The sequence below is a fragment of the Pteropus alecto genome, unplaced genomic scaffold, assembly GCF_000325575.1.
Source record: "Pteropus alecto unplaced genomic scaffold, ASM32557v1 scaffold87, whole genome shotgun sequence".
In the NCBI taxonomy this organism is placed as follows: domain Eukaryota; kingdom Metazoa; phylum Chordata; class Mammalia; order Chiroptera; family Pteropodidae; genus Pteropus; species Pteropus alecto.
The window spans coordinates 6035173-6166513 of record NW_006443225.1 but is presented as its reverse complement, the minus strand read 5'-3'; the positions used below and the strand labels follow the sequence as shown (position 1 = coordinate 6166513).

The following is a 131341-nucleotide window of genomic DNA, read 5'->3' as shown; positions in this document are numbered from 1 at the left end:
TTTTTTTTGTTGTTGTTGAGTTTTGTGAATTCTTTATATATTTTGGGTATTAACTTCTTATCAGATGTATCATTAGCGAATATCTTTTCCCCAGTCGGTTGTCTTTTTGTTTTATTGATGGTTTCCTTTGTTGCACAAAAACTTTTTAGTTCGATATAGTCCCATTTGTTAATTTTTTGTTTGTTTGTTTCTCTTGCCTGGGGAGATATATCCGAAAAGAAATGACTGTTAGTAATATCAACGAGTTTACTGCCTATGTTTTCTTCTGGAAGTTTTTTGGTTTCGGGTCTTCATTTAAGTCTTTAATTCACTTTGAGTCTATTCTTGTATGCGGTATAAGAAAGTGGTCCAGTTTCTCTTTTTTGCATGTATCTGTCCAATTTTTCCTAAAATTACATGTTTTAATCTCCAAGAGGAGGTTTCTTATTATTCCAGAATTTGGCAAACACATCTATGCCTAATTTACTGACATCATATCATTTCCCAACCGGAATGTGTCTAGAATATGTTTGGGAACTTTAGTTAGGGTCTTATCTGTTGGTACTTATCCATTGGTTATATCCATCTATTTTGATAAGGAGTTCCCTTTTCAATGTATGTTATCAAAACTCCCATTCCTTGCACAAGTTTTTTGGTTTGGCCCTTTAAAAACCATCAACAGTAAAGCAGTTATGAAGAGAAATGAAAAAAGGGAGGAATTGCATCAGTGTATTGGAGAAGGAGACAGGCCTGGATATTCTTGGTAGCCAAGAAGACAAAAGTTTCTTCTCAGTAGATACAAAGAAACACAGATCTTTATTTTCACGTAACCAAGAAACAAAAGTTTATTTCCTTTTTAGGAAGTTCTGGACTACAACTGGAGCCATTTTCTCAGTCATCACAAATGAGCAAGGTTCCCATTAACTCCAGATGTCAATGGGCTTGGATGTGCTTGCTAGTCAGGAACACCAGGTTTCCATCAGGCTTCTTACAGGATTTTAAAAATTATGATTCTTGGCTTTCACTGTCTCCCACAGTTTAGAACCACTGCTGTTAATTCATTTAAAATAATTCTTCTGAAGATCAAACTGGTTTGGGGTCATTATTTTAGTTTTTCATAAGGACAATGGTCATTGCTCTCAGATATTCTGAACAAGGTCCACAGGGATGCTCTTTGAGAATCTGCAGGATGGTGTTGATAACTTAGAATAGCATTTAAATTATCATATGACTATTCCTCAGTACCATTTGTGTAAGTTCATTTCATTGTGAGAGATTCCTTTTCTGGGTCACAAAATGAGCTAGGATTTTTTTTTTTCTGGCAGAAACAATATACTAACATTCTTTAATTTTGTTCAGTTGGGATGATTTTAAGAATTAGTCTAGATTAGAATATTTTTATAGCATGACAAGACTCAGCTCTGTAGATGTTAGTAAAACATGAAGCTGTTAGAAAAACAGGTGGTGAAACTACAGTCATTGATGGAAGTATTTAGATTTTTCTTTGTGTTGTGAATATCCAGGATAACTCCACCATTTATAAAAGAACTCTTATTGAGCCTCTACTAAGAGACTCCAAGAAAGTGTGTTGTCAGAGAGAAAGTTAGAAACCTAGAGAGCATTAATTAGAAGAGAAAGAGGATGTCTAGAGTTCTAAGTTGGAAATTTCCAGCTGAGAGGAAATGGTGAAAGACTCTATGGAGAGAGAAAAGGATGTCAAGCGTCAAAACAAGTTTTGAAACTTGTCTCTAATCTTGGCTTTCCATCAGCTAGAGGTGTAAACTTGGGGGATCACGTGACCTCTGTGAGCTTTGCCTTCAAAATTAAGGGATTGTCAAGATCCCTTCTGTCAAGAAAAGTCACAAAAGACATTTGAAATGGGCAAAAGAGATTCCTGGTTGTCCTTTCAGTGGAAATCTGGATGTTGTCCAAGGGACTCTCCTAGGATAGTCCGATTCTTTGAGGCTGAATCTTTGATTATCTTTGGCTGATCTATTTTGCAACCCTGTAGAGACAGAAATAGTGCCGTAAAGTCATTAGTTATAAATTTTACTGAACTTCTGCTGTGGGCTGGGAATCCACTAGACCCTAGCAATGCAAAGATAGATGAGATACGTTTTCAATCAGTTCCTAGCCCAGAAGAAGAAGCACATGCACTCACTGGTACTCAGTCTTCACCTGTGCTCCTGTCATCGCCCTCATCCTCAAATCCACCCAGAAATAGAGAATGGGTCAAAGTTCTTTTCACAGTGAAAAGAACCATTCACAAATGGTTGTCCTTTGATTTAGGGTCAGAGCTTTGGTAAATCAGGCTTTTCCAGTTGATGACTCTGTGGGGACCCTAAAAGCTCCTCAGCTCTGGGACCTTTTATAATGGTCATACTATAATTTGTAAAGCCTGTTGCTCAGGGTCATTAGTTGAGGTGTTCTGAGTGTGGGTGTACCATCTTCAATGTTATAAGCTCCTTACAGACAAAGACCAGTTCTATTTACCATGGTATCTCGAGCCTTCAGGACAATATCTACCATGGAGTACTTAATGAATAAATGTTGCCTGGATGAATGAATGAATGAGTGAGAGAGCTCGTCCAAGTCATCAAAGCTTAGTTAGAACAGTATGGCTGTAGTATTGACAGACTACCTAAAAGGATCTTAAGACCTTGAAGGTAGCTCACATGTGACTTGAGATTTTTGAAAGAGCATAAGTAGGACAGAAAGTGTGGGAAGAGCTCACATCTCAAATGATTTTCTTGCCTTCTTCCCATGACCTCAGCTCCTTTAGTGGACTTGCTGATGACTTCCCTCATACCCCAAATGTAAATATCACACCCATTTATGTGACCATTGATTAAAGAGTCTCATGGATAACTAGTCCAGAATACATGTTGTTGTCCAAAACCAAAATATACTGAAGTCGAACACCTAGAGTTACTGCTGATTATCATCAGGTCCTATTTCTATCTGTGGTCCCAAGGGGTATGGTCGAGCTACTTGTTCATCCAATATATTTGAAATCCTTAAGTGATGGGCTTTTCCTGTATTGTTTAGTATACTTTGAGCAATCTCACAAATATGCAAATCATAAAGACATTCCCGAATATGAATACTAGTACAACTACTTCTCTGCTGCTACTACTAATGGGGATAGAATTCAAACTGAATGATAATAGTCAAATTAACTCAAACTTGAAATGATCTAAGAAAATATGCAGGTCATATAGACCAAATGTCAGTTTCTTATTATTACAATAATAATTACATCATTTGAGTGCTTATTACTTGCCATGTATAGTCAATTTTGTGACAAATGTGTTCTTAAAAAGTACACTGCCATGCAAAACTGTCACTAACCACCACAGGGCTCCTGGGAAAATGGATTTAGGGGCACAGCATTCAAAACTTCATCAGTGACACATCAAAAAGAAAAAAAAGGAATCTAATAAAATAAAAGTGTTTCGCACATGCTCAAAGGTTAAGAAGTGCATGAGTGCTAAAATAAGACCTGAAGTTGCTTATGGAAGTGGGTGTTAGAAAGGTTACATCCTGTGAGTTACTGTGAAGGGTTGGAAGGAGGGTCACCTGAAGTCTGACGGACACTTGTAACATCAGATGAGGACGGCGTGGCTCCTCACACACAGTGACTGAGGTAGCTGGTAGACGTTTGAGGTGTGCACATGCGCGCATTTCGTATATTGCGTATACGACTTTTCTTCTGGGTGCATTTTTTTCTGTTCATCTTGTGTTTCTCACAGACAAAGGTGGCACAAGCAAACAGGCAGGTCTTGTGCTCAAATTGCTCCTAATATATCAATTGAATCAGAACTAATTTCATTTTCAAAACAAGCATTTCATTTGAACTGACTGTTCTAGTTTAAGTGTGTTATCTATATTAACTTATTTCATCTTCCCGACAATAGGAGTATTTTGGTTTGATACTACTATTGTCCTCATCTTATTGATGAAGAAATTGAGGCAAAGAGAGGTTAAATAACTTGATCAAGATAAGAATTTAGTAAGCAACAAAACCATTATACTATACTGCCTTTCAACATATTATATTATGCTAATGATAATAGTATATTTAACAAGATAAATGTTTCCATCAGACCTTTAAAGAGGACTGCTTTAAATCATTCTTTTTTTAAGATTTTTAAATTTTATTATTAGTTTCAAGAACACAGTACTTTGGTTAGACATTTATATAGTTTATGAAACGATCCCTCTCATTGCTCTTTCTCTCTTCTGGCTCTGCACCTAGCTATTACATTACTACTGATTGCATTTCCTATGTGTGCTCCCATTCCGGGGACCATCTATCAACCACTATCTTGTACTTCTTGAACCCTTCACCGCTTTCTCCCAGCCCCCCACCCCTCTGGCTGTCACCAATTGTCCTTTATATTTGTGAGTCTGTTTTCGATTAGTTTGTTCTTTTTGTTACTTAGATTCCATATATAAGTGAAATCATATGGTATTTATCTTTCTCTGACTTATTTCACTCAGCATAATAACCATGTCTTGCAAATGGTAGGATTTCATTTTTTTCAATGGCTGCGTAATATTCCATTGTATATATGAACCACAACTTCTTTATCCAATAGTCTGTTGATGGCATTTAGGTTATTTCCATATCTTGGCTATTGTAAATAGTGCTGTCATGAACATAGGGGTGCATAGATCTTTGTGAATTATTGTTTTGGTTTTCTTTGGATAAATACCCAGAAGTGTATTTTTAATTTTTTGAGGACTCTCCAGACTGTTTCCATGGCGGCTGTACCAATTTGCAATCCCACCAACAGTGTTTGAGTGTTCCCTTTTCTCCACATCTTTGCCAACACTTGTCGTTCTTTGATTTATTGATGATAGACATTCTGACAGGCGTGGGGCGATACCTCATTGTAGTTTTAATTTGCATTTCTCTGATGATTAGTGACCTTGAACATCTTTTCATATGTCAATTAGCCTATATTTTATATTTAGCCATCTATATTTAGCCATCTATATTTTCTCTCTGGAGAAATATCTATTAATATATGATAATTATTGTGTCTCACCTCAATCTCACCTGTTGGAATTTTAGTCTATTTTTCTGTTATCACCTTGGTCAAGGTGGGGGATATCAAGCTATAATGCAGTATGTTACTGCCCCTTAAGTTTTTAAGACCCAGTTGAAACTAGTGCAGTCAGTCTTTAGTGCTTAGGATGTACTCAGCACCAAGCCAGACTCTCTTCCATCAGTGATAATTATGCTAAAAGTAATATTCAATGAAGCCTAATCAATGGGGTTCCAGTCATAATGTAAACATGCTGTGCTCCATTACTATAAAAATGTGTATTGCTTTATGTATTTCATTATTGTTCTTGGTTCCTCCTCATTACACAAACTCTTTATGGAATAGAAATATTTAATGTAAAACATCTTGAATGCTTTCTGTTTTCGAGGAGTAGCATTTTAGATTGCTAAGTAGGCACTTAATTCATATCCCACTGAGAACTGGTTGCAAATGTGAATGGATGAATAACTATTCAGCTTTATGGTGGGGAAGGGTTATGGAATGAACGTTGGCTGTAGAGCTGCTTAGACCTGGTCGTGGTCTTAACTGTTTCATTTTTAGCAAAAGCACTTAATTATCTGAGTTTCAGTTGCTTTATAAAAATATACCATTGTGATATTATTATGAATTAATGAGCTAAATCACATTATACACATAATACTTAATAGGCGATTAGTACATCATCAGCCAATGAGAGAACACTCTGCAGTCCACCAAGAAATCAAACCCTGGTTTGTTTGTCTGAGCTGGGCAAGCCTGAGGTTGGAGATAAGGGACTGGGAGTGGCATGATGCAAGGCATCAAAGCCTGAGAATGGGCTAAAACAAACAGGGGCCAGAGGGACAGAGAGGGAGGGAGCTCAGACCTGGACGGAACGGGCAGAGCTGGACTAAGGCTTGACTGCTGAGTAGGGTTGGCTTAGGAGCAGATCTCGTTAACATAGGATTCCAGCCACTGAATCCCTCTTCTACACCCTGGAGTCTCAAAATTATATGTAGAATGTTCAACACACAGAGAGTGAACCCTAATGTAAACTATGGACTTAGTTACTAATAATGTATCATTATTATTGGCTCATCGATTGTAACAAATGTACCACACCAGTGCAGGATGTTTAATAACAGGGAAAAGTGGGCTGAGATGAAGGGATATATGCCAACCGTCTGTACTTTCTGCTCAATTTTTCTGCAAACAAAAACTGCTAAAAAATGTCTATTAATTAAGAACAGTTTCAGTTATTGTATGTCTTTTTCCAACTTAGCTTCTTTTACTCTTCCCTTTTGACCCTTCTGACCCTAGCTACCAAGACCGATCCAGCACATCTCCCAGTTTGCCCAGAGGCAGGACGCAATAGGGCTGGAGTGTGCGTTTAACAGTTCCTAACGGTATTCCTACAAATGACATTCTTCTGGTGGTGAAAGTGGAGCCGAGTTCACCAACTCCGAAAGCAGAAAGTTTGGAGTTTCATCGGAGCACAGATGCTGAAGAGAAACACACCTCATGTCACTCACCACCTCTGTGGCTGTGGACAAGTAGGACCCTTTGTTTTCTCATCTGAAGATGGGATGATATTATTGAGGCTCTTATGAGAATTAAAGGAAACTATGGGAAGCGCTTACATAGTATCTGGTACATAGTAAGTGTGTGTTTCAGTTATCTACATTTTGTAATAAACCACTCCAAACTTTAGTGGCTTAAAACAATGATTTATGATTTCTCGTGATTCTGTGGGCCAGGAATTCAGGCAAGACTCAGATGGGCCATTTTTCTTCTCCACATAACATCAGCTGGGGTCACTCATTTGGCTGCATTCAGCTGGTGGTGAAGCTGGGCTGGAAATCCCGGAGGGCTTTACTCATACATCTGTGCCTCTGTGCTCCTCCGTGTGTAATCATGTGGCTAGTTGGGCTTCCTTACAACATGGTGGGCTCGGGGTAGTAGAGTTTCTTACATGATGATTGGTTTCTGAGAGCAAAAGAGGAATTGGCCAGCTCTCTTAAAAGCTAAGCCTGAAACTAACACAGAGTCACTCTACCACAGTCTGTTGGACAAAACAGCTTACAAAACCAGCCCTGATTCAAGGATAGGGAAAATAGCTTCCCCTCTCAGAGGAAAGAGCAACAGATGCCTACAGAAGGGCAGGAATTATGGCAGCCGTCTTTGAAGAAAACCGCAGTGCTCAAATTATTATTTTCCTATGAATTCATTTGTGATTGGGAACTGAAGTATAGGTGTGGCCAAGGGGCCATTCTAATTTGGCCACTGCATCTTCTCTTAATGCCAGACATGAGCCCACTGATGCTCACATTTTTTGAGTAATCTGGATTGGTTTTGGCAGGTCACAGAAGGTACTGAGAGGAGAAAATAGATATACAACTATCACTGGCATTATTCGGCATCATTGCTCATGCCTGGAAAGCTATTTCCTCACTCATTGCCCACCCAAAATCCTAATTTATCTTTATCTTTTTTGGTTTGCCTCAAATGAAATCTTTTCCAAGAAAACTTCCTGTATCATTTTTTTATGTGTACAAACTGCAACTTCTTAGACGTACTGGTACTTGCATCTCTATTTAACATATTGCCGTTATTATCATTAATTATTTACTCCAAGAAAACTGTGACTTCCTTGAGGGCAGAAAAAGGGATTCATTTTGGGGTCTCCCACAGTGCCTAGTGCACAGCAGTGTACATGAAGGAACACAGTTCATTGTTGCTGAAGTTCAGAAATTTGCAACCTGGTTAAAGCCACTTGACGTGCGTACGTTAGCTCTATCTTTGAGGTGTTCCCAGAGCATAAGGTGCACACAACGAGAAGGTAATAATTGTTTATGACTATTTTATGGTCATAAGTCACCTATACACTGAGAAAACTTGGTAAGATAGGCAAAGTGGGAGAAAAGATCAGGAGGGAGTTATGTAGGTAAGGGGTGTGGGAAGCAATCTTAGTTCTTTTGACATCCAGATTAGCTTGTTCCTTTTACGTATTTCTATTGATATTCTCTTAGTACCAAATAGTAATTAGTTATATAGGTCTTATTTTTAAGAAATTGTTCTACTGATGTGGTTTGACCTTGGTTATGCGAATACTGAAAGTGAGTAATGTACAGTTAATTTAAGGAATCAAATATATTAACTTGAAATGTATTAAAATTGTATAGAAGGATATGCTTCAGAGTACTTATGTTCAAATATAAAGCATGAATATTTTTAGATTCTCTGATATTAGATTTAGGTGTGCTTGTTCTATTCTGTAACTCAAAGAATTGTCCTGTATCTTTCATTTGTGTGTTTAGGTTTTATGGTGACAGATACCTTGTAATAACTAGAAATAGAAATTCCATCTTTAGTGATAATATAGTACAGGGACTCAAGAAGAGAAGGTCTTAAGGTGCTATTAATTAGCAGAAATCTGAAGCACACAGTCTCAAAGCAATTAAAGCTGCTAATTGAATATCTGGATGCATGGTGGAACGGCTCATATGTTGCTGGACAGGCTACCCTAGACTTAGAGGAGTTACATTATATGGATGATGTTGAAAAATTCACAAAGGACAAATACAATAAACATGTTTGCTTGGCAGTTAACTGCATTTATGAATGGTGATACACTGTTGACTATATGCAAAATTAAATATTAATCATTCAATCTTTTAGCCTATCTGCTATAGATATGGCACACCACTTATTCAGTGAAAATGAAATTTTTTGTCATGGTGATTTTGATGTCCTCTGGTTTGGTAAACATCTCTACAATTCATGTGATACTTTAAGTGCAGTTGGTGGTCACAGAATGGCTGTGAATTAGCGTCTGTGTACATTTGGGAGCAGAGGCAACTGAACATCGCCGATGAGCTCAGGGTGGCAGAATAATTTTATTATGGAACTGTCCATGGGGTCCATTAGCGGCAGCAGTCGATTAATGTGTGAACATACTTCTCAAAATAAAGTTTAATAAAAATTTCAGGACTGTGAAAAAGTTTTCAAGAAAGGAGAAAGAAGTGAAATATTCCTTTTGGAAGAATTTCAGTGAAAAATAATTTATATTTGGGGTGGTGTCTATTATTTTTATAGCTATAGCTTTAGGATAGACTGCTGCTTCTGGGGGCCTCCGCCCAGGCTCAGTAAGGCGCAGAGGAGAGGGGCTGTTCGCTGAAGAACACCCAGAGGCGGGGAGGGAAGCACGGATTTCGTGTCCCTCAGGGTGTGTCTCCGTCCTCTGAGTGGTGGGCTTTCTGGTGTCCGTGTTAAGGAGAAAAAGAAATCACTCGAATTACATGGAATCCACAGGTTAACCTAAAAGCTAAAGTTGACCAATAGTTTCCACCTATTTGGCTAAACATTCTAGAAAGTGGCAGATTGATATCCTCTGCTTCCCGCCCCACCTTTCAGTCCTAATCCATTTTATGGACTAATTTTTAATAGCCCGTGAAGTAGCTTTTTTTTAAAAAAGGAAGGACTCAGCAGGCAGAGAACCCTCAAATCCCCCAAATAAGCATCTCCATCCTTATATGAGGAATTAAGAATTCATAAGGATGGTATGATTTAGAAACCCACTATTCAAACTAGTAACACATTTTAGTGAGTGCATAGAGCATATAAAAATAAATTTTACTGAAGGTCCAAGTCTGAGCTTATTATGCATAGATCCTCTAAAAATGAGCAGGCGTTAACCTGCTCAGGGGTTAGTGGCAAAAGCTTTTAAAGGGCGTTGGAATAGGGGGCTCAAGTCATTAGCACTGCATTGGGAAGCACGTTTAAGAGGTAACAATGCGCCCTTTTTGGATCAGGAAAGTTCCTGTTTGTTACGCAATGTGTGCATTTCATTATTTACACGATTTCATTAGGCCACTGGGAGCTGTGTACACTGCTAGCTGCGCCTGCAGCAGCACCCCCGAGTCTGAAACTAAAACCAAAACACGCTTTCTTTACTGCCTTTCGCGACTCAATTTTTTTCATGGAAAATTTTCCCTAAGGTATATTTACTTCGCTAGATTAAAACAAATTTTCTTTTCTTAAATGTTTTTAGGAACTACAAGTTTCTTGGAAATGTTTCCATAATCGTTTCCATTGTGTTCCAAGGGCGAATTCAAAGTGAATACTCAGCAAGAAAGATTCGCAGCTGGGAAACCCTCTTCAGTGTGTTAGGGGGACACCCAGCCCTCTCTCTTCTCTTACCCTGGGCAGTCTCTCTCTCTCCTCCCCGACCCCCTTTCTTTCTTTTGCTGTTTCCTGGAGTAAGGATGAAAACAGAGTGGAAGGCCTGCCCGGGCCCTGCACACCGGAGTCCCGAGGACAGAGCCTGGGTGACGCGCGGGGTTCCGGGGGGCGGGCGCGAGGCCGAGCCCCCGCAGGCAGCGCGGGAGGGTGGGCAACTGACCGGCTAGAGGGGCCGGGGTGTCCGCCGTTCCCGTTGTTTCCACGCGGTCGTCCCAGGGCCTTTGGCTGTTGTCCTTCTCCGGGTCCCCGGGCCACCGAACCGAGGGGGCGGGTCCTCACGTGCCAGACACGCCCCGGCCGGGTTTATAATGCGCCCGCTGTCGCCCCCGGTGCCGCAGCTTCTCCCGCGCTGCGCCGGGACTCAGGACGCGCTCCCCGCGCCGGGCGCCCGAGAGCCCCGCGCCCGCTCGGACTCGCACGCGCGCTCCCACTTGCACACACGCTCACTCACCCGCACTCGCACACGCGCTCACGCGCTCGCTCCAGCCCGCTCACCCTGCAGGGGCGCAGGCAGAGAGGACCCCCGGCCTTCCCATGGCTGACCTGAGCTTCATCGAAGATTCCGTCGCCTTCCCGGAGAAGGAGGAGGACGAGGAGGAGGAGGAGGAGGAGGGTGTGGAGTGGGGCTACGAGGAAGGTAACGCGCGCGCACGCAGGTGGCCGCGGTCCGGGGGCTCAGCACCTCGCTGCCCTCGCGCGTTGCGAGCGCCTCTGCGGCCCCGCTTTCCACGTGGGGCTCTGTCGCCTCCCCACTCCCCGGGCCGGTTCCGGACGAGGCGCCGCAGGGAGAGCGGGCGGGACCGCCGCCTGCGTCCGCGTGGGGCAGCCTGGCCTTCCTGGCGGGCAGCAGTTGGCACCTGCCTCAGTCCGCAGGGCGAGCCGAGAGCTGTGACATTTCTGTCTTCTCACGAGCTGAGAGGAGCAGCGTAACGTTTCACACAACACCTTGAGAATACGGTGTTGGTGAAACTATTAGTTTCTTGATCACTATGAGAACCCTGGTGGGAGAAATCACTTCTGTCTCTACTCTTTTCCTGAAGGAGACTAACAAGGCTCAACTCTTCCCAAACATGTCCTAGATTTCAGGCTGAATCAGTGGGCTCGGTGAGGAGGCGGTTGACTTTTTAAAAAGTTTGGTTTCCTCAATTCGTTCCTGAAGATGTAGGTCTCTTTATAGAGCTGACCACTGGTGCTGATGTTTGTTACATCTATGAAAAAAAATGTAGACTTTATAATTTTAATTATAAAAATTATGGAAAGAGTATATATGTATGAATGTGTGTATATATACATACATATATATATATATACATGTGCATACTTCAGAATACTGTACTTGCATTTCTGATAAGTGGTGTTTATTCACTAGCATCAGATTTCTGGTTTCTGGCTCTCACCTAGCATGTTGAGAGTTACAGATATTTCCTATGTACTGCAGGTAATTGAACTCTGATGAGCAGAAGAAATTTTTGTGATGTTATCATTTTTTCTAAGCACTTAAAGATGACCTACATTTTTTAGTCATAAATTATTACGTCTATGTGGACAAATACAAACAGAATATTTTGTTAGTCCGGGGTTTTTGGTAATATTAGATCATTCAAAATATGAATGCAAAAATTCACACACATTTTCCATGTTTCATCTGTAGAAAGACAGTAGTCATAATCTCCTTAATAAAGTCAAGTCATAAGTAGCATATAAACTAGTTTTTACACGTTAAATTTTACTGTACTTTGTTCTTTTCACCTGTTCTAAATTTGCTTCATTTTGTCCTCAGGTGTTGAGTGGGGCTTGGTGTTTCCTGATGCCAATGGGGAGTATCAGTCTCCCATTAACCTGAACTCCAGAGAAGCTAGATATGACCCCTCCCTGCTGGACGTCCGCCTCTCACCAAATTACGTGGTCTGCCGGGACTGTGAAGTCACTAACGACGGACACAGCATTCAGGTTATCCTGAAGTCAAAATCAGGTATTTTAGAAGGTGCTTTTGCATGCTCTCATAAACTAGAAGTCATCTTGGAGCGATCGAACTCTCGTTTGGCTTGTGTGACCTTAAAGGTGGAAATAACATAGCTCTGTTGTCAGCATACCTTTGTACATTCTAAAATGCATTTTTAGGAATTATTTTCTGACACATTTTTGAAAGGATAAAAGGATGAAATTATGAAGATGTCAGTTCGGTTGTTCTACATTATGATATTACTGGAACAATCTTAGTTGGTCAACTTAAACGTTTTTGGAATTTGAGGAAAAGTATACACAGGTGTACCAATCTGTAGTTTTTCTTAAATTGTTAATTAGCTTAAATCATTTAGATAATTATAATTCTGTTTTACTGCATTGTAAAACTGAAGATTAGGATTTATTGACATAAGCTAGCATTCAAGATAGACTTTTCAAAATCACTTTCTCTGTTACTATGACAAGAAGAATTTCAACTAATAGCAATCAAAAACATCTTCTAAACTCAGCAAAAGATTTAAATGATGAACAAAACATTTGCATTCATTCATTCATTCATTCGACTCCCCTTCTTCCCCTCAAACCTGTTTGAGATGGATCCGAAATGTTTTGTGGAAAAGATATTGAGTAATTACCAAGGAAATTGGTTTTTGGCTTAAAAGTAGGGGAGAGGAAAGCAGAATTTAAAAAATTAACACTAATATCATGCTTTGCATAGGGAATAATAACTATATTTCCTTCTTAGAATGTAAAATTAGAGTAAATTGAAATATTAGGGAGTGCTTAATAAACAGAGACCAACTGATCAAATTATTTGAATCAATAAGTTTGATATTTCAAACCATGAAATCTTTAGGTTTATTATTAGGCTCAACAGATATTGATTACCAAGTGTGGATTTTCGATTCACTGTGAATGTTCCTGAGCTTTAACTTAGAATCCTTGAGACAGTCATTGGTTCACGTAGTCTTTTGTGCTGGTCTGCATTTAGTCAACCTGTGGGCATCACCCAAACAGATTCTTGGTTTTGTATGTGCTTAGAGAGACAGCTTCAGATCTAAGTTCGACCTTACATTAGAATTTTTTTGAGGGGGTTACCAGTAATATGACATTATATGTTATTTAAAAAATATATAGCAAAATTATTGGATGCTAACTTCTGGCATAGAAAAAACATTTTAAGGTAATATATGCGTGTTGGTGTGTTGACATGCTTTTTAGCTTCTGGAAAGAAAATATTTGTATATCTATACAACAAAAATGCATTTCATGTCAGGCACCATGAGGAGTCAGTGTTGGTTGTATACAAATAGATAAGACGGTTCTAGATAAGACAGTTCTAGAGGATTCATAGTTTAGTGAAAACAATCCTTTAGGTAAGTGTTAGAAAGTTTTATGGGAGCGTAGAGGAATAACTGAGTACAAACACTGTCAGTTAAGACAGCATGTGTCCATTCTTGCTCTAAGATCAAATTTACTTGATCAAATTAAAGTGAACATTTTCTTCTGGTACCTTCTCAAACATTCACAATTTTCTCTGGCCTCCTACTTCACTCCCAAAAGAGACTGTCAAGCATTGTCTCAGTTCTCTAACCACAGGTATGTTTCTTCCTCATGCAGCTTTTTGTCCATTGATTCTCCTCCATCCACCACCCCTGATCACTGAGGAAGAGCTGCCTGCCTGTTTGTCTGTCTGTCTGTGACTGTCTGTCTGTCTGTCTGACTAGGCCTAATTTAGGTACACATGCTCTAGACCCTTATTTTGACTCCTTGGGGAGAACTTGCTTCTTCAGATGCCCAATCTCCTTTCTGCCACTATAAATAATTTCTTCTTTATTATTTCTCCAAACTTAAAAGAATTAACAAAAAATACCATGCACCAGTTTATTTATTTTTCCTAGGATATTTAAGCTTCTCAAAGGAATAGCTTGCAAGATCCAAACACCCTGTGATTCATTTATTTAATTCAAGTTTTATCTTTATCAAAATAGGATACGAACGTAATTTACATAGTTGACTAGAACTGTTTTTTAATTTGCCTTTGGGTTATACCCCACTCCTCCCACCTAAAACTTTGTGCTCTGGTGACAACCACCTTAACTCTCAGATGTTTCTCCTGCTGTCGCTTCCATACTTCTTAATGTGTTTATACTGTCCTGCTTTGATATTTAAGATCTCAATGGAAGATGAGGCCAGTTCTCTTATTGCCCTTCCCTATCATGGTTTTGCTCCCCTTTTGTCCCTATATACTCAAATTATAATTTTTATTTAAATTAATACTCAGTGTTTTTATTATTATGACTATGTAACTATTATTTCTGGCTGAGGTTAAATTCTCTTTCCTTTCATGAATAATATATATATACTTTTTTTCTGGAGTTTCTAGGCTTATTTCATTCTAGGTTTATTCATCTACCAGTAACTTCCCGAGAAAAAGGGCATGTGAAGGAGAATGTTTGGATACTTTGTGTGTCTCCAAGTGTCTTTAATACATCTCACACTTGACTGGAGTTTGCCTAGGCAAAGCAGTCCAGTCTGGAAGTATTCTCCTGCCGATATCTGATGTCGTTACTATATTACCTTCTAGCCTCCAGTGTTGCAGTCGAAAGATCTAGTGCCATCCTGCTTTTCAACCCTTTTATGTGATCTTTTTCTCTCTCTGGAAGCTTTTATAATTTCCATTTTATTGCTATTGCTTTGAAATTTTACAACCAGATCCCTTGGTGTGGTTCCTTTTTCACTCTGTGCTGGGTACTATGTGGGTCTTTTCAACCAGTATATCTCAGAAATTTCTCAGAAATTTTCTTATATTATTTCATTGATAAGTTTTCTGTTTTGGCTTCTTTTTTTCTTTCTGTAACTTTTGTTTTCTTTTTCCTCTACTTTCTGTAGATTTCCTCAACATATCTTTCAGACTTTCTATTGAACTTTTAACTTCTGCTCTTGTATCTTTAATTTCTAAAAAGCTGTGCTCTATGAATTTTTTAAAAAAATTTTAAAATACAGCATCCACTATTTATTGATGAAAACAGAATCTGTCTCCATTCTTTTCTGTACTGCTTTTTTTTTTCTTTTTCTGCGGCATGTACTCTGTGTTCCTTCCTTTTGTTTTGGCTTCTCTTATTACTGGAGATTTTCCTCAAATATCTAGTGATCTTTGGCTCTTTGTATTTTGGAATGAGTCTAAAAGGTGGATTAGAAGTTCTGTGCACATGGGCAGGAATTGTGGTCTGGTGGACGTCACAGTAATGTGATTGGGTAAGAAACTGGCCATGTTGTTTGAGGAGTCTGTAGGTTTTATCACTTTCTCTGGGGCGGTGACTCACAACTGGCTGTAAGCAGCTGGTTATTGACCACAGGCAGGAGCGTATAACCAGAGGGGGGCACTTGTTACAGTTGATGAACCTGTATTAACACCTCATCTTCAGCTACAGTGCGTAGTTTACCTCAGGGTTCACTTTTGGTATTTGTTGTACATTCCGTGAGTTTGGACATGTATCCGTGGTTATACAGAGCAGTTTCGCTGCCCTAAAAATCCTCTTGCTCTGCCTGTTTATCCCTCTCTCCCCCCAGCCACTGGCAATCACTGATCTTTTACCGTCTCCATAGTTTTACCTTTTCCAGAATGTCATGTAGTGGAATCATATATTATGTAGCTTTTTCAAATTGACTTCTTTCACTTAGTAAGACACATTGAAGTTTTCTTGGATGCTGCCTTTTAAATAAAAAAATTCATAGAATAAGCACAATTTTTTTTTTTTTTTTAATGAAATGAAATTCACTTCATACATACCACTCCACTGAAAGGCCAGGCCTCATGGAGGCTGTCGGTGGCCTGGGCTAATTCGTTTTTTTCTTTCTTCTTCTTCTTTTTTTTTTTTTTTGGCTTTGTCTATAGTAAACAATAATAAAGAATTACCAAAAAGAGTTATAAAAATTGTAGCATAATTTAAATGCTTATACACATTAAAGTTTTTAACATAATCCTAACAATATAGTTCTTATATATAATCCCATCTGGATAAATTACCTTAATTTCAATTTGAGGCATGTCCTGAGCATGAGCCCTCTACCCCCATGCCCCTCCTGGAAATTTCCAAACCAAGGTCATTGATGATCTTCTCATTCCACAATCAAATGGACACTTTAAAATTCTTAAAATATTTAAATGTTGCTGCAGTTGCAGTGGAAGTTGTGGAAAGTCTCTCCCGTTGGTCTCTGTGACACATGAGCTCCTGATGTTCTTAGTTTTGAGTCTCTTTTCTTTGTCAAGTCTTCATTCTCCATCATCCTCAAATAATAGGATTTCTCAAGGTTTCCTTCTTGACCCTATTCTCTTGTACAGCATGCACCCCAGAGGCAGTCCACTCAACAGACTGTCTGCTGCTTTGTTCCATGTTCTGTTTTACGATAAGACAGCAAATGAGTTTAGGAAAGGGGTTGAAGTCATAGATTCGCTGAGTGGAATGGGCCCTGGAGGGCAGCCATTCCAGCCTCCCGTCTCGGAACTTCCGGCAGGTGGCCTGGTGTTCACAGCTTGAACAGCTCAGGAAAAGAAATTCATTCCTCACTGAGGAAATCCATTTTGCTTTTGAGTAATTTCAAAGATGGAAAAGTTTTGTGATTTCCCTCATTGTTTCTATTTTGGGATTCTGGACCTACCAGAACAAACATAATTTATACTGTCATATGACATCCTTTAAAATATTGACTACCATTGTCATATCATGAAATTGTTTTCCCTTTCGGATATATCACTTCCTACACCTGTTCCTCATCTGATAGTCCTTCATTAAAACTTATTTATTGATCATTAACTACAGGAATTACAAACTCACTTGTCTCTGAGAGCCAGGAAAGTTCTACAAATGAGAACCGCAAGGAGAGCAAAACTTATAAATAGCTATTGACCCCCTGCTCTGTCTGTAGTGTTGGGAGGTAATAGAGACTGATGGGGACCGTGGGAAACCAGCAAACTGCAGAGAGCGAGCCTAGTTTGTCAGATGTTCAATATGTCAGGAAAAGCTGAAGGTGTGGACCTGTGAACCACACACACACACTCACTGGGTTCCTCCGGCCTACAAGGTGCAGTTGGCAATGTCTGTTTAACTCTCTGCGAGGTATTCCATGCCTTGGATAAGGTAGATATAAGTCACACATGCCTGCCCTCAAGGCGGTTACACGGGTGGGTTGTGAAAGGTAGGTTTACAGGGAGAGAGTATTTTTGCTTGAAATTATTAGGAAAGGATTTGTGGAGGAAGTAACATTTGCAGTGATCCTTGAAGGGCGAATAGCATTTGGATCCGGGAGATTGGGACGTGTGGGAAAAGAGAGCAGTATGCAAACAAGACATGGTTATGGGAAGGCCAGAGAGCACACAGAGAAGGCACAGCCTTAAGTACATCTGGAAGAAAAATTTCATTCATGGTAAATGAGGTCGATAGAAAATATAATGGAGAGGGTATGTTGGAGCAAATTGATGAGGGACCTAGAACTGGGTATAGAGTATCATCTTTTATTTCTGTAGGATAAAGTCATAATTAGCATGTTACTTTAAGAAAATTAACCTGGCAGCACTGAATAAGATGAGATCTAGGAGAAATTGGGGTCAGTTTGAAGGTTATTGCGTGAGACTCAATTAACCCAAACTGCAGCTATCATGTTGGCAGTGCCAATGGAAAGGAAGGGATGGACACGAGAGAGATTTCTGAGATGCCACCTATGGAATTCCAGTGATTGGTTACATGGACCAGAGGAGAGGAGGGATGGGCTAGGGTGGAGCCCCTATGCCTGGACTGTGTGTTGGATCCTGTCACCGTTTTTCCCCTCTGCTCTGAACATATTTCAAGGTGGCAGAGTGCCTCCTAACGCGGAGTTGAGCCAGATTCGCATTCCAGGTGTGACTTGACTTGACTGTTGGTCCTGCTGTCTCTTTGAGTATAGAGAGTTTTATTAAGGCTACCACATACAGCATTAATTTCTTTGTGGGACATATGAATCACTGTACTAAAAGAATCTTAACAATTTAGTATATACAGACAAATTGAAATGGAACATACTTATAGTGACATAAAAAGTAGCTTAAATGTAAAAATATAATTATAGATTTCTTGCCTGAGTGGTTTGATACTTCAGTTGGGAAAAAGTGTGTGACTGCCCAAGCTTGCGCAATATATTGAATGTCATTCTGTCTGACGACAGGCAGTGTGTTAAGGGTAATGACATTTTTAATGGGCCATCGGTGTAGGAGAAATTGCTAATCAAGATAGGTCATTTGTGCCCTTCACTGTAACGTATTATAGAAACCTTAATTAGAAAATTTTACTTCTGGGTCTTTTATAGTTCTCAATTTTAGACTAGCTTATTATTATTAATCATACTTTAAAGAAATGACAACATTTTATAGTGCTTCCTAGCAATTTTGCTGATTTAAAGATGAAGCCAAACATATCTTATTTTCACTTAAGAAGAAACTATGCATTGATTATATAAAATGTCAAGGTCAAATTTTTTAATGATTATATTTAGTGCTAGTTAACTTTGGGGGATTTGAATTATCTGGACAGGTGCCTTAATCTGTTTCATTTTGCTTGTGTAGACCCAGCTTGATTGGCCTTCTCTCCATATTGTTGACGATATTTATTCTTTACTATGAAAGCTATAGGTTAAAAGCGAAAGACAATAAAAACATTAATTTTTGCTTTTAAGACTTAAGATGTTAAAAAATAACTAATTAATACTATTTTTGGAATGTTTCGTGAATGAATTTGGGATTCCTTAAACGTTAAACTGAGGATATAAAATCTTTAAACCTACTGAGAATGAACTATTTGGGCCTTTGGATCCTTCAGGGGACACGCCAGGGACCATCAGCTTTGATCTCCCTCCCTGATGGAGATGTGGCCCCAGCAGGCTGTCTCCCGCCTCGCCGTCATTGTCTGGGCTTTGATGGCGGCTTCCTAGCCGGCTAGATTGCCGTTTGCTGGCCCACCGTCCATGCAGACATGCGGATAATATCTTAAAATGCAAAAATGTTAGTCTCCTGCTTTAAAGCTGTCGATTCCCTCTGTGCTGAACTCCAGCCCCTAAGCATGGGCTGCAGGTCCCCTCCTGATGCTCACATCTTGAGGCCCACCATTGGCCATTGGAAACCACTGACCTTATTTTCTTGGAACATGCTCAAGCTGTTTCATATTGCTGAGCTCCTCTCAGCCTCTTCTCTCTGCTGGAATATACTTTCTCACTTCTCCTAGCTTACTCTTCAAGGCTCTGCTTAGCTGTGATCTCCTCCGGAAAGTTCCCTGACCTTCCGATGCACCTTGGTTTTGGCTTGACCCTTGTATTCTTCTGATGCAATTTATTTAAACTATTAAATTCACTTCCTTAAGCCCTGAGAATACCTTGCCAGCAGCGAGTCTATACTTTCTTTGTATTATTCAGTGGTCAGCACAGGGCCAGGCATGGAGTTCATCTTAAAATGTGTGTGTTGAACTCAAACCAAATGAAGGGGGATAAGCTTAAGCCTTGATTAACAACCTTCGAACCTGGCAAATTTGTTTTTGGCAAAGGATTATAAAAGCTTAGACAGATTTAGGTAAATGTATATATATCATGTCTCTATGGGGTTCTCACATTTTGCAGAAGGGTCTCTTTTTACATCTCATAAGCATAATTGCCATGACTGTTAAAGAGCATTAAAGAAAATGGATCTAGTAGCAATGACATCAGTTTATTTTATATTCTTTTCACAAGTTCGTTATTCTAAGGAAATGCACCATGTCATCAATACGAGTTTCACTGTTGTTTCACTATAATTTTATCGAGCTTAATGACATCACAACTAATAAACCTGCCATATAGCGACAAACTATCACTCAGCAAAATTTGATAATCGTAAATGTAGGAGAAGTGTATACCTTTTGGTTTCCTTATTTTAACAAAAAGCTATAAAAAGGAAGAATAATGCCTTAAGAGGATGTAGTGAAATGGGTAAAACAGAAGTACTATTCGTTTTTAGTCTATAAACACAATTATTCTTGGGGGATGAACAGGGAATGCTTTTACTTGTCACCTCATAAAATTCTGACTTTTTTTTTATGGCTTTGTACAGCCATGTGATTTTAGTTTGGTTTAATTTTAGATTATTCATCGGCAGCAAAAGTGAAAAGTGCCTGATTCCTGGCTAAAAACTGCTTCTTTGTCACATCGCCCTGGGACTAGGCTTGGGTAAAATGCTTCCCTTCTTTGCTCATCTTCAACCTCATAGAATGTAAGATCCACAAGACCATGGATTTTGTCTGTTTTGTCAAAAATCAGTATGTCCTAAGCACTTAATACAGTGCCTGGTACAATGTAGGTGATCAAAAAATACTTGTTGAAAGGATGATTAAATGGATCCCTGTGGGCCTTGAACTTCTTTCCATCAAGACATAGATCTGTGGAGTTTGAATTTCTAGGGCATTTAAAATATGCCCTAGAAATATGACCAAATTTTAAACTAAAGGCTTCATTACTGTTAAAGAAATATTGGGCAATGAACAGGTGAGGAGTATACTTTTGAAATGTGGGTCTCCTTTTGGTCCCCTGAAATCACTGTTGTCATCAGTTGTATTATTTATTTTTATAAGAAAGGACCAGCAGATGCTCTGTAGCAGTTTCAGAAACACTGTGCATGCGTGTGTGTGTGCACACACGTGCGCGTATGTGCGCTCTCATGCTGGCGTGCATATGTTTATGTGCTGAGTGTATGTGATGAGGAGGTTTCAGGGAAAGGTTTTTTTAATCCTCCTTCCATTTCACATGAACTTTATTTCACAACACTCCTTTTTCTTTTTCCTTAGCAATGTGGGGCTAAGCCTCCTTCAAGACAGTTTTTCGCCTTCTTGTAAAAGCAGAGGCTTACAGAATCCCCCCTGAGGTCTAGCATCAGGTGTGCTTGCCAGTGCGGGGGGAGGGGTATGTTTCCTGGTTCTGGTGATGAGGCTGGGGGTGCAGGAGACTTCCATGAAGCTTTTCCCTCTTTGGTTTGAGAGGTGGGTGACCCCATGGGTAGACTCCCACCCTTCTCCCCAGTTTTCCTTAAGACCAAATTTGGACAGCCAAGGCAAAGGAGCGAATTTTGAGGGTATTCAGAAACTGGCATTCTGGCTGAAAGAACATTTCCTACCTTCTTCCATCCATGAACAGCATGGGTGGTTATTGAAGAAGATATTCCGTGAGCCTGCACTGCAGTTCCAGATTTCTGTAACCCTTTGTGATCCATGGGTTTACATTTTTTTAAAAAATTTTCCTGGGAAATAAGATGAGCTGTAGGACTCAAAGAAGGGACTGTGGTTTAGAAATTTAAGGCTTAAGGAACTCATTTTAAAAAAATTATTCTTTAATTATAGTTGACATTCAATATTTTATATTCGTTTCAGGCGTACAGCATAGTGGTTAGACATTTACATAATTTACACAGCGATCCCCCGATTAGACTAGTACCCACCTGACACTATCCATAGTAATTACAATATTATTGACTGTATTCCCTATGCCGTACTTCACATCCCCATAACTATTTTGTAACTGCCAATTTGTACTTCTTCATCCCTTCCCCTTTTTCACCCTGTCCCCAACCCACCTCCCATCTGGCAGTCACCAGTTTGTTCTCTGTTATCTGAGAACTCATTTTTTTTTCAGTTCATGCTCACAGACACTGAAATTTGTTTTCCCGCATCCCTGTCTCATGCTGGGGCATGGGTCAGAAGATTGGAATTTCAGGCTCTTGGGGCTTGCTAGCTGGGTGACCAGGGCAGGTCCCACTTAACCCCTTTCAGCTGTATTTTTGTCCTTGTCAATGGGGATGATAATGCTAATCCCTCGGATTTGCTGTGAGACTCACATAAGACCAAGTATGAGGAAGAACATTAAAATGGTGAGAGATAGTCTCCTAAAGGCCATGTATCCCACGCCCCTTCCACCCTCGAGATGAGGTTTATGCACTTGAAAAATTAAAATTGCTATTTGCTACTGATGCTCTTTTTCTTCTTTGAGCTGGTAGAAAGCTTAGAAGCAGATTCGTAGAACAAGGACTTCATGACATTTGTTTGTGTGGTAGCCTCATTTCTCCATCTATTTTCTTCATGTCTTTTTTTTCCCCCTTCTCTCTTCTTTCTAATTTATGCTTCTGCCTTTCTTATATGTACCTTGATAGAAGCAGCCTTAAATTCTTTTTTGGAACAAGTTATCAGATGAAGAACCAACCAAACAAACATTGCTGCACCAAAATGCTTTCTCCTCCTTTGAGTTTTGGAGTGAGGATGGACATCAAAACCGTTCCTCAGCAGAGCAGTTTGGGCACTGTTACTTCTCCCACATCCCAAGTGTGAACGCTAATCGGTTTGAGAGAGACTACTCCTGGGGGAAAGGGGCGAATTTTGTCAGCTTCTTGACTGAAAAATAACCCATAATTCTTAGCTGATACCATTTAAAATGAACAGTTTTTACAGGGAAAATACAAACAACTTCTATTTGTGTCGATATTGGCCATTTGGAACATAAACTTTATTTCAAGGTTTTCCATGTGATATTAGGGAATATTTAACTAAAGAAAGTATTTTATTGCTTCAAGATAGGTTCTTGTTCAAATTTAATTTTTGTTTTCCTTTGGAGTGCCTTTGTTTGAGACAAAGTTCTGGATTATATCCAGAAATGAGGAATAGAGACAGAGCCCTGTAGGACTGATGTTAATATTTTAAATATGGTTAATATTTTATCACAATTTTATTTTGTTTGCACTGTATGTGACACAGGTAAGTTGCTTTTTAAGTGTGATTTCATTGTTGAAAAATCAGATTGGCTTAATAATAAGTCTCTGTGTATAGTTTTGTTAGCCTACCCCTATTTTCTAAATTGAAAGCCTACTAGTACAAACGGATGATCCGTAAAGAAGGTTTAACTTATTGATAGGTCAATAGCAAATTAGTGGTCAGTCTGAGACTCAAATCATAGTCTTGTTTCCTGATCAGTGCTAAGTTTATATATCGGGGAGCATAGCTACTGAGTTTGGTTTCTTCATCTAAAGTTAACAAAGTTAAAGTTAAATGATATACTTATCATTACCAAGTATTTCAGAGTGTTTGAACTTCTACAATAGCCACTGAATAGCTGCTGCAAGAATTTCCAACCCACATAATTTGAGTTTATCTCACAGTTGATATATTTCTCATTTTGGCTATATGAATTTAATTTATAGGGCTGAGGAGAGGTGTTTGACAAAACATGTTCCCAATGTTTGTATTGCTGTGCTGAGGAGTACATTTGAGATGTAATTAAATAGAGTTTATTTTCTTTTTCAGTTCTGTCGGGTGGTCCATTGCCTCAAGGGCATGAGTTTGAACTGTATGAAGTCAGATTTCACTGGGGAAGAGAAAATCAGCGTGGTTCTGAGCACACAGTTAATTTCAAAGCTTTTCCCATGGAGGTAAGAGTAACAAATCATCTCGTAAAACTTACTGTTCATGTAAAGTATTCAGCGACTTACTGAAAATGGTTTTGTTTAAAAGTAGATGCATAGCTTTATAATTTTTATCAATTTACATTAAAAGAAAATAGGTACTTAATGAATGTAAGCTTGGGGCAGCAAATGGAGCATCCCAGGGATTTTAGAGGGCTTGGAGTATGCGTGTGGGCTCTTGGCCATAACGGTAATCTATTAAGTAAAGCTATTAAGTTTCATCCTAGTATTATTGCTGTTGTAAAAATTCTGCTGCCTCTGCAAATTCAGTAGGTCACTTTTGTAGATGCTCTGAATCAGTGATAATATGAAAACAAATAACTTCTGAAGAAACCTCAACAATCTAAGCAATTAGAAATTTTTAGAGAGTCATTCTTTTGGTTAAAGGAGTCCCTCCCGCATTCTCTCCTTAGTCAACTCCTGCTCTTTTTTCAGTATCTAGTCGAAATATCATTTCTTCCTTGGGACTGTCTCTGTGCTCTTTTTCTAAGCAGAATAGATCTCTCCCTCCTCTGTGTTCCCAGTGTACTTGGTAGATTGCTCATCTCATGGATTGTAAGCTTTAGTGTCTAGAGTGTCTTCCGTTATGGACTGAATGTTTGTTTCTTCTCCCAATCCATATGTCGAAACTCTACCCCGCCCCAGTGTGATGGTGTTAGGAGGTGGGCCTTTGGGCGGTGATCAGGGTTAGATGAGGTCAGGAGGGTGGAGCCTTCACAAATGGAATTAGTGCCCTTATAAGAGTCCAGAGGAAGCTTGCTTCTTTGCTCTCTGCCATGTGAAGACACAACAAGAAGACAGCCATCTACAAGCCAGAAAAGGGGCTCTCAGTAGACACCAGATCTGCCGGCACCTTGATCTTGGACTTCCCAGCCTTTAGAACGAAGAAATAAATGTTTATTGTTTAAGCCATCTAGTCTCTGCTAATTTGTTACTCAGTCCAAGCTGACTAAGGCAGCTCCTGAAGAAAATGGCTTCTTCTCCCTCTCCTTTTCACTTGCACTATTTAGCCCAGCGCCAGGAACGTCAGAGACGGTCTGTGCTGGTGAAATCGTTGGTCCCGGCCTTGTTGATGTTTCTTTCTAGAAGGACCTGCAGTTGTCTCCAGGAAATAGCCGTTCGGTGGCAGGTGACAGTGTGTTTTCGGGGATGCTGGGTTGCCAGTCTTCCTTCTCTGTCGTTCTCAACTGCACATGTACTTAAGTCTGGACCTGCTCATGGTCGGATGCACGTCAAGTCCCACCTCCGTATCTGGAGATCACTACTGCATAATTTATATAAATGATATATATACCTCAAAGAATGAAGTTAGAGGAAGTGTTTCTCAACATGACTTTAATTATAATCTAAAAAAATTCCTTGGGGAGCTCACGATATCCATTTCATTCAAAAAGACAAATATCGGAAGTGAAATATTAAGTGTTTTGAGGATAGAAGGGAAAAAACTATCGCAGTATGTTGAAGAGTCTGTGAGGTATGTGATAATGAAGACAATAAGAGAAGTTCGTTTCTTGATGGGGAAGGTTAGATCTTCAAATGTTACTTTTATAGGGGCTTTTTTTTCTCAAAGCCTGCAGACACCCTCTCACTTCTAACTGCTTAAAAAAATTCCACCCTGTCTCTGCGTCACCTCTGGCGATTGCCCTACGTGAAGAAGAAAAGGTCACACCAGAATGCAACAAAGCGGGGAGGACACAGAACAAGCCAGAGCAGTTACATGTACCGGGTGGTGGAGAGCGAGGTGAGGGTAGGAAACACCCAGCCGTTGGCCTTCGCCCTGCCCTGGCCTTTGAGTTTGAAAGGCCACTTCATCATTTTGTTTCCACCTGTCCTCAAAGACGTCTTCTAATAATAAAAACTTTGGGGGAAATGGGAATAATTGGGTAAGCAACAACTTCTGGATGAGAATTTAGTGGCTTTGCTTGTGACACAGAATTTACAGACTTGGGAAAGTTTAATAAAATTAGATGAGTCAGTGGTGTGTGCTCTTTGCTCTGCAGTTGGATAGAATTTCTGGACCAAATATTCAGACTGGCCTGCTCCTTGGTGGCATTGTGACTGCACTGGGCCATTAGGCACAGGTAATGGTTAGTTTTGAGTGAAGATTAAATTCTGGTTGGAAGGATTTGTTTCTGCAAAAGTATTTATATTTAGCATCATGGAATTATTGACTGTAATTTTTCCAAAATAGGTGATGAATAATATTTGTATTCTGTGTTATCCCAGATTATCCCTGATCCAATCCTAGAGAAAATTCTCATATCAGTCATCTGAGGTTTGTTTAGGGCTATATCTTATTGAGTGCGTAACTGCTGAAAGTATGCAGAATTAGAGATAGATATCTGCGAGCCACATGTTTTTTTTTTTTAAATTAAGTTTATTGGGGTAACATTGGTTAATACAATTATATAATTTTCAGGTGTACATTATAATTTAACATCTGTATATTCTATTGTGTGTTTACCACCCAAAGTCTAGTTTCCTTCAGCTACCATGTTTGATCCCCTTTACCCACTTCACCCTCCTCCTACCTCCCTATATTTGGCCCCCTTTGCCCCATCTACCTCTCCTGTCCTTCCCCACTCCCTACCCTCTGGTAACCACTAGTTTATAGTCCATGTCCATGAGTCTCTGTTTGTTTGTCCTGTTCCTTTGTTGCTTTTAGGTTTATATCCCACGTATAAGTGATATCATGTGATTTTCAACTTATTCAGTCTGCTTTATTTTGCTTAGCATGATTATCTTGAGTTCTATCCATGTTGTCACAAATGGCTGTATTTCATCTTTTCTTATGGCTGAGTAATATTCCATTGTATATATGTACCACAACTTCTTTAGCTAATCATCTATCATAGGACACTTTGGTTGCTTCCATGTCCTGGCCACTGTGAATAATGCTGCTATGAACATCAGTGTGCAAATATCTTTATGGATATGATTTTTTAAGTCTTTGGGGTAAATACCCAGTAGAGGGATTGTTGGATCATATGGTAGATCAATTCTTAGTTTTTTGAGGAACCTCCATCAGGTGTTTTGTTGTTGTTGTTGTTGTTTGTTTGTTTTAAAGGAGGCTAGGATTTAAGGAGGGGAGGGTTCACATGGTGTGCTAAAATTGAGGAGAGAGGGACTCCACACAGAACAGTCTAGGAGGGAATGAGATGGCTAGTAAAGAGACAGGTAAGTAACTTGCCACTGGTGCCCTGGTCCTGAACTGCCATCAAGGGCCACCTACAAAACAAGGCTGTGGCCATCAGGACAGCAGAGTATGAGGGAATCAGGTACCCCTTTGGGTATATGATTTAAAAAATATTTTTAGGACACTTTTCATATTTCGTTTACATTTTAAGGCTAAGTTTAATCTCTAAATCACATGTCTATACATACTTTTTGTTAATTTCACTTAAACTGAAATGGATAGTTTATTAAACAAACACTGTAAACAAATAATTACCATGTCTGTTACATGTAACACAGGAATGGCTTTTAACAGAAATTCATCAACCTCCCTTCTTGGCTTTTTAAAATTATAAGTATAGAATTCTAAATAATTTTAATAAAATTATAGAAACAATCCTGAATATGTTTTGATACTACTAGTATCAAACTAGTAGTATCAAAATTTAAACTCTAGCTCTTTGTTAAGCAAGATGAATGAAACATGCCATTTCTGTTTTTCCTTCTTGAGATTTTTAGTTTTCATAAACACACATTTCTAGCCACTCTTTAATCTTGTAAACCTGAGTTCTTGTGCTTAAATGACAGTTTCTTGTTAAGAAAAATAAATTGTGCTACATTTTTCTTCCTGTTACTTGTAACATAATTTTCCTTGGTGTGGGTATTTTGCATCGTGATATTTAATCAAGACATAAGTAGAAGGTTGTTGAGACAAATTTGAGATCTGATCAAATTAATTTCTGTACGTTTGTCCTCTGATGGTTGTGGAAGCTTCATATTTTCTCTGGATGTCATCAGATGTTTTAGCACTTGAAGTCCAACTTTCAATGCTATATGAATTTTGCCATTTTGCTAACACTGGGATGCTCTGTGCATCCACCAAACCACTAGAATTATTTATTTCATTCATATTAATTTTTGTTAGAAATCTAACTGATGGAAAAACTTTTAGGTATTTAGGTTCACATTCAACTTTCAGGCTATATGTTCCATTTTCATCTTTTGTCTGTGGTAACTGTCATCTTATTTGCTATTTCAAGGTATCCTAACTCTATGGTCTGTATAACTCTTGGAAAATTTTGATTAATCTTTATATGTGAATAGCTACTTTTATCCATCTATGGGAAAGTACTTTCCAGGCATTTAGATTTTATGCTGGATCAGTTAAAAAAAAAAAAGAAAAAAAGAAAAAGAAAAAGGAGATGGGGAGAACAACAGAATGGCTAAGTTTCATTTTTTCAAATAAAAACGTTACTAACTCTCTGTTGTCCCCATTGCTCTATAAAGAGAAGGTCTTCAAGAGCTAAAGTAGGAAGGATGTAGTCTGAGAATAAACTCAGACCTATAAATTGAATAGTTATAACTTTTAGAAAACTCTACATTATTTCTGTTTCTCTCATTTCACTAAATGAATGATAGACGTATCAGGGTGGGCACTGATTCTGCCCTCAGACCAGCGGGAGATCATGTGTGGTGGGTCTGACTTTCTTGCCCTTTGGACCTAAATAAAAGTTTATGATTTGAGGGTGAATTACCAAGAAAAAGGCGCAGCATATTGTAGGGCAGACTCTTATCTTTATTTATGTTGTATTTAAAGAGCAGCTATCGCTTTGTGTACCCTGAAAGGGCCCTAAGATAACTGAGTCACAAGCCAGCTGTTGATGAAAAGTTGAGTGCATTAGGAAATAGAAAGAAAAAAGTGAGTTTCATTGTGGAGAGCAGGATTTTTTAGTTGGGAAGAGTCCAGATTTTGGTTGCAAAATAGGCCAATCAAACATTATGAAGAATATATCTCATAATATAGTGCCAGTCCTGAGTGTTATATCCGCCCGCCCCAGTATTCCAGGTCTCCAGATAACCTATATTTCTTCCTTTCTTTTCAGGCAAATAGTAGTGTCTACCATTTAAGTGTTCCTTTAGTAAAAATGACCTGGCCTTTTGGGTTACTGCCTCCCAAATCATTTGTATATTTGCATTAGTTTTACTACTCTGAAGAGATACCATGAAGAGTTTGCTTGCTTAATAGTGAAATGATGATCTTTTCAAGTTATTTTACTTTCATGGACATCTCAAGTAGAGCTTTTTGGTGTGATTCTCGTCCAAAATAGAGACTTCCATTGCCTTTCCGAAGACATGTAAGTGGATGACTTTAGTGAGACAAGACATGATGAGGATTAGACATATATGATACATAATCAAAGAATTCATTTTTAAAAGGGACTTTAGAGATCACCTGGTCCAAACTTCTGTTTAACGTTGGAGAAATCTGAGGCTCCAAATGGTTAAGGGTCACAGGGCAACTTGTGGGAAACCATACTGAATGGCTTGGGTGAAGAAGAGTCTATTTTGGTTACTTAAATATTTCCTTTAAGAAAGAATTATCTTTTATTATTCATCTTTTCTCTAATGGTTTAGATCGAAAGAGAAAACGCAACAGTCTTCATGCTCCCTCCTGCCCCTGTGAGCGGCTTTTATGGCTGCGCGCATCCGGGTTCAGGGGCCAGTGTGCTTCAGCCTTGCATAGGATGGCAGTGAAGCTGTGGCACTGCGCGCTGGCCTTACAGCTGTGAAGACAAAGACCAGGGTGGCTTTGTGAGGGTATAGGAGTGTGATTTAGCGAAGGCCGAACCCTCACTGCCCCAAGGACTGGGGTGGCTTTAACAGACCATCTGGTCCCACCCACTTTGCCGAGCGCTCATCTGAGGTCAGAAAGGCGACTAGCTCAGGGTTGCACACCTAAGAAATGACAGGGGCCAGGTGAGACCTGTGAACGGACTTCTGCTCCAGGGACTGCTATTTTTCACCTCCCGGAGCCAATTCTTACTAGGAAAATCCACTCTAGTTTGAGATTTTATTTGCAATGGTCGTTAATACTTTGGATTGAAGTGGCTTTATGGGAAAAAAAAGAAAGCTTGCCCTGAAGAAGAGTTGAGACTGATGCTAAAGGAAACCATTTGAAATCTGAATGTTCAGCTTCTCTGGAAAGTTTTATTATTTTGGCCAGAAAAAGGAACATCTCGTTTCTGAATATAATGACTATTACGATTATTATTACTTTGTATTCTGGAATCTTCCACAGGGCTAGCAGATCGAGCCTCATGGATAAACAGATGCAGGAATTAGAACCTTGTGCTGTGGCCTCTTCAGTGGTCATACTTGTGAAACTCCCTTTCACATCTTAGTTAAAAAAAAAGCAAAAACAAATTTTATGTTTCCTGAAATCTGATGAATACTTGCAGTTTTACTCCATTAAAATCACGATTCCTGCTTTGAATCTGCATGTTAATTTTTTTTCATTTATTAAAATACATTTAGTGCAGAAACCTCACAGTCTACTGAATGGAAAATGAATTATAAAGTCGAGCAAACTGAAATGTTCTTTTAGTTGTGCCACATAACACGGCAATCTGCCATTCCCACTTTAGAAACAACCGTGTAAGGCCAACTCGGCCTTTAAGTGGTTGTTTTGAACCTACTTTTGATTTTATATTTGCAAGTATTTCTTTTAGTAGATTGTTCTTTGTCAGTGTTCGAAGATGTATAAAAGGTTTTTTAGCAAAATAAATTCGAAAGAAGCATTTGTATTCTAGCTGAGTTTACATCATAAGCCAAATTTGTAGAAAATGAAAAGTTAGTTCCTATAAATGAATATGACATATAATTAATTTATAGGTGATTATAGACTTGCTAAAGTACAAAATACCTTAAATTGGGTTCTAACGGATCTAAATTTTACAGTAAAATTGTACACTCTTAATATGCCTTCGAATAAAGAATAGACTCATTTAAATATATAGCCCATAACCAAGCGGCCAACTTTAAAATAACTCATTTCCATTCATTTATTCATTTGTCTGTTCATCCATCCATCCATCCATTCATCCTACCATCTGTCCATTCGTCCGTCCGTCCATCCATCCATTTGTCCATCCATCCAATCAACAAGTATTTCTTGGGAACCTGCTCTTCAGGCCCTAGGGTAGGTGATAGGGATACTGTCATGAGTGCAATAGACAACTCATGGAGTGTTTATTATGTTAAGGGAGTCCAAATGCAGTGTATGTGGTTTGGCTCCTCCCCCTTTCTTAACTTAATAAGTATTTAGAAGATATAATTGTTTCTGTGGCATTTAGAGGGCCTCATCCCCTCTACTCTGTATGCAAATTCTATCCATTAAACCTAATTAGAGGAAGATTTTGAAGACACTTAGAAAGCAAATATGTTATTTGAGATGTAAATGATTGTCAACCAAACAAAATATTTATCATCTAGTATGTGAAAGGCACTGTGCTAGGTGTAACACTGTAACAGGTAGTCGTAGGCTAGATTAACTACGATAACCTAACAAAATCAGAATCAGTGGGGTACATGAGACACAGGATAGGAAAGATTTGGTGGTAGAGGACAGTTAAGAAGGGTCTAGGTTCTTGTGGTCTGGAAAGCCACAAGAAAACAAGGCACCAGTGCTGCTGTCTGGATTAACAGGGAAGCCATGGGGGAGGGAGTCGGAATGGTGTAGTTGGTGAGAGTTGAGGCTTGGAAGTCAGGAAAACCAAGATTTAAATCCAAGCTCTGCAACCTTGGGCAAACTAGTGAACCTCTTTTAGCCCCGATGTTCCCATCTATAAAAAGGGCTTGAAACTAGCTTGGAGGTTGCCAATGAGTAAACCCTTCGGGATGTGTTTTGTGTTATTAGGAAGAGATGGAGGGCAGTTGTGGTTGTGATGATAATAATCTTGTGAAATATCCTGAGGGGAAACTGAATGCTTTTTTGTTACTACAAATAAGAAATGCAGAGAATATGAATGGAGAGAAAAGTTTGAAGTCTTTTTTCCTTTAAAACCCCTACTCACGCCTTTAGTTGAATGTGTTGTCTTCTACAAGTCTAGTCGATATGACATTTCCTCGTCATTTTTCCTAACAGAGTTTTAAATAATTATTATGCATTCATATGCAGTATAATTTACATCATCAGATTATTTTGTAGTGAAAATCAAGAAAATCGAGTAACTTTTTCCTGTGTAAGATAGTTGGATAACAGTATGATAAAACTAGTTGTATGAAAGGATGTTCAGAGGTTTTTTTAACTCCATAAGATCTGAACCAATATAAAAACTGTACACATTTTTATGTTTTTTTTTTTTGTATTTATGAATGCCAGCTTAGAATGGCACAGTGATGTGGGTATGATAACTCACTGTTTTGCTGTACTCAAATACTTTTTTTTTTTTTTTAATCTTCTTAGAGCTATGCACAACAAAAACTCCCTGTGGAATCCTAGAACAAAATACCATGAATCCGAAAGGATACTGGACTTTTTGGTGCCATGGTTTCCTAGGAGGCAGCCTGCTCTGGTGATGTAAATTGTGTCAGGGAGAGCTATGCTTTGAGTCCAGTTCACCCTGGCATTTGCTATCAGACTTCTGTGTAGCTGTTTAACCTCAATTCCTACAGAAAGATACACAGTTGTACCTGCCCCTAGGAAACTTAGGGGGAGGATGTAAAATTTAATGGCACAATATTGGAGGCACAATATGCTGAATATCTCATAGAGTAGTGGAAAATATTTTTATTAAATACAATCTGATATTTACTTAAAGTGCTTTCTAAAAGCATTTTAAGGGCATAATTAGCTCTATTGGATGCAAATGTTGTAATTTAGGACTATAGCTGTTTTGCTTTCTTTTAAGAAGTCTTGAAATGAGTAGGAAAAAATAAATACAGATTTAAGCTGTTGAATATAAACATGAACTATAGAAGGAAGACGTTTATGCTTATAAGACCTAACAAATGAAAGGTGGACCTTTTCTTATCAATTAATGTTTTCACTTGGGGATCCTAAGGCAAGTACTTTCTCTACACCCAGATTAACGAATTACTTAGAGCTTTGGATGAGAGTTTATGTAGTGGAACCAATTTATTTGGCTTCAGAATTCATGTATTTCCCATGAATATTCCTTGGTGAGTTCTGTAAATTGGTGAGTTCTCTGAGGAGATCCCATAACATAGATCCTGTCTTCCCAGCCTGAGTTCTGAACAAATCAGGAAGTAAGGCGTTATTAGAGTCATCGATGGAGAACGAAATGTCACCTCTATTATGCTTAGAACTGTGCCGGAGGCATAGCTCATAGAGGGAAAAAGGGTTGCCCACTAGTTTACAGGCTAGAAAGAGCGGTGAGAGAGAGACAGAGAGAGAGAGAGAGAAAGAGAAAGAATGAGTGTGTGTGTGTGTGTGTGTGTGTGTATGTGTGTGTGTGTGTGGTTCCAGGTAGGATTTATTAGCCTGCTCTCTAAGGGTAGCTCAGATTTCAAAAGAGGAAAAAAATAGGGAGTGAGTCAAAGGATTGAAGAGGAAGGCCAGCCTTGTTTAGGGAAAATCCCTCTTTATAGGAACCAGGAACAGGGAAGAGGCGTTTCCTGTTAATAAGACCAACTCTTCCAAATTCTCCCACTTTAAAATTCTATGGCACCAGACACTAGCAAGAGACCAGCCACATCTGGGAATTGGTGAAGGAAATCTCACTTCCTTTTGTTGTAGATTTGTTTGTTTTAACCATCTGGGACCATGTCCCTTTTTGCTTGCTGTTCCATTGTACATAAGATAGTTACAGTTTTCCACATTCTAGGAGTTGCGTGGAGTGAGCAAAAATTTTGAAGCATGTGTAGGATTTAATTTATTTTTCTTTCTAATTATTTTGGTGGGTTTTCGCCCAATTCACTGTCACAGCTTGGGCCAATCATTGTTTAAACCAAAGACATAACTAATTTCATTTTTCAAAAATTGTGATCTGGGTCTGGGTCTTAAATCATTAATCCTATTCTAAATTTGGGTTGTTCAGCACTTCGCAATAATTTCTAAAAACAAATGTTACTTATCCACCTCGTTATGGAGGATGTGGAACAAATATTACAGATTTTTATCAGCAGGCATTGTTCCTAATTAACTTATCAGCCCTAACATGCTTTAACGGTGTTCCCAATCTTGCCGGTTTCTATCTAATCTAGAGCTTAATCAGATGAAAGAGCTTGACTGTGTTTGTCAATGGCTTGGGTCATAGTGGAATAAAGTCTGTCCCATTTGAAATCGGGTTACCCTTTCCTCGGCTGAGCTCCAGAGGACTGCTCCCTGTGTAGCTCTTTCTCCTCTAGAGCAGGGGTCCCCAACCCCTGGGCCGCAGACCGGTATCAATCCGTGGCCTGTTAGGAACCGGGTGCACAGCAGGAGGTGAGCGGTGGGTGAGCGAGCGAAGCTCCATCTGTATTTGCAGCCGCTCCCCAGTGCCAGCATCACCGCCTCAGCTCCCCCTCAGACCATCAGGCGTTAGATTCTCACAGGAGCACCGGTTCCTGGTGCCACCAAGGTTGGGGATTGCTGCTCTAGAGGCTGTTTTCCCCACGAGCAAGTGAAATAAAAGATGTTACTGAATTTTGAGTCTGTTAGGAAGGCAAGATGGTGGATACAAGTGTTTGTATTTAAAGCCACACCCTAAGAGAAATATAAAATGTCTAAGAGAAATAGAAAAAACAGCATTTGTTTTTAATGATTCTTTAGTCTGATTGGAAGAGGTGGAATTAAGGTAGAAACATGTGAAAAGAGAGCAATCGAAGGATTAAATGACCACGTGAAACAATTCAAAACTCACTTAGGAAGCAATGACTGTGTGTTTTCTGCTGTGGTTGGAGCTGATGTATGAAAATAAATGAGAAATAATCAAGGTCTAGGAGAAGTTTACATTCCAACAGGTTGATGGATGAATTAAAAGGCCATTATGTGTGAAAATAGCTTTAAGGATGAAATATAAAAGGGGACACACACCATGGAATTTCTGCCGAGAAAACTGTGGAAAGGAGTGAATATTGGAGCTGGGCCCTAACGATTGAGTAGGAGTTTGCTGGATAAAAATGACATGGATGGAAAAAGAAGACATGGGTGCTCGAGGTACTAGAGGACACATGGCTCGGGCTCGATGTGATTAGAAAAGGCCTATATAATGCCGAGAACTGGAACCTGAGTAATTGGAAAAGTGATGGGACAATTAATAGGAAAAAAGAGAGGCAGAACCTGAGGTACCATGCTGGGGAGAAGCTGATGAAGCTGAGTAATAAACGATAGTATTTTACCACAAGTCACTTTACCCTTTTACTACCAATATTGCTTTTAATCCCAGAACACTCTCAAATTAGGTAAAGAACAATAGTAGTTGGTGTCACAGTTCCTTAAAAAGTTGTAAAGATGCCCTTAGCTGTGGGTAGGATGATGAGATAAAAATGTATGAAGCTATACTAAGCCTTCTGCAATTTGAGTTGTAATTAGACCTAATCTTTCTCCATACAACGGAAGAGTGAATTAAACTGAAGATTACTGGGTTTTAGTTTTTATTTATTGTTAATTGGAGTTGACTTGTGTTCTTAAGGGGGAAATTTTTCAGCTTTGGAATTTTCGTCTCCTCTTTTTTAGTCTAATGGTCTTAATTTATTGATCTTCTCAGGGTAATGCGGACTTCTGCCCGGGTTCCCAAGGGGACACCCAGTGGCACCGCTCCATGTTCATATTCTTCCAGGGGCTTTTTCCTGATATCTGTGCTCCTTGGAATCTCTAGATCTTTCTGTTGCCAGTTGCTGTTCCGGGAGCCTCTCTTCCTCTGATACTCTTCCCATGGCCCCATGTTACTATTCAACATAGATATCCATGCTCTGTCAAAAGTGGCAGAAATAAAAAAGGCCTTGACTGTGAAAACAACAAATGAAGATGCAGCAAATTAGATGAATATTTACATTTCTATATATCTAAATTTTAATAGAGCTTTATTTTGAATTTTGTGTGAAGATTATATTTATGTAAACAACAGAATTTTATTTTAGATTACTAGAATTTGCCTGTTGGTATTATTGATCTGTGTGAGCTAAAAGCCTCTGGAGAACTAGACTTTCTGCTTTTCGATTCTAGTTAAATTCGATCCCTCTTTATGGGAAGAATTATCCTTGGCTGTTAGAGTCAAGTGTCAGAAACGTATATCATATATCTTATTGAATAAATATTGAATCCTTTAGGGACAGAGATTTGAGATCGTGGCAGATGACTTTGCCTTTCTCTCCTCAACACATTTTTTTTTGTGGGAGGAGAGAGGGGCTTGAAGACAACAATAGGTATAAAGTTAGACTGAGCGACTCCTATAATATTTTTTGGAATAATATCCAGTAGGCATGTACGTAGTGTTATTCTTGTCAAAAAGGAATGAGACTTTGAGGGGGAGGCTTGGGAGCACTGCGTATTGTTAAATGCCAGGATAGAGAGGGAATTGTGAGAAAGATGTCAAGGTCAGCTGTAGTTATGCTGAATTTGAGATTGGTTGACATTTTTATATAATTAAACTGAAAGATAAACTCTAGGAATTTTCACGTTTGGAAGTTTGGTTTGGCTTCTAATAGAATTTAAGTTCCTGGCATATGGTGAGCTTTAAATAAATGTAAACAGGTGGGTGCAAGAATAGATGGGAGAGGTCTAGGCGTAGTGCCGGGTGCCGAGAATGAAAATAGGACAGAGAGGTCCTTTTCCCACCTCGGGGACTTTGCCCTGGCTAGGTTCTTTACTGGCGATATTCTCCTTCCAGATAGCCACATGACTTGCCCCCACAACACCTTGGGGTCTCTATTCAAATGTCACATATCCATTGAGGCTAACCTTAACTTTCCTTAACCTGCTTTCAGTCCTCATCCCCCTTCTCTAATTTGTTTTATTTTCCGTAGCATTTCATGGTAATTTAATAATATATAAGTATATAGTTATTTATACACATATACTATATATCTGAACATAAAAATATAGCTATTTTATAGTAACCTATTCTAGCTGGAATTTAGGTGATCTGGAAATTGTTTGTGTAACATGCCGTTGAGTTGGCTCTGACTCCTGACAACCATATGAGTGAGTGACGTCCACAGTGTCCTGTCTTCAGCAGCCTTGCTCAGCTCCTGTAGACTCATGCCTGTGGCTTCTTTTATGGAGTCAGTCCAGCTCGCATTTGGTCTTCCTCTTTTCCTGCTGCCTTCTGTTTTTCCCAGCGTTACTGTCTTTTTCCAAAGAACCCTGCCTCTTTGTGATGAGCCCGAAGTAGGACAGCTTCGGTTTTTTCACTTTTGCCTCCGTGATGTTAAGTAGCTGGAGATAAGTTTAGAATGACAGGTTGGGGACAAAGAGTGGAAGCTCTTGAATGTCAGGTTTCCATTGAGAAGATCATCTTTGGTCAGATGTATGATGTATGTGTGGTATTTTACTACGAACAGTGGGATCACTGTTCTACATTTCACCGTTATGAATTTTTCATTCACTCACCAGATATTTACTGAGCACCTACTATGTATGTTTAGGAACTGGGGACACACAAATGACAAAATATGCAAAAATCACTACCTTTCTGAAACTTTCTTTCTAGTAAAATGTGATCTATTTAATGGACCAGAAGAGGTGATGCCTTTTAGGAAATCATTTTAGAAACCATGCAAGATGTTCAGATCACATCAACTGGGGTGATGGCACTGACAGGGGAAAGAAGGAGTGTTAGAAGCGATGTGGGGAGAGAGCTGTCAGAGCTCTCCGAGGGCTTTGCCAGTTTGAAGATCAGGGAGAAGAGGAATCCGATTCTTCTAAGATTTGAGCCTTGGCAACTGGAGAATGGTGGAGCTCTTAAGAAATGCCAGAAAGAGGGACTGTTTTGGTGGAAAATTGTGATGTCTACATTGACGTATTTTTTATTTGATGGTTGCCATTTATCCAAGTGAAATTGCCCAGGAAGGGACTGGATACTCAGATCCGAAACTCAGAAGAGAGGCTCCAGACCAGGATTTATTTCAGCAGCTGATGTTTATTCATGTATCCATTTAGATCTGGCTCTAGGTAAATGAGTTAATGTAAGAACACACAGTATCTTTTATTACTCTAATGTCATGGGATAATAGTTGCAATTTTAATTAGATATCCTATCACCACTGCTTATTGGTATCACAGGAATATGTAAGTTCCTGAATAAGCCTGATCATGCCATACTTTACCAAGGGGAAATTATATTCCTGAACCTAGGTTTTATGGCCTTAGTTTACACACTATGATTGTGGCTCTAATAGTAGCATATGTCGTCCTTATCCACATCAATAATTAATCCACTCAATAATAACCCAGTAAAACAATCTATTGTTTATTATTAAGAAATATTAATGTGAGTATAAGAGATTTAAGATTAAATTTATGCTCCTAAAATTGAGTTAGCTGATGATACATTTTATGCTCATTGATAACTAGTTTATATTCTTCGTGTCTTTACTTTTCTGAGTATTATAGAATGATGATATAGTAGATGCCTTATAGACTATTCTGGTGAAAATCTTTATATCAGAACAAAAAGCTCAATCTACTTTTGTCTACTCTTAGCTAGAACTTTATTATCAAGAAATATTACATTTTGTCTATTAGAAGCCCAAATTTAGATTGCAATGAAAATTTTCTTTATTAAATTATTTATGCTATGCATATGTCTAAAAGATTTGATGTAAGTAACTGATGGACTGCTTTTGCTCAGCCTCCCACATCTCTTTTTATTGGAGTGCCTTGGTTTCAGGCAAGTGATGGAAGATGCAACTAAGAAATAATAAGAAAGTTTTCCTCCCACATTACCAGAAGTCCCAAAAGGCAGTGCCAGGGCTGGTTAATTCAGCTTCTCAGCCTATTTCCAAAGACCAGTTTCTTGGTTTTTCTGCTAAGCCATTTCAGCATTTTGGCTTTTTTTTTTTTTTCATTCAGGGTTGCCAGATGATTGTATCACCTCTAAGCATCAGATCCTCAGAAATTAATGGTTAAAGGTTATAAGATGAGAAACTTTATTATCTTGCATTAATAATAGCTTTATTGAGATATAATTTACATACCATAAAACTTACCCATTTAAAGTGTACAAGTCAATGGCTGTAGTATATTTGCAGCGTTTTGCAGCCATCACCATATTCTAATTTTAGAACACTTTTATTACCCCAGAAAGGAAGTCACACTCCCTGCCCCATCACCTCAGCCCTAGGCAACCACTAATCTGCTTTCTGTCTCTATAGATTTTCCTATTCTACACATTTTATATAAATGGAATCATGCAGTATGTGGTCTGTTCTGACTGCCTTCTTTCACTTAGCATAAAGTTTTTAAACCTATCTCAGTACTTAATTACTTTTTATTGCTGGAGAGTAGTCCCTTGCATGGATATACTTCATTTTGTTTATCCATTCATCAGTTTGTAGCTATTTGGTTTGTTTTCACTTTTTGGCAGTTAATAATGTGGCTGTGAACATTTGTGTAGTACAAGTTTTGTGTGTATATATGGTTTCATTTCTCTTGGATATATACCCAGGTGTGGAAATGCTGGGTCATATGATAACCTTTCGTTTAACATTTTAGGAATTGTTAATTTGTTTTCCTAAGTGGCAGCACCGTTTTCAATTCCACCAGCAGTGTATGAGGTTTCCACTTTTTCCACATTCCAGCCAACACTTATTGTCTGTTTTTTTGATTATAGCCATTCTAGTGGGTATGAAATGGTATCTCATTGTGATTTTGATTTGTATTTCCCTAATGAGTAATCATATTGAGCATCTTTTCATGTGCTTATTGGCCATTCATATATCTTTTTATTTGAATCTTTTGCACATTTAAAATATTTGATTATTTGTATTATTATTGAGTTGTATGAGCTCTTTATCTATCCTAGATATTTTATTTCATTCTATGGGTTGTCTTTTCACTTTCTTGATGGTCTCACTTGACATCCAAAAGTTTTTGATTTGGATGAAGTCTCATTTATCATTTTTTTCTTTTATTGGTTGTGCATTTGGTGCCATCTCTATTTTTCAAAGTAAAATTTTTATAGCTAAATAACATACATATAGAAAAGTGCCCGAATCACGAGTGTACAATTCGTTGCATTTTCACAAAGTGAATATATCTATGTGCCAGCATTCAGATTAATAAATAGAACATAAACATCATGGCTCCTCCAAAGTTAACCATGATCTTGACTTCTAACATCATAGGTAAGTTTTGCCTGTTTTGGAATATTATATACATTGAATCATACAATATGTGTTATTTTGTGTCCAGCTCTTTTTATTCAGCATTATGTTTAGAGATTCATCTGTATTGTATTGTGGTGTGTACTTTTCATTTGCTAACTTTCATGGATAGTATTTCATTACGTAAAGTTTCCACAGTATATATTTTTTTACTGTTGATAGGCATTTGCACTGCATTCAGACCAGGTCTGTTAGAACATAGCATCTGTGAATATCATAGCCTTTTGGTGACCATATACTTAGATGTGTAGCCTGGGTTATAGACAGGCATAGTTCAGCTCTAGTGGATACTGCCAAGTAGTTAATCAAAGTTGTTGCACTAATCCACGCTGTTACCAGTTTTCAAGTTGTTGTTGTTGTTGTTGTTGTTTTTAAAGAACTAGGAAATGTCTCCCAGAAGTCTTCCTTACCCCTGCCTTCCCACAGAATTCCTGTCATGTATCATTGGCTGGAATTTCTGTACATGCAGATTATTGAAACAGGCATTTCGAGAGAAATGAGAAGGCTATAACTGTCTTCTTAGCTTAATCAGGATTCACCCTGTGAGCTGAGGATATCTCTTGCCATCCCATAAGCACTTGGCCTCCTGATATATAAATGCAAGTGAAGTTCCATTTGCATGGAGGAAAGGGGAAGGAAGTGGAAGGTGAGTAGAAGTCAGCTATGTCTACTGAATGAAGGAACATCCAGTTAAAACATTTACATGCCTATCTGAAAAAGTGGCTTTTTACTCCCAAGACATCTCCTCTGTAATTATTTTGAAAATTTACCAGGACTTTTAGTTTCAGGGTAGCTAAATATAGTAAGTGCTCAATAAATATTTTCTATTGTGATTGTTTCCTCGTTTTAATTTACATTTTATAATATATTTTCATTGAGTCTGCCATTGTAAATTGACGTCCACCTTTGTGCAGTGTTGCTAGTCCTTGCTTTACACTTCACAGTGCCTTACTGAAAATGTGCTGTGATGTGCTCACTTATAAAGTAGTTACCATTTTCCCACAAAAATATTTTTATTAAACTTCCATTCCTGTTCAAAGCTTAACAGCAAAGTAATTAAAATATCGACTACAGTGTTATATAAATGCAGAGATGATAACTGTATACCTCTATAATGATTTTAGGTAGCAAAATTGTCTTCTGAGTTGTGTTACTTTAGAGCAAGGAAGGTTTTTACTTTTCTAAGGGGGCTCATCTCAGTATACACATAAAAATACAGGTTTGTTCATTGATATACTTCATTTGTATAAACATATGCTATATAATAAACATGCTATATAATAAAAACTTTTAGAAAATAGTAACTTTGCTTCTATTATTTGACTTCACATAGGCTTTTGGAGAATGGTTTTGATAACTACAATGGTAAAGGGGTTGAGTAGTGTGCTGTGTGTACTGGTTAGACAGCTGTGCTCACGCAGGCCAGGGGAAGCAGAGTGTTGCAAAGCAGAGACTAGCCAGTCCTGGAAACACAGGCCCAGAGGTTGCAAGATCGGGTGCGGGCGAAGTCCTCATTTGCTAATCGATGTCCCGTGACCGGTGACCGTCCTCTGAACATTTTAAGCACTTTCGTCATGGATGACAACACATTTGGATTATGTACAAAATGTAATCGTCTCATCTTAGAAATGTTTTCCCCCGTGTCAGTATGAGCTGTACAAAATTGAAGTGCACTGCGATATAAACATAGGTTAGGTTTCCTATCTGAATTGTGCCTTTTCTGGTTCACACCCATGATGCCTTTCCTGTTCCTAGTTGACCTTTTTTGACCCGAGCTGTTTTGGTACAAGTTCCACATCAGTCAACGAAAGTGATATTTTACCTTGTCATGGCATTGAAAAGAAACTTGGACTCGATGTTCTAGGTTAGTAGTAGGTTACAGTCCAGTTTTCTAGGATGTCCTTTAAAATAATATGATCTGTATTTGGTCCCCTGGAACACTGCTCCTGAGTTAGAAGAAAGCCTCACACACACACACACCTTGGGGAAGCATGGCCCCCTTCAGCTAGTGCTGGCGGTGATGTGGTTTACGGCGAGTTTGCTAGAGAATGGTTCATCATGTGAGTCTCTTGAACAACAAGGGAGTTGGATTAGTTATGATTTTAAAGTAAGTTACAACAATTATATAATAAGGAAGCACTTTGTGGGAAAAGCATAGGTGTAGAGTTTTACGGAGCTTTTTGTCTGGTAGATGAGGACGGTCCTCCTCTGTAGTCTATCTGTTGTAGATTGGGGGGGAAATTTCTCCATTTCTTGGAGAATGTTTCTGGTGAAATTCTGTGACATGCGTCTCTGTGTATGTATGTATTTGTTTAGCCTGTCAAAGTTCACAATATTTTGAAGAAACAGAGATACAGGATGTTGTTGGAAAGTTTTATGTACCTCACATTATCTCATGGCCATGGAGTTAATAAAAGATTCATTTTACTGCAGTCTGCAGGGAATCGTGGGACAGAGCTAACGCTTATGAAGACCCTGTGTGTGCCAGGCTCACGCCATATCCTATTTAATCATTAAAATATCCCTTAGAGGTAGATGTTATGTCTATTGTTCACCTGAATAATCAGGTCTGATTAGTAAACACCTCTGAATAAAGAGGTGTTAAATTAGTTGCCCAAGGTGACATCGGCAATGGCTGAGGTGCGGACCAACTACCATTCTCTTCCCTCTACAATACGTGCCTTCTCATATTTCTAATAAAATGATTCTGATTTTTGCTCTAGATAATTGCAGTTCAAAAAGTGAAAGCCTGTGAGTATGCTGTGCTCACAGTGAGAATTAAAATGGCTTTTCTTTAACATTTTCAGATAAATGCATTTTATTGTAAACTGTAACATTTCGAATATTGTAATTGAATTTAAAAACATATTGTTCCTGAAAATTAGGTTATTAGGCAGTGGAGTAGGTATATAAAATCAGGAGTGTGAAAAGTGACAGTGGTTTTTCACAGAGAAATGAAATGGCGCTGAATTTTAAATCCAATTAAAATTGCTATAGACTCATAATTATTACTATAAAGAGCTTATTACTATAATTGTTATCCCTGACTTACCTGAAACAGTTAATATGTAATAAACCCAAATTGCCGCACTTTCAAAGATTATAGAAGGACATATTCTTTTAGTGCATTGCATGTCGAGTGGGACTCTACCCTGTGGACAGTCAGGATGGATGAACCTTCCAAGGCGGGCGGCAGGATTCGGTTCACACTGTACAACCACAGGATGAAGAATTTTGGAGGAGTGGAGACTAGTTAGGGGACCTGGGCTATAATTCTAGCAACAAATCAAATTATGGATGTCTCTAAGGCGTCGTTCATGGGAATAAGCCAAGCGGATGGCTTTGGAGGTTTTAAGGAGGCAGAAAAATGGCAGGACGTAGCTCTTGGTGGTTTGTAAGGGAAGAGGACGGTGGGAGAGATTCTGGCTTGAGTCCAGTCGCAGAGCTAGGAGCAAAGAGGGAGACACGGGGCTGCGGGGTGATGGCGGAGCGACCGAATGATGAAATGCCAACTCTAAAGTATGTCGGGAGGCAGTTTAGGAAACGGATCTAGACTCAGGACAGAGATTTTGGTTAAAGATGTTGATTTTGGAATCATAGGCATCTAGATGACAATTGAAGAAGTGAGAGGTGGAAGAGGTGAGAGGATGGAGCCCCGACAGAACCACCATTTGGGGGGTGTCAGGGGAATGAAACAAGTGAAGGAGGCTGAGATGAAATGGCTGCTGCGGAGCGGGAAGCCGGGGGAGTGTGGTGCGGCGGAAGCGGGCAGCTCCGGAGCAGGCTGGGTCTCAGATGCCGTGCAGCAGCCAAGAAGGCCAAAGCTGGAAGGTTCCGGGTGAACTTGAGAGCAGTCTCTCTAAAGTGGTGGGAATGAGAAACGGATCTTAATGGGTCGTGGAGGGAAAGGGCAGAGAGGAAGTGGGGATGGGGAGTGTCCGTCAGTTTTTGAAAAAGTCTGCTGCCAAGAGAAAGTAGTATGTGACATCAAGGAAGTAGTTGTATTTTTTTTAAAGGTGAGAAAAATCTGCAGATATAAATGATGATAAGAAGGGGCTAATAGAGAGGAAGACATCAGGTCAAAGGCTCAGTAAAGAACCGATGGACCAGAGACCCTTGAGGGGAAGAATGGAGCAGAGCAGAGGCAGACGTTGAATCCTAGAAGAGGATGGACAGCTCAGCCGTCAAGTCGGGAGGAAGGACGACAGGGCGCCAGGGCGAGGGCGTCCTGGCAGGAAGGGAGACAGTTCCTTGCTGATGGTTTTATGTTCTCTTCTAGGCAGGGAATCTTGGTGTTAGAATATTAGCAGTGTACGTGAGAGGCCGCAAACTGGTGGCCTTTAGGTGGGACTTAGGGATGGATCCAGCTGGTACTGTATTTTTTTTAAATTTTGGAGTTTAATCACCTTTGGGCAGGGCGCTGATTTGGGGTTTTCACAGCTCTCCTCCCTACTTCGTTTCATACGTCCTCTCATTTATCAGCTTAGTTCCTGGAAGCATCTGAATTTGTGACTCTGATGGAAGCGATCTGGCTTTTTATAGTGGAAAGCATTGTTAGTTACCTTTAAACCTTAAGAGAACAAATAGGTGAGTTCAGGCAGCATAATGAGAACATAACTAACTGAAGGTAGATGAGCATTTTATTTTCAAAGACCGTGCTCTTTACTTTTATTTCTTTTTCATTTATTTTTTTAAAATTGTACTTGACATACAACATAGTTGTACAACATAGTGATTCAACATTTAATACGCCTTATTTAATATGCCTTACAAAGTGATCACGATAAGTCTAGTCATCGTACATAGTTATTATGATATTATTGACTATATTCCCTATGGTATACATTTCATCCCTGTGACTTATTTTATAACTGGAAGTTTGCATTTCTTAATTCCCTCCCCCTTTTCTGCCCATGCCCCTATCCTCTCCCTTCTGGCAATCAGTTTGTTCTCTGTATCTGAGTTTGTTTATGTTTCATTTTGTTCGTTTGTTTTGTTTTGTTTTTTGATTCCACATATAAGTGAAATCATAGGGGTTTTGTTTTTCTTTGTCCGACTTATTTCACTTAAGACCATGGTCTTCGAATACAGCCCTGCCTAGCTTTCGTTGGCGTCTACCGCTTCTCCCCACTCTGATTGCCTCTAGTCAGCTCTTACTTGATATTTACCAGGAGCTTTCCAGATAATACCTCTTGCCCTTGTCGTGGCCTTACACATTTGGTAGTGCGATCCATCGTTTACAGCTGAGACTCTGCGAGCTCAGGTAATTTTCCCAGATCATAAGAGTGTTCATTCACACCAGGTGTGCACCTCGGCATTGTGTGCTGTTGGTGTTGGGCACAGCCTGACTGGATTACTAGCTATTTCTTGGGTTTCACACTCTCCATTTCTTTCCCCTGATTTTCCTCGTCTCACAGAGAATAATGGTTGCCATTCCTCCACGCTTTGTGTGAACATTCACACTGAATTCTACCCTGATCAGTCTTCTATCTTCCCTATCCTCCCTCTTTGAAGGAGAGAGCTGGCATAGAGGTGGAAGAGTCAGACCGCTCGGTTCACATGCTGGCTCTGTCACTTGTTAGCTGTGCAACATAGGGCAGTCTACTTCACCTGTGCTTCCATTTTTTTCTTGTTAAGATGGGCTGTTGGTGACAGTCGTAGCATCTAGCATTATAAAGATGATAATGAAGACTGAGTGAGGTAATGTTTGCAAAGAATAGTACCTAGTGGAGAATATAGCATCAAAGCTATATTTATCTATTAAACAAAATAGAAATACCCAGGATACCTTATATCATTTATATTTCACATTAACCCTTTACATGCAACTTTTTTTTTATCCTCTGAACAGTCAATTTTATATTTTTATTTATTCACACCCTAGATTCTTTTATAAAAAGATTTGAGGTCTTTGTATTTCCAGTGTTGAAAGCAGTGAATACTACAACTCTAGATATTATTGGGGCTCAATAAATGTTTTGATAGATGCTGACATTATTTCACAACTGTTTTGTCAAAGTTGTTCCTCATTTGGGGGCAGAGTGGGGCGAGAATGCAGGCAGTATTCACCGATCACTGTACAAAGTGAACACGTGCAATCTACACCTGACTTAGATTCTCTAACACCAAGACCTTTTGACCATCTCTACCTTCTTTATTTTATAGAATAAAAACTGAAATATAGAGAATTTAAATTACAGCAACGATTAATTGCAGCCATAACCCACAAATTAGGTTTTTTATTTTAGACAATAAGAGAGGGGTATTTCTTGGAAAACTAAGAATCCGATGCCAGAGAATCAGTTCTAATAGCTTCTGATCTTTCATTAAACATAAACTATTTCAAAATCCATTTTTTTTCTTTTATCAACATGATTGCTCCAACAACCCTTTTCCAACCTTTTGTAGCAAATTTCCTTTATAAAAGAAGCTTCACTTTGGGGGAGAAGAGCCCTAACAATATTAGTATGCCCTTTCCTAAGAGGGCAGCAATGTCAAAGTCAACAGAAGGAAATTAGCATTCAAAGTGGAAATCATACTGCTCTGAAAAAAATCCTTTTGTAAATTACATAGAACTGGTGCCTTTTTAATTGAGGACTCTGAACCCTAAAACACTATAAATACCTTTTGATACTAATATATTAATGGGTGAAGTTGCTCTGAAATGCTCCAACACATCCTCCTACTTCTTTTTTACCTATATAAGAAGATACATAATTAAGTTTAGGCAAACATAACAAGTAGGTGACAGTTAGAGATAGAATTTCAATAATTTATTTTCCATTTCATGCTTTACAGCACTTTGTCACTATTATATCTGTCTACACCTTGAACGTCCTTCACCGAATAATAGCTGCATAATATATTGACAATGACATCTTAAAGTGCAGCAGCACCTGAAAATAATATACACTAAATCTCAATTTATCTGCAGATGAATGGCTGCTTCATACAATTAAGAGTGGGTCTGGAAAGGGTGCTTTCTCTGCTGTTTTTCAATTATTTAATGCTCCCTCCCAGTTTGTTACTCAAACATTTCACTTTGTTTTCTATTCTTTTTTAAAAAAGTTCAATGCTTAATATCATCTTTCTTTCAACTCCCTGTATCATAAGTGTCTTTGAGACATTAACTTTTTTATTCCTTTTTCTAATTTTTTTTTTTTTTTAGTTCTTTCTGAGTGCTCTGGGAATGACTATTTGGAGTTCAATATAGAATGGGTAAGATGAGATACGTGGCTTCTGAAATTCAAAATCTAGCTGGATTTTTTACAACTCCCCATAGTTGAGTTTCTTTGGGACCGAAGAAAGGAATTGAGCAGAGTCAGGACACAGAAACCAGGATCTGCTCTTGATGACTTCTTTTCCTCTGTGAATATGTCCTATATATAGTTGCCTTGCTCAGAGGGAAATTCTCGATGACTATAGTTTGGCAGAAAAACGGTTTCAGGTTCAGTTACACCTGAGTTCATAGGTGCATCGAGTACTTCTGACATCAGAATTGATAGCAGCCTGTGATTCTTTCAGGTTTTACTTTTTCCCATTAAAGTATTAAAAAATACTAAAAGCAAAAGATGAATTTTGCTCAAATCAAGCATACTGATTCTTCTTATTAAAAACAAACAAACAAACAAAAAAAACACTTAGCGCTCACTCCAGCTACCTTTTGATATCTGTTTTCTGATTTCACTGCCCACCTTGCTCCACTCGTTCTATTCTAATACATTTACGTTCTGCCTCTGTTGCTTCCTTGGATTGCAGCTGCCTTCTCAGTAATCTTTAAAAAAATCCCAAATCTCTTTTTGTCCTCATTTGTTTTTGTTTCTTGGTAGCTATTGTAGCCTTGACACTGTTGACTACACTTTCTTTTAGAGTCTTCTCTCTTTCGTCCTAACAGGACTTGGGAATTTTCTTGGTTTCTTCCTGCATATTGGATGTTTCCCTTTTCCTCATGCCACCACGTCTCAAAGCTCAGTCCTTGCCCTTCAGTTTCTTTTGTGACTTGGTCCATGAGTGAACTGGCTCTATAAGGCTCTCTGCAGATATTCAGGGGTATCTGCAACCTGTACCTTTAGCCCCTCCTTCTTAAGGTAGTTCTAGATCTGCATCTCTTTCTTATGGGAGACCAGTTTGATGGTTCTGATGTAACTTTCAACTAATCTAAAACTCAGCTCATCTTACTTTTGGTAAGTGATTTAGGAGGGAAACTCCAGTTATCCCTTTTCCTTCACTTCTATTGGTTCAAGTTGTATCTCTGTCTCCTCTCCATCATCTCCCTTTCCAGTCTATCTCTCTGTCTGTCAAATGCCCATCACAACCTACGAGGATAGGTAGAGCTAGGATAAGTGGCAGGACAGGGTGTGGAATGGCGTTCCACGTGATGACTGGGGGGCTGCTGTGAGGGGCAGGAGACACACTAGATTTGAGTATTTTAGGGATAGTTAGGATGGAGTTAGAGAAACTTAAGCCTGATATAGATAGGAGAAAAAAAAAAGGAAATTAGACATTTTTTAAAAGAGAAAATGTAGTGAAAGCTGCATTAAGAAGAGATTAGTTGGGCTTCGTAATGCAAACAATTAGGGGCCAGGAAAGGCTTTGGTGAGTGGGCGATAAAGGGTAAGTGTTCAAAGTCTCAAGCCTGTGAGGTGGGGCACTCCTTCAAGAGACAGTGAGAGGACGCCTTTGTTGTTGTTGTTGTTGTTGAGGGAATTGATATCAGTCCTAGAAATATTTAGCTTAAGGTGATATGAAGCCATTTGAAAGGAAATGTTCATTAAGCACTTGAAAATGGGAGACTTCACAGAACTCGTGTGAGTGCACGGAGCTGGGGAAAGAAATTTGTGTCATAATTGCCTTTTCAGTTTTTACTGCTTTTTCCATTCCTCGTGATTCATTCTTTTGTACTTTAATGCTGTCATGTTATTTATGTTAATAATAAACCTCATTTATCTTGAAGATAGCTTTCTGTTAGGTTGCCATGAAATCTTCAAACTTATTTTTCTTGGTGACAAATAAATGATTATAAGGCTACGGCTTGTCACAATTTCATAACTTTGGACAAATTTATCTTCGGCCGTGAGGTAAGTACATTAAGATTAACGTTTAGCAGGTACTGGTGGCAGAGCGGTGCAATCGATTGCAGGCAATTTGAATGTGGGAGCCCTGTGGTGGAGGCTCAGTTAAGGCTTTTCTCTAAAACTATAAAAGGACGTTTATAGTTGTAATCCCATGGTCAGATTTTTTGATGGGAAGGAATGATGGTCATGATGTTGATATAGTAATAACGTACCTTTGCTTTTTTTATTCCTTTGTAATACATAAATACACACGGGGCCACATCCATCCACATACATTGAGCTCTCGGCGGCTGGGGAGTGGTGGAGCTCAGGGGAAGAACAGTAAGAAGTGAGGAGAGATTCAGCTTTAATTGTTATAAAAACCACTTTCCTCTACTCCGACATACCTAAATTGGGAGGAAGCCAAAACCTTCTGCCTTTTGAGGGAGAATCAGTGAAGGGAGACTGGAGAATTGCCCATTGTTTCAGTTGAGGAAGCATTCTTGTCTCCCTTTTTTTCAACTATGGTTGTTGATGGCCACGGTAGGAGTTTGGGTTCAAACTGAAAGAGCAGCCCTCTGCCACCTGCTTACAAGGCGAAGAAGGTCTGGGTTCCAGAAGGCCTTAATGAGGCTGAATCCTGCCTGGGGTCATCGTTAGTCCAATGGGCCCTGAAAGAGCGAAGTGACAGAGTGGGGTGGGACTGCCTGAGTGTAGGCAGCAGATGTAGTAATAATGCGATCTAACCTCTACACTCCTTAGACATTTATGTACTTGGCCTTCTCTGTAAACTGGTGAGCAGCTCTCCATTCTCAAAATCCGTCACTCTGTTTCTGTGCCTTTGTTGGCTACATAAGACTAATGCTAATGACAATGAAATGTGATAATAATGTAGAAATAAAGAGAGTACAATGAGATGACAGATGTGAAGAAGCCAAGCTTTTAAGATGTAGCTGTCCTTGATGTTAGAGAGACCGGTGCTCAAAGAAGTTAGTGCCTTGTGACGTTCACAGAGCTAAAGAGATGTGGAGCTAAAACAAGAGTCTAAGATTTGTGATGTTTAGCTCAGAGGTCTCCTATGAGAGCACGTTGCCTCTAAGAATTTATCAGTGAGTTGCAAAGGTGTGCCGTGCTCCTGCGTCTCCATTTTGTACTCTGCTGTAGACCAGGCACGCCCCAGAGCCATCTCACGGTCAGGCTTAAAGCTAGTCCCAAGACTCCCTCGACTGATAAGAACTGTCTGCTTGGACCTTTTTAAAGCCTCCCTTGGACTCAGTGGGCCACTTCTTCATTTTCTATATTTTTATTATCACATGCTATTCTTAGTATCATATGCCTTTCCATTCGAACCATTTGTTTCTAAAGAAATTTTGGAGCACATATCTTTAATATATGCATATTTATTAATAAATCACATTCACCAACTAATATGTATTATTAAATCCATTTGGTGAGATATAGAAAAATTGAAATAAAAAAGGCATTGGATAAAATACGAGTAGAAGTTCTAATATGTTCTTTCTGATCCTCAGCGGATCGTTATGTCCCCATTTCCCTTCTCCAAAGAAACCGTGTTTATAGTCTTAGGAGAATAAATTCCAGATATTGTCACTTTAATTGTTAGAGCCCTTTGTCTTCATTCCTCGTACTAGTATTCTTGTTCAGGTTCTTCATACTTTTTTTTGGTTTGTTTGCACAACCTGTATTAGTCAGGTTTCTCCAGAGAAATAGAATATTATCTATCTATCTATCTATCTATCTATCTATCTATCTATCTATCTATCTATCTATCTATCTATCATCTGTCAAGATGAATTAAGGTTTATTTTAAGGTAGTAGCTCATGTGATTGTGGGAACCGACAAGTCCCAAATCTGCAGGGCAGACCAGAGGCTGAAAACTCAGGTAGAATTTTTATGTTATAATCTGGAGTTAGAATTGCTTCTGCTTTGGGGGACCTCAGTCTTCATTTGTGAGGCCTTTAACTAATTAGACGAGGCCCATCCGTATTATGAAGGCTAATCTGCTTTACTCAAATCTACTGATTGCAATGTTATCATATCTAAAAATTACCTTCACGGCAGTATCTAGAGTGGTGTTTGACCAAACATCTGGGCGCCATAGCCGCGTTGGCACATAAAATTAACCATCCCACATCCCTATCATAAGTTTTTAGCTGGAACTTATGTGGTAGCTTCCTAACTTATCTTCCAGCCTCCCATGTCTACCACTTCCAGTCCATCCTTCAAAGGACCTTTGAAGGTAAGACATTGGTATAGGGGAGTTGGTTTGATTTAAAGATGCATAAGTAATAATATTTGCTGCAATAACCTATTGCCTTAGTATTTCCAAAAACATAGTTATGGTGAAATTTAAAGCTCTGTACAGTCTGAACCCCTCTAATTTTCCAGCCTCAACTTTCACATTACTGCCAGAGTCATGTACCTTGTAGCCACCCACAAAGGTACTCGTGTCCTTCACGTGTGCTGATAGTTTCCCTGTCTCTATGACTTTGCTTTATGGAGCAAACGACACTAATATATGGCAGAATATAAGAAGATAGGGATAAAGAAGGGGCTATGGGAGAACAGAAGCTGATATGAACAATTCAAGCTTTTGAGATCTCAAAAAACTTCATTTAGGTGGGGAAAGGGTGAGATAAATGATGTTATGGGCCGAATTGTGTCCCCCCCCCATTCATATGTTGAAGTCTTAACTCCTAGTACTTCAGAATGTGACCATATTTGGGGACAGGGTCTTTACAGAGGTAATTAGGCTGACATGAGGTCATTAGGGCAGGCCCTCATCAAGTATGACTGGCGTCTTTGTAGGAAGAGGAAATGTGGACACAGACATGCACAGATGAAAGATGATGTGAGGGCACAGGGGGAAGGCAGCAATCTACAAACTAAGGGGAGAGGCCTCAGAAGGAACCAAATTCGCTGACACCTTGATCTTGGGTCCAGCGTTGAACTGTGAGAAACTAAATATCTGTTGTTTACACCACCCAGTCTACGGTACTTTGTTATGGAAGCGCTAGCACCTAATACAGGTGGAGTGAGGAAGGGTCCGGGAGCACCAGGAGAGCTAAAGCTGAGGGGCAATAAAACGTGGAGTGTTAGGTTTGTGGATTGTGCATCTAAGTTACTACTCATTCATACTAGGTTACAGCCGATTTCCAGGATATGTTGGAAATTTGCTTGGTACTTGAATCAACCATCCTCAAATGGTTTGGAAAGGGGATCTCCGATGATATTTTGTTTTGTCTTAAAATGAGAGAAAGAGCCTCTAAGGGAAGAGGGATTCTCAGTCAGCACTAGGACAGAGCTTTGTTTTCCAAGCTTGGGATCCTTGTTGACTGTGAGGGAAGACTCTCTTCTGTCCTCCAAGTCTGACGTGATTATTTCCGACCCAGACGGTGGCAGAAGTGCTCGTGCTATTTTCGTTTTGTGTTATTGTGCTGCTCGCACAGGGTCATGGCGATCAATCTTCCTTTATCCTTTTTAGCTTGGGTTGGCCGAAGTGCCAGCATTTTCCCTTAATTTTTCTTTTCTTTTTCTTTCTTTTCTTTTTTTTTTTAACAGACTGTATTTTTTAGAGTTTTTTTTAGATCTACAGGAAAATTGCGGCGATAGTACAGAGTTTCTGTATAACCCATACCCTGTTTCTACTTTATTAACATCTTACATTAGCATGTTACATTTATTATAAATAGTGAACCAAAATCTCTACATAAGTCCTTATTTTAATCAGTTTTCTTTAAACTAATGTCCTTTTTCTGTTCCAAGATCTCCCTGTGATACCATATTACGTTTAGTTCTCATGTGTCCCTAGGCTCCTCTTGGCTGTGACATTTTCTCAGGCTTCCTTTGTTTTTGATGACCTTGACAGTTTTCAGGAGTACTGGTCAAGTATTTTGTAGAATGCTCCCCTCCTGAGAGCTGTCTAATGGTTTTCTCGTGATTTGCCTGGGTTACGGGTTGTTGGGAGGAAGACCACAGAGGCAAAGTGTCATTTTCATCACATCGCATCAAGGGTGCCTGCTGTCAACATGGCTGGTAAACTGTTGGTGTTGACCTTGATCACCTGCTTCAGATAGTGTGTGTGAGGTTTCTCCACTCTAAAGTTACTCTTCTGTGCTCTACCCTTTGAAATGGAGTCACCGCGTGCAGCATCTCTTTACAGAGTGAGTACCCTCAATTTTTTAAACCCATAAAAAATGTGAAGCAGCTTTTGAAGAACTGGTGTGAGTGATGATATTGCTGAATTGTGAGGGGTGGGGAAAAAAAAGACCATGCTTTTTTGGTTTATTTGCTTCGAATCAGAAAAAATACTCCATAATGTTGCTCTGAGAAGTAAGTAAAAATGTTGATTTGAACTTTGTAATTTTTCAAATAAAAATAGATTTTAACCTTGGGCCTTCTTTGTTGATTTAATTAAGGCAATCAGTTTTTATCTATACCAACTGTACACTTATCTGCACCACTGGGACTCCTTGCTATTGTTGAAGCCGGAAACGGAAAGATTAAAATTGGTCTGTCTTTCATTATTAACTGAAAGGTTATAAAGCATTGTTTTCTTAAAGACAGTACCTAGACAGTTACGTTTATTGGCCGGTCTTAAAGACAGTACCTAGACAGTTATGTTTATTGTCATAGCCTGACAACGTGGCCTTGGGTATAGTCTTTTCCTACGTTACCATTTCTACACTGTATGGGCGGAGGATTTCATTACCTCCCTCTAGTGGTCAGCTTTATAATCTCAAATTCTCGGACAAATTTAGCCTTAGGAAAAAATCAAATTTGTGGCTAATCCTCATGATAATTTTCCATAATATTTTAATATGGATACTGAAATGACACGGTGATTTAATTTTAGCTATGTCTTTTTGGATTACAGCTAATTTTTAAATGAGGCAGTGTTTTAAGGTGGTAAGTAATTATAACTTGATTAAAAGCTATAGTGGTGAAGATAATAGTTTAGGCAGAAGGTTTACCTAGCTACTGTTATACTAAGAATCTCAGTGGCCATTTAATTTCATTTCAACCAAGGAATTGAATTTGGCTTCTTGCAAGTGTTTTATCAGGGCTGTAGAAACAAGTGCGTATTCTCAATAAACTTGAAAGCTGTAGCTTTAGAGGCCAAGAGTGAGAGAGTCCTCTAAGCATTGTTTGTCATTCCTTCACAGATAAAATTTTATCTCCAGTGCAGGAAATGGCCTTTTTTTTAGAGCTCCATATCAGCATTCGTTATTTTACCATGCCTTTAAAAAGATGCAGCATTTTTTTTTTTCTTAATAGAAGCTTATCTTTGGATATTCTTACAAAGTTGAAATAATTTACCTTAATTTGAGACCGCTTTGTCTTATTCTTGATGGAAATACTACAGGTACTAATCTTTTGAGTGAATTTTAGTGTTTGTGTCCAGACCCAGAATTTTGCTCCATTGAGATCCATGGGGGGTGACATTTAAGGAAAGGCAACTAAATCAATGTGAAATCTGCCAGTTCCCTGAGATGTGGTCCTGATTAGGACTAAAACAGAACTTCAGAGGCAGCAATCCACGAAGCATTGCTTCTGGTCAGAAATAAGAAGGAAGAATGCCTACAGAGAACCTGTGTTAAAGCAGCAGTCCATTTGTGTCTGTTTGGAATACTCTTTATATACTATATAAATCTGGGTAAGGAAAGTTGATATAGCTCTGTTTTTCTGAATAGAAGTACAGTAAGTAAAGAGGCGGCCTGTCTATGTTTGCTCACCCAGCTCCATCTGATCCACTGGAACTCCACTCTGTTCGGAAGCATCGATGAGGCTGTGGGAAAGCCGCATGGAATTGCCATCATTGCTTTGTTTGTTCAGGTAAATGGTCTCCTATGATTGTTTATAGTTCAGATGCCTACTTCTAATTCATTCTGCAGAATATATATATTTTTGAAAGCAACATATTTTATTTTTTATCGAAGTATAGTTGACATACAACATATTAGTTTTAGGTGTAACAGCAGTGATTTGTAATTTATATACTTACAAAATGATCATCATGCTAAGTCTAGTAACTATCTGTAACCATACAAAGTTTTTACAATATTATTGTCTATATTTCCTGTGCTTTACATTGCACCCCCGTGATTTATTTATCTTATAACTGTACTTCTTAATCCCGTCACCTATTTCACCCATTCCCCTTTGGCAACCATCAGTTCGTTCTCTGTGAGTCAGTTTGTCGATTTGTTTGTTGGTCTGTTTTGTTTTTCAGATTCCACATATAAGTAAAATCATATAGTATTTGTCTTTCTCTGTCTTACTTGTTTCACAGTGTAATACCCTCTAGGTCTATCCAGGTCGTCGCCAATGATGAGAATTCATTCTTTTTTATGGCTGAGTAATATGCCACGTGTGTGTGTGTATCACATCTTCTTTGTTCATTCATCTATCTGTAGACACTTACTTTGCTTCCATATCTTGGCTACTGTAAATAATGCTGCAATAAACATAGGTGTGCATATCTTTTAGAATTAGTGTTTTCACTCTCTTTGGATAAATACCCAGAAGCAGAATTACTGGATCATATGGTAGTTATATTTTTTAATTTTTTGAGGAAAAAATATACTCCATACTGCTTTCCATAGTGGCTACACCAACTTACAGTCCCACCAACAGTGTACGAGGGTTCCCTTTTTTCCACATTCTTATCAACACTTGCTATTTGTTGTCTTTTTGGTAATGGCTATTCAGACAGGTGTGAGATGATATCTCATTGTGGTTTTGATTTTCATTTGCCTGATGATTAGCAATGTTGAGCATCTTTTTGTGTGCCTGTTGACCATCTATATGTCTTCTTTGGAAAAATGTCTATTTAGATCCTCCGTCCATTTTTCAATCAGATTGTTTTTTGATATTGTGTTATATGAGTTTTTTACACATATTAGACATTAACCCTTTATCAGATATATCATTTGCAAATATTTCTCCCATTCAGTAGGTTGCCTCTTTGTTTCATTGATGGCTTCCTTCACTGTGCAAAAACTTTTTATTCGATGTGGTTCCATTTGTTTAGTTTTTGCTTTTTTGCCCTTGCCTGAGGAGACAGATCCAAAAAAGTTGTTTCTGAGACTGATGCCAAAGAGTTTATTGTATATGTTTTCTTCTAGCAGTTTTATGGTTTCGCTTCTTACTTTTAAGTCTTTAATACATTTTGAGTTTATTTTTGTATATGGTGCAAAAAAGTTTTCCCATTTCATTCTTTTGCCTGTAACTGTCCAGTTTTCCCAACACTGTTTATTGTCTTTTCCCCGTTTAATTTTCTTGCTTCATAGGTTAACTGACCATACAAGTGTGGATTTATTTCTTGACTCACTGTTCTGCTCCATTGATCTACGTGTCTGTTTTTGTGCCATTATCATACTGCTTTGATTACTATAGCTTTGTAGTATAGTTTGAAATCAGGAAGCATGATACTTCCAGCTTTGTTCTTTCTCGAGATTGCTTTGGGTATTTAGGATCTTTTGTAATTCCATACATATTTTAGGATTATTTGTTCTAGGTCTGTGAAAAATGCCATTGGCATCTTAATAGAGATTGTATTGAATCTGTAATGTGCCACAGGTAGTATGGACATTTTAACAATATTAATTCTTCCAATTCGTGGGCACGGTATATCTTTTCATTTGTTTGTGTCATTTTCAATTTCTTTCATCAATATTTTATAGTTTTCTGAGTACAGGTCTTTCATTTCCTCAGATAAATTCATTTCTAGGTATTTTATTCTTTCTGATGCAATTGTAAATGGAATTGTTTTTTAAATTTCTATTTCTGGTAGCCTGTTATTAGTGTATAGCAATGCAACAGATTTCTGTATATTTATATCCTACAACTTTTCTAAATTCATTTATTAGTTCAAATAGTTTTTTGGCGGAGTCTTTAGGATTTTCTATATTTAGTATCATGTCTTCTGCAAATAGGGACAGTTTTACTTCTTCCTTTACATTTTGGATGCCATTTATTTCTTCTTCTTGTCTGATTGCTGTGGCTAGGACTTCCAGTGCCTCGTTGAATGAAAGTGGCAAAAGTGGACATCCTTGTCTTGTTTCTGATCTTTGAAGAAAAGCTTTTAGCTCTTTACCATTGAGTATGATTTTAGCTGTGGATTTGTCATATATGGTCTTTTTGATGTTGAGATTTTTCTATATCCAGTTTGTTGAGAGTTTCTATAATAAATGGATGTTGAATTTTGTCAAATGCTTTTTCTGAATCTATTGAGAGGATCATATAATTTTTATCCTTTGTTAATATGGTGTATCATATTGTTTATTTGCAGATATAACCATCCTTATATCCCTGAAGTAAATCTCACTTGATCATGGTTTATGATCCTTTTAATATATTGTTGAGGATTTTTGCATCTGTGTTCATCAGGGATATTGGCCTACAATATTCTTTTTTTGTAGTGCTTTGTCTAGTTTGGTGTCAGGTTAATACTTTCTTTGTAGAATGAGTTCAGAAGTTTTCCTACCTCTTCAATTTTTTGGAGTAGATGAGAAAGATAGGTATTAACTCTTTAAATGTTGGGTAGAATTTATTCACCAGTGAAGCTGTCTGGTCCTGGATTTTTGTTTGTTGGAAGTTTTTTCATTGCTGATTCAATCATGATTAGTAATCATGCCATTTAGATTTTCTGTTTCTTCATGATTCAGCCTTGGAAGATTGTATGTTTCTAGAAATCTATTAGTTTCTTCTAGGTTGTCCATTTTGTTAGTGTATAATTGAAGTATTTGTTGATAATCCTTTGTATTTCTGTGGTATTAGTTGTAACTTCTCTTTCATTTCTGATTTTATCTATTTGGGCCCTTTCTCTTTTTTATTCTTGAGTCTAGGTGAGAGTTTATCAATTTTATCATTTTAAAGAACCAGCTTTTAGTTTCACTGATATTTTTTATTTTTTATTTTTAGTTGCTATTTCATTTATTTCCTGGTCTTAAAGATGTAGCCTTGTGTAGGAGATGTCCTGTGGGGCCCAGTAGGGCAATCTGCTTCTGGCCACCAGAGTCAGGTGCTCCAGGGGTGTCTCCTGCGTGGGCTGCATGTGCCCTTCTGTTGTAACAGGGTGGCAATTTCTGGGGGAGCACTGGTGGGTGGGGTTATCACCCAGCCAGCTGCAGATCTGGCTGAGTCATACTGGTGGGCAGAACTGTCAGAGGGTGTATCCCTGGCTCTAGCAGGCTGGCAGGGGGATTCCAAAATGGCACTCACTAGTGCTGAGTGAACATGGCAGAACAAGATTGCGAAAATGGCTTCCACCAGTGTCCCAGTCCCCAGAGAAAGTCTCAACTGCCTCCTGTTTCTCTTGAAGGCACTTTCTGATTAATAAGCTGGACTCCTTCACCTGTCGTTTATGTGCTTTGCTGTCTGGTGTTTTTGAGCTAATTTCTGGGTGGAGTGAGTCTGTGTGAGCCCTTTAGGAGAGGGTTTTTCTTTCTCTGCAGTTCTACAGTTTTCCTGGATGTATTAGTCATTGATTTTCAAGGACAGGTGTTTTGGGGGCTTGTCTCTCTTGTACAGGATCCTGTGCCTGAGTGGGGCTTGAAAACTTGGTTCTTCAGTGAAAAGTTTCGTGCCCTCGAGATCCCTCCTGACCGTGAAATGCCTCGGCTAATGTGTGGTTTTCTCGTAGTGGAGCCATATTTCTGCCTCTCCTACCCTTCTCAGTGCTGTCCCTTATTGTGGAGGCTGTTTATTCAGTTTCCAGGTACCCTTCAGAGGGAATTATTCCACATGTAGTTGTAGATTCCTTGTGTTTGGGGGATGAGGTGAGCTCAGGATCTTCCTATACCACCATCTGAAACTGGAACCCAGAATATTTTTTGTTCTCTCTGAATTTTATGACTTAGAGGTGACATGAAACATATAAAGAGAACACTGCTAATTTAAAAGTAAAAAAACTTGATCTTTGTGGGTCATGAGAGAGCAGCCATATTCATTGATAGAAATTAGTGCATTTACTTATTAAAAGTTTTCCTCGGAGTTGCATTCAGGATCTTTAGAGAAATGGTTTAGAAAATGTCTTCTGAAAGCAGACATTTTATTAATAAAAAAGAATTTCAGAAATGTTCTTGGACTTTGACTTATTGAAAAATCTAAGAAAATTCAGTAATATAATCATGTAATATATCCCTTTAGTTCTTCATTGGTAAAATTTTCACTCTCACATAATTTGAAGTGCCTTATAGAAAACATTGATAAAATAAGACTGGCAAAGACTTGGTAGATACAGTCTACCAAATCCAAATATAAAGTTTGGATTTGAGCTCTGTAGTGGGCAAAAGATATTATATAAATTTAGTGAAATGTACAAAAGTGGATCACATGCTTCCAAAGGTAAACATTTAATCTAGTTTTTAAGGTGAATTTTTTTAACTTTGTCTTACCATCTACGTGATAAATGATTTAGAGGTTAAATAGAGACCCTGAAAATTTTAGGCTTCCTCCTCTCCTATCTTACAGAAGGGAAATCAAGGGCTGGAGAGGTCAAGTCATTGTTTATAGTCACACATCGATTTAATGTCACCAGTCAGACTCAGAAAAACATTCTTCCACTCTGTGTGGTTCCAAGGCACCTTTTGGATAATCTGGGATTAGAGAAGTGATGTTAGCATAGTGGTCTTTAGTAATTTAATTTTCCAAAGAAAGTTGGATAATGGGCCTTTTGAAACTTGCTTTTTTTGGGGGGTGCCATATATTTCAATAATATTATTAATTACAAAATTTTTCTATTATCGATACCCCTAAGATATTTGTTGATGTTTGAATGTAGCAAGTTTTAGCCTTTTAATATTTTTAAATTAGTTTCTTGAAAATATAACAAGTGTCATAGAATTTAAAAACAAGTCCTTACATTTTTAAATGAATCATCTTCTCACAAATTATTTCATGGCTTTTTCATAGGCAGGGCCCTACATTCTTTCTATTTTACAACAGCATTGTACAAATAAAATGGACTCACAAAAAATTGATAAAAATGTTTTAAATTATACAAATATATTTTGATAATCTATAGTATATTGAAGTAATAACTTTTTAAAGATTTTTTTTGACTTTTCAGTTATAGTTGGCATACAATATTATATTAGCTTCAGGTGTACAACATAGTGATTAGACATTTATATACTTGTGAAGCGATCATCCCGATAAATCTATTACTCATCTGACACCATACACAGTTGCTATATTATTGACCATATTCCTTATGCTATACTTTACATCCCCATGACTATTTTGTAACTATCAATTTGTACTTCTTAATCCTTTCTCCTTTTTCAGCCCCCAAACCCCCACCCATCTAGCAACCATCAAAATGTTCTCTGTATCTATGAGTTTATTTCTATTTTGTTTGTTTATTTTGTTCTTTAGATTCAACATGTGAGTGAAATCCTATGACATTTGTCTTTCTCTGTCTGACTTACTCCACTCAGCACAAAACCCTATACTTCCATCCATGTTGTTGCAGGTGGCAAGGTTTCATTCTTTTTTATGGCTAATATTCCATTGTATAGATGTACCACTTCTTCTTTATCCATTCATCCATAGATCGACACCCAGGTTCCCTCTATATTTTGGCTATCGTAAATAATGCTGCAATGAATATATGTTTGCAATGTCCTTTTGAAGTACTGTTTTGGATTTCTTTGGATAAACACCCAGAAATACTATAACTGGGTCCTTCTTTTCTCTTGTTATAAGTTTGTTTTAAGGTCTATTTTATCTGGTACCCCAGTTTTTTTGTTTGTTTTCATTTTTATGAAATATCTTTTTCCCTCTCTTTACTTTCAGTCTGTGTGTGTCTTTTGACCTGAAGCAAGTCTCTTGTAGGCAGCACATGAAAGGGTCTTGTTTTCTTATTTATTCAGCCACCTTATCTTTTGGTTGGAGCATTTAATCCATTTATATTTATACTTATTGTTGATAGATCAGTAGTTATTGCCAATTTATTATTCGTATTTTTTAATCTTTTCTCCCCGCCCCCCTTCTTCTTCTTAAAGAAGTCCTTCTGACATTTCTTGTAATACTGGGTTGGTGCTGATGAACTCCTTTTGCTTTTTCTTGTCTGGGAAGATCTTTTCTGTCCTTTGATTCTAAATGATAGCTTTGCTGGGTAGAGTAATCTTGGTTGTAGATCCTTACTTCTCATCACTTCGAATATTTCATGCCAATCCCTTCTGGCCTACAAAGTTTCTTTTGAGAAGTCAACTGATAGTCTTATGGGAGCTCCTTTGTAGGTAACTAATTGCTTTTCTCTTGCTACTTTTAGGATTCTCTGTTTTTCTTTAACCTTTGGCATTTTAATAATGATGTGTCTCACTGAGGGCCTCTTTGGGTTCATCTTGTTTGGGACTCTCTGTGCTTCCTGGGCTTATATGTATATTTCTTTTACCAGGTTAGGGAAGTTTCTTGTCATTATTCCTTTAAATAGGTTTTTAATTCCTTGGTCTCTCTCTTTTCCTTCTAGTACCCCTATAATGCTAATGTTGTTATGCTTGAGGTTGTCTTAGAAGTCTCTTAAACTATTCTCATTTTTTTGATTTTTTTTTAGCTGTTCTGATTTGGTGTTTTCTGCTACCTTGTCTTCCAAATCACTGATCGAGCCTCTGCTTTATCTAATCTACTGTTGCTTCATTTTAATGTGTTATTTATTTCAGTTTTTGTAGTCTTCCTTTCTGACTGGCTCTTTTTAATGGTTTCTAGTTTTTTTTTTTTTTTTTTAATGCTTGCTATCTCTTTGTTGATGTTCTAACTGGGATCATCTATTCTTCCCTTAAGTTTATTGAACATCCTTATAACAAGTGTTTTGAACTCTGCATCAGATAAATTGCTTGTCTACATTTTGTTTAGCTCTTTTTCTGGAGCTTTGTTCTGTTCTTTCATTTGGGACATGTTTCTTTGTCTCCCAATTTTGGCTGCCTCCTTGTATTTGTTTCTATGTATTAGGTAGAGCTTCAGTGTCTCCCAAAGTGGCCTTATATAGTAGATGTCCTATGGGACCCAGTGGCATAGTCTCCCTGGTCACCTAAGTGGGTGTTCCAGGTGTGTCCATTATGTGGGTTGTGTGGGCCCCATGTTGCAGTTGAGCCTCGATTGCTGTTGGTACATCAGTGAGAGGAACTGACTCTCAACCTTATTGGTTGCGAGAACTCGTGTGACTACAGTGGAGGAGCTGTTAGAGAAGGGCTGACTCTTTGGAGTAGGACTTGCTTTAGCATGGCTCTGGTGCCTGCCTAGTCTGCCCTCTGGGTTTGTCATCCTCAGATGCAGCCCTGGGTGATGCTCCAGCTTGGTCCGAAGGCTGTGCCCTTCCCAGGGCTACCTGGCCTGAACCACCAAGCAGTTGCAGATGACTACTACTCTTGCTGGGCTTGAAAGTGCCTTGAGAGGCTAAGTTGTGAACTGAGGCCAACTGCTGCTAGTGCTGGGCTTGGGGCTGCTCAGCAAGAGGTACTGGGCATGCAGAGGCTAGATGCTGCTTGTTTGGGTTTTGTGAACCTTCGAGAAATTTTAGAAAAGTCTGAAGCATGAGCCAAGACAGGCTGCTTGTATGAAAAAGCTACTGGAAGCGGCTTGGTGGTCCCTCAAGTTGAGTGAGGTGGGGTCTCAGGGAATCACCAGGGCAGGGCAACCAGTGTTAGCTAGGTTGATGGAAACTCAAATATGGTGGCTGCCTTCGTTTGCACTCTGGGTAGGGGGAGTGTCCAACAAAGGAATAGTGGCCTGTGCCAGTACTTCTGTCTGGAAGAACGCTGCCCCTCCAGCCCTTGCACCAAAGCCAGATAATTCAGCTCCTTCCCATTTGTCTTTGGCACACTTCAAGCTGCTGCCCCAGTTCTGGAGCCCAGAGCGACGAATTTGTCAGTGAGTAAGCCTGTGTGCAGACCCTCCAACAGGAATACCTGGAGCTCCCACAGCTCTCTGTCTCAGCTACAGTCTCTGCTGGTTTTCACAGCCAAAAGTTGTGGGAATCTCTCTTCTCAGCATTGGAACCTTCAGTTGGGGTGTCTGGTGTGGGGCTGGGACCCCTCACTCCTCATGGGGGACCTCTGCAGCTGAGATATCCCACCCAGTTTTCAACTGCCACATGTGGGGTGGGACCAGTTCATTCTGTGTCTCCACACCTCCTGCTAGTCTTGAAATGGTTTCTTCGGCATGTCCTTAGTTGTAGGACTTCTGTCATCTAGACTTGAGGCAATTTTCAGTGATGGTTGTTCTGTAGTTTAGTTGTAATTTTGATGTGGTCATGAGAGGAGGCAAACACAGTGTTTACGTACACCATCTTGACCAGAAATCCAGTAATAACTATTAAAATCCAGTTTTTGTAAACAGAAAAAGTTAATAAAGCATCCAAATTTGAGAAATTGAGGCAGCAGAAATAGAAGGCTTTGTCTCATTATTAAAAAATAAGAATAAGAAAACAAAATGATATAAAAATAAGAATGCAAATAACAAAGTAGTCATATATAGAAAAGAAGGGAACATGTTAGTTTCATCTTTGAAGTTGCTACTCAATAAATATTTGTGAATGGAATTAAATGCGATAGCTTAATATTTTCACTTACTGATTCTTTACATGTAAAAGATGACAAGACCTATTAAAGCACTGGATTTGAGAGCCAAGACTTTGGAACTAGCATCAGTATTTCCAGGAACAAGCTCATTATTGGAGGCAAGGAGAAGCTCAAGAACACCGAGTTAGCACCCTTGTTCAAACTTTCCATGAGTTTTCTGTGTAAAAATTCAGGTTATGTGAAAATGCCTTTTAGGAGAGAGTAAAATTATAGAAACCATGAGAACACAATTTCATGAGGGAAAGAAGGTCTGATCAGCAGTGTTAGCTGAAGCAGAGGGAAAAGGGGTTGCTGTCCATCCAGGGGTCTTACACTTAGGTGAGAGGAGTGGGAAAATGGGCGAGGGAATCAGAGGCAGTGAGTATAGACTTCCCCTTGAAGAAGCTTGACTCAAGAAAACAAAGGCAAAAGGAGTAATAACTAGTGGTGATTTACAGTGAAGTCCTGTTTGTTTTATTTTGAGATCCGAATTGTGCCTGCATTTTTATTCTGAGCAAATAGAGCTAGTGCAGACATTGATTTTAAAAATACCAGCAAGAAAAGGGGGAAAAGATGTAGAAAAGCCCTGGGGATGGCAGGAGGGCATGGGATGGGGAGCTTATGGGGATGGACTAACCTTGGATCGGAGGAGACCCACACTTTCTTCAAAATAGAAGGCCAGGAAGAAAGGGTGGGTACAAATGGGATGAATATTTAGGTGAAGAAAGGCAAAAAACTAGGGGAGCTCATGCCTGATGACCTCTATTATTTCTGAGAATACAAAGCAAAGTCATTTATAGAGCAAAGGAAACATGGCTTTGGGATTAGTTTTCTCTCCCAGGAGAGAAATGAGAATAGACTTGACAGTCAGTGTGGTAGACCCACTTGAGGTTGGGCATCCCACATTGTACAGGACAGTGTATTGTGGATTGTTCTCAATTCGGGTAGAGGAGTACAGAATTCTAGCAAATTATCGCATTGATCTATTGCATAGCAGATGGGGCTCCTGAGAACCTTGGCTCTTTGTCCTCCATCTATGGGAAGAGGGAGAAGAAGAGGAGAGCTGGATGGATGAGAAGTTTTCAGATTGAAAACAAATTCAGAGAATGTTCTCCGGGTTGGTTTGCTGAGGTGGAATGGGGCTATAAGCCATGGGCTGAGGGATAAAGAGACAGGACGGGGAGTGGATGGGTCACCCACATGGATGTTGAAGTCCTCCAACGTGATGGCAGGGGTGATGGCTGCGAGGGAGTGACCAGTGGGTCAGTAAATGACAAGAAGAGCATGATAGTATCAGTGGAGGACCATCTACTTGGAGGACAGTCTTGTGCTTGTGGGTCAGAGAACCCATCCAAAGGTAACACAGCAGGACACTGACTGCAGCTTTTAGTTCTCTGTGAGGGAGACTGCACAGTGTCCACATGAAAGGCCTGGGAGAGCTATGTCCTTGGCAGACCTTTGGCGGGGGTTTCACACAGACCAGAGCTTGTCAAAGATGCAGAGTCATCCTGTTCCAGAGGGCACAGTGGAAAATGAGGAGAGGTTAGAGTGAGGAATGGAAAGATGCAGGGCTGAGATTCTAGGAGAGGAAACTGTCCAGAAGGTTTTCATTTTGGATGGTGGTAAAAGATGGCAAAGGTGAGAGGTAAGAAGTTAATTGGTCTAACTCTTGGTACCAGGTTGTGGTGTTACGTGGATTTAGGGGCCAGAGTGTGCAGAGTATCATCTACATTAGCTTTTCGATGGTTGTAACCTCTGCAGACAAAAATTTGGCAAAGGAAGAAAGCAAAAGAGATGGAATAATGGCTCAGGTTTGTGGCTAAATATAAGGCTTTGCTCATAAAGTAGAGAATCTTAATATAGGTAGAGGGAGCCAGTGATAGTTATTAAGTACTACGTTAGATAAAACACTGTTTTGATGCTGTATGGCATTCTGAGTAAGAATAATGTGGATGAAACTAATTGAATTAGGATGCACCATGCCCTTTTCTAAGGTCTTTATTTGATTTAGTCTTATCTTCAACTCTATCACTTTTATTCTCCCCACTGTGTTGATGAGGCATAGAGGATAAGTAAACTTACTCAAGGCTAAAAAGTGAGTCAGAATCCGAACCTAGGCACCCAGCGCAAATGACCTTGCTCTTGAACCGCCGCTTTATGTGTCCTTACAGCACTCAGATATGGCCTCTTCATAAAGTTATTCAGTGGATCGTTTTGTAAACTATATAAATGTCTAACCAATGTACTGTATACTTGAAACTAATAAAAAAAATAAAAAAAATATAATACATAAAAAATGTTTTAATCTGACAGGAGATGCATGAAGTGAAAACACTCTCACTCTAGGCATAGGCATCCAAATGCTACATCAAGGTTAAACTGTAAAGCAAAGAGATCTGGCAAAGCCCTCTGCCTCAAGGTCCAGGCTTTTGCACTCATGAAGACATTTGCCTTAGTTTTTTTTTTTTTTTTTTAATTCAGAGAAGAATTTATTTTCTGTTTTTAGAGCCTATCTCAGGAATTGCAAACACTTGGAAAATAGTTAAAGTCTTCATTATTTTTGAACTGATTGGCCTATCTTAGATTATGTAAGTTTCTTGTCTGTTTCCTTTCCCTTTTTATGCCCTTTCACCTCGCATGTTTCACAATTGCTTCATGGGGAGAGAGACAGAAAATGTGAACATGTTGTCATCTATTCTAGCTCCTTACAGGTCATTTGCTAAAAATTTGTGTAGAAGAGAAAAAGTGAACAATAACAGTGATTATTTATCTGAGGTTATAATTATCTCTGCTATTACCGTCCTCCACTATCACGGATCATTAAAACTTGGTTCAAAATTGGAAATCGAATTGCACTTATAATTTTTAAAGGTACAGTCAAGAATACTTAATGTAAGATTTTCTTTTTAAGTCTCAAATTTTTTGGAGCATTTTATGCACAAAAAATATGTAATGACATATAATATTTTAAAATAGAAAGCTGTGAACAGCATATTCTTATAATTTGAGAATAAAAAGGTGATTATAGAATTATGTACAGTGGTAATCAAGAAATGTTCTAATTTGTTGAGTTTAATATATGAAATCACACACTCACTTTTCTGAGTTAATAAAATTTTTTCAACATTGATAAAATCTTTATAATGATGATCTAGAAATGCCAGAGGCAAAAATGCAAGCATTTGGGCATGTGATGAGTAACTTTGATTCAGAAATATCCTTGGAGCTGTTTTATTGCAGTATTATATCATCTAATGTGTAGTACAGTGGCTGATGGTTTATACACACATTTATGAATTTAAAATGGATTCTTGGAAACATCCAAGAACATATCCAGTATTTGATGGTGCTGGCTTCTGTTACAACTTTAATTACCTTTGGTAGATATTTACCTGGTTATTAATGAAAGGGTCATTTAATTATTCCCCAAGAAGGCCATTCAGGTGGACTTGAGCCTCACTTCTATTAGTTATTTTGAGTAAAAGCTAAGTATTTAAAATTTTTATGCTTTATATATTTCAGATAGGAAAAGAACATGTAGGCCTGAAGGCTGTGACGGAAATCCTCCAGGATATTCAGTACAAGGTAGGTCATTATTTAAAAGAAAGTAAAAATGTTGGTTGTGTAAGAGGTCTCCAGGACTACCCTCAGGCTCTATGATTTACTAACAGGACTTGCAGAAAAGCTGTTATTCTCATGGTTGTGGTTTATTACAGCAGAAACATACACATGAAAAACCAGCACAGTGAAAAGGCCCAGGGGGCAAAGTCTTGGAGAAACCAGGCACAGCTTCCAGGTGTCCTCTCCCAGTGGAGTCAAATGAGGACGCCCCTAATTCTCTCAGCAATGATGTGTCACAACACGTGCAAAGTGTTTCCAACCAGGAAGCTTACCTGAGCCTTGGTGTCCAGGAGTTTTATTAGGAGTCAGTCACGTAAGCATGCAGTGCCTGTGCGACTGACCTCAGCTCCTCTGACCCCTGCCCTCGCACCTCCACCCTTAGCAAAACCAGCATTCACTATAAACCACATTCTCGGGATTAACTTACCTGGTCAAAGGGGTACAGCATGGCCCAAGGCCCAGCACACAAAACACACTATGAGGCAGAATAGCCCAAGGGCTCAGAGGTCATCACCCAGGAGCCAGTCAAAGATCAGTCTTGAAGACAGGCCTTTTTTTGAAATGTGAGGATTTAAGCAACCCATGCCTGCTGAGTTAACCATTTCCTCCCATTGATTACAGGAAAGTTGTGTAAATGAAACAAATAAAAATTGTGGCAACCATACTTCAAAGTATTTATGTGAAAAAAAGAGACAGGCACACATAAGCCATAAGATAATCTATCCAGGGAGACTGATGTAGACTGATTTGCCCCTGTTAGGTGTCAGCCCGGTGTTGCTGGGAAGCCAAGTTCTGTTATGAACAGTACCTTTTATGCTAACATTGAGTCAATACGATCTGAGTGGCCTTGGGGAGTGGGAGGAGAGTATGGCTAATGGAGAACCCCCACACAGATCCAAGGATCCAAAGCCAATCCTAAAATCAATTGGGAATGAAGTCTGATTACTTTCACGCTAGCACAAGCCCAGGGCATCCAGAACCAGGCAAGAAACTCTACCAAAGGCCTCCTGAGCAGGCTCAGAGTGAATCCAGCTACCAAGGGAAAGCACAGAACTAGTCAAAGAAGAAGTTGGTAAAAAGAGTGTAAGGACACATTTTGACTGACATTTGTCCAATAGAAATGGGCCAAGAAATTTTCCTTTATTTCTTCAGCTAAGATGACATCAGTCATTATGGAGTGCAGGAGGATGGTGGGAGGCAAGTCAGCTGGATTCTTTTATGTGTCAGATTGTCTCTAGAAGTAAGGAAGAGATGTAGAGGTTATGCATTGCCTTTCCTTGTTGTGTCTGCATTCATAGAGTAATCTTAGAAGATATACCCAAGTGCCATGACAGGTCTGTCTGTTTCAAAGGCCTGTGCAATTTATATGGCACTATTTAAAATAGTGATCCTAAATATGAATTATTGAATAAAGACACAAATATTTTCCTTGAAAATTAAATCTAGCTTTGATAAAAGTTGGTAGAAATATTTTCATTTGAGTGTCAGATCTCTCTCTCTGGAGGAGGAGAATATCTAGAATAGGTCCTAGAGCTGAGTGGCCAAATCCAAAAGGGACCAAATGAGACTTGGGTGGCAGGTTATAATGCCAAGAACGTTAGGAGCTGAGGTCAGAGTACCTGGAGGAAAGTCGCTTCAAAAGAATTTCCTGAGCCAAGGTTCGGGCATTTTACACCAAGGCCCAAGTCTCTGGTATGGATATGCTAGGAGCAGGAAAAGTAGCTGACATAGGACAGACACACTAGGTAGACAGTTGTGTTTCACACAAGGAATTATAGGGAAAATCGAACTGTGGTAGCAAAGAAAATAGCCACAGACTCAGAGCAGGAGAATCTCGTTGGAACCAGCCACTGTTGCTCCAAGGAGCAGAAAGAATGGGACACTCACAAATCTGTGGGGTCTGATGATGCCATTCAGAAAAAACATCAACTTGGATTTTTACCGCTAATGAATTTTTATTCTAAAATTAAGACATTTTATGTTAACATGGGGTAATTTTTTTTCTTTTTTAGGGGAAGTCCAAAACAATACCCTGCTTTAATCCTAACACATTGTTACCAGGTAAGTGTGCATCCAACTGCACAAGATGAATTTTAATTGTGGATATAAGTGCATTGTTTTCCTCAAAATATATATAACTATCTATGATTAGTTAATAAAGTTTCTTTACAACATATGTTCTCTAGTAGAGATGCCTTTTGTGCTCCAAACGTGGGAGTAAACCTTTTGAAATAATCAATATTTTGCCACTAGTTCCATTAATCCATGAAGCGTTTCCTTTGGATTGTCATTTGTAAAAATTGCTACCTCTACGTAAGCACCAGCATAATAACATAACCTTGGTATGCTTCTAAAATTAATCGGCAAGGTATTTGTTAATCTCTAAAGTGAAATAAACTTTACATCTAATTCTGTAAGATAACCTCTTTGCAATGATACTTAGCTATTATTCTAATGTAGGTCTGCCTGAATAGGTAAGACTTGCGTATAAAATACTCAAAATATAATTTGTAGTTAAAGGTTGTTTTGTACAAAATTTTGATCCTCACATATCTCTGCCTCAATTATGTGAAATTTCTTAGTGTTTCAAGCAAAACCAAGTAGGTAGATGCTTTATATCTTCTACTTTCTACATTGAATTGCTCTGCAACAAACCAGTTTTTGCCATATGTTGAACATTTACCCATCATGTTTAATCAGAAGTTCCTCTAATTCAGAGCTAAAAGATTTCATAAGAATGATTTCTTGTCACGGAGCTGGGAGAAAAAGGTGAAAGGATGAAGAAGTACAAATTAATAGTTACAAAATAGTCTCGGGAATGTAGAGTACAGCATAGGGAATAGAGTCAGTAAGATTGTAATGGCTCTGCGTGGAGCCAGATAGGCGATAGAGTAATTGGGGGGTTCACTTCATAAACTGTATAAATGTCTAACCAATGTACTGTATACCTGAAACTAATAAAAAAAGATTTCTTTTATCCCATCGTGTATAAATGTCTAACCAATGTACTGTATACCTGACACTAATAAAAAAAGATTTCTTTTATCCCATCATAATATGCTTTTAATATTTTGCTGTTGAAGAAACAATCCAGAGGTAGCTGTAACAGTTAATGGTTAAAAACATTGACTTTGAAGCCAGGCTGCTTTGGTTTGAATCCTTCCTCTGCCAGTTGTTAGCCCAATGACCTTGGGCAAATCATTTAGCCTTCTGTGCTTTAGTGTCCCTGTCTGAAAAATAGGACTAATAATAGGACCGATCTCATTAGTTCGTTGTAATGGTTAAATGAGTTAATGTAAAATGCTTAGAATAGCACCTCACCTATAGTAAGCTTTCAATAAATATTAGGTAAAATCGGTCAGGTAAATCCTCCAATAAACTAAAAAAAATCCATGGACACACTTCTAAAGTGACTAAACTTGATATATATCTCTCAAGTTTATATATCTCCATTTTAAATAGCCATGTTTGGATATGCATTGTAATCTATTGATAGAAATCACTATAAATAATAGAGGATTCATGATATTGTCCATTGGTTATTTTCTCTATGATGATTAGTTTAAGAATACATATGTGAGGCTCTAGTTTAAAAATGACATCAGTCTGAGAAGTGCTGAGAAGTGGACAGTTTATAATTTTGGAAATTATTGTTGGAGTCTTCATAATTATTATTAACTAACTTGTCTTTTTGTGACATGTCCACATGGTTGCCCAGATCCTCTGCTGCGTGATTATTGGGTATATGAAGGCTCTCTTACTATTCCACCCTGCAGCGAAGGTGTTACCTGGATATTATTCCGATACCCTTTAACTATATCTCAGCTACAGGTGAGTATGGTACTTTAAATATTTTAGAACGAAGTTCTGAGTTAAAAGTTAAATTTCGTTTCTGTAAAAGGGAAATGTCTGTTTTATGTTTTAGCTCTCTTTAGATAAGTCACATCTTTGCAGATGAAAATTAAATGTCTTGAACAGGTGAAAGCAATGGAAAGGTCAAGAATGAAGAAAACCCAGCTATCATTTATGCTCTGTGTTTTAACGGTCAGTTTTTATAGGGTAAATAGCAGTCGCTGAAATAATCAAACTTTCCATTAGTCTAGTTATTCCTTTATGTGATTTTCCCAAGCATGGAGAGGAAAAAGGTCTTGGAAGTAAAGTGAGAATGCTGGTTATTTCTGTAAGTCACACATGGGCTTTGTGATAGTTCTTCTTTGGCTTGCACAGGAAAATTCTGTATGAAGAAGGGTGATGGAGTTAGAATACCATGGAAAGTTCTGGATTGTTCTGTAGCCCCACTTTTTATCACCTACCTCCCACCTTGAGCTCTGCATAGGTGCTGTAAATGCTAATGCACAGTGTGCGGAGGCACCGAGGTGAATTGTCACAGGGATGTTACCCGGTGGAAAACATGACGCAATGTAACTGTAATGTATTTAAACAATGATTCTGATATTATTACTTTACGTGTCTCTTCTCCGTAAGGTATCTAAGGGATGTGTTCCGGAAGGCTTTTATTTTTCTTCATGATCAACCTCAAAAAGCTTGATCAATACTGTAAATACACCAAGTTTTCTTTAGTTCATTTTTACAAACTTTCATTCTATCCACTATCATTTTATAAGAAGTTCAAGTTTACTAACTACTCAGTGAAGCCTTCTTTTGTTTGTCTTAAATCTTTAAAATTCTTTTTTCAACCTTTAACAATTTTCTCTAACTTTTCTTTTTCTAAAGATTAATTTTAAAAGTCCTCATCCAGCTTCTCCATCTTTCCATTATTTTATAAACTTTGATTATAGCATGTCTGGGCCTTCATATTTCTAATACGACAAATCCTAATTCCTTTATTTATTTGTTTATCTATTCTTACAAGAAACTATTTCCGAGAGCCAACCAGTCACAGAGGATACAGAGATTAAAACACAGTCTTCACCCTCCAAAAATTCATCAGAGAGTTGGAGAGGTAGATGATTATGCAGACAATTACAGTATTTATAATAAATAAGGCGTGCTGGAAGCAGATGGGAAAGAAACTCAGCCCAGATTGGGAGGTCTAGGGAGTCATCCCTGAAAGACGCTAGCAGTCAGTCTGGTGAAGGAGAGGGAGGAAATTAGAAATTTGAGTCTAAAAATAGAGTTTCAGACTAATGATATAGAGATTTGGGATTTAACAGCAAAGATGGTAGCTGCTGTCACAGATAAACCTCAGAAATTTAGTGATTTGTCACAGTAAAAAGTTTTTTCTTATATAACATCCTACAAATGTGTTTTGGATTCACAATGAAGGCTTTTCTCAATGCGGTTATTCAGGGGACCATAGTGGAAGTTGTTCTGCCGTCTTTAATGTTTCACTTCCAAGGTGGCCCTAGGTGTGGGCCTGTAGCCACCAGGAAGGGGAAGAGCTTTGAGGATCTTAAGGGGAATTGTTTTCAGGGCCAGTCCTAGAAATTGTGAACATCCTTTATGTTTGTTTTCTGTTGGCTAGAACTCAGTCGTGGCCACCCCTGACTGCATGGGAGGCTGGTAAGTGCATTTTAGCTTCATGTCCAAGAAGAAATGGATTCGATGATCAGATTAGTTCAAATTGAGGAGACGATAAGAATTGCCCAGGGTCTTGAGGACAGCCATGAGGCATGATGGCCTGGGATCCAGGACTGGAGAGTATTTCCAGATATGGAGGAGGGAGGTTAATAGTAACACATTCTGCAGAGAATAGAAATAGCATCAGAGCTGCTTACCCAAGTGGCACATAACTAAACCTGTAAAAATGTGCCCAGATGCCACTTCTTGGTTCGTACCCTTCACTCTGGTTTTCCTTGGCTGTGTGTGAATGCTGCTCAGTCCTGGTATCAGCACTTCTCTGTTGCTGATCTTTGGCTCCCCTTCCCCATCACCATCCCCCGCCATCCTCTCCATCATGCTGCTTCTGGTTGCTCAAGGCAAACTTTCTCACCCATCCAACCAGTTTCTCTTGAGACTCTCACCAAGGAGAAAGCCTTCACTTCCTTTCGGAGCTGCCTCATCATTTGCAAGTAAGGTGCACGAACTAGGACTGTAATTGCCAATTAGGTCATTGTTAACTGAAGTGAGAAGTTTTCACAGAATGTTGAGCTGCAAATAGAAGGAGACCAAGGATAAGTACAGACCATATACTATCTTTCAAGAAGTTTTCTGAGAAACGCAAGGAGACAACTTGGGAGACAATAGAAGCTCTGGAGGCATGATGGAAGGAGCCAAAGAATGGGACAGTCGATCTCATGATGTAGTTAGTGACTGCAGTTATTCTCAGTTTTGAGATGAGGAGACTGAGGCTTACAGAGATTAAGAAACGTTTGCCTGGGTCACACAGGTAGTGAGGGTAGATTTGGGATCTAGCTCGGTTCTGTGTGATGTCAATGCTGGGTGTGTGACAGTTTTCCTCTTTCCGTTTTTGCCCTTTTTAACATTTATAATTCTTTCGAGACCCTCTTTCTATAAGAGACTTTGTCGGGAAAATCTCAATAGTATTAGAGAAGATTTCTACCTTGTCATCCATACGTTTTGTGTCCCCAGTTGGAGGACTTTGGTTTCTTTCAGTTAGTTAGTTAGAAACACAAAACAAGACCTTTAGAGGCTGAGGCCCAACGTACAGGTTTAGGATTCATCGGCATAAAAGAAAGAGCTGAATGATACAAACAAAGGGGATGCCCGAGAAAAGAGCAAAGAAGAGTAGAGCAGAAAAAAGAGGAAGACGCTCTCCTGGGACATTGTCCTGAGGGTAACCTTTCTTCTAAGATGGTAGGGCCCCACGGGACTTAGTACTCGCCATTTGCCATTTAGTTATTCCAGGTCACTTCTCTCGCTGATATCATATTTCCAAAGCAGGGAAGAAGTTCTGGGGTTAACAGGGGTGCGTGTGAAGGCTTTGCTTGCTCATGGCTGCCCCGTCCGGGTCAGATGGTTAGAGATTGCAACCTGAGCTGCTAGAGTAGGGGTAATGCGGTGGCTGCTGTTCTGTGAATGACCTATGTAAAAGGCCAAACCTCCCTCTGCATTTACTTTTCCTACAATTGATTCTAGGACAATAATACATATTTCCTTATTGCCGCTTCAGGTAGCACAACATCTTAACGTGGGTAAATTTCAAAGCACTAAGGCTTAATACACAGTATGTTTTGTGACCCTGGGATGCACTCACCAGCCTTTGCATGTCATTGGCCCTATTAATACAATTTATTGATGTAATAAGGTAATATATGTCATAGTTCTATCTTCCTTTCCTTTATCCTTGTCATAGCCTGATGTTAGCTTATGAAATTGCTCTTTTGAAACTGATATTGATAATTTATTCATTAATTCACATGCACCGATTCATTTGGTAATTGAAATTTAATATTTGCCAGGTACCACAGTAGGCACTGAAAGTGGAGGACCAATAAAACATGGCCCTGTCCTCTAGGAATTCATCATCTGGGGGAAAGACAAATACGTTTACTCTTAAAAAACAATAGTTTCATGTACTCTACACCGTGCCACGAGATGGCACGAACATGGCCTTCTGCTGTCACACAGGAAAGGCACCTGGATGAGATGTAGCCATCTGGTAGACCTTTCTCAAACCAGGCGAAGCGGCGTGGCGTGGGTGTTAGCAGGCATTGCCAGGTGGGGGAGAAGTGTCTGCAGAGGCACAGAGGCAAGAGAAAGCGCGCTGTAGTGTAAAGGGCCAGTGATGTGAGACGAGCTTGAAGGAAAGAGCATGGGTCCACCCTTCACGGAAAGGCCTCGATCTGTGCGGTGGACGGCGGACTTTCATCTGAAGGAAGCGAGAAATCACTGAAGTGTTCTGAGAAAGAGACATGACTGAAACAGCGTGAAGATGTGTATCTGACGTAAAACTGTGGCAGGGGGGTGAAAGGCAGGGAATGACTTTAGAAACAGTAAAGAAGTGGCATCAGTAGAACTTGGTGACTGATGACAAAGAAGGAATTTCAGGGAGGAAGGACCCGCGTGTTTAGTCCCTGGATCTTGGCTTGGGTGACTGGTGAGTTTGAGATGTTGCTGTGCACTGTAATAGGGAATAAAAAAGGAAGAGCAGGTTTATGGAGAATGTGATGAGTTTATGGTTGTGGACACTGCGAGTTTGAGATACCTTTGAGACATCCAAGAAAGGGGTATAATATACAGGTGGTGGTTGAAGCTGTGAGTGTGGAAGAGGAGAGAAAAGGGGTGATGGAGAGTGGAAGCTGATAAGGGGTGTGCGTTGGAAGAGTTGCCCCAGGGGAATGGTTGGAGAATTGGGAAAAGTCAGGAAGTTGACACGATGTCTGGAAGTCAGGGAAGGCGAGGTGTGAACTTCAAAAAGTGGGGAGTAGAGAGATGGAGAATATCAAATTCTGAACACACATTAAGTTAAGAACTGAAAAGCTTTTTTTTTTTTTGCAACTTTATTGAAATAGACAATTAGCTGCTCATATTTACGTTGCACAATTCAATGAGTTTTTTCAATTATAATTGGCATACAGTAATATATTACTTTCAGTTGATAGCATAGTGATTAGAGATCTATATAACTCACAAAGTGATCACCCCACTAAATCTAGTACCCCTCTTCTCTGTTACAGATTTATTACAACATCGTTGACTATTTTCCTTATGCTGCACTTTATATCTCCATGTCTATTTTGTAACTATCCATTTGTACTTAATCTCTTTGCTCTTTTTCATCGTCCCCCGCAAACTGCCTCCCATCTAGTAGCCCTCAAAATATTCTCTGTGTCTATGAGTTTGTTTCCATTTTTGTTGTCGTCGTTGATTTTGTTCTTTAGGTTCCACACATATGTGTAATCAATCGGTGTTTGTCTTTCTCTGACTTACTTCATTCAGCGCAATCCCCTCTAGGTTCATCAAAGTAATATCTTTTTCCATCCTCTTCCTTTTAGTCTGTGTGTGTCTTTTAATCTGACATTAATCTCTTGTAGGCAGCATGTAGGGGTCTTGTTTTCTTACCCATTCAGCCACTCTGTGTTTTGCTTGGAGCACTTAATTCTTTCCCATTTGAAATACTTGTTGATAGGAATGTAGTTATTACCATTCTTTATTCATGTTTTTGACATATATTTTTTCTTCTTAAAGAAGTCCCTCCAGCATTTCCTGTAATACTGGCTTGGTGCTGATAAATTCCTTTAGCTTTTTTTTTTTTTTTTTTTGTCTGGGGAGCTCTTTATCTGTTCTTTGACTCTAAATAATAGCTTTGCTAAAGTATTCTTGGTTGTAGATCCTGGATTTTCATCACGTGAAATATTTTGTGCCATTCTGAAATTCTGAAAAGTTTAATTGGATTTAGCCACAAGGAGAGATCTCAGACTTGGGGACGAAGCAGAAGCAACTCAGGCTCTACAGTTTCATTTGTTTAGCATCATGTACTTTGTTTAGGGGTAATTTTCTTAAAAACGATCAAACCTTTTAGTGAAAAATAAAATTTTTCTCTATGACCACAATAAATTTCTATTTTTTGAAACTCAGGATTGACTTTGTGAGCCACGGAAAAGAAAATTCTCAATTTCACTTAGAATTCCATTAGGCATTACCTTGTTGGCATGGTACTGGGAATTCTAATGTTGAGCTGTTTTGGGATTGTTACCTGGTGTTCTATAAACGTGAGATGTAATGTTAACCAGTATGTTCTGCTAAAATCCAAAGACAAATCATCGTGCCTTTAGGTCTCGCTGGCTTCAGAAAAACCTTGCTTTGTACTGTCTCTCCCAGTATGGCCAGTGACAAAGACTAATTCACTAAGTCATGCTCTTTGAGAATTGGCCATATCTTCTTGAAGGGGAGCCAAAGCCAAAGGAGTGTATATTGGAAGGAATAATCTCAGCTGCTCTGGAGAATAGATGACTTTCCAGTTAGCTGTAGCTTTTCAAGAAAAAAAGATTTAGGTGCCATTAGCACAAAGCTCTATTACGACATCTGTTCAGAGGGTAGCAATGCTAAAATGTACACACACACACACACACACACACACACACACACACACACAGACACATGCAAGTATATTAAAATGTAATTAGGAGCGATGTAGGAAAAATTATAATCTTAAGAGAATATCGATCAGTCTGTCCTTGACTTGAATGTTTCACTGTTGCTGCTCAGATGATTTTAGAGAAAGCAGAACAAAAAATAGAAAAGGTCCAGAGAAGGCATTAAAATGAGAGGAACCAAAGGGACAGGATGTGATTCTACCATCTAAACCAAGAAAAATTGTTAAATCTCATATTATTTCACTTAAAGAGGAGCAGAGAAAGATAGAGATAGAGAATGAGAATTGATACAAAAATAAAAGGGATAGCGAATGGCAGGTGGATCTCTGTGCAGCTGATTAGATTGAGAAATACAAGACTTTGTGTTGAAGAAAAACGTCCCCTCTTATATCATAGGGTTAACATATGTGATTAAGCTGTTAGATATTAGTATGGAAACAACTGGTATCTTTAATACATCATCTGCCATAGGATAATAACGTGTCCGCACTAGCAACATTAAAGCAAAAGCTTCAAGTCACAGTGCTTTCTTAGGGTATGCACAGCAGCTTGATTCAAGGAGGGATAGTTTTCTGCTGAAGTGTAGTGTTGACCATTAAGCCTATCATTTACATCTTCCTGTGTACTGTGTGCTATGGATTCTAGAATATGGAACTGGAAGCCTTGACTTTTTTAATATTATTCTTGGTGAGCATACTATATGCTGGGGAAAATACACACACAATTAGATGGATTCGAATGAGTGTAATTGTCTTCTTTTTATGGTCAATAACCATTAAATTACTTTAAGATAAACAGTAGTCTAAACATTAAGAAGCTGAAGTAAAAAAATGTTTTTTCAGCTGAATCGTTACATTCAGAAATGAGATTCCAAGAACGTAATAATTTGATCAAATCTGACAGTAGAAACTATAAGACACTTTCTGACTTCACAGAGACATGAAAATGTAAACAATACTCATAATTGATAACGTGGTCTTTTGATAGAATGACATATGTACAAATATGTGTGCACACGTACAAACCTGCAGAGAAATGGATTGATCATTATGTTTTCCTCTCCTTTCTCTGCTTTTCTTCTCCCTCTTTTCCTGCATTTTCCTCTTCCTAATTTATTTCTATTTCCTAACTTACCTACTTTCTCAAACTAGATGTTTCTGTCTTTGTGATTTCCTTTCTCTTTCAACATTAGGTAACAGCGAGACAAACAAAAGAATATGGAATATGTTACCTGCTTTTCACTGTGCGGATATATGACTGTGAGAACTGGGAAAATCATTTCCAGTTTTGTTTCTTCCCAGCCTTGCCACCTCGTCATCCTTCCCCATTCCATATTTCCTATGGATTGAAAGGAGAGACTCAAAGCTCCCGACAGCCTGAGTCAAGGCGTGGTGTGTGCTTGGCCTGTGGGATCTGGGAGCACATCTGGCCCTGGGCGGCTGAGGCGGTCTGACTGTGTCCAGGCCTTTCTTGTCTTTGTGTTCCACATGGGATTCGAGGGGCTGTTAACCCGAAGAGCACGTTGTTGCAGGGCCACAACATGGTCCTGTTTGAAAACGATTTCAAGTGATTTGGAACGTTTGTTATAAATTTAGTTCTATATCCGTGATTCTCACACAGTCCCCTGGAAGGTTTGTTAAAACACAGCTTGCTGGTCCCCTGCCTCCCACCCCAGAGCGGCTGATCCAGTAGATCTGGGGCAGGGATTTATTCCAGGAAGAGTGCTTTGAGAACCACTGTTTTGTACCCACTGACATTTTTCTCCATGTGTAAGTTAGTTCAGCATTCGGACACCAGAATGCTGAGTTTTCAGGGTGGTCCTAAACCAGTCCTGTCCAATGGAAACACAATCTGAACCCAATATGTAAGATTAAGATTTCTAGTAGCCACATTAAAAAAAAAAAAGTCAAAGTCAAAGGTGAAATTCATTCAAGTAGTGTGTTTTAACACAGTATCTAAAATACCATTTTAACATGTAACCAATATAAAAATGACTGATGAGATCTATGACATTCTCATTTTCACACGAAGTCTCACCTTCCGTGTGTTTCTGCGCTTGCAGCGCAGCTCAGCGTGGACTAGCCACACTTCACATGCTCAGTGGCCGCATAGGGCCGGTGGCTGCGGTGTCGGACAGTGCGGTTCTAGGATTCTCTCTCCTCGGAGACTCCCTGTTTCCTTTATTAAAATGAGTTATTTTTCGGCACTCGTGGGGAATTTTGTATGTATTTCCTCAGTGTCTTCGGTGGTAGGGAGCACCTCCGCTGTGTTCATATACTCTGTAATCTGTCATTCTTGAGTATGTTTCGATACGTGTGGCTCATCAGAAACTACCCTGAAGTGATGAGGGGAAGGCAGTGGCAGAAATCAGGGCCGGGGTTGGAATAAGAGAAAAGCTTACGTCCGCATTACTGGGGAAGGATGTTCTCTTCTCTAAACTCTTCCTCAAAAACAAAAAAACAACAAAAAAACAACAAAAAAACCAGATGAGGGCGTGCATGGTAGAATGAGGGTTGGTTTATGGATGAGAGGTCAGTGAAGAAAGGAAGAGATGTTTTAGAAAGAGAGTTAGACAAATGGGGTAGAAGAAAATGGGACAAGCAAAAAGGACAGGCTGCAGTACTTGAAAGGTAGATATACACATATAAAATCTCACGATATATACGTATATGTATATGTGGACTGGACTGTTTAAGCATAGTTTGCTACCATAACAAATCATATTACTCCAATTCCTGTATCACCACTGCCTGATGATGAAAGAAAATAAGACGAGAACACCAGCTTTCATGTGTTATTTTTCTCTTTGAACATAATAGCACATAAGATATAAGGCAAAATAAGTCAGTTAGAGGATGTGCGTAGAAAGTTGGGAACTCCTAAAAATTACTAGTGCCAAACCTCAAACCCTGGATGTTAGCCCTTTAGATGCACTCATAAAGAAAGCAGTTTTAAAGCTGAATTTTGAGTGAAAATCTGGTTCAGGAGTCAGTGAAAGTGGTGTAAGTGTCTTATTTAGACTAATTGGAGTGCAACGCAGGTCCAGAGAGAACAGTGGCTGTTCAACCGTAGTAACTTTGGAAGATGAAGATTTGTCTCTGAATCCATCGCTTTTAAATTGGTTAAAAACAAATACCATATTTAAGTAGAGCAGCGTTAAAAACCAACATCACACATGCTGATTTTGATATACGTGATAACGATAGTCTCTGTATTGCCCCGACAGTTGAGTTTTGGTGGAGACTTTTATCCCGAGGTATTATTCTGTTCCCTTCTCACTCTCTCTCGTTTCAGTGTGGGATAACGCAATGTGCACTTGACACCAGTTGAAGTGACTAAAGGGTTTGGTGGGTAGAAAGGAAGAGATGTTTTAGAAAGAGAGTTAGACAAATGGGGTAGAAGAAAATGGGACAAGCAAAAAGGACAGGCTGCAGTACTCGAAAGGTAGACATACACATATAAAATCTCACGATATATACGTATATGTATATGTGGACTGGACTGTTTAAGCATAGTTTGCTACCATAACAAATCATATTACTCCAATTCCTGTATCACCACTGCCTGATGATGAAAGAAAATAAGACGAGAACACCAGCTTTCATGTGTTATTTTTCTCTTTGAACATAATGGCACATAAGATATAAGGCAAAATAAGTCAGTTAGAGGATGTGCGTAGAAAGTTGGGAACTCTTAAAAATTACTAGTGCCAAACCTCAAGCCCTGGACGTTAGCCCCTTAGATGCACTCATAAAGAAAACAGTTTTAAAGCTGAATTTCGAGTGAATAATCTGGTTCAGGAGTCAGTGAAAGTGGTATAAATGTCTTATTTAGACTAATTGGAGTGCAACCCAGGTTGCATGTAGGAATTACTTAAAAAAACAGGACACTTGTAGTTGGATCAAACTTATTCTGTATAGTAAGGAAATCAAAGAGTATTTGAATTTATGGGAAAATAAAATTAGAAGTCAGATTTCTAATCTGAGTTCTAATCTAACAAGCCATTTAAGGTATTATTCTGTTCCCTTCTCACTCTCTCTCGTTTCAGTGTGGGATAACGCAATGTGCACTTGACACCAGTTGAAGTGACTAAAGGGTTTGGTGGGGGGTGGGGGTGGGGTTACTTCAGAAAAATTGGCATTTCAGAAAGACATGTTTTTCCCTTGATCTCTGTTGGTGTTTAAAGTCTTAAAAGTGTTGCTATGATCAGAGAAAAACATTTCTTCTGAAATAATGCTCTCTAAGAATGAAGTGATTTGAGACTGGCTCGCTGTGGGTTCAGATCATCTCTTCTAGAAGCTGTTTTCACAGAAGGTGCTTTAGGCTGAGGCCTGGAGCCCGAATGATTTATCTTTAGTTCAGAATACGTAAGTAAAAAATTAATCTAGCTTTAAAACAGTTTCAAAGTCAATAAAAACAGAGTATTTTTTAAAAAATAGGTCATGTTCTAGTCCACATTGGTGACCCTGTCCAAGGTTTATAGATCCTGGTTGCAGCTGTTATTATGTAATCACATGTGAAGTGAATACAAAGAGACATGACTTTCTATTTTCCAATCAATTGGTTTATTATTTCCTGTCTACTTTTTGCATATAAAGTTGTAGTTAAATATTAATTCGAAATGCTAAAGGTTTGGCTTCAAAAGAAGTTGTGCTCCTATCTTATCAGATACTTCCTATATGCTTAGAACTATGTTGAATGATTTTCATGAATTTCCTTATTTACTTCTAACTTCTTCTTTGCAAATACTATTATTTCATCTTCGTTGTATATATGTGGAAACTGAGACTTAAAGAGGTGAAGTAATTTGGTCGTTTGGGTTGTAGGTGGCAGAGCTAGGATGAGAATTGTTTTTTTGATGCAGAACTCACTGCCATCATTTTCATATTCTTCTTTTGAAAAAGCATAAGATCCTCTGATCAGATTCCTTTCCACTCTGTACTTAGGGAAAACTAAGTAAAAATACATTCCACAAATAATTACAGGGGATTCTCATGCAGCCTTGGCTCTGGGAACTTTCCAGATGCAGGAAGCTATATGTGCTACCTGTGTTCCCACGCTAAGACCCTAATGAACTCTAGTGCAAAACCATATGTAGGTTAAATAGCTAATTGCTTATCTGCTTGGCACTTCTGTATAAACATAGCATGTAGGAATTACTTAAAAAAACAGGACACTTGTAGTTGGATCAAACTTATTCTGTGTAGTAAGGAAATCAAAGAGTATTTGAATTTATGGGAAAATAAAATTAGAAGTCAGATTTCTAATCTGAGTTCTAATCTAACAAGCCATTTAATTTTTCCCCAGCTCCTTTTCCTAACATGCATATGAGTGGATCGAATTTGAATCTTGTGAGATGCAACTCTTTTGGAGTCAGGGAACCTTTTCCCTGAAATATGCGCATGAAAAATTTTGTGTATTATTCAGGGGTTTCTTGGGCCCCCTAAAATCTGTAGGGGTTTCTAGACTTTTATTAGAAAGAACCCTAAATTAGTTGATCTTCAATTTCTTTCACTTTATGAATGGCGGAGTTCTATCGCTGTGCTGTATGAAGGACCTGTGTAGATATAACCCTCTAATAGACAGATGGTGAACTTTTGGTGGATTGATGCTGATCAAATCATATTTGCTCAACATCCTGGGATATATGCAGGATATAGGCTCTGTTGATTGGACTGGAATTTCTTAAGAGGTGGCTGTGGACCTTGGGAAAAAGCAGGTGGACTGGAATTGTCAGGCCTAGTTTGGAAACTTTCTGGTCTCAGCTTCTACTTTTGTGTAAGGAATGAAGAATGTCTTTGTTATGTGACTATATGGCATTTAAATGAAATAACAGACAATGAGCCCTATAGGTAAATCAACTAATAGATGGGGATGAGCCTGGAAAACCATCCTCCATATTTGCTTTTTTGCTTAAATACTTCTCAGAGGGTGGTGTCTGGCAGGCTACAGGTTCTTAGGAAGTACAGACCTAGCCAGTGACAGAAACTGCAGTGCAGCTGATGGGAAAGGTCCCTGGGGACTGTGGGAACCTGTTCACAGGTAATGGGAAACCACAGGACCTGGAGAGGCCACCTGAGAAAGAGAGATGAACTTGAAAATTGACATTGCTAAGGGAGGGAGCTGGGCTTCAACTTTTGGAAAATCTGAGGTATTCTTTGGACCTGTGTTCTCCACAGGTCTAGAAGAACAGCAGAGTCTTTTGACGAAGGAAACCTCCATCTAATCTAACATCTACTCTTTGTTAATGTACAGCAAAAACAGAACTCAAAGATACGCCTGGGAAGCCTATAGGGACATGCATTCGATCATTCTTACTATCCTACAGGCCAGCAGAAAAGATTTTTGAGAAAAGCCTATCTCATTCTTGCATTAATAAGCCCAGCAGGTGTCTATGGCTGTTGGGTTGACCTTGATACCTCTACTTCCGTTGTCTTCATTTCTAGTGCAAGAGTTGTGTCTAATGCCTTAGGTCTGGAAGAATTAAGCCCGTTTTCCTCTTTTTGAAGTTTAGTTTTTTCTTTTTATAATTGTGATAATGTATGCATATTTTAAGTTATTTATGAAACTCCAATCTTTGTTAATGTCTGGTAAATGATTAATTTATTTTTTTCCTGCTTTTATTTTCAGATCGAAGAATTTCGAAGGCTGAGGACACATGTTAAGGGGGCAGAACTTGTGGAAGGCTGTGATGGGATTTTAGGAGACAATTTTAGACCCACTCAGCCACTTAGTGACAGAGTCATCAGAGCTGCATTTCAGTAGCCAGAGAGAACAGGACAAGTCCGCCACCTTCATTTGGGTACGTGCAGATTAAGTAAGGAAATGGACACACAGTTATGTAAACCTGTCATGTCAGAGTTATTCTCATGATGATGCCGATGATTTAGCAATGAGCGCACTTTATTTTGAAATTTAAGATTATGACATATTCTTAAGCCCCATTCATTACAGGTCAGGTGGTTTTCTAAAATTTCATGCAATGTTAAAAAAAATTCTGCAATCCTATTTTCTCATGAGAACAGCCTTTCCTTCCAAGTTTTGCTTTAATATCGTAAGGAAGGGGACACTAAGACGGAGAAGCAGTGAGATGCTCGCACCCCTGTAATACTTTCCTGTGTTGCACCCTTGAAACTGCAGCAGTCACCTCCTGATGACTGAGGAACATAAAGGAAGGGACTCGGGGGTCTGTGACCCTCAGCGCTGACCCTCATTGTCTAATGCAGATTTGATTGCCTTGTTTATCGAGATAGGTGTAGGCAGATCTGGCACGAATAAAAATACTTGTCCTATGGAAGTGCTTTATCTGATAGATCAAGAAGCACTTATTAATGATCTGAATATAGTATATCTCTTTATGGATTGAAACATCATCTATACATTTTAATATGTTGAATTTATTTAATGTATGTATTCCTTACTCTTAAGGAGCTAACAAAATAAAACATTGCAAATATGGAAAAGATAAAATATACATAAATGACTATACACTCACTGGATTATTTCTTTACCTTGCAAATCACCTGAGGGTACATACATAGGCCAGTGTGCATGGCATGTCCACTGCTTCCGTAAGAGAGAAGTGTCCATTGGAATAATTTTTTAGGTAAGCAGGACAGAGCTTTGACTGTTTATGGCCTGTTGGGAGCATGTGCTCAGATACTAGGTGAGTCATACAATGGACCGGGGAGTCACAGATGAAAAGCAGTCTCTGGCCTGAAGGAACTTACTCTCTCATGAGCTAGACAGTGAACACAGGAATTTTAAAATGTGATCATTTTGTCCATGTGTTTCCCAATCCATTTTTCTTGTCTCTCTATTATTACTATACATCGTGTACCCAGAACTCCAGCCAAATTGTCTTCTTTCCTCTGTGATTGTGCTTTACTCACACAGTTCTCCCCGTCCGACATTTGCCTGTTGAAATCCTAGCTGCTCTACAGGCCCAACTCAAATACTTCTTTCAGCATGAATTTCCCTTTAAATCATACCTCTCATTTCACATTCTTTCTTCCATTTAGTGATATGTGTATTATTTTTTCTGTTAGATTTCAAGCTTCATAAGGGTCGAAACGTGTTTATTTTACTTTGAATCCATCATGACATGTAACAGTTTGTATCTTAAATGTGTTTAGGTAAATTAGAAGTTCCTTAGAACAGGGGTCCCCAGGACTGGTCTATGGCCTGTTAGGAGCAGAGCTGCACAGCAGGAGGCGAGTGGCAGGTGAGCCAGTGAGGCTTCATCTGTATTTGCATCCGCTCCCCAGCGCTAGCATCACCGCCTCAGCTCCCCCACAGATCATTAGGCATTAGATTCTCATAGGAGCACCGGTCCTGGTGCCAAAAAGGTTGGGGACTGCTGCCTTAGAACTAATTATACATGTCCTATATCGGCCAGCCAGTTTCATTCATTCATTCATTCTCAGTTTCCTCATTAGCCAGTATGGTTCATTTCTTCTTTCTAATTTTGGAGATGATGAGGGCCAGGCAAAGTTGCCTTTGATAGGGATGAGAAGAAACTTTCAGTAATTTTTATATGGTAACAATGAAGAAAAGCCAAGAGTGCTTTAAGCTAAGCCTTAGATTAGATGAGCTAAAAAAGTCGTAATCAGAAATCATTATTGAGCACCTACTATGTGATCAGTTCTGGGTATACAGAGGTGAGAAGACCAGATGTGTTTCTGCCCTCATGAAATAGAGTCTGAGGTGACGAGCCTGACAGTGGAAAAACAATATGCAATGACAAATCATAATAAACTCCACGAATGAGAAGAACAAAGAAGTGTAGCGAAGATTTCCAGGAGAGGGAATGTCTTTACAAGGGTCCTGAGAGGCCACTCCCTGGGGAGGAGGTAGGAATTTGATGCGTTGAGATACCAGAAAGAAGATCCTGTGAGTCCAGGGGATAGAAATCAGAGGGGAGTGTCAGGCAAGGCCCTTGTCAGTCACGTTAAAGCATCTTTATTTTGTCGTCGATGCACTGAGAACTCATAAAGACTTTCACTCAGGGGAGTGGCCTGATTGCATGTATGTTTTCGACAGATCACGGGGGCTAGAAGATGAAAACATTAGATTGTCGTGGGCCAGGGCAGGAGTCGGGGGCTATCTTAGAGGTCTGCTGCATAGCTGAGGTGAAAGACAGGGCAGCTCTGGTCCTGGAATTGCAACAGTGGAGATGGGGAGGTGTGGGAGACAACCTCGAAAGTGATAGCTAGTGATGAACTGGATAAGGGCGGAAGAAGATGGACACCTCAGAGATCAATTCTGGGGTTTGGGACTTTGGAAACTATGGGGATAGGGTGCCATTGAGTGGCAGCAGGAAAGCTGGAGGAGGAATGGAAAGCCGTTCGGGATGGAAAGATGAGAGAGCTGAGTTGGAGCACGCTGAATGAGAGACACCCGTCAGTCACAAACAGTGGACCCGTCGTGAAGGTGGCTGGACTTTTGGAGTAGAGATCACTGGACATGGGAGTCATTGGCATAGAGGTTTTCTATAGATATATCCATATAAAATGCTCTGATACTACTTAAGGATTACCTCATTGAGGGTTCATAAAGTCTTATGTGAGTCTTTACAGGTGCGTTAACCAGAGCGCAGAGAAATTAGGTCACTTGCCCAAAGTCATACAGTCACTGTGCAGCAGAACGGGAAGGTGGACCCAGGCAGCCTGACTGGCAGAGCCTTTTTTCTTAAAAACTACATGACAGAGGTCAGAGCGTGTCCCCACACTGGTGGTCAGGGTGGCATGACAATGGGGGGTGCACGTGGCCGCTGGACAAAGAGACCGTGAAAGGAGCAGTCGGGACGCCATGTGGTGGCAGCTCTTGATTAACTGGGTTGGGAGGGGAGTAGAGGCAGCAGCAACAGGGAGGACATGAGATAGAAGGAGACTTTAAAAAAATTTACATATAATTGACATTTAACATTGTGTACATTTAAGGTGAATAAAGGTGTCGATTTGATACATTTATATACTGCAATATGATTCCCACTGTAGCATTAGCTAACACTTCTATCAGGTCACAGATATGTCATTTCTTTTTTGTCGTGAGAATGAGACTTTAAAAAAAAAAATACTAGATCTTTTCTGTATACTTGGGGGAATGAGCCAGTAGATAGGAGGGGCCAAAAATGCTGCTTCTCAGAGGGGCGAGTCCTACCGTGAAGCCTCTGAAAAGTTGAAAGGGGATGAAATCCTCAGCAGGTTCAGAGACTGACTTATGTTAAGAGAATGGACACTTTATGTGCTGTAGTTGGAAGGGAGAAGTGTTGATTTCTAGACTTTGTGATCCCATGACCTGCTTTTATTATAAGGAAGAATGGGGTAGCAGCTGGGGGTGGGGGATTGGAGCAGAGTGAAGGATGGAAAGGTGGGCTTACAGGAGCGACCCAGTAAGAGGGGCAGAAAGTGAGGTGCGATGAGGTTTGGTGAACATGAATTTATGAATTTCTCCAGTCTAGGTTTTGTGTACTCTCTATAGTCTTGTGAGCATCAGTAGCCTTAAGGGACTGATGAAATGAGATTATTACCTTGAATTTTTAATCCATATCTGGTCCTCTCTAAATATCTAAATAACCATCACTATTTTTCTCTCTTACACACACACACACACACACACACACACACACACACACACACACACACACACACACACACACACACCCACACCCCCCCACACACACACCCCTGAAGCAGAGAGTTTAATGTTAATGAAAAGATTATGTATATTTTGGATACTTTATATTCATTAAATTATAGGAAGATAATTTGTAATTTTTGGTCTTAAATCAGTTACAATTTAGGTATTTTAAAAAGGAGGATGGATTTGTGTCCTTATCTTGAAGTCTGAGATTACTTAAAGGGGGCCATTTTTCTAAAAAATTCCTAAGAATGGTACAGGAATTCTTTCAAAGTCAACTCCAATTCTGACTTCATCCTTTTATGAATACATTTTTGATCCTTTTATCTTGAAATATGTTATACAAATCTAGTTATAGTTCTACATAAAAATTATATTGGGAAATCAGACTTATGGATGTATGCTTTTTATTTGATATTTAATAATGCCCTAAGGCAGGTAATTCAAATTTTTATTAAAGTGAAATGATTTGACAGTCAGACTTTGAATTTAATGCATGAATGTTTCATTTAAGCTCTTGGAACTGAAAAGAAAAAAACTTTTTTTCCTGGTAGTTCTCTAAAAAATGTTTAAAATAATTTAGATTTATTTTAGCTATGTTTTACTAAAATAACTTTACTTTTTGGACTTAAAATGACATTTTTTTGCATGACATCTCTAGACATCTGGAGGGCTTTGATAACCAAGACTTATTATTCCCATGAATAATCTGTGACTTCTTATATTACTATTTAAGAAGTATGAACTCTGATTTTGCACTTGTATAGAGAATTAGCATATAACTCACCCAGGTGCGGTGCTCGTTCATACTTCTGTGAGCCAATTGATATTAAATGATCCTTTACCCACTGAATTTTTTACATGATGTAGAGAACCAAATCTTGATAACAACGAACAAAAAATAAGATCAAGCATTAGGTCCAGTTTACTTGTTGCTCTTGGTATCATAATATTGGTACTACTTTATCAATAAAATTACTATTTACCTATTTGTTTCATTAAGTGCTAGCCCATTTTTAAAAGGTTATTTCGACCGTTCAAAGACCTGCCTGCCTGTTTCCTCTGTGACTCGAGTATTGTTAAACTGCACACTTTTACTGTACTATAATTAATTATAATTATTTACTTTCTGTAAATAAAAAAAAGCAATGCCACAAAGTTCTTTAAATAGTTTTCATTCTTTCCCCTTAAAATGGGAAAATATAAGTATGCCTCAAATAGATTAGAACACTGCACCCCCCCCCCCCCCCGCCGAAAAAAACATAGAAGAAAGAAGAGGGCTCATTAAGCAAGCATCTCTGAATGCTTCTTATGTAAAACTTGCTCTCGTTTTTCTTTCTGGGTTTTTGAAATCAACCTTGACTGTGTTAAACTCTTCCCCACGTATGCTATTTCAATTAATAATGTTGTCTTCTTAGCTTTAATGAAGGTATAGCTAGCATCAACCCCATATCAGTTTTCTGTTACAACCTAAGAGTTATCAGGTAGAAAAGGATGAGGCATTATAGCACAGTAGAGGCTCTGTGGGGAAAGGGAGAATGTCAACCTGGAATGACCAAGTAGGTAACCGCTATTATCCTCACAGGATAAATGGGAAGCTCAGCGCCATATTTTCAGTCCACAGGACCTGAACTCTCCTCACACTAATAACATGATGCACAGCGTCAGGGTGAGAAATGAAAGCTCGATGGATATGGCTGTTTTCTATTTACCGTATCACAGATAATTTTTGAAAACGGAATGAATTTCCTAAAGAATTTCAAAATAATTTCAGGAAGAGGCCACAATACCAAGGGTACTATCCTATCTATAATGTTTTGATTATGTGATATATAAAAGTTGTTAATAACCCAAGAATGAAAAGTACTAAAGCTGTCTACGCATTTCTTCAAGATTACTAAACAAGGAGAGTAATCCCTGCTTCCATATTTGTCCTTTTTTCCCCTTTTTATGTTTTAGAAATGTTAATTATTTATCGTAGATAAACATTCCTAAATGATTTAGACTTTTTTCTCTCCTAAGAATTCAAACAAAATTGTGTTTGGGCAGAAGCAAAGAGAATGTTTCGCAGTCATGGGCCAAAATGTATGTTGAACATTAATTTATTCCGATACCTTAAATACAGTTGATTTCATGATTTTAAACTAAAGGATATATTTTCCATAAGAAAGTCACTGAGACCAGGTTATCTCTTCTAAACATGTTCCATTACGCCTTTTACCTCACGAATGACCATTTTGGGTAATTTCCTCAAGTTCATTTTTTAGCTTTATTTTTCCACTTTAAATCTTATTAAGATAACCTCATGAGTTATATATATATGTTGGAGTCCTCGCGGCTCGGCCTGTGGGGCCGACTCTCTCGGTCGGTGACTCATGAGCCCCCGCAGCTTCTGTTACCACTAAGTGCACAAGACTCACTCGTGTATACTCCTAGACCAGCTCTCTATATTAAGTTCTAGAACGGAATGCGCGATTGTCTTGATGAGTTTTCTTTTGGATGTGTCAAAGGCATCTCAAACTCAATATGTACAAGACCATATTTTCGATCTTCCTTCACAGACCTGGATCTCTTCCAGTCTTCTTAGTAACCCAAGTCAGACTCGACACCTCTCTTCCTCACCTCAGCTCACGTTCCATTTATCCTCCAGTTCTTCAGCTTTGCCTTGTGGTGGCTCCTAAATCCATCTATGTGTCTCCATCTCCATCATCACAACCCATAAATTTAGCATCATCTCTCACCTAGACTGTTGCAAGAGCATCCTCACTGCCAATTGAAGATTTATAAAAAAAAAAAAAAAAAAGACATGGATGACAGAGAGCACTCAAACGCGTGTGTCAGCTCTGAGAGATTGGTGCGAGAGTGTCAAGGATTCCAAATCCACATCTGAGCACAGTACATAACTCATTGGCACCATCTGCCATGGGGACCGGTGGTGGTATCGTAGTTTGTCATTGCCATCCATATAGGTAGTAGTATTGGCATCTGATTTATTTTTATTTTATTTTTTTATTATTAAGTTTATTGGAGTGACGTTGGGTAATAAAATTATATAAGTTTCAAGTGTACAATTCAACATCTGTATATTGCATTTTATGTTCGCCACCTGAAGTCGGATCTCCTTCTGTCACCATGTATTTGACCCCTTTGCCCTTTTCTGTGTCCCACCTCCCCTCTTCCCCTCTGTAACCACTAAACTGTTGTCTGTGTCTATGGGTTGCCTTGCTTGTTGCTTTTAGTTTTATACCCCACATATGAGTGAAATTATATGGTTTTCAACTTTTTCTGTCTGACTTATTTCACTTAGCATGATAATCTCAAGGTCCACCTGAGATTATCTATTTCACTTAGCATGATAATCTCAAGGTCCACCTGTGTTATCACAAATGGCAGTATATTTTCCGATGGCTGAGTAATATTCCATTGTATATATGTACCACATCTTCTTTGTCCAGTCATCTATCAAAGGACATTTTGGTTGTTTCCATGTCTTGGCATCTGATTTAAATATCTCAGCTATTAAGGTGCAGAGCCTTTTGAAAATGGGCTTTGTAAATTTGGAATTTATCTACCTTAGATCTCCTGATATGTAGCTTGGTGTTAGCATTTACAAGGAAATACAGAAACAAATGATGAAGGTCCCTGAGTTACCTTCTTTTTAATATTTTCATTTTATTATGTAATAGTTATGGTCCTGAGGATTATACATAACAAATTGCTTACAGATAGCAAAACCTAGGAAATCTGAACTCTCAGCATGGAAATGAAATGGCATGAGGATGTGACAATGTGCAGGAACTCACCCAGCCCTCTTTATTAGAGGTGGAAGCCATCTCTTGAAGAAGGAAAGGAGAAATTAGAGAAGAAACCATAAAAGAGCAAAAGTAGATACTGACATGACCCTCACAAGGGTGAGAAACAATGTATTTTAAAATATTTTAAGTAAAAATATGCCATACAAAATTTTTGCTCATTTAACTGTATAGGTCTTAGATATGCTTCTGTGTTAGCAATAGGTTTGCTTTATTTTTTTGCTTTATTTTTTTGACTACTTGAGTTTTAATTAAACAAAATTAATTAAAACTGGTTTTGTTGACATACGAAGCTACAATAATCTAGACAGTGCCCAATATTTTGGACAAAATCTGAAATGTTTGTTAGATAATACGGAGGTTCCCCTAATCAAGGGGAAGATTGCTACTAGGTAACACAATCTCAAAAAATGAGTGAATTGTTAAAAAAAAATAAAACCACATTGCTTTTGGATGGGTCTGTTTTCTATTACAGTGCTTCTTTAAACCTCTTCAAAATTTCTGAATTCTTATTGTACTTTTAGTGGTTAGAAACTCGTAAAGGCCTTTAGGCCTTGTCTGCAGAAAATATTTTCAGGGACAGCACAGAAGCACGGAATTCAATTGAATCTCAGAAAATTATTTAATCTAGTCTTCTGCCTGAAGAGGTCTTCAACTAAATTAGCCCAGATGGTTGCTCCCCAGAACTAGAAACAAACAAGCAAACAAATCCTTGTTGTCTGAGAATGTCTACTTCAGAGTTTTTTTTTTTACTCCTGTCTAATGGAAAAAGGAAAAAAAAACCTGATGAAATACTGTCTGTAAAGTATTAACTAAATTGGAATGCCGTTTGGATAGTAATATTTTTATGGTTTGCTGTAAATAAGTATTTTTGATTAATGTGACTGGTTATATTCCAAGTATTCCAAGATTTATGTTTTTATTCTTATGTTTTTGCAGCCTGTGAGAAGTCCTATAACCTTTATGCTGCAGAGAAAATTGTAATTTTTCACAGATATGAATGTTCATTCTGATCTAATATGGAGACAACCAACGGTTCTTTAATATCTTTTCCTTAAAGAATGATTATATTTAGTGGGTCCCAGCAATAAAATCACTATAATGAGGAATAAAAGATTGTAAATAAGAATAACAATGTTGTTAATCATACAAGTTAGCCATTTATGGCACATTCCTATATCTGAAATATTTCCATAGGAAATAATGCTAAAATCCACATTTACTTATAATTAGACATAATACAAACCTTCTCTCATTATAGTAGTTGCTCAAATCCCAATTCAACTTAATTTCATTGACTTTGATTTTCTGGACTAAAAGCATTAAACTTGAGCTAGTGAAAAATGTATAATATGTGCATTCAATTAAGAAGTAATTAGATACTCAATCACCCTTACAACACACCAGGGATTAGGGAAGAAGGAAGAAAAATGTGACTCACCGTAGTGTATAAAACAGTTTTGTTAATTAGCTTAGTGCTAAATGAGATTGAGAAAGTGTCAAAGTATCATAACATAGGTTTACTACTGAATAACTTTAAAAGCTAAGTTTAATGTTTTATGATACTTGGATGCAGAGTAATGTAAAAATGACCAAGCTATATGATTTATCCCAGAGTTTCGATTAAAGTTTATACATTCATTCTGAGTTACACATATTAGTGAATGATGGGAAGGTAAAAAGCAAATGCTTTTTTTACATTTCAGACATTCTGCTGAATTTTATCTCATTTAATCCTCACAACAATTCTGTAAGGCATGTATTTTTATTTTCATTTTAAAGATAAAAAAACTGAGGCTAAGAGGGGTTGAGTAACTTGCTCCAGGTCATGGCCAATAAAGTGCAAAGCAAGGATTCAGACCTAGGGAGGTCTAATGGCAAACCCTGAGCTCTTTTCACTATGCCACATTTCAAATGACAAAGGGCAGAAAATTTTGAAGTCCTTGTATACTTTGCCTCCTTACCTCCTTTAGGTAAGTTACTGGGAATGAGATTTCTGGGGGAAAGGATGTGCATGTTTTTGTTTTTGGTAACATATTGCTAAAATACCCTCTATAAAGGGTTATGCTAATTTACACTTCCACCATTAATTAAATATTTTAGAGAAGGCGTTTTTGCCATTTTTAAATCAATTTCTCTGTATGCTTTTCATCTCTCTCTCTTTTTTACTCCTCACTTTTTTGAAATGTGTTTATCTCCGTTTACCTGTTGAAATTGCCGTGGCAAGAATCACCTTTGATTTCTTTCTCTTTTTCTCTTCGTTCCCATGTCTCCAAATATAATACATGTACATGGCAGAAAATTCAAACAATACAGAACAAAAGGAAGAGAAAGCGAATGTCTCTCAAACCCTCCTCTCAGTGACAGCTGTCACCGGCACTGGGGTGTTCTGGCGAACACGGACACCCTGTGGCACAGTAGGAGATGGCTCAGGTTGCACTCTGACTCCACCACTAATTAGTCGTGTGACCTTGAAAAAGTTACTGATATCTCTAAGTCTCTTCATAACTAAAAAGGCCATAATAGTGTGTGCCTTTTAGGGCGGTTATGAAGCTATGATGAGCTAATGTAATCAAACTGTTTAATAACATGTTTTTGGTCCACAGTGTAAGTATTCAATAAATGTAACCTTTTACATTATTTTGTCATTTCGATCTCTCTTTATGCATATATCTCATATGGATAAGTAGACATATAATATTCCTTATGGGACTATATTATTCAGGCTATTTTTCTATCTGCTTGATAATATATCTTTTCATGTCATTGGATATATGGCATACTTTTAAATGATTGTATGTAAATTGCCTTTAAGTATGTACCAAAATTTATTGAGCTATTCCTTTATCATTGTACATTTAGGTCATCTCCGATATTTTGCTATAATCAACACTACAGTGGTTAACTTATGCATTTATTTCAATGCAAATTGCTCTCTCCAAGAGTTACGTCAGTTTATGCTTCCACTAACGATATACCCAACGGCACATTTATTTCTATTTACCTTTACCAACACTGAGTATTTTCAATTTTTTATCTTTTGCAGTCTGATTAAACATGACTCTGTTCTGTTATATTGAGTGTTTACTGCGAATACATGGTTTTATTCCTGAATTCCCTGTCCTCATCCATTGATCTGTCTGTTCATCAGCATTGATCACAATGTTGGTGACAAGAGTGTATCTTTCAGTATTCGGTAGGACAAGATCTCTTACTAATCTCTGGCAGAATTTTCCTGGCTGTTTTCATATGTTTAATTCTCCCAGATAAACTCTAGGATCATTTTATCAGAAAGAGTGAAGTAAAGAATAAAAGAAAGAGATGAGAAAAAGAGAGTGAGGGGGGAAGAAAAAGAAAGAAAAAGTAATCTTGCTAGAATTTTTCATTTGGATTGCATTGAATGTATCGAGTAATTTGAGGAGAATTGATATCTTTACAATATTGAACCTTTCTGTCAAGGAACAATGCATAGATCAATGCATAGGTCTATGCTTGTTAAAGGTGTTTTTTTTGTTTGTTTGTTTTGTTTTGTTTTTATGTTCTTTCTGTGTTGTATAGTTCTCTCTTCTCATTAAATTTACTCCAGGTTGTGTGTTCGGGCTCTGGAGCTGGGGTGTGGCTTGATGGGGAACATGGCACTTCCACTTGCTGCTCCACAGCTTGGGCAAATTATTGATATTCTTTCAGCCTCAGTTTCCTCCTGTGGGAAATGGAGATAACTAAGAGTCGTACCCCTTAGAGATGTCGTGAGGAGTAAACGGAACATTGTAAAATGCACAGTGCGGTACTTAGCAGAGGGCTAGCACTCCATAAATGTGAGCAATTGCTGATATTGTTATTTAAATATATAATGGAAAATGGTGTCATTTTCCATTATATATTTATATTGATTAATATTATTTCATTGAAAAAAAGAGTTCCATAAGTCTGTCCTGGCTTTCTTACTAATCTTTCGTATAGTTTCCAGTAATATTTTAGCCGATTGTTTTGAGTTTTCTAAATAGGCCATGATCACATATGTAAATAATGATAATTTTATCTTCTCTTTTCTAATTTTAATATTTATTATTTTATCGTATCATCTAGTACTTTCAGAATAATGTTAAATAATTAACGGTGATGTCTGGTACCCCTTTCTTATTTCCGATATGCTTGGATTTTTTACTTCTAAATCCAGTGACATTTTCCCCGCTCTCTTTCCTTTGAATCTTCAAGAGCATTCGACACTCTTGACTTCTTTCTTTCTGTCTTTATTTTCCTCCCTCATGACCTCATACTGTTTCCAGTGGGTATGTTGAAAATGAAGGTAGTTATATGCCCTTGCTTGTCATGGAGGGACATTTATTTTTAACCTTCTGTTTTGTGTATGTTAGTGTTCAAGGGGCTGTGTGAAAATATAAGCAGAGTCCGACAGAGACTCGCCCCTGAAGGAGCTTACAGCCTAGTGCACACAACTAACTCCGAGCCAAAGCAGCACATGGCAGCCTCCCTGACAGAGAGGGCTCTGCCTGCGTACGGGAGAAAGAGACCATTCTGAGAGGGAGTGTCCTCATGTCGAGCATACTGCTATTTCTTAAAAGAGTCTTATTTTGGAGATTTTACATTGAGTTTTTGTGCTTAATGAAGGACACTTTAGTAGGTCATCAGTGAGCTAAGCCAGACTTGCTGGAACTTAGGTCAGCCCTGTGACCTGCAGCAGCCTCTGAGACTTAGGACGTGTGCACACATGTGCTTTTTAAATTTTTGATAGCTTTTCAGGAAATTCTCCAATAGTGATTTGATTTGCACTCATTCCCTAGGGTCTCTTCATAGAAGATAATTTAAGGTTCAGAAATAGTCACATGAAAGACGGCATCTGTTATAATTATATTGAAATAGCTGATAATTTAGAAGACTTCTTAGGATATGGCCATACTTCAAGGTCTCATTACAAACAATGATCATTGTATGATAGAACATTTCCTTTTATAGTTAAGCTTTCTTATTATTTATGTGTAGATAAATGAGTATATGGAGGAAGTCTCAAAGGGGAGAAACTCAGTCTGATTACCTTTGTATATTCAAAGTGTTATTTCTTTCGACTCTTTCACCAAAATATTTATATTCTGATTACTAAGTAATATTGTAGAAACTTTAGAAAATACACAAATATGTAAAAAGGAACTTTTTAAAATCAAATAATGATAATCTGTTAAACATAGGCAATCAATTTTGTTTCCACCACAAATTGCAGTAAAATAACAGGAAAGAGATTTTTTTTTTTAAGTGCACAAACCTACAAGGATAGAGAAAACAAAAGAGGAGACAACAGCAACCGTATATTGGAAGCTGGAAGCAGATGGTTGTGTGGTAATGGATTTCGCAGATGTGAACAACGAGCCTGTTTACGTGACAGAATCAAAGTCCCAGGAATTGGTGGCAACAGATATCTCTAGAAGTTAGAGTAAAAGGAGGCTAAATCATCTGTTTAGGTTAAAAGAAGTTTTAGAAACAGTTACATCCCCAAATCCTTTCCCAGTCTTTTGTAGAGGCCTGGGGATACCCTTCAGACATGATAAAGAGAGTCTTTCTATTAGGGACACAGGCACAACCGAGGATCAGTGTACGTCACTGAAAAGAGGACTTGGCCTCCAATATATTGACAGAAAGGCCCCTACTTAGACAGGTGGCTGGAAGGATCTTTCTGGAGAATCTGACACCTAGTGACTTCTCTACTGAAATAGCCCAGCTGGCTTATACTGTGGTGAGGATACAACAGATAAGCACCCCTAGTGTGTGTGGAGCTTTCACTCCAGTTTTCTTGTAGTGGTTGTTCCCTTTCTCAGGTATGAGCTATTAAGGATATTTGAAGAAAATCTATAACATGTAAGAGTCCAAAACAAACAGAAGAATGCAAAGGATAAGAAAGAAGTACTTAGGAAGGGAAAAACTTCAAAAAAGTAATCATTCACATCTTCAGAGAGGTTAGGAAAGAAATCGCACCCATGACATAGGATGCTATTAAGAAAGGGAATCTGAAAAAAAGAGCCTTTGGAAATTCAAAACACGAAAGCGGAAGTGAAGAATTTTATAGCAGAATCAGAAGTCAGGATTGAAGAAATTTGTCAGGAAAGTAGAGCAAAACCAGGAGAGAATAAAATAAGAAAATTAGAGGACCAGTTTAGGAGCTTCATTATCCAAATAGAAAAGTAGAGAGGACAGAGGACATGGAGGAGAGGAACCAGCGACAAAACCATTCAAAACATTTTCTCAGAACTCATGGACGTAATTTATAAATCGTAAGGACCCACTAAATTTCCAGCACGGTAAATCAAAGTACACCTATAATAAGACACTATCATTGTGAAATTTCTTAACACTGAGGGAAAATTATGGGGAGAATAAAACAAAGAGTTTTGAATTTGAGTATGAGACTTCTCAACAGCAACACCGGAAGCTAAAAGTCTGTGAAGCATGACCTTCAGAATTCTGGGGGAAAATTACAACCCACCCATCATTCCTTACCTAGTCAAACTTTGAATAATTTGAAATGACTTTTCAAAGTCATTTCAGACATAAAAGTCATTGGAAATTTACTTCCCAGGAAACTGCTGGAAGATATGCTTCACCAAAATGGAGTAAGCCAAGAAAACAGATGTGGGATTCAGGAAACAGGAGATCTGACAAAGGACAAAGGCAAAGAAGATTGCCAGAAGGATGGTGAAGTAGGAGTGTAGCACACAGGGTGTCAGTCCAGATGTGAGCAGAAGAGAAGGTTCTAGAAGAGTTTTGTTTAGGAAGATGAAATTATAGACTGCATGATATGTCTTAAATTCTTGAGAGGAAAGTCAGGCAATTGGTAGTTTTGACTTGAGTGCATAGAAAGCTAAGGTGGGAAAAACCCAAGGTAATTCACTCCAGAGAAAACAAAAAGACGTTTGTTAAATTGCAATATTAATGCATGTAGTTCAGCTCTGAATAATATTTACACCATCACAAAAATTGAAGCTGAATATTGATCCAACCAAAATTACTGTGTAGCCATTTTGGGAAAATGGGGTGAAGGGAAGGCTCTGTGTGTGTGTGTAGGGGCTGACAGGAGGAAGGAGGTTCACATCTTCATTCTCTATAGGAAAAGTGACAGACAATACTAAAACAGAAAATTGAAAAGGAGCAAAACAATCACACTACTTAGCTCTATGATGTTAATACAATAATCGGCTGAAAGACTTGAAGAGGAAGAAATTGGTGTCATATGGGACAGTGGACTGATAGTTTTTGTAACTAACCTTTTAGAACTATTTAACCCTTTGAAGTATGTGCATATTTAATTTTGATGCAAATAAAAAAGTCTGCAAATAGGAGCAACTGCTACTGTCATTTTGTTACACTTTTTAATGTATGTGTAAACACACACACACACACACACACGCACTTTCTTGGAGTGTTTGCTTTGGGCCAGATATTGTGTCGGACCTGGGGAGCACAGCGCAGATGAGATTGAGTGTGATTCCATCCCTTGAAAGCTTTCTCTGAAATGCTGAAAGGTCAATTTCAGACATTCGCTATGGAAAATATTAGGCCATACAGTACTGTAGGTCAGTTTTCAGCAGTGAGTGAAATTGTCCCTAGTGGTTCAGTTATATGCCTGGGAGGCACTGTTGTCATATCTGTTGTCATATTACATTCTCACACAAAACCTCTGAAATAGGTACTGTTAAGCCTTCTGAGGCTTAGAAGGGACACGTAGATTGCCTAAATTCTTACAGCAAGTTGACGACAGAGCTGGGATGTGAACTTGAGGCTCCCTGATTCCGAATTCGTACCCCATATTGGGATCAATTGAAATATTTCCCAGGTAATCTGGTATCTGCCGTGAACAAGATCAAGTGTTCATCTTTTGAGGGAGCTAAAATAAAGATCATCCTCGGAGTGCGTTGGCATTGGGAGGTGATATTTTCTTTGGAAAAAAAAATTGACAAAAGCTCAATAAGCATAGGATATTATTTTTAGTTTCTTCTGTGGGAGATTTTAGCAGAATGAGTACCTAAATATACCAGCAGAGTCCACACTCAGGTAAATTAGAATTCATTTGGCATTTATTGAAAAACCTTTAAGTCAGACCCTTAGAACTTTAAAAACGAAAGCGAGAGCAATGAGCACGTGCCTCTGTTGCCACGTGGATATATATTCATTGTTGAAATCCTTTGGATTAAGATTTGACCTTGTGTGATTAGAGTGATTGCATATTTTCTTACCTATATTTGGTTTAATTGATGTTTTGGACCATGGTAGCTTAATTTTTAGCATAATTGGATATATTCTTAAATTTTATTACTTTCATAAACTTGGAATATTTGCCTCTAGGCTAGATTTTCCTGAATATATTTGTTCTGCAGAGCTCTGGGCCATTGAGGTGTTTGTTAAGTCAAGGGTGACTGTCCACATAAATTTGGAGGATCCTGAATATAATAGTCTTGTTTTGGAGATTTACAATGCATATTAGCATATTACAGACTCCGAGGTGGTTTTGTATGAAAGAACCATATTTTATTATATTCAACCAGAGTTTTTACAGATTTTTTGAACATGGATTTGTTTTTCTAATTGACTTCTAGAGTTATATGGAACACATTTTAGGTTATATTTCTAATTGACTTCTAGAGTTATATGGAACACATTTTAGGTTATATTTCTTTTGCAGAAAATCCATACTTCGTGACCTTTAGGCTCCTTTGAGCTCTGAAATGCAGTGGCTTTACAATTTTGATCATCAGTCAGTTTCACGTCAGTCACTTTGATTTAAAATTTCTTGGGTTGTGTTTAGGTAAGAATATGCAGAATGACCTTCTGAATGAGAAGGCACAGGCCACCCACACGGGGTCTACAGGTCCTGCCCATGGCATCTGAGTTCGCACTTTGGGGAATTGAAGGCACAGTTTCAGTACCTTTACACAGTGGAAACACGGTGTCCTGTGGGTAATTGCTTACCGATCCCAGGATGGGGGTGCAGTGAGCCTTGGGAAAGGCAGTTTTCCGTCCCAGGTCCCGAGTGAGTGGGAGTATAGAGCAGGATAATAAACACCTATTACTTATAAGGTGGCTGGGGCAGCGGTCCCTAAATTTTCATGGGCTCAACTCTGAGTGGTCATTTTAAAAGGTGCCCTGGGAAAGCAAGGCCGAAACTGGTGGTGGGAATCCTCAGCTTGAGTCCTTACCTAAATGTCCTGCCTCCAGTGTGAGATGGGTTTTCATACTGCAAAAATCCTAGACAGCAACTCGGAATGGCTGGGTTCTCATCACATGGGTTAAAATTGTCAAATACATACATTAAAAATATTTTACCTTTGAAATTATAGCTTTGAGGCATAATCTAAAGGATTTGGTCATGACTCACTACCTTATTTGAAATGTAGTTTGGAAATATATATCCCAGCATTATAAATATTTTCTAATAAATTGTTCCAGAGCTTATATATATTTATATGTACATATGCATACATGTGCAGACATGTTTATATATATATATATATATACACACACAGGCACATCCACACACATAACATATATGGACCATTTTAAAGTATACTCCATTGTATCATAATTATTAAGGAAGGAAGTCATTTGGTTTGTTTCCAGTTTTTGTTTCCAGTGAATATCCTTGCACATGAAATCCTTGTCTGGTTGGTTGGTTATATCTCTATGATAAGCTCCTGGCAGTGTAATTCCCGGTCAAAAAGTATATGCATTCTAAATTTTAATGGATGTTTATTGTCCAAAAGATTGCACTAGTTTACATTTAGCAACTGTATGTGTAAGTTTCACCACTCCCAACTCGCGACAGAAGTGGGATGTTATTAAACTAAAAGCTGGTGTCATTTTCCTAAGTGGAAAATTCATGATCTCAAAAAGTACTATTGTTTCATACATTATCCACTATTTATTATTTATTCACTTATTTAATAGAATTGTGAAGTTATTTGGGGACTAAGAGGAAGTGATCTTTGTGCTCAAACAGTTACCACTTGAGATTATTACACATGAAATTAACAACAATAACTGAAAGCTTAATTTTATTATTAAACACGATATGTAAATTTTTGTTTAGAAACAATTCAAACATTAATGTATTTATTTTATTTGAAAATATTTGTTTCTATGCAATTTTTCATTAATAGATGCTGTCATAGCCATAAAATTATGGCAGACTTTGTGGAAAATTTGCAGAGATGACAAACTTGAGCATAAAGATATTTTTGAAATTTCCACATTTTCTTACGCAGTTTTTAGTTTTCACTGTCATTTGTTCGACTGTAAAAAGACTTTTCAGTCTGCTGTGGAAGAATGTCAGTAATATAATTGACTCATTCTTTTTGCATAAAGGAGGAAGACAGTGGTCCTATAGTGCCCTTGGATGAGAATCGGAAACTTTTGAACTGCAGCTTCGTTTTATGCTCAAAGCCTGCATTGTTTGTCTTCATCTAATCCAGCTTTGATGGACATCTGTGGTAGTTCCCTGTACACATGCTCGAATGAAATATTACAAATGGCTGTACATTCAAAAGAAACCCCATATTATATAGCCACATCACTGCTGCTGGGGTTCATATTTTTGCACATACTGTTTATTGTTTATGTGTAGAAGAAATGAAACTAGTTTTGGAGTTATTATGAATATATATCGTGTATTAATATTGAGGCAGAAAAATGCATTAACAGTCCTTCATTTCCTGTCTCCAACAGAAAATTCACTCCTTCAGAGAATAATGTAAGTCTTGATAATAAAATAAGAGTTTTGATCAAGAACAATGTGCGGCTTCAAAGCGGAACATAAAGGATTAGTAAAAATCATATCTCATTATTTTTCAGCCCTCATACCACAATTGGTTTGTTATTATGGAAAATAATTTGGGAGTTAATGCAAGAACCTAACACTCCCTTTATATATTGCTTTCTTAGTAAAAGGATTTATTTGAATATATGAATCTAATTATATTTATTTGCTATATTAGAAGCTGTGGTTTCTAGGAATTTGAGAAACATATAGGAAATAAATAGGACAAAAAGAAAGCATTTTTTTCCATAGTAGAAACATGAATTTAATAGTATCCTATAACAATTTAGTGTTGTACATTTTTCGACTTCAGAATATTTTATTCTATGAATTTCACATCTTCGATATATTGAGATGTTTCTTTCCAAGATGACCAACATTATCTTTATCTTAATTATTTTTAAGTGCTACTGACAAAGCATATGCTTAGATACAGTTAGATGTGACACAATGAGATAAATTATGTAAAACAGTAGAGTGCCTGGCACAAAGCAAGTACTTAATAAATGTTTGTTGTTATAATTATTGTTGTCAAACTAATAACTTCAATAACATAGTCCCGTTTTGGGGGTATTCTGTGATGCAAAATATCTAAGTTAGAAATAGAAATAATACATGTGGAATAAGCATGTGATGAGAGATTTTAAGTGTGTTGAGTAGAGGTTGTAATAATGAGGGCATTAAATTCAAATAAAAATCACACCAAGTATCTGAAAACAGAAGTGTAGAAGGATCGTGGTGGAACTTTGGGCCGAGAGAGAGAGGACTAGAGCTGCAGCAGAGTGAGGAGAAGCAGAGGCTCAGGAAAGGTCAGGGTCTGTGGTAGCCGTGGACCACGTTAGGGCAGCGTCAGGTGAAGCCTCTGAATCCAGGCCAATCCAGCCTGGATTCTTTCTTTTTGTGGTTTCTCATACATATACAGAAATGAAGAAATGGCAAAACACGGTTACAAAAACTGTGGCATATTTAAACATTTATATCTTACTGACTAAAACTGATTCCACATGCTTGCCAAACATTGGCTGCATGTGTAGCCTCATTGATACTTCACATCGAAAGGCAAACCCTGAAGCCTTTTGGGAATGAGAGGCCGAATGGTGCTGCTGGCCTCTTTTGGTTTACCCTGTGTTCAGGCCCTGAGACAAAATGGTACACAAGACACCCAGCCTCTCTGCCCCTGATGCATTTGGGACAGAACAGCCAGGGGCTGTTCTTGGACCTGACTTCTGATGCTTATTGTAGTCTCCACCCATCCATCTCTTAAAATTCCAAAATAAACATAACTACAAAAACGAATTCAAATGATTTTCAAGGTGGTACCTAGTTTCCCATATTTCCCTTGCCAATATATATTTTAATTGAAGCAGTCAAATTTATTTGCTGTACATTTTCTGAGTCAAAAAACAGAAATGAACTACTTGGTTCAGTGTGTGGTATCTGTTGTGAGCTTGTGTGGAAGCTTAATATCCTTTAGTAAGGAAAACCCCTTCATTTAACAATTAGGTACCTCAGACCAGACTGTGAATGCTGCTCATATGATGCTTTTGCAGGAATGAATTTGAAAGGGTAATTTGTTAATCAACAAAAAAAACCAAAGAACTGATCTCAAATCTGTTCTGTTTTGATGGTATGGGAAAATAAAGTACAAGGCATATAGTGGACCCTGAAATGGGAGTGGAGCCTCCCAAAGCAGAAGTGTGTGTGCGGCAGGGGAGTTAACTAGGGATAAATGACAAATTTCAAAGATCTTGAAATTTAATTTAGCGTGGATTTTGTTTACCTAACAGAGGGGGAAAAAGCATCTAAAAGCATCTCTGATTCATGGTAATTAATGTACTGATCCTAAGTAATATTGTTCTTAGAAAGTTGTCAGTTAAGATAATTTGAGTTCTCTTTTTTTATTGGTCAGTCTAGCTAAAGGCCAGCCAATATTGTTGTTCCCTACAGAGAACCAACATTTAATTTCATTGGTTTTCTATACAGTGTTTCTATTCTCTATTTTATTATGTTTTACTCTGATCTTTATTATTTCCTTCCTTCTTCTTGCTTTGGATTTAATTTGTCCAGTATCTTAAGGTGAAAGATTAAGGTGTTGATTTGAGATCTTTTTTAATAAAGTCATTTATAGTTATAAAATTTCCTCTAAGCATTGCTTTAGCTGCATTCTGTAAATTAATGTTTTTATTCATCGCAGAGTGTTTTCTAACTTGCTTTGTAACTTCATTACCTCATGGTTATTTAGGTATGTGTTGCTTAATTTCTACATATTCATGAATTCCCAAATTTCTGTGATTGACTTATACTTTCCCTCCGTGTGGTCAGAAAACATTGCATGATTCCAATCCTTTTAAATCTGTAGAGGCTCGTTTTATGGTCTAAGACATGGTTTATCCTGGAGAATGTTCTATGTGCACTTAGTAGAACCTCTGCTCTCTGAGTAGGGATTGGGGGGAAGTGACCCACGAACTCTTGGTTATAGTCCCTAAGGATTTAGCCTCTGCTGCCTTTTCAGTATCCATTGGTGGGGAGCTGAGGGAAGAGGGTGCCCCATCTTGGCCGACCCCACCTAGAGTGGAGATTTCGCCGTGCCAAGCTGAGAAAGGGGAAGGGAAGGGGTGAGTTTCTGGCTCAACTTCCAAATACTCTCATTGTTCTTACTGAGATTTAGGAGATTTTCTTGAATAAATGCTTTTGCATTTGCTATATGTCTTTAGAATTTCCAGACACTTTAAATGGCTTTTTAATATTTTTTTAATTCCACCAGTTATGGCTCCTCATGTTGCCATTCTGGATACGATTCCCTGTCATTTAAGGTAGCACATTACTCAAAATATTAGGTTGTCGGTTCTCTTTTGGAATTTTCACTTGAGTAGGCACATTTTTCAGAATTTTGTGTCAGATATCGTTGTGATTAAGGGTAGACTCATGCTTTTTAGTAACTTAAAGTTTCTTAAAATGAGGTTGACATATCAGTCATTAACTCACTGAGTTAATTACTTGGCAATTTTGTTTCACCAATTTATTTCTCTATTTAATTAATTAAAGGCGATTAATTAGTATGTGCTGGTTAATGCTTTCTATGTCTTAACTCTACAGATTTAACCCCAAGATGGAATGTGCACAAATAGACATCCAGAAAACCTCATTCTTTAATAATCTGTCCAGTTCTATTGTAAAATATTAATGCAGCAAATATCGACAAGATTAAAAAAGCAACCTGTATTAATTTAATGCAGAATATTATCTTGGGTCATAGTATAGAGTATGATAAAAAAGATGAGGCGTTACACCAATGGCATAATGCAGCCCCTAAGGTTATGCACACAGAACCATTCTTTCCTTTTTTTCTGTGTTCCTTTCCTTAGCTTAGAGTTGTTTCCTGTGCTACTTGAGTATGAAACTGGCACTCACGAGGTAATGAGGTTCTGAGACATACGTGACCCTCCAGATGCTTTCGACAAAGAGAAAAACAACACAGAAGAAAGTATTTTAAATTGGAAATTTTGTATCGTGTCAGACCTAGATTACATTTTAATAAAACAAACTAGATGTTTCATGCTTCAGGTTGTACAGGAATACCTATTGAGAATTGATGCTATTGAGTTTTGAGGGACTTTCCGGTATCTGAAACTTAAGTGAATCTGCATACACGACTGCCTTGTAGCGTTTTTCCTCTCCAACTGGAACACTGTAGTTCTAGTGAGTCAACAGAACTTAGAAATTTCTTAGAGCTGCTCCAAAGACCAGAATATGCTTGTTTTATTCCCTTTGGGCCTGATTCATTTCCAGAATAACTCTACTGAACAATTCCTTTGTTAAACTTTAATTGCTTTCAAATTATATTGGAATTCAGTCATCCTCAATAGGAGTTTTTTCCCATGAAATTGTATTAGAATCTGGCCCAAAGGTAATTTTTTTTTAAAAAAATGCAGATCAAAGTCTATACATTGCATGAAAAATATTTTATCTTTTACATAAAGATGCTTACTTATGGAATAAAGGTAATCTACAGTATTATTATAGCCCAAGACTAGGATGAAAACTGACCCCTTGCAATTTGTCACATTAAATAAATTTCCTTGCAAAAACTTTTTTTGAACAAATCTCATTTGAATGAAAAAAATCTTAATACGAAAAACTATAATATATGATTTCTCTTTTTTCTACTCATATTTAGAAATTATATGAAATAGTTCCAAATATTCAATAAATATATTTGGAGCCCTATTGAAAAATTCACATGCAAGTCTGGGGAAGTCTGTTACTATGTTTTCGCAGAAAGGGACTTGCCTCTGCTTTTGGCCTCAGCCGTTTTGGTGGACAAGGCCCACCTTCGTGATGGCTAAACCCAGCCTTCACACATAACCGGAAGTGTGAAGCAGTTTGGGAAAAACGGGTACCAGGTGAGAAAAGCCTATAAGTTCACACATTTTTGTTTTCTAAGTCTACAGAAAGGAAATGTGAATACGGTTCTTGTGAGTAAATCGGTCTTCCCAGGAAGAGGAAGTAATGCTTCTAAAGCATCAAGGGGGTGATTTTCTCATTTATGTAAGTGTGAGAAAATGTCCTAAGTGGCACTCTGTCATGAGAGACAAGTAGCGGGCGAGCAGTTAAGGAATAGTCCTCTCGTATAGGTTAGGACTGTTATTACTGTTATCCTTGCACAAAGTACATATTTGAAAACATTTTATGGACACTGATTATGCCTATTATTTCTCAACACAATTCCGATGCTTGGGCTGCGGCCTTGTGTTTGTCCTCAGGGCCTCCCTGAGAAGATCGTGGGATCTACTATTGTTAACTTGTACGTCCTTGGCAAGAGTTCACATGTTTTCGGTATTATCCCTGGGGGTTTTTCTTACCTTTGGATTACTGTCAATTCGCCTATTTTTTAACATTTCTTGCATTTATATTAAATATATTTTAACCATCACAATCATTCTGTTATGGAAATTAGCTAAAATATTTCAGATGGAAGAAACTTTTTCTTTTTTTTTTTTCTAAATCATCTTTTAAAAATGGGCCAGATAGGATGACATAATTGATTTGTGAGATTTTTTTTTTTTTAAATTCTGTCCTCTGATTTAGACAAGGGAAAGCCTTCCTTTTTTTGACCAGAAAGAAAAATATGTCAAATATGTGTGGTCAGACCTATACATCCGATGAAGAATTTTTTTTATCTTGAATTCCTTTAGGGTATTTCCAATACCCTAAAGTTACCAGAACAACCTTTCCCCAACAGAATTAGTTCCCACGATCACCTTGTGAGGCAAGACAATAAGTAGTAGGAAGATAGGCGTATCTCCTCTGGCTGAAGTTGGAAAGAGAGCCATAATACACCGAGTGAAGGGCAAACAGAGGATGTCCCTGTAGGTGCAGAAATGAAAGAAGCCCTGAAGACTTCACAAAAGGAGCAGGGAATTTCAATGAAGCCAGACCCGCAGTGGGGCAGACTGTAGTAGATACAGGTCAATACCTTAGGTGATGCAAAGTGGTATTCGTAATACCATTCTCTGGGCAAAGTTTTGTGACTAGCTCTAGGTAATATGTTCTTGTGCTCACATCATGTCATGTGGCCAGATGGCAGGAATTATAGAGGTTCAAGGCATAGATGCAAGCCAGATTCTTTGATTTGAATCCTGAGTTCTGCCAGCAGTGCATGACCTTGGCCATTGTACTTAATCTCATTGGGTCACAGTTTCTTCATTTTTAATATCAATACTTAAATATTAAGATGTTTGTTTTTATTATTTTAGCACTCATGGGGATGTTTGAATAAGTGCTATTATTATTACATCACTTCTAGGAATGTCTAAAACATTAGAGAAACCCTTTGCCATATACCTGTATTTTAATAGTTTATAAAAGGATTCATTCACTCATTCAACAACGGTTTATTGAGCACCTTTAAAAGTTCTAGGCACTGTACTGGGTGATAGTGATGTAGCGAAGAAGAGGCAGGAGCAATCCCTGTCCTCATGGAGTTGATGGGCGTTAAGTGGGCGTTAAGTGGGTAGGCCGCCTGCCAACTTCAGCTTGCCAGCTCTTTCTCTACTCTTCTCAGAAACTTTGCAAAAGACATGCTTCTGTGCTCAGCCTCTTGGCATCCCAGGGCTACACCGATCTCCCCAGATCTCATCTCAGGATAATTGATAGTGGCGATACCCAGTTACAGCTTTTCATTCCCAAGTCAGAATCATGAGGTGGATTTTATCGAACCTTTAATAGCAATATGACAAAATAGCAGACATGAGAAACTCCCGTAACATTGAGTAAGATATAAAGATTGAAGAACTAGAACTGCCTTGTACTTTCAGTGCCTTACCTTGTTATGACATGTATTAGCTCCGTCATGAGAATGGAATGGACCATCCTCGTGGTTCTGAGCTCCCATGGTGATGGTTGCCAGGTCCGTGTGTTGATGGGTGAAGGAGGTATTTCACATCACCAGTGGCCAAGAGCGCTGGACTGTTGGAGAAGACTGCCCAACACAGTCACCTGCTTCTCTTCTTTCTCACTCAACTTTTCTTTTTTTCAAGGACAGTCATCCCTGTGCCTATTGGCTGCACCAAGGGCCCTCTGCACAGTCTTGGGCCTCTCTCTGCAGCATATGTCTATGTTAGTATGTCCTCAAATACTGAGAGGACTGTCACTCCCCAGGACAGAATCTCCGCAGGTGCTTCTCATCCTTTTTCTCTTCTTCCCACATACTAGGCACTAAAAGCAGCTATATTTCTAGGAAGGATCAACCTCAAGTAGGTGACTGAATATCCAAATACTTAAAAAAAGATGATGAAGTAATTTGTGAAAGATGAGTGAAGTCAGACTCTGAAATGAGGGATGGCCACATGTAATTTTGTATACTATTGTCTGTTGATACAGACAAATAATTTAAAAAGTTAACTATACCTGCCTGTCCTATACTTAGGGTACAGTTTCTCTGGGTTTCAGAGTCCCTGAGGGACCCCTCTTAGAGAGGTAGGCAACTAGGCCCTCATTGCTTGGAGGAAGAGCACAGAGGGAAGTTTTGACTTTGACAAAGGGGATCCATCTTGGATAAGGAGAGCTCGGGGGTGGAGTTGAAGCTATTTCTGTTAGGAGCTTCAGTCCTGCTGGGAGTGAGGGAGCCAAGCATCTTTAGTGGTTTTATGGTTAGAGAAGCCTGTGGGGGTTCAGTGCTTGGAAAGGGCACCCCAAGGCACCACATGTGGAGGGACAGGCCAATCCAGTGACACCTGATAAACGCTGAAGCCTAAGGATTATGGACTGGGACTGGTTCCAGCATTTTGGGGGCTGAGGCTAGATCTTGTCAGGATTCCTCTGCCCATTTTTGATGCCCGAGCTGGTAAAGGGAGTCATACCCATTATTTATGTACAACAAACCGTAAAGAAGAGAAAGTAGGTGCAGACACAAATCTACAGTTACTCCTCACTAAGGAAGTATTACTAACCCTTAAGCGATGTGGCAAAGGGGACAAATGTGGCTCTCTCTGGATCCTTCCCTTGCGTTGCAGATTGTTCTCACCCAAGCCAACTACTTTTTCTCTCAGCACTGAGAATTCTTAGTTTTTTGCTATGTACTTGCTCTAAGTGCAGTCTTGGAGGTCCCGAATTGTCTTCAGAGGATTCCTTCAGAAGCCTCTCTTTTTTCAGTAATGTTCTATGAGGTGATGACTGCCACAGGGACTTGTGGAAGAAAATGGCCACATGAGGCCACAGCCCTCTGCCTTCCTCTGCGCCGTAAGCAGCCTCGGTGCCCTCTACAGCTGCTTGTTTCTCTCTAGTGACGCCAGTATTCGCAACAATGTAATGATAGCTGTCATACTTATCACCATTCTGGCTGGAAAAAGTCACTTTCTGCTTGGGAAATGACTGGAATGAACTCCCGCATTGGCTCACAACACGCCAGGCTTCCTATGCAGTAACATGAAATCTGGGTAATACGAGGCATCATTTTTTAAATCAATTCATTCCCAGTGTTGTGTGTGCTAGATAATGACTAGGTTAAGAATTCCTACCTTTTCTTTTCTCAAATGGAAAGTGAAAGAATATTTAGTTTCCAAGAGCCACTTAGCTAAGAAAGAATTGAAAGCACTGTGAAGGTAAGTGGAACTGTTGCTGTCTGGAGGACTTCCCATAGCCTAAATATCAACACTCACGGCTTTCGCTTGCAATGGAGAATCAGCATTTGGAACTCGTCTGTGACTGTTCATTGCCCACTACTGAGGCACATCTTAGGTCCAGATTGGTCAATGAAAGTGAGCTCCTCAATCGCCCATCAACGTTGGTGATCAGACTGTTTCATAATGATAGAGCAGCAAAGGCGAATGAATGCAACGTATGGACGATTTGCTTTATCTTGCTGTGCACACAGAGGAAGATTTTCATTTGCCCTTCAGCTGCCAAGCAAATATACAACACGAACAGACTTTCCAAAGCTTCTGCCTATAAACACTCTAGCAAGAGAATCTGAAGATAACGTAGATGGTTATTTGATTCATGAGTCCTAAGCTGCTGAATTTAATCTAGTTCTAGTACAATAGAATTTTAATAGTTTTGTTTTAACTGGATTTTAGACAACTTTCTAAAAAGTCAGTTACTGGATTATTGCGTAGTTAGGAAACGGCAGGACTCTGCACACCGAGTGCAGCTTTAAGTTACAAAGAGGACTGGGGGTCACTCTGGGACTATAACTTCCATTTTCTTATACAATGGGCAAGTCCCCTCTTGGACAGGATGTTGGTTTGTGGGAGGTGATTCGGAGTATCAGTGTGAGTCAACAGCAGCACCTGTAATTCTATCCCCACCCCCCCGCAGTCCTAATTCTACTCTATTGAACCCCTACCTTATTTCATTCCTTTATAAATTTATATCACGAAACCCCAATTTATTGTATCAGTATTGATAAGTTTCTTCAATATGCACATTCCATTTATTTACACGCACAATCTCTAGTCAGGACCAGTGAATTTTATGTAGCAATATATTTGATATGCCTTTCAATTTCCATCCATCAGAAATATTTAACAAATGTCCCCATATATTATTATGAAACTATTCCTGAAGCAAAGTATTTTCATGAATGTGGGTAGCTGATGCGTTGTCTACTTTTAGAGATGTAGAGAATTCTATAGAGCAGTCCAACTGATGGTTCCCTAAGTGATGGGGGTAAGTGATGCTGCTTCTTGAGATGTCTGCTGGAATGATGGCCAGGCTCACTCCGAAGCAGAAAATAAAATATTACATGTTACTGGAGTCAGAAAAGCCCATTATGATGATTTTATACTAGTCCTATAGTCATAGTTGTCTTTTATATAATTCATGTCTTGATGCAGATTTTGCATTTTGATGAGCAGGTATCTGAATCCACAAGAGCAAGGCCTGTCGGACAGTAGGAGGGATGTGTGGAAGATGGCTGTAGATGGCATGGGAAAGGTGGGCAAAGCCGAGTGCAGTAATTAAGCTCCTCCCTCTGACTTGTTTCTCTTCTTCCTCCTCTATTGCTGTTAATTAAACATGATTGCTAACATCTGACATTTCTCCCTTGGCAGTGAGGCGGACAAGGTGCGAGTCTGTCATTTATTTATTCAACAAATACTTATTGAATTCTTACTGTGTGTCAATTAGTGTGCTGGTGGTAAGGAAAACTCAAGCCTTGGCCAAAACACACCTAATTATGATTAAGAACATTTTCTAAAATCCACGTGGATGGCACAAATTATTTGTTCCAAAAAGAAAAAAAAAACATCTTGAAGTAAACAGGGAATGTTTTATGGAGAAGATGGGCACTTGAAAATTGGAGAGGAAGGTTGGAGGGGCAGGGGAGGAGAAAGGATCCTCCAGGTATGTAGACCAATAGGAGGAAACATCCGAGGAGGGTGAAACAGGTGGTCTGATACAGAGTTGGTGAATGAACCATTTTAGCTGAATCTAAATATACACAAGAAAGTGGAGAGGTGTTACGATCAAAGGCAGAGTGAAGGAATCAGACAGTATTTTGAGAGCTAGAACATGAAATATGACCTTTATTTACAGGAAAGAATGGAGCCATTATGCAAGTTAATTATTGAGCACTGAAGTAGCAGGCATTGGAATAGACACTGAAATATCGAAGGATAAAGGATACATGGACACTTTCCTTTCAGGAAGTCACCAGGGCGGGGTGAACAGTGTTCACTAGCTTAATGCAGATTCAGATCTGGTGCCTGTGCCAGACCTGGGGCCACTCAGCAAGAGGCACAGGGCACACCGAGGCCAGCCTCCACCTACACGGGGCCTGTGAACTTTTGAGAGTTTTTAAGAAAGACTGCAACGGAGTACAGGCCTAGGCCAGCTGTCTGCTGCTGAAAGAGCCTCCGGAGGTGCACACGTTGGGTGAGGCGGGGTCTTAAGGGCTCACCAAGGTGGGGTCAGTGGTGTTCACCAGGCTAATGTAGATTCAGATTTGGCTGTGTCGGGGGAGGGCTCAGCTCAGGCAAGATGGTGCCCATCTGCTAGCTGTGTGGGAGAAGAGGGCTCAACACAGGGATGATGGTGGCTGTCCCTCCAGCCCTTGCCTTGCAGCCACACAATTCGGTTGCTCCCCATGGGCAGGTGGAAAGAAATCGGGGCCAAGAAGCAAAATGGAGAAGCAGACGAGGTAGGGCAGGTGCTTGCTTTACCTCCTGGCTTGAGAGCCAGTGTCTGAGGCTGCCTCCTGTCTTATCTCAAGCTCTTCTCTTCATGAGTCATTCATCTAACAAGCAGATGAGTCCAGACATAAGTTGCAACCCTTACATTTATTTTGGCGGGGAGTCATTTGCAATTTTTTTACATTACTCCTCAGGCTTTAAGAAGTATAAGATAATGATCTCTCTCTCTCTCTTTAAATGTATTGTTTATAAATTGTCTGTAAAAAATTTTGTTATGCTCATGGCTGATACTCCCAGATAGCCTATAAGCACCTCAGAGGTTAAGGACTATGTTTTCAATCTCTTTGATAGATCTCCACAGCATAGTGTTCTCCCATATACCTTTGATGCCTGACAGATTTCTCAATTAGATAACAGATTCTGAACTTATTAGCAGACACAAATAAACATCAGTGTCAACTAAATACAAATTTATTATCTTTTTTTGAATTGTAAAATATAACACATGCATGTGTGCGTGTTTACCCTCATCTTTTCTCAGCAATTAGTGCTGAATTCATGGTAAAAATCTTTGCAATCTGGAAAGCACCCAGCAGCTTTTTAGCCTTTAATATTATCCTAAAGCCAGGTCGCCCATTTCCTTTTCGACTTGCAGACAACACAGTTGTTCAGGGTCACACACTCAGGATGGGTGTTTCTTCTTGATAAAAACTAATGAACATGTGGTTGTCTTGTTAGCTTCTGATCTTGTTTTTATTTTCTTAACGTGTTTTTTAAGAGGATGCCTGGGTCAACTGTGACACACCCAGTGCCCTCAGCTATCCTGTAACCTTGTAGGTCTCCATTTTCTCCAGGCTGCCGGAGTATAAGACTTTGGAGGTGCACATCTATAAGACAAAGTTGAAGAGGTGGGCGCTGGGTGTTCCTCTGCCCACCTATGGAGAGTTGGGGGTAGTGGCTGGTTGAATAGGGAGATCTACGGGCTGAGGGATGTTTAATCTCATGAGACTCAAAGCAAGCTTGGGAGAGCTGGCAAACCCAGCCAGGTGGCTTGGCGGGGCCCATCCCTTACCTTGTCATCATCTAGTCTTCTAATGCTCTTTTTTGTTTGTTTTTAAATAGCACTCCATTGAATATTTGTATTCCTTTAAAAGATTGATTTATTCTATCCCCTTTATGACACGTGAGTGATTTTTTATTTAATGTAAGCTAGTGCACTATTTCTCATTTTGATGGGGATTTGTCTCCAGAATTAATTTCAGTCATTTCTTCTTCTCTTCATATCTTTAGCAACTCACAAACATTACTTGGAAAGACTAGTTTATGTGATTTATTGGATCTTTAAAAAACCATTAATATCTCTTCCTATTCCATAATTATTTTACTTAAAAGGTTATTAAGTTATATATTTCTTATTTAGAAGTGAACATAAAAAACAGCATCACTTTGTTTATGCAGTAAATGCAAGATGAAAAAATACCAGGATTAGTTTGTTGTGTCCATATGTTTTGGTGGGTTTTCTTCAGCCTGTGCAAATACAGGAGCAATAGTGTTATTTTTCTTTTCCTTAAAACCTACCAGAGAAAAGATAGAGTCCCAAGCAGTTTTCCGATTAGCTGTCTTTCTTTTTACAATGATCTAACGAGAGTGTTTCTGGGAAGCCTTCTCTCTCAATGTCGGAGTGATGAGCCATGCCTGGCACATTGCATCGCTTCACCATGACATCTTTTTCCGCACGAGCATTCTGAAATGACTGGATGGATGAACTGTCTTGAAAGGACAGCCTACTGTGATTCGTAGTCCTAGTACTGCAACAGTGGGCATAAGACAAAAAGCCTTTTTCTAGCTCGTGTGCATCATCACTCAAGCATTTTAAAACATGGAGTCTGTTCTTTCAGCGCAAAGCACTCCCATTAATGTTAATAAAAGTCACACATTTACCTCAAAGCCAGATAAGATGCCTCAGTCTTTCCCCAGGAGTCCTAGATGATAAAGAAAGAGTATCTGTCCTTCTTTTCCTTTTGTAGTGGAGCAGAATGGAATAATGAAGCATAGGCAAAATCTGGCAACTTTTAAAATAAAGCTTTCCATTTGTTGACACTAGAAAAATACTAGTGTGGAAGCATAAATGTAAATGTCTCCATTTGTGCTTGATGCTTTTCAGATTTGTCTCTCTTTTATACTCTAAAGGGAAAATAAAAATCATTTTGATTTCTGGAAGATAAAACAGCTTTTTAAAACATTTTACAGGCACTAGCCACTCATTTTCTCACTAATTCAAATCAAGCGTTCTTATCGATAGACTCTGAGAAAAAGAAAGGCGATGAAATACAATAGATGAAAGATGGGTAGAAATAGGAGCAGCATGAGGATCCTGTTCCTCATCTCTTAAGGGAGCATATCCTGTCATTCTGATTGAGCTAAACTACCTCTGATGTTGGTAGGCCGACTGCACTGAAAATGCTTCATTTGCCAGTTATTAGCAAGATCAATTAGCAAATCCTTACATCCCAAAGTAATAGCATTCGACAATAGGGAAGTATCATGTACCACTGTTCATCTAAGAATTACCATTTTATGTTTCGCTGTTCTATGTCAGTCCACATGGTGAACCCTGTTCACTTTGAGCATATTGCGGTAGTTCAGTATTTTGCTCAAAAAGTAGGAGGTTGCATGTGTAGTGGAAAGAAAATGGGTTTGAACACAGGCTCAAGTTTATTTAGTTGGTAAATACTTAAAGTGCTATGCACTCAAGTGCTCAACCTCTTAGTGGCTATGGTGTTTTGTGTATGGAATTGAATTTTTCTGAAGATCTATCACATTTAGTCTGCTCAGCAGTTTCCAAGGAATTACGTTGCTCTTACCTAACAAGGTTGCCAATATCCTACATGCTCCCTAATATGACTCAGGCTGGGCAATCTAAATATTCATCGCTAATGGCCGCAATGATTATTATGAGAGGGATACATGGATAAAACCGGCCAACCTGGAAATTTTGCTGGAGCTTCCTGAAAAGAGGAGTAATCGAGCTATTCTCCAAGATCACAAGCTATAAGGGTGGTGTTGACTTAGTTTCCAGGTACCAGCTTGCTTGGGAATAAATTTCAGCCCACAGAGAAGGAAGCCTGCAGATCTTGAAAGAGTACACACAGGAGGGCTCTGATAATAGGTTTGAGTCTCTGCATCTAAACTTACCTGGGTCCACTTCTGGACATTTCAAAGATATGAAATCAAACTTTTTTATTTTACCTTTTTTGTTTCATTTTGTTTAGACTAGTTTGAGTCCCGACAAGACCATTGGTTCTTCATTGACAAAATTGGAATAATAATGTTGTTTACCTTAAAGATTTGGTGTGATGATTGAGATAATCTGAGTGAAAGTGAAATAGACCTACTACCTACAGCATGCATTATCTGTAGCCTGCATCAGTGACCACAGGTGAAGGACTTGGAACAGCTTGGAACTTGAGGTGAGGGGAGAGAGTGAGCACTGTGCTTAAGCTCTCATGTGCTCTAGGAAGGTATCGATTCTTAAGATGAATCCTCATTTTCTGCTTGAAGTATCATTATTCCAAGTGAATTATGTTTATAATTTATACTAACAGGAAAGGGATAAAATCCTCTCAGCCACTAGTATCTATTAATTCAACGAATATTTATGAATGCCTCTACTTACCAGGAACTGTCCTGGGTGCTGGGGATATAGCCATGCGGACATGGTGAATCAGCTTCTGCTCCCATGAGGCTTATGGGTTAATATAGATGCAGGACTGTGCACAGAAACAGACTCTAAATAAAATTTGAGTCAGCATTTGGTTCCTGGAAATGTGAATAAGAAATTTGGTCTCGTTGCGTGATGAGGAACACCAGAAGGTTAAGCACCAGCTTATTTGATCGCTTTCTTCAGTCACCTACTTGTACATTTGATCCAATTCTGCACTCCTTGTCTTTTCCAAATTTAATATTGACAAAATATTGACAAAGGTAGGTTTACAGGTGGTCTCAGGACCCATGAATGAGGCACCCACTGATGCAGAGGCAGTGAGACAGCTGTAAGTACTAGCCGGTCAGTAGTGGCCCCCACACTCTGCCAGGCTGCCACATTCAATGTACCAGGTTTATTTGCTCCCTGTCACACTACCTGGATCTTACTTGGAATAAAGAAAAATAGCCCAGTATAATATGTAACTGGTTTATCTCGTTTAATTAATCATTTTAGGGCTTGTGTTGAATTTGGCCTTAGCTACTTTACTCATTCTAGCACTGTGTACAAAATGCAGTGTTCAAAAAGCGATATGCTGTGATTAGTGGGAGGAGGGCAAGCTTTAAGATTAAACAGATTAAGTCGAATCCGTGCTCTGCCACTTAGCATGTGGCAAGTAGGATTTCTTAATCCATTTTCTAAGTCCACAGAAGACTTGGCTGAACTCATGCTACAAATTTCTGTAGAGTTATTGTTTTTTTCCATTCATTCTAATCATCTTCCACCCAAAGCCAAAAGTTCTTTCTAAATTTCTGTTGCCACAGCTGGATGGAAAGGGATGGGGGCTTATAAAATTATTATCGGGGATCTGCGGAATCATAGATACTTCATGTATTGCCTGTAAAGCAAATAAATAATACTATCTATCCATCTAATCTCTTGTATGCTATTATTTTGAAGTATGTAAAGATAATCTTGAATTAGTAACTAAATAAATCTTCTTTAGAAATATTACCTAATTCGAAATAGCTTTTTGCAATTATTTTTTTCAGTGGATGATAACTGAATAAATAATCTCATATGTGACTTACTGGATATTTTAAACTTAAAAAGGTTATTAAAAAGTTATAAGTATTTTTAAAAGATTTCCCACCTATTTATTTTGTTCTAATTGTTTTATGCCACTTCCAGTTTCATACTTCCTCCTCCCACCTTTTTTTTCCTCCAACTGTTTCACCAGTTTATATGTCCACAACCACCACTGGTTAACACTATAAAAATAGCCTGAAAAAAAAAGTTGGCCATTGCTCCTTCTCTTGGCCTTTCTTTCAAAGAGCCCTGCTGAAGTGTATAAATCATACAAGTACTTCCATCCCATGTTACTGGAATTTTTTTTTAATGGCTTTTGTCCCCTCAGCCAGGGTCCTTCTTGGAGGTTCAAAGGGTACATATCAGTACACCAGTTTCGTGTTATATATATATGTATATGGCTGTATATGTATAGGTTCAGAGGGTACATATCAGTATGCCAGTTTCGTGTTTTTTATATATTCGTGTTTATATATATATGGCTGTATAACAGCTTCTCCTGCACAGATTTCAGGGTACTCAACACAATGAGATTTCTCCTGCCACAGCTTGAGAAGACTGTCACACAAAGTCACATTTATTCAGCTTGCATTCACTCATGATCCCCGTGTCTTCTCTCCATCATCACTCCAAACTACTGAAAATTGTTGCTGAATTCTCAGACTTGGAGTATCGTTTTACTTTACTTTTATTTTGAGTGACAACTTTGTAAATTTTAATTTACAGAAAGTCTAAATAATAACAAAATCAAGAATATCTACTTTTCCCACTACCAAGAGTTAACTATTAAAAAAACCTGTCATATTTGCTTATCTTTTTTAAAGATGCAAAACATGACATTAAGCAAAAGTCCCCTTTAACCACCATTACCAGTCCCACTCCCAACTCATTTTTCAGAGACAATCATAATTAGAGTGCAGCTTTCCAGTTCGTCTAAATGCATATATATGTGACTACATAATACTGCTTTTGCATAGTTTTATTCATTTATTTTTATATTAGTATTCTTTCATCTTGTTTTTTTTTTTTTTCACCCAGCATTATGTTTTTGCTGTCTTCCCATGCTGTAGAGTATTTTATAAGGCTGTATTTGTTTATTTGTTCCCAAGTTGGTGGTCATTTTGATTGCTTCCATTCAAAGATGTCATAAATACACATCTTTGTATGTTCATGAGAACTTTGCAAACATACAGCACATATATTTGTAATATAGGAAAGATTATGATACAGTGTTAAAACCTCAAGATTCTTCATGTGGTGGAGTTACATGGATGTTAAAATTTTCTTCACTTTTTCAGCATTGATGGTAATATTTTGTTTTACCAGGTTTTCAAAAATTTACCTTCCTCTTGATTACCTAAATCTTTCCACATACCCCTCCCCGTTCTCATAGATACCAATATCTCATTCTATTAATTCTTTGCCCAGTGTGCTTACTCAGAGGATGCACATACATACTGCTTTCCTGTGACACATTTCTGAGCAATAGCAAAAATAAATTTGATGAAAAAATCACAGAGAAAGATCTATTCTTTAAAATGCCAGCTATCAGGCTGATATGAATGACTTAGATTCAGGAAGTGACAAGTAATGTATTGTCATTTTTGAAACAGAAATTGCTAATCTTTAACCCTTGACCATCCAGATCATCACAGATAAGATTTCCTCGTTACTCCCTAAACCAGGACAGCAGGCAGCTTAATCAATACAATGCATTTCTGTTTCTCCACGTACCAGACCCCATTGAATATTTTATAGTGATAGCCAGGAGATTAAGCAAATATTTGAAGAAGAGAAAGGGGATAACAGTCAAGCGACAGGTTAAGGAGGAGGGAGAAAACATGAAATACTAACAGGTTTTGTCCCGGAATTTGATTGGATTAAAAATTCTCAGACACATATAGACAAGATATTGTATTTTGCCATGTGAAGAACTTTTATATTTCACTATCCTGTTTATATGTGATTGGGGAAGAAATGGAGACCTGAATGCATATGAGCTGTGCCAAGTTCAGTGCTCTCTCCACTGTATGCCTCCGAGGGTCATAGGTCAGTCAATGACATAGTTGTGTCAGAAAATAAATACTTCACTTTTCTACTCATGTTTGTTGTAAGTGCTAAATGTCATTGTGATGAACAGGTGCACTCAGTGTAGACAAGTAATGGCTTGGAAGGAGTTTGAACTTGCAGTCATAATGGCAGTGGCCTCTCATTAGCTGTGCGACCTTGGGCAAGTGGCCCTCTATCCTGTCGGTAAAGTGAACTGTTATTATGCATATGTGAAATCCTCAGATTTCACCACTGTCAAGCATCAGTTTCATTTCTTCTAGCTTCTTTTCTTTTAAAACTCCAACAAGTAGCAAATGTACTCATTGAAGTTTCAGGTATAAAATTAGTGCTATTTAGAAAAGCTGTGGTTGGGTGAGTGAATGAAAAGCCATTTATAGGACTGTTCAAAAGAAATTCAGAAGTATTCATTGCAAAGAATATATTTACATAAATAGAATACTGCTAATATCTCTTTTAGAGATGCTTTGCTAGATGGAAAAAAATAATTTGTGATTATTGTTATAATTCTGGAAATAAATACCTGTTGGTGTATGCTACTTAAATAGGTTTAAATCTAGATGACATTTGTACTATTAATGACTAAGAAAACATAAAACAATAGCTATTGCAAGGCTTCTACTTCTGCCCATGAAGAATTAAATGCTTCGGAAATTGCTCTTCTTCCATACAACCTAAAAAACTGACTGTGACCTCCAAAAGAGGAAAACAATGAAACGAGCCCTACAATGACCCCAGTTTCCAGACTGTGGCACGGGGTGCGAGAATACAAATGTAGCCTGTAGTTTGTTGACTTGAGGGGATGAGATTGTCGTTTCGGGAGGCTGAAGCCGTCACAATTTTCAGATAGGAAAGAGGGGAGGAGGCCACACGCACAGAGAGCTCTGGAGATCTGCAGAGGGTTCTCTTTGAATCTTTAGCTACATACCAATCTGCACAGGCTGAGAGTGAATCTTCATAAGCCAGGAAAAGAGCCACCAGAAAGCAAGGAGCCAGACAATTTCCAGAGCTCAGCAGCCTGAGTGAGGAAATCTGGTACAGCATGGGGGATTGCACAGAATTCTCAGAGGGGCCACGTGTCATCTCAGAGCTTAATTAGCTCTAGGATAGTCTGCTCTGGGTCCACCCAAGGACAGCTTGACAGTGAGCCATGAGAGGGGCAGAATGACGTGCAAGTCAAAGTGCCATGAGAAAGACAAACGCTGATTAAAGGAAAACACCGCAACCTAACAGTCAATGACATAAAATTCACAAAGGCCAGTAAATGATTTTAAAAAATTATTCTGCTTACAAATAAGTAGGGAAATGTTCCCAGTGTCCAGCAGAAAGATCAATCAGTATAAAAGAACCATAAATGAGGGATAAAGGAATCAGGGGTCAAGGATCTTAAGGCAACATTATAAGTTTTAAATGTGCTCAAGGATGTAAGAGAAAAATGAAAAAGGTGACAAAAGTAATGGTGGACATGATAAAGAACCACATGAAACTTTGAGAGAGAAAAAATACAATATCCATAAAAAAATAGATTGAGATTAACATCAGATTATACACTGCAGAATATCAATGAATTTAAAGACAAAGCAATAGAAATCATTCAAAATGAAGTATGAGAAAGGCTGTAAACAATGAGCAAAACCTCTGTGACTTATGATATGATATCAAGCCGTCTAACACATGTTTAATTAGAGTCCCAGAATAAGAGGAGAAATAAGGGTAGTACAGAAACATATTTGAGGATCAAGAAAATCAACAAATCCCAGCAAAAATAAAAATAAAGATTACAGTGTGTCAGTGTCCAAGGAGAAGAGAGAAACTACACAGTAATTTGAATGGAAAAGGAATTTAAAGAGAAAGTTTAATATAAAGAATTATTAACTAATGGGGGTTGTGTAATGAGAGGTTGGTTAGTAGGAAGTAAAGAGAACTCCAAGGAATGTAGGAGCAGCGGCTCTAAGGCACAGTCGCTTCCCCTAGGGCTGAGATGGAGAACTCAAAGAAGCCACCCTCCCAGGGCTGAGATCCAAATTTCATCCGGGCACAGCCGTGGCTCACGGATGGCAGAGAAGTCACCGTGGTGCCATGCTGTGGAACTTGCTAGAAATGTGCCCTTGTAACTTGCTAAAATTTCATACCCAACGGTGCTAAGAAAAGCTAGTCATGGGTAGATGTTTCACCCCACTACAACACCACTCGAGGGAGAACCAGGGAGAGCCGCTGGCCACGGAGTGCTGCTGGCCGCATGCTGCAGGCTTGTACCACGACCTGAATGGAAAGCACTTTCCTCCTGCAGTATCTCTCCAGACCTCTTTACTTTCCAAAGTTACAGCCACCTGGCAAGGGAAAAGTAGTTAAAGTGTTCATATCGATATTGGCAGATCAGACAGTAAAGTTTGAATTTGGAGCTGAGACAATAAATTGGTAACTGGCAGTCTTCCTATTGACTACTCAGCTCCTCTACACACCTCTGAGCTTCTGTACATCAACAAAACAACTCTATATCTGCATCTAACAAGATACATCCAACTGACAAGTCAAAGTTCTCATCTTTTCCCAAAAAGGAAAAAAATAAACATAGTTCTAATCATCATAGTCATCATAGTATTCATTGCTGACTATATTAATTCCTCCCCAAATTTAGCCACAGACCTATTGGATATTCTATTACTTAAAAACTGAAATCGAATCCCAACTTCTAATAATTTGTATATGAAATAAAAATGGGAAGAAAGAAGAAAGTGTCCAGGGTATACACACAAAATATGCAAATAATGAGGAGAAAATATACAAAGCTAATACTGTCTTCATTTTTGTAATTGGTGACAAGATCTGCCTATCTTACATCTCCCTTGCTCTCACTCAGGATCTCAGCTGCTCTAGGTGCTTTACCTGGTGGATTGACCCAAACATGCTTTCCTGAATGGTATAAGTCCTCAAATATTCCGTGTTGGTTCTAGTTTTTAATAACTTTAATTTGGGGCATGGAAGCACCAAGAGGCACTCCCGAGGGTCCCCTGGGCTCTCCGGACGGACTCGCTCGCCTTCATGGGGCAGCAGCAAGCCAGTTTCCCTTGGTTGTTTGGGACAATCACCCCTGTCAGTGCACTAACATTTTTGTTTTACCTATTGGTTCAGTGGTGTAAGGAGCCCCAAATGGCCAGGTGTAAGTTTTAGTGATGCCATTGTTGTGTCCCCGATAGAAACATTTTCCCCTTTAAAACCATTGCCAAAATTCTATACCCAGCAAAATAGTTTTCAAAAATAAAATCGAAATAAAGACTTTTTCAGACCAACGGAAGCTGACGGTCATTCTTGTTTTTGTCTCTCTGTGTGTAATTTACATAAACCTATCCTTTATTCATCAGCTTCTTTTTAAGTTGTATATTTGTTTTTGATTTTTTGCAGTTTTATTATAAGAACATATGTATTTCTTTTAGACTTTCCTGCTTGGTATTCATTAGGTTTCACCAATATGTGGATTGAGATCCTTCATCATTTCTGGAAAATGTTTAGCTATTATTGTTTCTTCAGAGGTTGCTTCTGTTCTATTCTTTCTTCAAATAGTGCTTCTGCTCCATTTTTTCTATTCTCTTCCTCTAAGTCTTCAATTAGACATATGATAGACCTTCTTCTTACTACATATTCTATGTCTCCTACACTTTTATTTAGACATTTTCTTTTATCTTTTTGTTTTTCTATTTTTCATTCAGCTAATTTCTTCTAATCTGTTTTTGTTTCACTCATACCCTCTTCGGCTGGGTGTGATCTGATAACCCCTCCCATTGAGTTTTTCATTTTGGTTATGGTATTTTTCAATTTTATATTTTCTACTTTGTTCTTCTCCAAATAATCTATGTCACTAGTTAATAGTTACCATTTTGCTGCTTACAATTTTAAGCTTGGCTTATAATAACAATAGGTGTTATCTAGTCTGTTGTCAGATGTGGGTCCCAGGCCTGGCTGGTCACAGGTCTGGCTGTGATCCAGGCACGCGGCTAGGAATAGGACCCCAGATTTAGAATGTTACATAGTGTAGTAGGGCGCCTGCTCCTAAAATATGTGAACGTAAGTCAGCTTATTGTATTACGCATGTGGGGCTGAATGCCACTAGTGTATATTGTCTGTTATATATGGAGCCATGTGGTCCCCTGGGGAGCAGGAGGGGAGCACAAGAAGGGGAGCAGAAGCAGAAGCAGGAGCAGAAGCGTGCTCCCCGCAATAGAACCGCGCTCCCTGCAATAGAACCGCACTCCCCGCAGAAGAAGAGCACTCTCCACAGTAAAGTTGGTGCCTGCCGCCTGTCTCTCATGCATTCTTCCAAATGGGCGTCTCACCACCGAAACCTTCCCTTCTCCATCAGCTTGGCACTGACATCTGATAATTCCACTACTTAGAGTTCCTGTGGCTCAGTTTTTCTGTTATTTCTGCTGATTTTTGGTCATAGCATCTTATTTTTTGGATGCTTGGCTATCTCTGACCTTGTTGGACACTGAAATTATAGAAATAATTTAAAGTTCCAGATGATATAATCTTCTCTTGAATATCTTTAGGGTCTCCATATATTATAAAATTCTGTATTATCTATCTGAGTTGATTAATGAGCTACAAATTAATGAGATTCCATTATATTATTTATAAATATATGTATATCTTCCTCAATTTATCTATCCATATCATTAAATGCTTTATTTAGGAAGCTAACTTGATCTCATAGCTAACTTTGGACAAATTATTTATATTCCTTTTTTTTTGATTGAAACTGATTATATTACTATTCTAGTTTCCCATTTAAGTTCCTTGTTGTATACTACAAACATTTAAAAAATTATTCTAGATTTAACATTCTGAGTCCCATGACTTCTACAGTTTTAACTGATTAATAAATGTATTTATATTGCCTGAGTCAAAAAGCCATGTTTTCTTTAAAAGTAAATTTATACACATGATCTATTTTTTGTTCATACTACTTTAGAAGATGGGCATGCAACCAATAGGAGAGTAATGACACTTTTGCACAAGAAAAGTCATATGGAATTACATTGTAATTTATCCTGATTATATTGATGGCATTTTATAGAATCTCAGAGATTTCGATCACTGCGATATGATTGCCTGGGGACGCTATTCAATAGCTACCTGCTGATGTTATAAAATGCTGTAGATAAAAGAAACAAGTTTTAAAAGTTACTTTGAGAAAATTTAAGTTTATTAATGATTAAGCTAGGAACTCACTCTTTTTTTCTAAGAGCTGCTGGTAATTGTGCCTCCTTGAATTCAATATTCATTCCAACAGAAAGATTAAACCAAATTGCAGCAGGTCATAAGAATTTCTCTTTCCTTTCCACTCTCATTTCTTGCCAGGCTATCATTATATTCTACTTTAACTCTTCAATATTATTACATCTAACCATAAGTGTCTTAGAGTTATCTCTCTGATTAGAACATTGTTTCTTTGGGGAAAATAAAGCTTTGAATTATACAATTTCTCCAAATGCTTCTAGGATTAGAAATACAATATTATTCAAATAAGTAGTATATATACACACACACATATATATATATCAGTTTACTTAAAACGTTTCTTTTGAAACACAAAAATAAATATTGGTCTATTTATAACTGGATCACAAGATCTATTTCTCTTTTCCACTGGCAACAAAATCATTCCCAGGCTTGAGATATAAGAATATGTATACATGAGGGAATTAAAATTATTTTGAACCTATTATCTTTCTTTCTACTCCATATCTCTTTACTTCATTGTATTACCCTCTCCTCATAGATTCTGTATTGAAATAAGACAACACAAAAAGGAGATAATAGATGCAGAAATGGATTTTTCCTTCATTCACATACAAGAAACCCCTGCATTTTGGTGTAGTTTGGTGTAGTTTGGGAGAAAGCAATTTAGCTTTTCTTTGATTTGTATTTTCTGATTTGTAGAATAGAACAGTAATTTCTCACTTTAGTGTTTTTTTAGCCCCCTTTTTGAGAAGCAGAGATAATCATATTTTTTCAAAAATTTAAATACTTTTTCATCTTCTGTGAAGTTTCTTCTTAAGATTAGTTTAATACTCTTTTTCCCCCAAAACAAGGAAGTTCAGAGGAGTACAAAAAGGACGGGGGAATAAAGAACAAGGTAGCTACCTAACCATCTTAGACTAAGCTTATATTTCTTTAGTCCTCTTAGTTTCTTTACTTACGTAAGGTTCACTGAACATCCAAGAAGGAGCCAGACCTGCAGCCTTGGGTCAAGAGACCAGATGCCACATCAGACATCTGAGTCTCAATGCCATGCGAGACCCAGCTCCTGTGTTCATGGTCTGATTCTTACCATGGATCTAACGACTAATGAACTTGAACCCATTTAAATACTTTAACCAAACTACTGTAGCACTAAATTAGATCCTAAGGCCTGGATTATATTATGGTGTCTGTATTAATTAGCTGAAAATATAAAATAGTATTTTTGAAGAACCAAATTCCTTTTCTCTGTGGAAGGAATAATATGAATCTTTTTTCCTTCTTACTTGAATAACTTCCTTGTGTCCTACCGATTGTCTGTGCAAGTCAGTGTGTATCCATGTTGATACTGAATGCATCTTGAAACTTTTGATTGTGTTCTCCTCCATTCTTTCATAAATACAACATCAATTTCCCATTCAGTGCTGTTAAAGCTTTTGTTGTTTAATTTTTGCATTTGTATAGTTCATTGTTAATATCATTATAATGCCTTTGATACTTAAATCTGGACAAAATACTCTCCGTTGAGTTTAAGAATAGGTAATAGACAAGAGATATAACGGCTCCAACACTTCATTGGTTTAAGGATGCCATTGGCCAATCCCAGTCTAAGCCACCATAGCATAGAGCAGAAGTCCACCCATGATCATTTACTGCCCCAGCATACTTACCACCCTTTCCTATTTGCTACCTTGATCTTGGAACTAGCAAGGGAACACTGCTGCTTGAATTGTATGGTATAGATGGGAACAGAAGTGCCAGCTAACTCAGTCCAGCATTTCTGAGAGCCAGAGAAAAAAAATCATTGTTTCCTTTTTAACCTTTATATATTATCAAGTGAAGCAACCAAAAAATGTCAGCACCAAATGCCACCAGAGACGATTCTGGTAGTATTGTTATATTGCTATTATTGCATTCATCAGAAAGAAAACAGGCTTGGCAGTTGGCGGTACCGCTGTTATTTACTTTGTATCACACATTTGGGACCAGCTTCTTCATTCCTAGAAAAACTCACACACTCATTACAAATGGTCAGCAACCAGCACACAATCTACTTTGTAACACTTCATCCAAGACTGGAAAGGAAGCAGCATATGTGTGGACTAACAGGTTGGCTAGAACGGGAGGCAGGCAGGTCCTACTGGTTAATGGTGGCATTCTCTTTCAACAGTTCATTTTCTGACTCTGCTATAGGCAGATTAATGCCCCCTGCCTCCCACTTCCCCCACCCAGATGTCTATGTTCTAATCTCAAGAATGAATGTGTTTGGTTACATGGTAAAGGGAAATAGGTGGCAGATGGAATTAAGGTTGCTAATCAGTTGACCTTGAAATGGGGAGATTATCCTGGATTATCCAGGTGGGCTTGTGTAATCACAAAGATTCTTAAATGGGGAAAAGAAAGGCAGGAGAGGAGGTCAATGTAATGCAATGTGAGAAGGGTTCCACCTGCTGTTGCTGGCTTTGAAGATGGAGAAAGGGGTCACAGGCTAGGAATGTGGGTGGCTTCTAGACACCAGAAAGGGCAAGATAGTGAATTCTCCCCTAGAGCTTCCAGACATGAATGCAGCCCTGCTGACTCCTTGATTTTAGTCTGGTGAGACCCATTTCAGACTTATGAATTATAGAACTGTAAGATAATAAACTTGTGTTGCGTTAAGCCACTAAGTTTGTGGTAATTTGTTACAGCGGCAATAGAAAATTAAGACAACACCCTTAATTATCTCACCATTCATTCAACTGGATCATGGAGCTTAATGATGGCAAAGTAGTTAAATCGTTTGTTTAAAATTATTTTTTAAGTTCACCTATATTATTGTCAGAGAGAGAGAGAGAGTGCCTATCATCTAATCGCCCTAGAACTGCTGTTGCTGACACAGAAATTTTAATGGACATCAGGAATACTTTATGAAATTTAGAGGTTTTAATACAACTCAGGAAATTTCTGCTTCTGGAGTGTCCCCGAATAATTCAGATATATATTTTTTTAATTAGAAAAATAATTGCTAACTATACAAGTTAAAAAAAATAAGGTAGAGCTAGAGCAGGTGATTTATTGGAGCCGGCTCGTACTGGCTTGGAGGAGACAGTTCTTAAAATTTTGAGAATTTCGTGAGCTCTGAAATTGCAGTGAATGTTTTACTCCTAAGAAAGCAGCAGACACTAACTACAGTGGGAACGTTGGTTGCTAAACCTGTATTAGCACAGCACCTGTTAGAATCCTCTTGGAAGAGCATCCTTAACACGTGCTGTACATCTCACTCCCATGACCACCCACTACTATTAGTATAGTGTGCATCGTCCAGATTCCTTTCTATGTAGTTACATATATCTTTGGGCTCCCCAATAAAACATATAATTTTATTAGCATTTTTTCTCTTTCTCTTTATTTTTTAAAGTGACACGATAAACTTATAGTTCTGTAGCTTGCTTTTCTCCCCTTCAGCAAAATCTTGGAGATCTGTTCATGTGTGCTCATATTTTAAACTATATATAAATATATCTCATATGTTATATACATATACATATACTATCATATTGTTTAATTTATGTGACAATTGCTCTGTTTATGAATATGCGCATAGTTTAAATTTTTTTTACCACTACAAATAGTGGAGCAATGGAATTCCTTATGCCCATTTTCTGGCCACTAGTGCCTAGGATAGATAATGACACTTGGGATTTCTAGGTTTAAGGGTGTGAGCATTTGTAATTTTGTTATATTCTGTCACATTCTTGGCTCTGCCAGCAGCGCATGGCAACCCTCCTTTTCTAATTGATACCTAGGTGTAGTCCTTTTACATTTGCCAATGTAATAGATAAAAAGTGGTCATTTTAATTCATGTTTCCTTGATCACTACTTACATTTAACATAGTTTCACACTTATTGGCTATTTGTCTATATTTTCAAGGAATTACTTGTTCTAGTGCTTTCCTCACATTTGTATTTTTTTGTCTTTTTTCTAATCAATTTGTAGGCTATGTTCTGGATACTAATAATTTTGCCTATTATTATGTTACAAGTATTTTCTCCTAGATTGTCTTTTGATAGTATTGTTTTCTTCTTTTTTTAAATAATCTTTTTTTATTTTTAAATAATGCTCAATTTACAGTAAAGTTGCAAAGGTAATATAGAGAGTTCCCGTATACTCCTCACTGTTTTCCCTATTGTTAACATCATTTCACATTATTATTGTACATTTGTCATAACTAATGAACTAATATCGATAATGTCACAAACTAACATCCATACTTCATTCACATGTTATTAATTTTCTCCACTGCCCCTTTTCTGTCCCAGAATTTCATTCAGGATACCAAGTTATGTCCGCTGTCAAGTCTCCTTAGCCTTCTCTGGATTGTGACATGTTCTCAGTCTCATTTTTTAAAATGACTTTAACAGCTTTGAGGAGTACTGATTATGTATGTATTTTGTAGAATGTTCCTCAATTTGGGTTTTTGTGATTTTTTTTTTTATGGTTTGACTGGGATTGTGGTTTGAGGAAGAAGATCACAGAGGTGAAGTGTCACCTCACCATATCATATCAGGGGTACATACTCTTTTCATGACTTATCCCGGATGATGTTTACCTTATCTCCTGGAGAAGGGAGTATTTGAAGTAGGAAGCATTAAGTGAATATAACTTGCAATCATACATTTGCTTTTTACTTTTCTTCTATAGAAATTAAATGTTGCCTTAATAAGAGCTAATTGACACAAAAGAGAAATCAGAATATAGATAATTGAGTTTATTGAATAATCCCAAGTAATTGCATATTAAATATTTATAAGGTCTGTTGTTTTTATGAATTTATTTCTGAAAGATGGATTTCACCCATGAGATTACATTGGTTAAACTTCCTTTGAGGCTATTTGGTAAAAAGGGATGGTTTTATATGTTTTGTATATTAATAGTAAGTAATATGACAGGAAATAAACAGAATGAAAAATAGTACAGAACATATTGCATTTATAATAGTATAAATTTGCAATTACATCTAATGACCAACATTAAGTACAGTGTATTAAATTATTCAAATTGCTCTTCAGTATAAATTATTCCATTGATTAGATTTACTGTAGTAGCTTTGAGATGTAAACTAAATATTGTGACATTCTTTAATTGAAATAAATGCTTGTACTTCAATTAATGGTAATTTTTTAGGTCATTAACTCTAGAAATTTATTTTTATAGTCTATTCAGAATTCTACAATCAAATGAATTGAGACATAGGCATGCGATTTTATTAAGAACAAATCAATGTTATAAATCTGATGACTTTTTTTGATATAATGATAAGTAACATAAAATTTGCAATGCAAAAAGTGAAAATGTCTATGTTTGTCTCTCCTAAATATTGTTAAGTCAAATATATCTACTTCTTTCCAATAATGGTTTGCGGGCAAATAATATCTAGACCTTATGGTGTGTAACTTTTGCTTAACCTCTCTTAGAATTCTTCATTAGCCCCATAAAATGCAGTCACATTCTTACCTAAAGCAAAGAGTGGGCAGAGTTAGTCTGGTCGTGCCAAAGCGCATGGGTGTCATCTGAAAAGAAGGGAAATATCTTTATGAAGTATCTTATAAACTTCACCAAGGGCTAATCACCTCACTTCAGCAACATTAGAGTGGAAACACTGAAGGACATTGAACAAAATATCAATGTCTAGATAATATTTCTCAAACTACAGGAAAAACACCCATATCAAAATCTCCTGGAGTACACACTAAAATGTAGGCCCACTGAATCAGATGCTTAGAAATCGAGGAAGCATCTGCATATTTACCATCTCTTTAGGTATCTTTATGCATACTGAAGTTCAAGATCCACTGGTATGAAGAATAATAATGTTTTATTTATAATACGTGAGGGACAATAAGAATAAATATATGAAGTTCTCAATTAGAAAAGTCTCACCAAATAAAATATCTGTCACGAGCTCTTTTTTGTTTCTGAGGATCTCATATTCCATAGAGCTTGCCTTTTCTTTATTCCTTTAACACTTTGTGGTTATTGACGTTACACTTGGCCTTGTAGTTATTATCTATCTCTGTAGTACTAGACTA

The 131341-nt window shown here is 38.4% G+C and overlaps 1 protein-coding gene across 2 annotated transcripts; it reads left to right on the top strand.

The window, feature by feature from the left end:
* The first annotated feature begins 10787 nt into the window (after nucleotides 1-10787).
* Nucleotides 10788-102515, top strand: CA8 (carbonic anhydrase 8). Of its 2 annotated transcripts, XM_006923987.1 has the most exons (9): nucleotides 10788-10890; nucleotides 12034-12225; nucleotides 23558-23682; nucleotides 54811-54906; nucleotides 67158-67220; nucleotides 69269-69317; nucleotides 70975-71087; nucleotides 83906-84077; nucleotides 102091-102515. In XM_006923987.1, the coding sequence occupies exons 1-8, from the start codon at nucleotides 10788-10790 to the stop codon at nucleotides 84038-84040; spliced, it is 876 nt and encodes a 291-aa protein (XP_006924049.1). In that variant the 3' UTR covers nucleotides 84041-84077; nucleotides 102091-102515. The 2 variants fall into 2 exon arrangements, with proteins under 2 accessions (XP_006924049.1, XP_024896966.1); XM_025041198.1 differs by lacking the exons at nucleotides 54811-54906; nucleotides 102091-102515 and having other exon boundaries at nucleotides 83906-84059.
* The last annotated feature ends 28826 nt before the right edge of the window (nucleotides 102516-131341 follow it).

Coding starts and splice junctions, on each gene's coding strand:
- CA8 (XM_006923987.1), top strand. CDS start 10,788: ATGGCTGACCTGAGCTTCATCGAAGATTCCGTCGCCTTCCCGGAGAAG. Junction 12,226..23,557: donor TATCCTGAAGTCAAAATCAG/GTATTTTAGAAG, acceptor TTTCTTTTTCAG/TTCTGTCGGGTGGTCCATTG. Junction 54,907..67,157: donor TCATTGCTTTGTTTGTTCAG/GTAAATGGTCTC, acceptor TATATATTTCAG/ATAGGAAAAGAACATGTAGG.